At 41.4% G+C, this 144,179-nt stretch overlaps 3 protein-coding genes across 8 annotated transcripts; 2 read left to right on the forward strand and 1 right to left on the reverse strand.

The window, feature by feature from the left end:
* Positions 1–4,338: 4,338 nt before the first annotated feature.
* osbpl1a (oxysterol binding protein-like 1A) lies at positions 4,339–51,063 on the reverse strand. Of its 3 annotated transcripts, XM_033621799.2 has the most exons (29): positions 50,798–51,063; positions 47,681–47,810; positions 47,525–47,610; positions 45,594–45,668; positions 45,337–45,448; positions 45,091–45,176; positions 42,498–42,642; positions 41,721–41,788; positions 41,584–41,628; positions 37,490–37,563; positions 37,186–37,249; positions 36,980–37,081; positions 32,919–33,044; positions 32,706–32,787; positions 32,238–32,344; positions 23,886–24,048; positions 20,905–21,091; positions 19,963–20,038; positions 15,982–16,116; positions 15,761–15,858; positions 15,493–15,675; positions 13,876–13,983; positions 13,545–13,634; positions 11,353–11,479; positions 10,978–11,091; positions 10,761–10,884; positions 10,568–10,658; positions 7,667–7,687; positions 4,339–5,138 (listed from the first exon to the last, which is right to left on the reverse strand). In XM_033621799.2, the coding sequence occupies exons 2-29, from the start codon at positions 47,802–47,804 to the stop codon at positions 5,036–5,038; spliced, it is 2,916 nt and encodes a 971-aa protein (XP_033477690.2). In that variant the 5' UTR covers positions 47,805–47,810; positions 50,798–51,063; the 3' UTR covers positions 4,339–5,035. The 3 variants fall into 3 exon arrangements, with proteins under 3 accessions (XP_033477690.2, XP_078024627.1, XP_033477691.2); XM_033621800.2 differs by lacking the exon at positions 7,667–7,687 and having other exon boundaries at positions 4,892–5,138; XM_078168501.1 differs by lacking the exons at positions 47,681–47,810; positions 50,798–51,063 and having other exon boundaries at positions 45,337–45,390; positions 47,525–47,570.
* A 289-nt stretch (positions 51,064–51,352) lies between these two features.
* impact (impact RWD domain protein) lies at positions 51,353–96,808 on the forward strand. 4 transcript variants are annotated; one of them, XM_033621950.2, is made up of 11 exons: positions 51,353–51,523; positions 54,322–54,450; positions 54,526–54,578; positions 54,704–54,766; positions 54,925–55,010; positions 69,777–69,908; positions 70,011–70,105; positions 75,933–76,006; positions 76,535–76,625; positions 91,605–91,739; positions 95,999–96,808. In XM_033621950.2, the coding sequence occupies exons 1-11, from the start codon at positions 51,476–51,478 to the stop codon at positions 96,056–96,058; spliced, it is 966 nt and encodes a 321-aa protein (XP_033477841.1). In that variant the 5' UTR covers positions 51,353–51,475; the 3' UTR covers positions 96,059–96,808. The 4 variants fall into 4 exon arrangements, with proteins under 4 accessions (XP_033477841.1, XP_033477843.1, XP_078024629.1 ...); XM_033621952.2 differs by lacking the exon at positions 95,999–96,808 and adding an exon at positions 92,057–95,990; XM_078168504.1 differs by having other exon boundaries at positions 51,356–51,523; positions 54,322–54,365.
* Positions 96,809–100,444: 3,636 nt separating this feature from the next.
* Positions 100,445–111,162, forward strand: LOC117254086 (histamine H3 receptor). The gene is made up of 3 exons (XM_033622061.2): positions 100,445–101,029; positions 101,574–101,740; positions 107,746–111,162. Exons 1-3 carry the CDS (start codon positions 100,792–100,794, stop codon positions 108,604–108,606), a joined length of 1,266 nt encoding a protein of 421 aa, XP_033477952.2. The 5' UTR covers positions 100,445–100,791; the 3' UTR covers positions 108,607–111,162.
* The last annotated feature ends 33,017 nt before the right edge of the window (positions 111,163–144,179 follow it).

The following is a 144,179-nucleotide window of genomic DNA, read 5'->3' on the forward strand; positions in this document are numbered from 1 at the left end:
GTCTGTGATTGTTTTTGCCCCTTTTCGTAATCATGAGTCTCTTTGTGTCTCTTTGCAGCTGTTTTGCGTCACTTTGTTTGTTGTCTTAATTTATTTCTTTGGGGCCAGGTTTTGTCTCTGTGGTTGCCTTGTGTCTCTCTGCGATTGTTTTCCCTCTTTTCATAGCTGTGAGTCTTTATGTATCAGTTTTGCATCTCTTTCTAGTCATTTTGTGCGTCATTATGGTCTTTTTGCATCTCTTTTTCCTGGTTTTATGTTTCTTTGTGGTCATTTTGTGTCCCTTTGTGATTGTTTTGTCTCTTTTTGTAGTCATGAGACTCTTTGTAGAGGTCTTACGTCTCTTTAGAGTCATTTGGTACATTTTTTATGGTCTTTTTGCATCTCATTTTCATCATTTTATTTTCTTTTGTGGTCATTTTGTGTCTCTTTGTGAATACTTAGCCCCTTTTTGGTAGTCAGGAGTCTCCTTGTGTCTCTTTGCAGCTGTTTTGCATCTCTGTTTGTTGTCTTTATATGTTTCTTTGGGGCCATGTTGTGTCTCTTTGTTGTTATCTTGTGTCTCTTTGCAATTGTTTTACCTCTTTTCTTAGTTGTGAGTCTTCTTGTATTGGTTTTGCATCTCTTTATAGTCATTTTGTGCATCATTATGGTCTTTTTGCATCTCTTTTCCTGGTTTTATGTTTCTTTGTGGTCATTTTGTGTCTCTTTGTGATTATCTTGCTCCCTCTCGTAGTCATGAGTCTCCTTGTGTGTCTTTGTTGTCTTTATATATTTCTTTGGGTCATGTTGGGTCTCTGTAGTTGCCTTGTGTCTCTTTGTCATTATCTTGTGTTTCTGTGATTGTTTTGCCTTTTTTTGTAGTCGTGAGTCTCTTTGCAGTGGACTTGATTGTCTTTATAGTCATTTTGTGCGTCTTTATCGTCTTTTTGTTTCTTTATGGTCATTTTGTGCGTCTTTGTGATTACTTAGCCCCATTTTGAGCTGCTTTCTGTGTCTTTGCAGCTGTTTTGCATCTCTTTATTGTCATTTTGTGTGTTTCTGAGGTCCGTTTGAATGCCTTTGTAGTTGCTTTGTGTCTTTTTGTAGTCATTTTGTGCCTCATTGCAACTGTTTTGCATCTCTAGTTAGTCGGTTTGTGTCTCTTTGTGGTCATGTTCAGTCCCTGCAGTTGCCTTGCTTCTCTGTCATTATTTTGTGTCTCATTGTGATTGTTTTACCTCATTTCATAGTCATAAGTCTCTTTGTAGAAATTCTTTTGCATCTTTATGGTCCTTTTTTTTTTAATCTCTTTTTGTTGTTTTATGTTCCTTTGTGGTCATTTTGTGTCTCTGTGATTGTCTTGCTCCTTTCCATAGTAGTTGAGAGTCTCTTTTTGCCTCTTTGCAACTGTTTTGCATCTCTGCATTGTCGCTTTGTGTCTTTTTGTGGTAATTTCCTGGTGGATATGTGTTAATTAGAGTGACATTTTGCAGGTAAAAAATGGGTATCTGTTTTTTTTTCTTTGCCTTAAATCCCTGTACGTTTTTTATTATTATTCCTGGTCATCCTGTACTATTTTCAGCTCCTTCTGTGAACCTTCTCCTCGTTCTTTTCCCTAATGGTTCGCTATGTGAGAAATTTAATTTGGGTTCCCCTCATTCATATGCAAATCACACTTCAATTCACACATATACTCTGCTCCTCTGGGTTTCAGTATCTCTTTCAGTTACTGAAAATGCCAACATTTTACCATTCCTTCACCTTTCCTGCTGGCTGCCCTGATCAGCTCAGCCTCCTTCTGCACATACATTAGACGCCGGCCTTTGCTATTAGATCAAATTATTTTCAGACTCCTCTGAACCTAAGTATATAAACGATAAAAACATCCATGAACACACTGAAGTGTTTTAATGAAGTGTTCAATTCAATATTCTCAATGCTCTATTTGGAGGCAAATGTCCTTAAAATCCAATATTTTCCACATCCTCTTGTCCTCTTTTTTAGTGTGTTTGTGTGCGCTTTTATGTTTCAGGGTGTCTGTAGGCAGAATGAAGGCCGGGGTCGTTTGTGAAGATGTGGCACACCTGCGCCAAGTGGCTCACAGCTGCAGATAATGATTTGGTGCTCTCTCTTACTGTGCCACACCCTGTGGACTCAGCTTTCCACATGTCCATTATTTCTTCATCTGTACTTTTACACACTTCATGATATGCTCAAACATACACTACTGATTTACATGTTTTTTTCTTCACGTTTATGTTGATCTGTAGTTTGGCCAGCAAAATCATTCAAGGTGATGTTCGTGTGAGCTCCCTGTGAGCAGTGGTGCCCCCTGGCAGAAATAATTAGAGCCTGATATTACTGTCTTACTGAGGCTGTGGTGCACTCATTTTTTAATATGGAGGTAGAGGTATCTTGTGAAACTAGATATATAGCAGTAGTTATGTCAGCATATCTTATGGGAAGCAAGTGAAATAATGCTCCAATATCTGGCTAAATTTTGGCGAGGGAACAATTGGCAAGGCCATTTTCAAAACTCTCACTCTCTTTCCAAACTGTCACCTCAAGATAACTGAATGAAAATGAGTTCTCCGAGTACTCACGAGTCTACCCTAAACTTGAAAAGGCTTGCTAGTACATGCCCTTCCTCAATTTACTCCTTCAAATAAAAGCTGTCTGAGTTCCTCCAGGAATTTCAATTCAATTTTCAATTTCATTTATAAAGCCCAATATCACAAATCACAAATCGCCTCACAGGGCTTTACAGCATACGACATCCCTCTGTCCTTTGGACCCTCACAGCGGATAGGCTAAGGAAAAACTCCCCAAAAAAACCCTTTAACGGGGAAAAAAACGGTAGAAACCTAAACCTAGTGATTTTGAGATGCTGGGATCGCAACAATTATCGCAAATTCAGCCAATCCCTTTGAATTTGTGCAACTTGCGATTTTACTGCAAAGTTGAATATTTAAAATGGGTAAAAAATAATTTCATTGTAGAGCTGCGTGTAGCGTAGCGATTCCCTCAGCTTCTGTTTATCATGAGACTGCTGCAGGACCGTAGCTCTGTGCCTGAGACACAGCCAGGCACACACACAGTGAAAAGGCTAGCTATTAGCATCATAAGGCTAACGTCCAGTGGTTACGATCCAATTTAACGACGAGTCGAGCCCTTTCAGAGTGAGGTTAACAACTCGATGCTGGATGTTAACCCCTGCTGCCGTCTTCTGCCTGATTGGTATAATATGACAAGCAGGGATGAGAACACGTTGCGCTGCGATAGGTTGTGCTGACGGGGCAGGGAGAGCAGGGCGAGAGCCTCTCAGGGGCACGGTACTTCAGTGCTACATCCAACAGCAGGGACAGTTGATCGGCGGCCCCCCAATCATCTTAAACAGGTACTAATTTTGTGGGAAACACTGAATGCTCATAATAACAACCTTTCTGTGACAGCATCACAACTATTTTTGCAATTGTCACTTGCCCCTGCAATTTCATTGCAAAACAACTACAAGAAAACGTCTATGAACATTGAATCATTCATTGCAATTCTTTAGAAAAGCTGGCGTGAAATCAGCATTTCAGGCTGCAACAATCCCCAAAACGTACTGCGAAATCCTAGAGACACTGCTGTACATTTTTGAGAAAAGGGACAACCAGCCTAACATGTATAGATACAGAACACATTAAACAGGATTGCTGTGGAACTCATAATGTTAACTGTACCAGTATTAGTCTATGCACATCAAGTAATCAGCAATATTAACTGTAAAATAAAAGAAAGCACATCAGTATGCAGTTCCTCAACTCCTATTCATATAGTTTTTAACTAGCCTTTATACGACAAGAGCGTCAGTGAATTCCTGAAACTCAGTTATGGCTCTTAGTTTTGGTGTGGCACTCCAAGATTTTAGGGTGGACCCATCTGACCACCATGAAATATTTCTGGGGGCACAACTGCTCTTTTGTTGCAAGAAGAACTTGTAACAAACAGGGTCACGTCTGGGAAGTTGGCTCCTCCTTGCAACAAAAGAGGAAGCTCACACAAACGTCTCCTTGAAAGGTTTTATTGACCGAATTACAAGTTGACATAAACTTCAAGGCAAACCACAGATAAGTAATATCAGCAGTGTGAGGAGAGTGTTTTAAGTGTATGCAGAGAGCTGGAGTGTTCACAGCATGTGGCATGGTGAGGGCAAAGCAAACCAGAGCACAGTCTGCAGCTGTCTTAAATACAGGTGAGCCAGGAGGTACAGGTGAGCCACATCTACTCTGACGACCCTGTCCTTCACTTTGCCTGCAAAGGCATCCACACACACACAGACACACACACACACACACATCAAAGCAGAGGACAACCTTCAGGGTCATGACAACTTTACTCTCAGAGGTTGTATGATACACACATTTTTGATTTTCACAAAAATATTAATAAACCTTTTCACAGAGCTCAGTTCTGACGTGTGCTTTATAAAGTAGTGAGCACAGCAGACACAGAATTCAGCGGACAAAACAAAACAGGTGTAATATTGGTATAGAAAATATGTTTTTCTCTGAGTATGTTTTTTGAGCCTCATTTTTTTTACAAGGCAAAATAAAACAAATACATGCTTGTGATTTAGTGAGTCGGGAGCCCAGAGGGAATGTGAACGACACGATGAGGTCACTGGTGGTTGGATTTGTGTAAAGTATGTACACAGATATACATTTAGAGTCAAAACACTATTATGAACATTTAAAATAAGACAGGTGGTCAGTAAAATCATGAACTTTTAGCAAAGTGTGCTACAAGTCCATTAGAACAGAAACAACCTCAATGTAAATACAAATGCTACATTTCAAAGCAAACAACTTTATATTTCAGAATTTTTCAATATTGATTATTGACATTTTTATGCACAGTTTTACCGTCATAGAGTAGAATAAGGCCACGCAGTTTAGGTTTGCATAATGTTTGTAGTCACTGTAGCTACTCCATTTAAAAAAGAAAGACAGTTAATGCTGCTCCGTGTGAAGGACACTGTTTGGTGTTAGTTTCTCTCTGCAGGAAACGTCCGTTAGTAAATGTCTGGCAGCTGACTGTATTTCCTGTCCCAGTATCTACCAGAGAGGAGCCAGTCCTGGGCGTTGGTGTGAGGGTTTTGTCCCTGCTGAAACCACCTGAAAGCACAGCGGAGACATATCAGCAGTCAGTTTGAGCTACTGTCAAACGGACAGGACACCAGCCAGAAAATCATGACTCAAACAAATCAGAGGAAGCAAGGAGGGGAGGTCAGGCATGCGTCATCACAAGGTTATGGGTGATTTTCATGGGAGTTCTTTTTTTAGGCTGTTAGGGGGAGAGGACTCTTGCAATGTTCGTGCCAGGAAGCTGCCATGCTGCCTTTATTGGCCAAGAACATGTCGACATACTAAGAATCTGACTCAGGTTTTTGCATTACTCTCATGTACTTAGGAATAGACATAACAGCTAAGAGCAAGGACAACAAAGCTGGACAGATAACATTAAGGAACAGGCAGGACTATTATGTACACATCAGAAAATAACGTGTAACTATTATACACATTATATACAGGGCACCAATGACCAACAATAGGGATGGCATAAAAATAAAATGTCTATAAACAAAGGAGAGCAGATTAATCAAATTGGGCCTCATGCAGGATGGATAGATTTTTTTTTTTTTTGGAGAGGGTGCTTAAAAGTCAAAACTGTGTGAAATACAAAGACATTTTCTCCTAATTTGTTCTTATTTTGTTAGTACTCCTTGATTTCTAGGAATCTTCTTTTTGCTCTTCTCTTATGAAAGAGAACATTTTACAAGTGGTTGAAAACAAAAACACCAAGATAACGGAAAAACATCTTGTTTTCACAGTCCACAAATTTTTTGTCCAACGAGAGAAAACACAAGTTTTAAATTTAATTGACATAATTTTCATATAATTTGAGGTACCAATTTCTACTTTCACTCCACTACACTTCAGAAGGAAAAATTTGAACTTCTAACTCCACTATTAACTTTAGTTACTCGCAGGGACGTCATAGTTGGGGGAGGGAAAATGGGACTGATTACCCGGGGCACCGATGGGAGGGTGGCACTCGAAAAACCCGGGGTTAAAAGTTTGGTTTTGTTTGTATTTTATTTTATTTCTCAGCAATTAGTGCCTATAACTAAATTAAAAATAGGGAATAAATCTGTTAAAAGACTGAACTTCGTACAAGAGAATGGTGGAAGCTCTCATCCCTTAAAGGTCCAAAATGGTGCATTCACACTGAGAAGTATGGAAAAATGCAGTGCACTATGAGTACCCACATGGTGCACTCAAAACGGTCAAGAAGTTGAGTGTGGAACTATGGACACTTCTTGCCTTCAATGGTCGCCATCTTGGCTGCGTAGCAGAAGGGGAGGGGCCATTTTTCAAACTGGAAATGGCAGCCGAGGACCATGCGACCGTGAACGTCACTGCATTGTACAAATACATGTGTTTTTTGCACTAAGCACCACTATACTGTTGTCGGGTATAAGCCAGCAGTATGTTTATTGGGTTAATTTAGCAGTCTGTAATGATTTGGTACCGCTAATGATAACGCAAACACTAATGCTAGTTTGCTAACTAGCTAATTTGCAGTCATCATTTCCGGTGAGTGCACAACGGCTGTGTTTGGTTTGAGACAACACTACCCTGTCGAAATTCACGCACTACGCCAATGAGTACATAGTGCACATAGTATACTACATAGAAGTGTACTAACGGAAGTATGTGATTTGAGACACACACATGGAGAGACATGGATCAAGGGAGGAAGGGAAGGAAGGAAGTGGACTAATTTACAAAGACTCAACAATTTATTGATTCACTTGTTAGGAATTTTAGCTTTAAAAAGCAATTGTTTTTGTAATTTGTACATTTCTATTAATTTGTAATATTGCTAGTCTTGAAAGTTTAATAAATTATGCAATCTTTGTTTTTATCTTTTTATTTTTTTTATGTGTCATTATTGCTGTTTAATAGGGGAGGTATCTTTATGAGCCATTCTTTGGCGTCTAACCTGTCCTGCACAATGTTTAAATTTTTCCTATAATTCTTATTGTCTTGGTTATATACATGTATTTGCAAATAAATAAGCCAAACTAACAAACTAAGGGTGAGCGGCCCACAGAGACTGATAATGCACAGGGCCCAGAATTTGGTGCTACACCCCTGGTTACTAGTTAGAAGGTTGCACAGAAATCATATAATAATTGTAATTATTTTGATTTCTTAAATGGCTTTAAGTTTTTCTACATTACGTACTTTTACTTTTACTACCTGAAAAACATTTCCATACTATACTATACATTAAATATAGAGTAGGGGGGGGGGGCTATCTATGCCAACAGGTTACTTATGATCAAGTTCATCATTCAGCACACCTGGGTAAGAGCAGATTTGGACAGGCTGGGTGCACCCTGAGATGAAATATGGGAGAAATTTAAGAGAGCATTGCTGCATGAGGCCCACTGTCTCCAAACTGTGATTCAATCGACGGTGATTCTCTATTTCACCTAAACAGAAAGCAGGACGCAGTTCTCAAGATAAGATTTCGATTTAGAGAATAAGAAGTGTTTGGAAACACTCAGACTGCAAGAACACATGATCACATCACACATTTCAGGCACATCAATCAAACAGCCGGCAGCTCTGACCTTGGGCCCAGGGCAGGACTCCTTAACATCAAAGCGAGGATGCAACAGAAAAACAAGTCAGATGAAGAGAAAATGGAGATTTAGCTTGAGCACTTCAAAGCAAAGTATGAAACAGTACAGACAGAGATGATAAAACGGCACTAGCACTATATTTGGCCATATGAAGACTGTATATGAAGGCAAACAGTTCTAGTTTAGAGGATAATTCTGAGCTGGTGGTGTTCACACTTTATTAAAAAGACAGTTTGACATATTGGAAAATTGTTTTTGATGCCGAGAATTAGATGAGAAGAATATCTGTTTGGTAAATATGAAGCTACAGCCAGCAGCCTATTAGCTTAGCTTAGCATAGACACCTGAAAGAGGAGGGAACAGCTGAAATCTAATTTCTAACAATGCTGGCTAGTTTTTTCACCTCTTTAAGCTAAGCTATGCTAACCAACCTGACATTTGCATGTAGCTACATGTACGTTAGCAGCATAGAGCAGTGTGCTTGCAGTGGGGGAACGACTGTAACAGAGAATAGTGACACTTTCTACTATGACAAAAAATCACCACAACCAAGTTTACACATTTCCCTCACGTTAGCGTGTAGCTACATGTATGTTAGTTGTCACGTATCACCGCTTTGTCTGTGGCCTTTCACATCTACATATTACACAGTATCCTTCTGTGTATGCTGCTGACGATCCAGGAAGCCATATCCAGCGTACTGATCATGTGGCGACCTCCAGGGTTGAAAAATGAAGCCAACATGGGGGTGCCAAAAACTGCAGTTCCTCTAATGGCCACTTGAGGCTGGCTCCAGAAGTGAGTCAATCCCAAAGGCCCTCATGTTAAATAACTTTAGAGCAGAAATAAACATGTTTACAGCCTGGTACAAAAGAAAGGTTTTGGTCTAGCTAATTCCAACATCCATGACAACTGTACGAGGGGTACATTTTATACAACTCATCTGTTTCCATATAATTAAGGCTCAGATTTACGAATGATTACGTGTCCCTTGCTCTTCCGCAGTGCCACCTTCTCATCCAAACATGGTCACTTCTCACTCCAAAAAACCCAAGACAACGACGGCTGAAATACCAAACTCAAGGCTTCAAACGATCTTTGGTGCTGACATGAGAGAATCAACATAAGTGTCTAACTCTCGGCAACAAAGTGGATAAAGGCATTTCTCACAATTTAAAACTATTCTTTAAAGGCAGAAACCAGATTTAGCCACATTAGAGTGCTGCAGGTATGACATTTTTTTTTGTAGGCCGACCTGGAAGTTAGCATCACCCTGGTTCCCTTGTCAAAAAGCCAATGGGATTTTTACACTGGATTTTGGATTGGTGCAGAGAATAAGCTCACAAACTACACCACAGTCGCATGACTTCATCATCACCAGCACAACGCTGTAAAGCCGTGTTCGGCGTGATGACGCTCTGTAGTCTCATTTGGCCACTTGTTAGCAACTGCCTTTTTTACCTTACATAAAAGCTTCAAAATTCACGAGTTGGGTATTTAGTGACATATTCTATGCGGTAGAACAAAACGTGAAAGTCTCTTAAGCTTGTGTTAACCACAGACCTTATTTCAGGCATCTAAAGAAAAACTTGTTATAAAAAAACTTTGAGACGAGGGAACTGCTCGGGCAAAATGCTAACTCTTTTCTGTGTTGTAGGACTCATTCCTACAGCATAAAAATGGAAAATAAAGTTAATGTAAATTATGAATGCCTCTTAATTTAAGCAAACTGAACAGAGGCTAATCTGAATTGACAGTGCTCACACTCAATTGACCTATGGCTAAGTCCCGCCCTCAAATGCGATGAGCCAGTCACAGTGCGTATAGCCATTCCCACACACTCAGACATTCTCTGCCTGGACGTCCATTGAAATGCATTACAGAAAGTCAGTTTCGTTCGGTTTTATGAGCTTTTTCTGAGATTTGAAGTTTAAAAATGGTCAAACGGTGTGCATGGGGTACATGCAACTCTGACACAAGGTATCCTGAGAGGCTGGGCGACCAGGTGTATTTTTTACACTTTAAACCACATCTCAACAGAGAAAAGTGTCTCCTTTGGATAAAGTTGTGTGGTAACGTTAGACCACAACATCAACTCAACGTGAATAAGATTAACAATGATGTCTACATCTGTTCTAAGGTAAGTCAACATTGTGTTTGAGGCAACATATTGTCACTTTGCTGGAAAGAAATAAGTTATCTTTAACATCTCTAGCTAATGTTAGCTAAAGTTAGCCTAACGTTAGCTCCTAGCTGCGTTGTTCATCATGTCACGTTGTTTGCTGGGAGTTCATTAGCCTATTTTGTTTTAGTTTTGTACTTTGGTGATCGTACATCATTGTTAGCTGTTGTCCAAAGGGCTCTAGTTAAGCTAACGTTAACTTCTGGAGCTTAGCTTCATTAACTTATCTGTAATGGCAGAGATAACAAAGGTTGGCAAACGTTATGCTGAATGATTCAGTGTAAATACTGTAGCACCAAACTAACGGAGAGACACTCTTGGTAAAGATGGTAAAAAGGCCGTTATCCTTTTCTCATATTCTGAGCCAAAAACCTTAACTTCAGTGGCACTTTGATTCACCAAAATTTGAGCGTTATGTCTCCAAAAATCATCAATTGCCTCCTGCGAAATGCCGTGTACTGTGACACCTGCCATAGCACCGCTCACTGAATGTTGATATTTTGTCTGAGTGAGTGGAGGGGGACGTGGCTTAGCCATAGGTCAATTATTGCCAATTTCTGCCCACACATGAAGGCCAGGAATCGCTTGGTCATTTCAGTAACTTTAGACCTTGAAAACGTTTTAAACACATTAGCTGATTACATGAAAGCCTGTTGAGTAAAGAGAGGAGAACTGTTTCAGTTGGCCACTTTCAGCAACAATCTCACCTCGTCTTCCACTCTTCATCATTTTTGGAGCGGTTTTTGCGAGCAGCTCTCTGTTTTTCCTCCAGTCTTTTCTTCTCCTCACTGGCGAGGTCTGTTGGAATAATAGCATTGTAGAGTTTCACACTGCAGCTACAGTATTCTCTTCTTTGGTTTTATACATTTTCAGTTTATATATTTCACCAACAGCTATTACCAATGTCACCATTCTCCATGGCTCGTATGTCTGGCCTCAGCCTGCAGTCAGTCTGAGGAATGAGTCCCTCCATGTCCTTATGCAGCTCGTTTAGTTGCATCGCAAAGGACGTGAAGCTGTACATCTGCAATTAGAGACCAATTCTGCAGATTAGAGCATTACAAACACAAAACTGAGACTCAAACGCTATAATCAACACTAATACTGTCAGTCAGACCTCTGCAGAGTTGGCCGGCCTGGGTGCGATTCTCCACAGCAGCTGGCTGCCAGGAATCATCTCCACAGTGTCTGCAGCTGGAGAGGGAACCTCCTCCTGATCCTCACTGCAGCTCTGAACACCAGCACAAGAGACAAACCGATACTGCACTGAAACGTCTACATATTAATCATGCTCTTTGCAGGATGCATTGTCTATTGAAATAGTAGAGTTAATTATGGATGTAAGCAAAGATCTCATGATATTTCATTTCATTTGAGTTGAAAAATACTGATATTTTCCACCCACTCGGTCATCAAACTACATTGTCACCGTGCTGAATCACAATAATACACTGATGTGACTCCCTGTGGATCAGGAGGAAGCAGCTCATACCGCTTTGCTGCCTTTTTTCTCTGCTGCTCCTTTCTTGTCGTTTTTCTTGTGTGCTTCGAAGGCAGCAGGGTCGACAACATACAGGCACTCTGTCCACTTCCCGTAGAGAGCACACAGCTTCTTTTTGCTGTGGAAAACACAAACATACAAATGTCCTCAGGTGAAAAACACTAGATAAAGACTTCAGTCAGTCAGCATGGATCCTCGTGCGTCTGAATATCTCATGGTTGCATATTTATTCTTGCTCTTGTGGTCATGCACATGTCCAGTCATTCATGTTGAGTCATCAGCTCTGTTGAAACAGCTTGTCTCCATTTTTGATTGAGCCATCTGCTCTTCTTTCTTTTTTTTTTTTTTTAACATATTCTACTTCAGTGACACGTTCTCCCTCAGTCTTTTCACCTTCATTTTGCAATAAAGCCTGTGACCCTCAAGAGCTGGTTCTGACGGTGATGAATTATTAATTATGAGAATTGTTGATTAATAATTTGCATGATGATTTAATTTTGTAATGGGTTCTGATGTCAAACTTAAAAGGTAACCTACTTAACTTTGCGAGTGCTGATTTATAAATGAAGCATATTTAAACAGCTTTAAAGGTCCAGTGTGTAGAATGTAGGGGGATATATTGGCAGAAATAGAATATAAGTTTGTTTTGTTTGGTGGCTGAAAATAAGAATCATGTTTTTGTAACCTTAAGCCCAGTTCAGGCCAAAGATTCACAACGAGACAAAACTGTTTTTGAACATTGCAAAACTGTTTTTGAACATTGCAGAGAAAAGCTGCAGCAGTTCACCTGTCTGAGCTCAACTCAAGCCAGCTGATGGTGTCACCTGCAACTCTGCTGGCCAAATCGTCAGTGGCTGGTTTTAGAACGCCAGGCTGGTCGACTGTTTCTACAGCCAGTTGGCTTGTAGCAAAATGACCGCAGATGGCATGTTAACTTGCTGAGGCCGGGGCTCTATCCATCATACAGTCCATCTGATGCTGGTTTTGTTTCTGTTTTTCGCCATTTCATTACTACTACAAATGCAACCATAGCCAGTATCTAACTGTCACTATCCCCATTCATATCTTAAGTAGCTACAGATTATATGCAGCCACAAAATAAGTCTGAAAAACTGGAAAAAAGAACGACAGAACAGACAGTTGTTGCATAGACATGATACACCATCTCATCTAGTTGCATTGGTGTGAACCGGCAAGTTTTAGAATGCTGCAGAACGGTGTATTGCAAATGCATGTTTCAACTCATCTCGTCGTGATTCTTTGGTCTGAACTGGGCTTAGGAATGAGCCATTTATATCTAGATAGGGAGCGGATCTTTGTCCACAAAGCCTGCCATGTTGCACTGTCTTGTTTCTACAGTAGCCTAGAAAAGACAAACCAAACACTGTCGCTATACAGGGATATTTGCATTTTCGCACTGGCTGACGTATTTAGTAGGCCCTCTGTGATGACCAGTGTCAAAAAAAGCACTTGCTTTTTTAATGTGAAACTGCTTTATTTAGTGTTTTTACCGCTTTAAATCACCTGGTCTGTTTGTTTTGGAGAAGAAGTCTCTGTGGATAATTGGGCTCCTGGGGAAAATGTTCTGAACCATGAACACTGAAGAAATTCTGACTGAGGGAAGATTCAGCTGGTTGCATTCTGCAATCCTCACTACTAGATGCCACTCAGTCCCCCTCAATCTTACACACTGTTAGTGTATCCTTCATTCTGCATTAAAGCCCATTTCCCCCCAGGAGCTGCTTCTGATGGTGATGAATTATTAACTCTGTGAACTGTTTACAAAGAATTTGCATGGTGATTTAATTTGTAATGGGGTCTTATGTCACACTTAAAGTTTCAAATGTGCTCAGGGGAGTGATCCCAGGCAACCTACTTAACTTTGTTCGTGCTGATTTATAAATGAAGCATATTTAAACGGCTTCAAACTGTTTATTGAGTCATATTTGTTTGACAATAATGGAGCATGAAGGAATGCGTATCAAAAGCATTGGCCAGACTAACTGTAAAGTGATACTGTGTGTTGCAATATGCAAAGAGTATTCACAATTCACAAAAGTGAATAATTCAGTATGTCCACTATTTCCCTCAGCATTCAAGACAAGAATAACAAGTCTTTGTACCAAAGAGTACTCATTATTTAAATGACTGTTCTCAACATCGTGCTTCAGAGTAAGCCGTACCTTTTATCCAGAATATACCCTTCAACCTTGTGCAGTTCTTTGCCAAAAAGGCCACATGGTATGAAATTCAGGTAGCATCTTTCACCAGTTCTGGGTGAAAAAGAGAAATACAGCATATTATGCTCTCACTCTCTGCTGGCTGAGTCATGCAGAACTTCCTCATCTGCTCAGTTTTCTTCCTTGTTGGTCAAACTTCCTCAAAATGTTTAAATATCAACTGTATCACACTTGTTCTACTCTATAAATATGCAATACTCTACAGTCTTCAAATAAGAATAGTGTGCAACATGTGCAAACGTAATGACTAAGTGGATTGTTTTTTTCCTCTTACTTGTGGTTGATCACCTCCACATTTCCATACTGCTCGATCCACAGCTGACCCACAATGATGTTGTGAACACAACATGTAGGATTTGTCCATGTGTAGGCTTCATTGTGCCTGGAGATGAAACAATGACTTAAAAGAGAACAATTTTATACATCAAAGTCTGTTCACAGGTGTTGGGGGAAGCTACTGCACATGTGGCAAGAGATCTAGAAAGCCTTTTGTGGCTCCAAAGGAAGCTACGTGAAGTCTGATAAATGTCCTCAAGTGAAGTCACTACTTAATTAATCCTTGAGTCCAAGTAGATGTTCGTGCCAAATTTTAAGAAATCCCCTCAACGTGTTCCTGAGATATCCTTTCCACCAGAATGTGATGTTGGTATGCTGGCGCAGAAAATCTCAGGTTGTGTAGTTAGAAAGAAGTCAGTTTGACGTAGACAAGGAGGCTTCCAGTCGCCTCTCTGTCAGCTCCCCTAAATTTGTGCTAAATCTGTGCTAAGTTAAGGCTCTTATGTCTATTTAGTAAGTGTTAATGGCGCTTTTTGTGGTTGACTTTGGACGTTGGTGGCGTGTGGCTGAGAGTCGCTCATTGGGATGAGGACATCAGCTCGCCAGTCTGTAAACTCTCCTTCTGCTCACTTCTAGATAGCTAGCTGCTAGATAGCCAGATCGAGCTTTTCAAGTGTTAAACATCAAGAAAAGACAGAACAAATATGGGCACTAGCAGAACTAGCATCCTGCTAGCCATTGTACAGACATTGGAAAAAAAAAACAGACACCCTCCATGCTGCATCAGTTTTTAAAGGGATATCAGTAACTGTAATATCCTTTGATTCACCAAAACTTGGCTAAATCCTCGACAGCGGCATTCAACCAGGAGGCTCATTTTCTATCTGACAGGGCAGAGGACTCTAGGAGAGAAGTAGAGGAGGCGTGTGCTGGTGAATAAGGACTGGTGTGTCAGTGGGAACATGAGGTGCTGTCCTGTTCCTGCTGTGGATCACTGCTATATGCTGTGCAGAACCATGTGGAGAGCGGTATCGCTGTCCAGGTTCAGATGTAGCCACCATATGACTGTTGAGGTCGGGATGTGTTGCATTAAATTATTCCACAACCAGAAACCATGGATTATCAGAACCATCCAGAAACATGCAGCACTTTTACATGACATTAGAGAAATTGGATTCATTCTGTTAGTCCGACTAATACCAGACTTTTAAAATACATGTCAACATGTTAGTCCGACTGAAATCGTATGAAATCGAATATCTAAAAGTCGGACTAAAACACTCAGATAATGCAACTGGGAGCTGAATTAGTTAATCGGACCCAAACTGGCTGAGGAGCTCTGTGCATGCACCACAGACTTTGACCCGGAAGTTGAAAGCATTAAATGCATAACAGAAGAGAAAGCTGGTAACAACACGGCGAAATCTACATCCAGAGCCACGTGTTCTTCTAATGTGCAACAAAAACCTACAGGCCACTCATACAGAGGAACTCAAGAAGAGATATAAACTTTTTCATGGGACTTGTCAATCAAAAAAGAAGAGCAAGAGCTGATTTAATATTTCTGAAGAAAAGAGTTCTTTTTTTTTTTTTTTTATCAGCTTGAGATTCTTACTTGGGCAGCTCCAGCGTGATGATGCCTTTCGGCTCTGCTTCCACACTCTTGCCCCAGAACTTGAGTTTGGGGTAGATGGATCCATGAAAAACAAAGTCTTGCTTCAGGCCTTCAGCATGGAAGGCGCTGACTGGAGGGTGGTGGCTCACCTGCTCCGATATGAGCCTGAACCCCAGATCCTCTCTGGGACGACCAAGAAGACAGCAAGCACAGGGTAAGTTTTTAGTAAAAAATTAGTGTAGAACATTTGCTGAATAATCCCACTCACCTGACCAGTTCGTAGGTTTCTCCCAGCAGCGGGTTAAAGGGTTTACCTGTCCGCTCCCACTGGGAGGCCACAGCGGACACTGCAAATGCAGCCACACACTGCCAACAGCACATAAACACACTTCAAATCATACACACACTAAACTTATAATCCAGTTAAAATATGTCTGCATTTGAGACATTTTTTTGCACATGATATGTCTAGGATGTCACAGAATGTACCTTCATCCTCTCAATGGAGTCGGAGGAGGTGTTAGCCTGGTGGATAAGGTAAGTGTGCTCCATGTACTCCGTCAGACGCTGCAAGAAGCTGAGCGGTTCGTTGAAAATCACCGGCATTGTAATTTTGGAGAGTTCCTAAAATAGACGTGAAGAGGAACTGAAGGACCAGGTTTCATCACAGAGAGAAAATAAAGTCTCTTCACACAGCAATTGAAAGTGTATTATTTATGAAGAGTGTTGCCCAAGGGAAAATCTGTCTTCAAACATCCTTTACTAGTGTAAAGCATGTCATTTGTACACCACGTTGCTTTAGATAAAAGTGTCTGCTAAATGAATAAATGTAAATACATTGCTGTGTCTGCTGTATCCTTCTCTGGCGCAAATGAAACACAGCTTTAGAAATGTATCATTTAAATATAAGATAAAGGATTATGTTGCCTTTCATGGTCTAATCTGAAGTAGAGAAACATACACGTTAATACTCTACAGCTGCTCAACACATTACATTTATATCTCTGAGACAATGTTGTTAAATAAGACTAAGAGTCACACACACACAGCCACCCTGGCAGCTCTGTGAGACTGTACTTAAGAACAGTGGTGCTTTGAGAAAGCTAATGCTATGCTAATGCATTATCACCACATGCATGCCTGCATGCTTATGTTAAGCAGGTATAATTTTTAACATGTTCAGGGCCACGCTGAGACATTAGTACCTTTCCCATCCCCATCACATTATATGCCTAAGTATGCACAAAAAGTATCTGTACACCTTTGGTTCGGTGCTCGCAAATCATCGTTCAAGTGCGATGTCTAAACTGTTAAGAGACACAAGCTGAGAGGCTCCCAATGCGTGGCAGACGCACCCCAGATACCTCGCAAGCCAGATACCTGCTAGATATCTAGTGTGAAAACCCCTCCCACTCTGCCTTCCAGTTATCTTACTCTGCTGTTAGTGTTTGCAGATGCTGGGAATTGGCTGGTAGGTGGAGTTGAGAGGGTCGTCTGGTTGTATCTGCCCACCTGGGTGGGGCTCCCAGAAGGCATCAAAGAACTGCTTCTCTGATCAGTTACTCTCTCTCAGCTGGGTCTGCTGCGTGCTCCTTAGCCTTCGTTCTTTGTTTGGTTTGCGTCACCACCCAACAAGCACTATGCCATGTTTTCACTCATCCACACACTTCCTATATGACTGCTTCCTTTCCCAGGCGGTAACACTAGCAAGATACCTAGTAGATATCTAGATATCGAGCAAGCTAGACGATGGACTTTATAATAAAGACGAGGAACGCAACAGTTCCCAAAAATGAAGCCAAAACATCCCAAATGCCTCCTGGTGGCTGGCTGTAGTATAGGTCATGAACCCCGCCCCCTCTAAAAGATCAAAAGTACACTTCATACACTTTTTCCCAAACATGGCTTCTGCTGCTCTATGCTGCTGTATGTTCAAGTGTTTGTTTATCTGATAAGTTTGAATTAGTTACTTGATCTAATAAAAAGGGGTTTCATGTCATGACTGACAGCTGTGTGTGCCAATTGGTGTGCTTCGCAATTAATTGAACTGTTAGCGACTGGCCGAACGGAGGGTTAATACCCCAGAAATTGCTACTGCTCAGACTCTGGCTCCAAATGACATCAACAGCGCAAGATGGCCGCGGCCGTGTCCTGGGTATTTTGGCTTCTCTTTTGTGCAGTGGCACGAAGTGAAGACATGTTTCCATCTTTATATACAGTCATTGATCTGGACATGTCAGAGAATTTGTTGGAAAGGTACAGCCAATGAGAGCACAAGCGGGGTAACCTGGGGGAGGGGCAGTCTTTAACGACAGGAACTAAACTGTGTATGTTGCACTTGCAGCACAGACCGAAGTTGCTGTTGCACCTCGCGGAAATAGGCTAGAAATAGCAAAGACGTGTGGAAACACAGTATTTTGCGAACATGTGCTAACGTCAACAAAATTCCTGTCTTGTGCATGGCATTACATCATCTCTCGAATCACTTCACACTTGTGTTTTTGAGACAAAATAAAATTTGGAGACCAGACATAGTCACTGAGGATTCCTCCTGGTGAAAGATCTTGTTGTGTGTGACCCCCTGTAGATGGTCGTGTGAAAACTACGACTTTAAGACTCCTGACTACAAGACAGCAAGTTGTGTAGTGTAAACAGTACAGCAGTGACAGAGGACCTTGACCCTTCATTTGGTCTTTGTGCTCTGTTTTGGTCCCCACCAACTGCTTAAAGAAATATCTGTCTATTTAGCTGCTGAATGCTTCACTATGTTCACCAGCTAGTCTCTGACTGTGCAGTGTTGCGTCACTACAAGTAGCAACATTACCAACTTAACTACATTTCTCAGTAGCGTAGCTGTAACGTCACTACTTTTTGAGTGAAATAGCTTTTCAGTAGCGAAGTTGATTAATTGGCCGAGTAGTGCAGTAGCTTCAACAAAAGTTACAAGCTCCTTTTCCCAGGAAAAACTCTGCGGAGGTCTGCATAAAGGCATGTAGACGAAGGAAGCACTTACGACTTTGCATACTACTCCTTCAGTTTATTCAGCTTGCTGCTTTTGCTGTTGGCTTTTCTTGGCAAGACATGCCCTACTCTGCCTCTGATTGGCTACACTGCACTTCTTGACACGTCTCTCACACGTCTTGCTCACAGACTGTATATATTTAGTGGACTTGCAGCGGACAGCCCAGAAAAAGACACAACAAGGGCCGAGAAAAGAGCTGAGAGACAGAGAACCACATTAAGAAGGAGGAGAGGAGAGAGAGACATTACTGTATATTATTGTCTTTTATTTATTATGGTTTTATTGACTAAAATATATATTTTGGATTTCTGTTTTTGAGTTACTGGCCTTTTTAAATAAGAATTGTGCAAATTTGCAGGAAAGCCCAATCAGTCTTCTTTCAGCACTGGCAGTATAAAAACAAAATCGGGGAGTGCAGCAAAATGCCCCCTACCTACTTTTGTTGATACAGAAACAGTGACGTGGGAGGGAAGCCGCGGCTGGTCAGTCCTTCGGCGATTCTCTCATAAGTCGGCCCGTCCTTCACCGTCCCCGTCATCTGACGGTTAATGGCCTCTTCGTTTGCGAGGACAAGGAGGGCGCACAATTCCTTGTCTCCCCAGTTGCTCATCTTTACAGTGTTTGTCAGGTTTGCGTTTCCCTCTTGCTACTAGCTGCTCGCTAATTCCTGCTATCAGCTGTTTCCTGTTTATCCACCGCCAGTGGGTCGCACGTGCAGCATCATCAACAGCTCCTCCCACAAGTCTTCAACAGCCCCTCCCGTGGTGGAAAGCCACCTCGGTCTGTTTAAACTAAAGGTTTCCGCCAATACGTCTACCCCAGGAGGCGGAAAATTGGGCACCTCGGATCAACTCGCTAATCCGGCTCTGTGTGTGTAAACGCTCGCAGCTTGCCGGGAAAACGGCCCAACATTCACGGAAAACCTGGCAGTGTAAAAGGGGCTAGAGACAGAGCCAGATAGCCGACTGAAAGAGGACAAGACAGAAGAGAGAGAGAGAACGACAGAGAGCAATAGGCCGACTGATCATGTCATGTTATTGGAGGACATGTTCAAATGTCACAAAGTCTTCAAAAATAAATAAGAAAGTTTTAATTTAAATCTGTTTTTTATAATAAACAGTTCACCTGAACATTTTTTGCCTGCCTATTTGTTTGGCTGACAGTTTTCCTGATCGTTGAGAAAATGCTGATTTGACATAAAGTCAAAAAATAAAAGTAGCTTTGCAAATACCAGGTTACTTCTGCCATTTTCTCTCTTTTTCTTCTTTTTTGACCCCCCATTTCTCTGGGGGTAGCTTAGCTCACTGCATTTTCCAAGTAGCTTGCCCAACACTGTAACTGTGTCTGTCTGCTGTTTGGTGCCGAGCAGGTTGTGCAGAGTGGGTTTAAACAACTGCCAACTGTACACCTAGCATGGCCAATAAAAGACACATGAACATCATCCTCACCATTCCAATGCAGTTCCTCAGGATGCTCCAAATACTGAAGTCATTTCTTGAAAACATTGGAGCAGGTAAGCTGGTCCTGGAATAACACACATTAACATACTGCTGTATTACTTTAATAAGCTTTGTACAATGCACTGATCTCTAAAAACAAACACTTTTCATTAGCGTAAATGAACCAGACACATAATCGCTGCAAGCGTCATATCTTATTTAAGTGAATACAGTCAACAAAAGCCTGAAATGTATTGTGTAACATACTGGAGCAAAGCCCAGAGGCACAATCAACACCAGTATCAACAGCCTTGGAATCATCCATCAGCAGCACTTGAATCTTGTAGGTGTAAAATATACATCAGATCAGCCAGGTCAAAGTAATTCAAAAGTTTTACACGTTGGAGTTTGGATAATAGACACAGAATGACAGGAATGTGGCAAACAGACCGTTTTAAAATAACAAGACAGGTTAACATAATAATGAAATTTGAAATCCACCCAAATAGTCTGAGCTGCACTCGAAAGCTGCCTGGAGGGATTAGGCAACATGGGATCATACTGCAGCCTGATTATTGCATTACACTGTGACCTTATCAATATTTAACAGCTCCAGCACAGAGCTCAGTTCTTTCAATACAACTCTTTCTGTTTCCTTCACCAGGCAGGCCCTGACTCTAAATTATTCACACTACGAAGTGGAGAGACCCGAGGGAGGACGTAAAAATGAAAAACAAAGACCGCTGAGAAAACAGAGCTCTCACAGCAGTTTGGGAAATATAACAGCCTGACACTCGTATCAATGATATATTACAGCAGGAAAATAAATTGTGGCTGCTATGAGGAGACAGGCTCTTTGTGGAGTTTCCTTCTTTTGATGTGAGCTGCATAAAAGCGCAGGGGGGTCAGCGGTCCATTTAGGACACCGTGGGGGCATATAGCAACACTGACCTATGCTTTGTGATCCCGTTGGGTTGAGTCTCGTCCTTGTCGCCATGGTGATCCTCCTGCAGCATGCTGGTGGGGCTGCTGCAAGGGCTGCTTAACATGACAGAGCCTTCGTCCTCCTCCTCGTCCTCGTCAAAGGAATGGCTGGCCACCGTCTCAAAGCCGCTCAGGGAGACCTCAGAGTCCGAATCTGAGACAGACACATGGAGATAAATCAGGTCAAAGTGGCAGTCGAAGGAAAAGGTTAAAGGAATTATTAGAGACATAAAATCTGATGTGTTTATTAGGAGAGGGACATAACAAAAAGAATTATGCAATACCTGTGGATATCTTTTACAAGCAGGCATGCCCCAAGATTATGATATAATTAAATGGCTTTTTGATAATCGCATATTTGCAGTATCTAATTATATTTATTAAGCCTGGAACAGAAGGAGACACACAACTTGTGCACTTAGCGAGCTCTTAGGGAGGATATTTTTAAGTATCACTTTACCCAGTAGATGAATGTAGAACACTTGTAGTCTCCCTATTTCTGTCTTCCGTTCCTGCTCTTGTTGTCCGTCCCATCTGTCCTCCTACACTTTTTATTCTCAAATTTGTTTACTTTCCATTTGTGCTAGGCATTTATTTTGTTATGCCAGAGTTGTGTGTTGAATTGTTACCTTTATATCTGTTATGTATTTTGTTCTGTGTCAGCATGATCGCACTATAATAATGTATTTCCACCAGACATGAAAATAAACAAAATATTCATTCATTCTATCAATCATGCTTTTAAAGTCTGATCATGTCCACACACACACAGGACAGCAATTAAAGCTAGATAGCCGATATTAGCTTAATGCACATATTTCAGTGTCATGTATGAGGTACGTCTGCGGATAAATAACAAGAAATGCTTAAGAAATGCCAAAGATTTGTCTGAGATCTTGTAGAAACAATGACACCATTACATGGTTTATCAATTAGAGAGCAATGACAAGTTGATTTTCTACAGTAAAATGTTTCGCAAACAACAAACACACCTAAGGAATCTACATTAAAATCGTTAATGTGTAAAAATATTTACCACCAGCCGATATAGACCAAATCAAAATGTTTGTTTACAATAATTTCCGGGTTGAAAAGTTTAAGTGTACGCTATATTTAGAATATTTTCACCGCCTTTTCATGATGTCAGACCGACCTTTCCGAGGGGAACAGAAGCTGTTGTCTGCGTTCTGCTCAAAGCAACCAGACTCCACTGACATAAACAGTACTTTTACTAAGCAGAATACGGAAGCTGCTGGTCTACTGCTGCCTCCATCAGTTGAAGGTGTGAGGAAATAATCTAAATTATATCTTACACTTGAACTGATACTGACGTTTTTAGGTGTTTAAAAGACATTTTTGATGCAGCCCCCGTCTACAGTAGCTTATTTTTTCGCTTCTGTGCCAGCACATTTAGTTTATCAAAGACACTTGCACAGCAATACAGTACATAAAATAACAAACATTCTCGTGGACAAAATTTCCAAACTTTTTCAAGACTTTTCAAGGGCTCATTAAGAATTTTTTTTTTTTTTGCACCACTTTAACTCACCAGCCTTTAATTGTGCATAATCCGTCCTTGTTGCTGTTACTGTCACAATGTGATGACACTATAAAAACAATCAATTAGACTAACAAGGACACAGTTATAATTACAGTAATGACAGGTTATCATTACTGTGTGTCTGTCAGAGCACTTTGGATCAACTGTCTGTGTTTAAAGTGCGATGAAAATAAAGTTGACTTAACTTGCCTGGCGGTTTTTAAAATATATCAGATTTAAACTGTTAAAGGTTAAAACATAATTTCAGCTGGCTGGCATTCAGGAGGAGAGAGGTGAGCCCAGGCAGAAACTGACGAACCGTACATGATGGTAAACAAAACAAAAAGTTTACCGCTGTTAAGTTACACACCATGGAAGGTTATCAGCAGAAGACTTTCCCAGGCCTGGAAAATGTGACTGTAAAACTACTAGTTTAACTATGTGTCTTTAAACACTGCAGTTACAGCTGACAACGAAAACCGAGAAATTTTTTTTACTTCAGCTGATTTAACATTGTCCACAAATTAAAAATTAACTGTCAGCTGTCGTCCTGGAAATGACTGCTGTTGTTAGCGTACTGTGTTAGCATGCTAATTTGATTTATATTGTTACTGGATTTTTTTTAAACTCCAAAATCAAGTCATGCTGGCTTTAAACTCCCAAATATCTATATTGGTATCAACCTCAAAAATCAGGTATAATTCAGGCTGTAACAACAAGACTGTTTAAATGAGGAGAAGTGAGGAAAATGAAACATAAAAATAGGATTTTTTCTCGCCTCTACTTTAATAAGACTAATTTTATTTATCTATTTAATTGTATACACATACAGTATATACATGTATGTACATATATATTCCATATAATTTTTCTTTTTTTGTCATTTTATGATTATAATTTCATTGATTGTAGACTGCTATGTAAAGAAAAAAATATATCTATAAAATATCATTCACAAAAACACTCATTCTCTGCATGAATGAATGCAGATGTCCCGTGCACGTCAGCCTGAAGACATCCATGTTTCCATAAGATACCAGGAAAGCAGCATCAAATTACATAAAAAGTTTTGGAGTTACAGATGGTTTAAATATAAATGAGTATCAACTCCTGAGAAATGTTTTGTTTTGCAGCCAGTTTTGAAGAAGACCCTCAAACATGAGTCAGTTTTAACTGTCACAACACCATGCAGGTTTCTCACACCAAAAACACTCAATCACGTGAAAAGGCTTCAAGTTATTTCAACACAACCAGGCAACACTTGGCGCTTACGTCACGCTTCAGGAAAGAGGCAGGAAAAAGGTATTCCAGTGTCCTAGAGGTGAATGACAGATCAGCAAGGGTGAGCGGGAGCTTGTCACAGAATCTCCTGCATCTCCTGAGCGTGTTTGATAACTTGTCAACTCACCAGACACGGCGTCGTGGAACTCATCCTCGCTGAGGGCACTCCGCGGTGAAGATCCCTTGACGACAGATTGCTCAAGTTCGTGGTGCTCCGTGGCGAGAGTCTGCAGCGCTTCAGAGAGGATCTTATTCTTCTCTACCTCCTGCTCCAATTTCAGAGTGCGCACCTGAGCTCGCCACACAAACAAACACACACGCACACACACACACACACACACACACACACACAAAGAAAGAGACTAGTCACTCACGAAAACACACACAACTCTATCTTTCACATTTAATACCTGAGGAAGTGTTTTCATGGCTACCAAAATTTTATTCTGACTCTCTAATGTCTTATTTGTGTGACCATCAGACCGGTTGTTGATTGACTGATCCTCCCCTCTGCACCATCCTGTCATTATCAGACCCACAGAGAGAGACAGAGATGGACCTGAGAGGGACGAGCCATGTTTATCTGTAATGGAGGACAGCTGCCTTGATGTCGTCGTCTCAAATGGCCTGCCTGAGAACATGACTCCCGTGGAGGAGAGGGGCTCAGATAACGGGTAATGGACTCAGATATAGACCATTAGCCAAACATCCCTTTTACCATTACATTTACATTTACATTAGTGTTGATAATATTAAGATGTGCTCATTTTTCAGCTGCACCTTTCTGAAAATCTCTTTCCACTGATCGTCTGCCGACGTGTAAATATTGAGCGTACAGACCACAAAAGAGGCCGTGTTTTACTTTGGACTGTCAAAGAAACAAAAGATGGAAAATTGGTGGTAAATTACCATCCACAAGACGGTAACCAGGCCCACAGCAGGCAAGGTGAAGTGGGGAGAGAGTGCTGTGTAATGACAGACTACAGATCACTCCCCGTCACTGCAACATCCTGAACTTTAAAGAGGAAATTCCTGCTGCTTGACACCCACACAGGTGGTGTAAAGTGCAAACCAGCGCTGCAGGAGATGGAAGTGATTCAGTATCTTCCCTTCGCAGACCCCGCTGTTCCATTCAGGCTGCATACTATCATGTGCAAACTGAGATATACAGTACGTGTCTGAGTTATCCCTATAGAGACCGGGCTTATTCATGGTGAGAGCTCGGAGATCCTGTGAGCCTTTTATCGTGCGCTCTGCCTCTGCAGATCACAGTTCAAAAGGCTGCACAGCTGAGCGCTTGAGGCCCGACCCAGGTGTAAACCCTGAAAGCACTGGACTGGCTGTTAAACTGAGAGCATTCAAATGGTTTTTTGGCAGCCACTGGAAACACCAGCAGCGCCGTCCTCTCGAAAGATCACAGAGAAATTCTTGTTTTGGGAGATAAAGCTGTGAGCGAGAGGAGAAAAGAGGACAGGAAAGAAAACACAGCGTAACTGAAACTGACTTCTGCTGCTGCCCACTGAAGTTAATAATTCAGGCTCTGGTATTTAACAGTTTTGTCCATGTCTTTGTTTTTCTGTGAAAATGCAGAACGTATCAAAGGACTGATTCTGTGCATTACCATGTGAGGCTCAACACCCCTCGATTTACATATTCAACAACCCAAGTGTGCATTCATCACTGCATTCAAACATCAAATGCAGTGTGCATCAAAAGCAGCAGCACTACATATCAGTTTAAACAATCAGCAGGGAGCAGACAGAGACTAATTCTCATTCTGATGTGACGTTCAGAGAGAATTCTGGTTCAGAAACTGCAGCAAATGAACCAAAACTGTGATTAGCCAAAAATAAAACACTCTCAATCTTAGACAGTTAGTGCTGCAAACTAAGTTCTGTGTGTCACAGCCTACACAGCTGAGGAGGGACGCCATGATTATGTTGAAAATCAGACGTGCTAGGTTGATATTTCCCCAAAATGTATGCATCATCAGTGAACATTGCTTTATATTCAGCCGCAGCACTCAGACTTGGTCAGACAGTTCTGAGTGAATCACACAAACTACCTCCCCACACTTCCTGTTTCTTGCTCAATTTGGATTTACTTCACTCATATCTTCTTACATATGCCACCCCTCCAGTCATAAAAAATACATATACTCTTGCACGTATACACACACCAACCTGCACACACACGTGCATGACTTTCAGTCCCACTGTTAAAGCAGCTCTGAGCATTAGGGGTGGGCGATACGAAGATATTTACCATGAGATGTTATTAATATGTCGACACTGTCGGTCTGTCTGTTCATCACCTCGGTCCAGACTGAAAAATCTCAGCAGCTATGCATGAATTTCCATACATTTTGTACAGGCATTCATGCTGTGTAGAGGATGAATCACAGACTTTATAAAAGTAACTCAAAAGTTTTGCATTTTGGCCATTATCATCTTGGTTTTGTGGAGTCACAGGTGGCCGTATTTGTACAACAGGGTGGAGCTGCAGAGGAGTAAGGGGTGCATCTGACTAAGACACTGAGGACACTATCCACAGACAGCCTGTCACTCAAAGGAGCCCCGCCCTTGGACGCAGACAGGACATTCATAATGTAGCATCGAGCCGGCTCAGACCAGGGTCCGACAACAACACAGCTGTGCTCCATTGACTCTGATGCAGTCGTTTCAGATTTCCTTCATTTCCAGGCTGGTTTTGTGGATTTGGAGCTAAATGTTGTGTCTGGGGCACGTCGTGTATTAATGATACTCGTTACCTGGAGAGGTTGGAATAAGATACACGTTTCTTCCCTGTTCCAAAACCAAAATCAAACCCTGAAAAGTGTAGGGTTAGCTAGCTAGCTACTGAAGATATAGCCTACTGAATGTATACACATGCTGCTTTTGCTTTTCAATGATTATAACAGTGAAACAAAGACTGACCCTGCTGTACAGGAACCAGTGAAGGGAAGCAGGGAAACTTTGCTGATGTTCAACCAGCTGTGTGTCATCACAGTGTGTGCAGATGAATGTTGTTTGGATTCCCCTGGAGATCACTGCCTGTCCGTGGTGGATGTCTGGGTGCTGGCAGCGTCACGAGGTCGAAGCCAAACACCGTTCATCTGCACACACTGCGATACCACACAGCTGGTTCAGTATCAGCACAGTTTCCCTTTATATTCATTGTCTTGTGTGGCGATCAGCAGTGATGTGGTGGTTCACTTTTACACTGTGATCTGTAGCCTATAGTTTGGCTTTAGCTTCTAACTATCTTTGTCTTTTTAACCTGTTGTTGCTGCTGAGTCAGTTTGACATCCTGGATACATCCTTCAAACACACACTGTAGACCCCTCTGTCTGCTTCTCTCTGGAATCACTCTTTTATTTCTCCAATAATATGCTGATATTTCTTCAGGGAGTGCAGTTAGTTACAGTGTGGGCTCTATGCTTACTGCGACTGGCAAAGCAAAAGGTCAATTATGCATAACTTTAAGCCTTAATAAAATGTAAACTGGTGGGTAATATTAAAATTCATCCCCGTACGGTTGTCATGAAGGGATTAATTAGCTTCAGAGACCAAAACAGTATTTTGTGCCACACTGTTAATATGTTTATTTCTGCTGTTAAGTTGGGACTTTTAACATGGGGGTCTATGGGGATCAACTCACTTTTGGAGCCTGCGTAGGCTTCATATTTCAGCCCCTGAATTTGACACTTGGAAGGAATTCTAATTACTTTCGGGATTGCCTGACTTTTCTTCCAGCATCACCATGTGGTTGAAATTTGTGTTTCAGAGTTTGAGGGACTGCTGTAATATTTTACACACATTGATATTTCCTCAGGAAGAACTGTAATCACTAATGTGATCCCCTGACTTCTCACATGGCGCCACCATCAGGTCAAATGTTTTTGCGACATGCTTCTTTTTTTATAACAAAATACCTGCAAAACGAACGGCATTCCCATCAGCCTCAGCTGTACTTTGTGTTTAGTGCTACTGAGCAACTTGCTAACATGGTAAACATTGTTACTGTGATCATGTTACCATGCTGACGATAGCATTTAGCTCAAAACACCACTGTAACTACAGCCCAGGCCTCCATGAAAGCAGGTCAGCCTTGCCTACAATTTTCCCCAGTGACCACTTGTGGTATTGCAGCCAAATAAAAACCCAGAGCACCTCGAATTGCAAACAAGGTCAACTATGATTCTTTCTATTGTAAACTTTTCATCCATGAAGGTTTTATACTTGTAAATAAATGTGTATTTCCTCGAGCCAAGAGAAGTGATTTAAAAATCTGTGACAACATGTCGTCACAATGTGAAGTCTGTGGGCTCAGCGGGAGAAACACCACTGTGCGTATTCAGTGAGCCACATACTGCGGAAGTAAACCCGGAAGCTAAGAACTTTTTAGGTGTATGCAGCAGGCGTGCCATTGGAATGAATAAGCATCATCTTGGGGTCCAGTATCTAGATATTATTACACATCCGTGGTACAGCCTCACAGAGCTGCTGGCATGACTGTAGTCTACATTTGTGGTGTGATTTCATCTGATTTCAATGTGATGAAACATCTTCATTTGCTGGATTATTTGAAAACAGACATTCTGTCCTTAAACACTTCCTCCACTGATTTTCCAGAAAAAGTACAACATCAATACAATATCACAATTTAAAATCTCATATACAGCCTTAGGGGGTTTTATGTACACTGCCATCCCTTACTGAATATTATTTGTCTGCTGCTGTGTCTGACAGTGCGGCTGGGCCTGTGGCCAACATCGTGACACACCGCAGGCTCTTCACTGTTTGTCTTTGTGTTTTCATACACATTATAGTACTAATGCAATTTCACTACTTAACGCCTGAAAGAATTCCAAGCTCAGTATCCAAATAAATTACTATGAGCTTTAAGTCTACCAGCCACGGGAACCTCAGGAGGGTAGAGGCTCCTGCACTGTGCGGGTAGCTAAATTTATTCCAAATATATTATAAACTCTTTATATAGGATTTGTTTTGAAGAGTCTGGAGGCTTCACTGGGGCTGGAGAAGCAAACATAGCAGGTTACAGGAGAGCCAGGGCCTGCAAAACATGCTGGAGGCTCCATATTCAGTTGTGTGTGGACACTGGAGGACAGATGACAGTTAGCACTTGGCTGTGGGCACGGACCCGCAGACCTCCTGCTCTCCCTGCAGACCTTCCTGACTCTACTCTGACTGGCCATGACTGCCACTCCAGCCCTGGTTGCCTCCAACATGCTCAGCAGGTCCTGGCTTGACTCTCAGCTGTCTCATTCTATCCCGCAGCCCCTTAACAGCCTCCAGCATGCCCCACTGACCCAGGCTGTGCTCTGCTCCTCTGCTACAGAAGCACTGGGACAATGGGAGGTGGCGGGGCCAGGGGCCATGCTCACAGCCAAGGGCCCTGTATTGGCTTTCCTTCAGTATCCACACACCCCTGGATGTGGATCTGTGGACTTCTGTCATTTTTACCAGGGATTTCGTGCCCCTTGCTCTAAGAATGTTTGTCCGGTTGATTGGATAAACAGCGTTTTGTGCTCGAGCCAATCACAACAAACACAGCTGGACTGTAGCTGGACTAATACGCAAGTCCCTCCCTACTGCTCTGCACTGTGCTCATAGGGTGGTTACCGTTGACAACGCGTAACGCCAACCCTCCAGTTCCCCCCAGGTTAACACTGTTAGCTCTGTCAGCACTGTTGCCATTGTTAGCACTAACAAGCTTGTTAGCAAGTAACAAAACATGTAGCTCAGCGTGTGACGTAAACAGTGACGTGGGAGGGAAGCCGCGGCTGGTCAGTCCTTCGGCGATTCTCTCATAAGTCGGCCCGTCCTTCACCGTCCCGTCATCTGACGGTTAATGGCCTCTTCGTTTGCGAGGACAATGAGGGCGCGCAATTCCTTGTCTCCCCAGTTGCTCATCTTACAGTGTCTGTCAGGTTTGTGTTTCCCTCTTGCTACTAGCTGCTCGCTAATTCCTGCTATCAGCTGTTTCCTGTTTATCCACCGCCAGTGGCTCGCATGTGCGGCGTCATCAACAGCTCCTCCCACAAGTCATCAACAGCACCTCCCATTGCAGAAGGGAGCCTCGGTCTTTTTAAACTAAAAGGGTTCCACCAATATGTCTACTCTACGAGGCGGAAAATTGGGCACCTCGGATCAACTCGCCAATCCGGCTCTGTGTGTGTAAACGTTCGCAGCTTGCCGGCAAAACGGCCCAACATTTGCGGAAAATCTAGCAGTGTAAAAGGGGCTAATGAGGGCCTATGTGAAAAATGCTTTTTGGGCCCCAGGGGAATTTTTTGCTGCAATACCGTGAGTGGCCACTGGCAAAAATTGGAAGCAAGGCTTAGTGGCGTTCCAGGGGACCTGAGTGAGATCCAATCCTGGGTGTAGCCACAGTAACACAGCAGCATTGTGGGTAACGTAGGGTCAATGTTTTGTTGTTTCGTCGCTGCACCACCTTGTTGAGTGCTTGTTAGTGCAGCAATTAATCATGGCTCCTTAAAAAAATAGTTACAGACCTGTAGATTATATATTTATTCATACACCTTATGTGCAGTTTTCTTAGCATAAATGTATTGAATTCATTATTTTTAATACTTTGCAATTGTTTCATAACTCCTCAGATTTTACATATTTTTCTAACCCTACTTGTGTACTGTTTTCAAATAAAAAAAGATTTGTTTTTAATTTATTTGTTGATCTCTATTGTGTGTCTGTATGTATGTATAGGTGTGTGTATGTGTGTATTCAGTAATGAGCAGCTTGTGATTTGATGGTTGCATTGGGAGCGTTTCGGTGCCACAAACAAAGTGTGTTTAAAGCCACCAAAATTCTGGGGCCGGCCCTGTCAAGTGCTGTATAAATAAAGTTTTACATCATTACAGAATTGATGTTCAGGGTTGGCACTTGTTGTGAGCTGGTGGTGCCATCTATTTTTCTTCCTGCAGGGACGTAATCTATCCACCGAATCCTTCCATTACAATCAAATCCATTGAATCACACACAAAGAAAACCCATCTGACAGCTTATAATCACTGCACTTCACTGAGCTGCTTTCATAAGGAGGTGTGAAATGTGCTGCTGCTTTCTTATGAAACATGCTCTGTTTTTATGTATTACTCTTAAAAAAAAAAAAAAAAAAATCACTATATGTGAGGGTCAGATTATCCTGTTGATTACATATTTATAGTCTGCACTTTTTTTTAAAGGGTCAGGTCACTCAAATCACAAAGAACATTTTCTTACTCTGCCCTCAGTTACACTCTAAAAACTCAACATTAACATGACTTTGCAGAAACAATGACATGGTTACTATGGAGAATGTAAAATCACTCACGTACCAATAAATAAATAAATCTGAGAATAAATGTTTAAAAAATACAGGAATAAATAAAATAAATAAAAAATAATAAATGTCTAAATAAATACAGTAAAAAAAATCAATAAATAAATCTGGGAATGACATTTAAAAAGTTGTAACTAAATCTAGATATAAATGAATACAACTCCAAATAGATAAATGAATAAATGCAGAAATAAATGCAAAATAAATAAATGCATGAATAGATAAATTAAATAATAAATCAATAAATATATGTTGAAATAAATAGATTAATGCTTGAAGAATTATTTTAATAAAATTTCATAGATATACAGGGCATATATAAATAAATAATATGTCCTGTTTATATATAAACTTTTATTAATATAATTCCATGCATTAATCTATTTATTTCCATATTTATTTGAAAATGTATTTCTTAATTTATTATTTATGTTTTCATGTATAAAAGGACATTCAAAGGACATTATAAAAGGTATTTCAATAAGGATTGGAATCATATCAAATCACTTTTTTCTGTCTGTCAGTAAAACAATGGTGTATGTATTTTATGTGCAATTGCACGTTTATAAAATACAATAAATAAATAAATAAATAAATTATACATTTTTGTACAACTACATTTATTCATTTCTGTATTTTTGTGTTTGTATGTTAAAGGAACAGGGGGTCCCAACCTCTGCATTTATTGACACATTTATTTCCATTTTTATTTTCAGCATTTATTCATCATTTTATGCATTTATTCCTGTATATATTTATACATTTATTCATCAATACTTGTGTCATTTTTCGTCCCACATAAGTTACATTATCTATAGATATCAAAGCAAACTTTGAGTTTTTGAATGTGGTTTAAATACCAATCACCTCAGTTTCATTGGATTGGCAGCAGAGCTGAATATCTCCAAATATGGGCACATAAAACTCAAAACAAAAGACATAACTTTTTTATAATTTGAGTGAACTGATTCGATATGATAACCTGTGTTCTGCTGTGGGTTGCTGAGAGTAAAACCCTGAGAACTGATGATGCAATTGACAAAAACCCACGTAACAGCTGCTGCAGGCTTTCAAACAGAACAAATAAATCTGCCCTGGGCACGCTGACACTTACCCCTTCCTGTTTGGAGAGGAGGCTGAGACACACACTGAGACTGGAGCTGGTCTCGCTGGACAACTCACAGATTTCTTGCAATTTCTGCGGTATGGCAGATGGAAACCCTGAGGGGACAAACACATCAATCAGCGACTGTCAGCACAATGTAATAAGTGAAATGAAAAAAAGTCAAACAAGCTGCTGAGAAATCAGACAAAGCATTATGTTCAAGTTGTTTTTTTTCATGCTTGTAGGAAAGCTATAAACAAGAAGCAGAGTGAACCTCTAATGACACAGATGTTGCAGATTCTTAATTATGAGCATTATGGCATTATTCCATCAATACGCTGCGTTTAAATCTGCTTGATGATGCTTGTAATTGTGATCACAAGTTTTTCATTTCCACTCTTGAATCATTCTCATCCATTACATCCAATACAATATGTATAAAAAAAGATTAATTGACAAAGAAATAACAGCGTTTACTTTCTGCCAGCCCGTCATTTTTCAGCATGCTGAGCAAAGCTTCCACTTCTTTTTCCAGTTTCCTCTGACTGGTCTCTGCTGCCTGGTGTCAGAGAGGTGAGAGGAGACTACAGATGAACAAGAGCAGCGTAGGATGGGAGGACTCTGCAGCCAAAAACACTACGGATCATTATTCTGACATGTTAATCATGGATTTTTTTTGTTTACAGCCACCTGTAGTGAGTCTGTTAGCGCCCCGAGTGACATCACTTCCTCCTCTTCCTCCTCCTCGCTGCCCTGCTCTTGGGAGCAGTAGTGTGTGCTGTAAGCCGAGTGCTCCTCCAGAGCGTCCAGCCAAGCCTGGGAGACAAACACAGATTTTTCTTTGTTCATCATGAAAGTGGAACACGTCATTGATGTATTTATAAAGCATGGCCTTGGAGTTACAAACTTCTACTTGTGATTTGTGTGGTTTTGAGATATTGACGTTTAAAGTTTCACATCCTGGATAGTAAAACTTCCCATGTTTTTGTGTCAAAGTGACAAATGGAGAGAACAATTTTAAAAACTGGTCCAGTATTGAGCAAGAGTGCTGCAGCTGACCGCTGTGAGAAGCTGCAATGTAACAATCAGGGCATCTGTGCACCGTCAATTTATGTCCACTTAAAATGTTTGCCACCGACAGGCTCGCATTATTGTTTCAAGTGTCCGACAACATTTTGGAAACCATTCCTACAGAGATAGATCTTTGTGTTAAGAGTCAAATCCTTTTTGTTTAACCAGAAACAGCCCAGAAATCACTATCACCAAACCCATCAGACTCCTTTTAAATAAACTGGGTGAATCAATGATACATTTAAATCAAACCAGAGTTGGTGATTGTTGGAACACTGGAAAGACAAACTAAACTAAACTTAACTTATTTTAATGGAGTCTGGTGGGTTTTGTGATAGTGATTTCAGGGTTGTGATTAAATAAAAGGATTTTACTCTTTAACAAAAAGGTTTTTCTCTGTAGGGATCCTTTCCAAAATGCTGTCAGACACTTAGAAGAAGATCTGGGCATGTCAGTGGCAAAAACAAGACTTTTTACTTGATGTAAATTAACAGTGCACAGTTGCCCTTCAACCTTAAACCCACGTCAGACCAAAGAATCATGACGAGACAAGATGAAACAGGCAACTACCTGAAATGTGCTGTTCTACAGCGTTCTAAAAACCTGCTGGTTGACATCAATGCAACTAGATGAGATGGTGTATCATCAACAGCTCTCTGTACTTCTGTTCTAATTTGCAGCTTTTCAGACTTATTTTGTGGCTGAATATAAATTGTGACTTCTTAAAATATGAATGAGGATAGTGACAGGTAGATACTGGCTACAGCTGCATTTGTAGTAGTGATGAAATGGTGAAAAACAGAAACAAAACGAGCATCAGATGGACTGTGTTCATAATAAATACACCACAATAATATAAAGAATGTGTGTGTGTGGGCATAAGCACATACAGCGAGCAGCAGCAGCAGCAGCAGCAGCAGCGATGCAGTTTTCTGACCTCAGGCACACATGAGGTCAGAAACAGAGGGCTCGGCTGGGACGGAGCACCTGCAGCAGCAAGCAAACACATTGTCTGCGGCCATTCTGACTTCACCAGCGGACTTTACTACAAGCCCATTGGCTGTAGAAACAGGTGACGTGCTTCACGTTCTAAAACCAGCCGCCAGCGATTTGACCTTTGACCAGCTGAGTTGCAGGTGACACCATCAGCCGGCTTGAGTCGAGCTCAGACCGACCAGTTCACTAGTGTTGTGTCGTTCGCGAACGAATTGTTCAAAAGAACGAATCTGTTGAGTGAACGTACTGAACTGAATCACTTCTGGAACTGATTTGTTCATTTCTCAGTTCAGTTGAGCTCAGCAGTGAACGTGCAGGCCGGGAGTGGAACTGCTGATTCGGTCCGTGCAAACCATGACTCACTCGCGAGTCGCGAGGCAGCCAGGGTGCAGGGAGAGACTGCCTACCGCGTGACGAATCATTCGGTGAATGAATCACTCGGTGAACGACATAACCCTGATTCCTGAGTGATTCAAATCATTTCTTCTCAGTGATACACTTTCATAGGGACCGTTTTCTCCAAGCTAACGGCTAATGTAGCCAGGAGTCAAGCCACATGAACACAATCACACACCTCCCCATTGTTTTAACAGACTTATTTTCCAGATAAACAAACATAAAACGTTAAGCTGGCCAGTAATGAGACTCACCAGTGCAGGGCAGACGCAGCAGCAGCAGCAGCTCAGCCATGTATCAGTTCAGTGAGTCGGACTACGCAATACAGTCAGGGCTCCTCCCACCAAGCACTGAGCGATTCGGTGAACGAATCTTTTGAACAAATCCTTTTAATGAACTGATTCTAGTGATTCAGTAACATCTAAAGAACTGCTTCACCCATCACTACAGTTCACATCGTAGTGTGCTCACACATATTGGTTGTGATGCGTCTTTCTCAGCTGATCTGTCAACGCGTCACAACCACCACCAAGTGACACTTCTGAGGAAGGCGGAAGTTTCCGCTGAAACATGTCAACGTATGTAACATCCTTACATGTCTGAGATAAAAGAACAACTAACGTCATTACCAGAAACTAAAGATATAATGAACACCATTGAACTATAACTTTCAAAAACTGTTGTCTTCATTTGTCACTCATAATCATCATAATCATCATTTATAACTCATTTTCTGCTTAGAGTCATGAAGCTCTATCTGCTAAGACGTAACAGAAGGCAGAGCTGTTTTTAGTCTTTTGGACCGAGTCCTACCTCATGTCCTTGTTTGTAAAGTGACTTGCAAGTCAAAAAGAAAGTTCTTCCGGTCTGTCAAAGCTTAGTGTGAACACTACAACAGCACAGTGGAAAAAAAATCTATACTTTTTTAATGAAAACAGGGCATTTGACATCCTGCTGCAGGTAATAAATCAAAGCATCTGTATGTGAGCAAAAAGGCCCATAATGACTTTCTATCTGTTTGGAACATTGTGGTGTTTCCTGTTTCTGACCTGAACACAAGACCCTGATTTTAATGTGACTACGCTGCCTGATAATAATCACTTAAGCTTTTAAGCAAAAGCTATAAATATCAGGTGGCACAGTGCACGAGGGGCAGGCACTTAAAACTGCATTACAGGTGTAAAAATAACTAGAAGTTACTTGAGACTCTGACTTTGGTAATTTGTCATTAACATTACAAAGATCAGTTGAGATGGAGGGTCATACAGGTTTGTGTCATAAAAAAATAAACTTTAAATTCAAAGCACTGAAAGGCAAATCAGGAGGAAAACAGGCAACGTGCTGGATATGAAGAGTGACTCATGAATAGATTAAATTAATTTTATACTGAAAGGCTAGTTTCCCCTCATCTGAATTTAGAGATCTTTACATTTTATTCTGGTGCCAGCAGCTGCAGCTGAGGTTATGGATACATGGCACACACCCTCGTTATTAATTATGCATGACAGCTTGGCAGAGCTCCAAAGGACAAAACTACACATAATATTGCATTTTTCAATATTTATAAGTTACCGAGTCAAGTCTCAGATTTTTTGCCTTCAAGTCTCAATTTAGTCTGACAGCAGATGAGCTCAAATTAAAGCCCAAGTCATAATTTTTGCGACTTGAGTCCTAGTCTCAAGTGTACAGCTCTGACAGACAGCAATGATGATTTTTACACCAAAAAAACAAAAATGAGAAAGCAGTTATTTACTAGCAGAGGTGTGGACTGGAGTCACACGACTGGGACAGATTTGATGACAGGTGCCTGCCAGGATTGATCTGGACATCATCTGATGTCCGACAGATGTTTTCCTGACACCTGATGGAGGTCTGACAACAAATTCTGACACCTGAGAATGTGGTGTGTGCTGTCTTGACCTTGACCTACGACTCAAGTGCAAAGACTGGAGACTAACCTGTGACTCGCAAAACAATGACTTAGTCCTACCTCTGATTGCTTGAGGTTATTACGATGTGAGATATTTGGGCACGTACAGCAACTTAGCTACATGTTCAGATTTAGACCCAAAAAACATTGAGTCCCATCACTGAGCTGATAAAATAGCATTTTACTGAGAATTCAAAATGAAACAGAGGCTTCACAGGCAGAACCCTCGAGACCCAAGTTAGAGACTGATATTGGAGATAAAGCCTTTTTTCCTTCTTCAGATTTTAGGGCTTTTAATGCATTTAAAAAATAGGCCACACAGAATGTTAATAGGAGGCAGAGGAATAATTAAACGTACTTTTCTCGCTGCCTCCGGGTCGTTCTTAGTTGATACTTTGAAGTGGTGCACGCTGTCATCGAAGCACTTGAGGGTAAAAAAGCAGCTGTCTTTGGCTCGGATCTGGAAACAAAAACATCAAAAACATTCCCTTGTGCAAAAGTTAAACTCACACAAATTCAACACAACTGAAAAAAATGGAGTGTAATTTTTAAATGTCGTCTTACCAAACACTGAGCATGTGTGAGGGACTTACAGCCTTGCCTCCTGACATTGGCAGCTGCATCTGACCTTCATATAAGAGAGAAAGAGTCGATATTTTTCTCGTGCAGCACAACTTTTTTGACAGATGACACATTTTCAATGGAGGTATAGCAGACAGACTCCTCTCTATATTTTCTTTTTTACTCATTTATCTGTCACATCCAGCGCCTTTCTAATCAAAAGTGAGTAGTGCTTCCATTTATCTGGTGCCGAGATCTTAGCACACCTGATTCAAGGAGCACAGCCAAGCTGAGAGATGGCACCTACTGTTTTGAGTACCAGGACAAAACCCCATCCTGGAGGACGACCCAGTGGGAGCCCCAGCCGAAAAATCTGGAGCTCTGTGGGATGAAGCACAAGAGGAGAATCAGTTGTCTGATTTTCACTGATTTCTGTTATTGTTCAGTCTTTTCTGATTCATCTGGCGGCTGACACAAAGTGCAGCACCTCCAGAAAGCACAGAACATTAAATTTGAAAACACTTATGCTGCATTTAGAAACATTTCAAATCACGCTGCGTTTAGAAACACATTTCAGATGCTAATAACACAAACAGAAAAGATGGGATACACAAACATGAGCTATGTCTGGGTTTGTTTCCTGACTGATTAGCTCAGCAGGGAGTGAAAATAAAGTCAATGTTTAGGGTTTTCCAACGCTGCAGTCATGTATCACAGAAGTTTCTAACTTTTAAACAGCTCTCACATCGACAGGGTTGTTTTCAGGTCACAGCAGGCAGCAGCCATTAAATCTCCAAAAACCAAATCTATGCTAGCACAGTTAGCATCTAACGTTAGCTAGTGAACTTAGTGGGGGTCCATGTCATTGGTTCGACATCCCATTAGTCCGACTGTCCGCGGTGCTGAACGGCTCGCGGCTGGCATACGGTGCACAGCGACCAGCTTGAGGCGGAGCAGGCTCACAGCTTATGTGTTTGTCACTTTCTTTTTCATTTTAACCCACACCATGATCTTTTCCTGACCCTAACCAAGTGGTTTTTGTGCCTAAACCTAACCAGACCTTAACCACAGGGCATCATGATGATTTTGGAACGGACTTCGGCACAATGAGTTTAATATGGTCGGAACAATGGGATGTCGAACCAATGGGCTGTCGAACTAATGGGCAGTTCCCCTTAGCGGAGCATTTAGGAGCTGAAGAGGCCCAAGAACAAAAAAGGGCTCAAGAAGAGAGTCACTATTGGACAAACATTCATCAGTTGGACACAAACACAAATCGAAATGAATGATAACGTCGCTCTGTAGGTACAGATCTGTCAGATGTGTCATGAAGCTAGTGTGTGCTAACACGTTAGCCATGTCCACTAAAAGTCACCAACCACTTTCCACTGCCCCTAAATGACCAAAAAAAACTTAACCTTTAATACTGACAATAATGCTAACTTAAAGAAGCCCATTTCCATGAGATCTTGATCCTGTCATTATATAAACTTTCTTGAAATAATGTATCTCAAAATAATGACAAACTTTCCCAAAATATTGATATCTCAAAACAAGGAGTAGTGTCTCAAAATAATAATAAAATGTCTAAAAATAATAGCCTGCTTATCTAAAAACACTGACTTAACATTTGAGAATAATGAGAAACAATGTTAAAGGAGCTATCAAGCAAATAGTCGTAAAATCCTCCTAATATGTCACAGAGACTAAGGAATAATGTTCATATAACAAACTGATCTCACCGACAACAATAGTACAGCCAGAATATTCACATTTAAAAAAAACATTTACGGTCCGCAAATCATGTTTATGTTTTGAATTTGTGTTTTGGCCTGTTGCTCCACCCACCGCCGTCTACCAGTCACGCAGTCAGTAGAGTCTCAAGCATCAGTTACAGTTACGACTGAGCTACAGCAGCAAGGCAAGCAGCATTAGCAGCGTCACGGTACATAGCATTAGCAGCCGGCTCCTCCTCAGCTGTATCCCGGCTGCAGCATTAGCAGCAGAGAAGCCGGACTTGCTCCAACGGTCCGCTGGAAAACCGAAGATCAAGGACGCGGCGACGCAGCCCTGCCACGGCAGCTGCCCGTGGGCAAACAAATCAGTCTCCAGCGTGCCGCTGTCCAGCAACCTCGAATCTGTAGGGGAGGGGGGGCGGACGCGACTCGCGGCAGTATTTTGAATTTGAGTGCAGTAACCGTTTTGGTCACATTCTTACATACAGCCCCTTTAAGTTGTTATTTTGAGAAAGTTTCTCATCATTTTGAGCTAATAACTTATTATTAAGATGCTTGGTCATTTATTTCGAGATAAGTAAGTTATTATTTCAAGATAGTTTCGTATTATTTTGAGCTAATAACGTGTTAGTTTGAGATGCTAGGTCATTTTTTTGACATAAGTCATTTTTGAGTAAGTGTCTTGTTATTTTCAGGTACTAACTAATTATTTTAAGGTTCTTTGTCATTTATTTTAAGATAAGGTAAGTTATTATTAAGGGTATTTTTAGGTGCGAAGACATTTTTTTCTCCGTTAAAGGTTTTTTTGGGGGAGTTTTTCCTTATCCGCTGTGAGGATCCTAAGGACAGAGGGATGTCGTATGCTGTAAAGCCCTCTGAGGCAAATTGTGATTTGTGAAATTGGGCTTTATAAAAAAAATTGATTGATTATTTTGAGATTAGTCATTGTTTTGAGAAAGTTCCTCATTATTTGGAGATACTAAGTCAACAATTTAAGATACGTTAATAATTATTCTGAGATACCAACTCATTACTTTGATTATTTTGAGATAATAACTCATTATTTAGAGATAAATAAGTTGCTATTTTGAGATACGTTCTCATTATTTTAAGCTAATAACATTATTCTGAGATGCTTAGTCATTTAAGTAAGTTATTATTTTTGAGCAAGTTTCTTATTATTTTCAGGTATTTTAAGGTACTAGTCTCATGTTTAAGGTAAGTATGTTGTTATTTTTGAGATAAGTAAGTTATTAATTTGAGTGAGTTTGTCATTATTTTTAGGTGCTATATTTTGTGATACTAAGTCAGTAAGTTAGTAATTATTCTGAGATAATAAATAATTGTATTGACAAAGTTTCTCATCAATTAACTCAACTAACTCATTATTCTGAGATGCTTAGTCATTTATTTTTAGATCAATAAGTTTTTGGTTTTGAGTAAATATCTTAGGTACTTAGTGTTTCATTTTAGATAAGACATTTCTTAGATATTTTGTCATTCATTTTAAGATAAGTAAGTTATTATTTTGAGTGAATTTTTTCATTATTTTTAGGTACTAATTCATTATTTTGAGATACTAAGTCAATAATGTGAAATAAGTTAGTAATTATTCTGAGAAACTAACTCATCATTCTGAGATATTAACGCAGAATTTTAAGAAAATTTCCCATCACTGTGAGCCTCTAACTCATTATTACAAGATGCTTACTCATTATTTTGGGATAAGTAGGTTATTATTTTGTCTTACTTTCATTGCTTGAGATAAGTTTAATAATTTTTTTGATACTTTGCCATGTATTTGAAGAAAAGTTATTATGCAGAGAAAGTTTCTCATTATAGTAACTTACAGAATACTTTTATGGCAGAAATGAGCTTCCATACCAACGACTATCATTTAGAAACAAATGTTTTGTAGACGTTTTGACACATCATGACAGAAAGAGCACAGGCGTGATTAATAACATTAATGATGGCAGCATTCATCGAGCCTTCATGAGTAACACCTGCGCTATTCCCACTCCTCTCACAATGTGTGCAGAGAACAAAGTCTACCATTACACCACATGCAGAGTGTTCAACAAAGCTTCGACACATTATTCCTTCGTTTTTTTATAACTTTATGCACAACAGCCGTCCATCATTGCATGATGTTGAGCCTGCAGTGTACTGCGAGTGTGACATCTTCATTGTGCTGCCTGTGTATGATGTTACAGGTCGTCAGCGTAAACCAATCAATGCCCAAATCCAATTCACTGTGACTCACTCCCACCTGAAGTCAGTGTGAGACCCATTTCAGCTTTTCTCTTTGGTTTCAGTGACAAAAACAAGATCAAGACTACAAGGCTGATTTTTGTTTTTCAAAAATAAAAGCATGGCTTCTTTTATAAAAAACAGCTTTATGAGTTTTCTCCATTATTCTTATTAAGACAGCATGTACATTGTACCATGTCTTATGTGTATAATGATCTTACTTTAAACCAAACTGTCTCTCAACATCAGCCACACTGTGCAATGCCAACAAATTTTGTTGCATCTTCTTTTGCAGCATCTTAATGCAGCATATGAGCCGTTCTGTTAGTTTCTCCATTTGTCTGTGTTTTTTCTTTATCTGTAACACACAGGGTTCTCTCAGCCACCACAGAGAATAATCCCCAGGCTTTACCTTCCAGAGGAGTCCCTCATACTTCCTGACATGGCGGGTCATACCCTGCGAGGGACACGGATGAGAAACACACAGACAGTAAAAAACAAATCAAAGAAAAACATCAAAGTAACTTTAGAAAGCCCATTAGCACTCACTCGATGAACGCTGCCTTCAAGGACCTGCTTCATTGCTGTATCACTCGCCAGGTCAAACGCCGTCTGGCCTGTGAGGTGTGTACACACAAGACAAGTGAGGCTGCCGTACAACATGTATACAGCAGGAAAAAAACACAGAGTCCGTGATATTTAAAGCTTAATGACAACTGTTAGAAAAATCAAGGGGTCGTTGACATCCAAACCAGCCCCCGCTTGTGCCTCTCGTGTTCTTACTTTGTTTTTTTTGCACTGATAATCTCGTCGAGTCACAGAAATAAACACAGTATTCGGCAAAAATAAGGTCAGAATAAATTTCCACAGAGGAGAGAGCTGTTTACTCAGTCTGTTGCTGTTCCTGTTTGAGCGAAGGACCTCATGTAGTGAGTTAAAATTGTTGTTCACTTAACACCAGAGGGAATATTTTTGATACAAGCAGCAGTCTTACACAACTATAGAGATGAGTGGTTGGTTAACGGATGAGGCCAGTGTTATTATATATTATTCATACTGATGTTTTTATTATTGATTGAAAATGTTGTTGACGTCATAAAGCCCATAAAATGACTAAAACCAACGATGTGTCAGACCATCCTGTGGCTCTCACCCTCAAGCTCATTGCAGCCAACAGTGTGCTTAATTGATGTCTTGGAACTCTGTGGCCCAGAGGAATAAGCTGTGGTTTTGGTCTTTTCATTGGAAGAACAGAGAATACGACCGGCCTTATCCTTTCAAGACAGGAGGGAATTCATGATTTCCAGCTCGGCTGGTGAGACTTACCTTTCTTGTTCTTAATGTTGGGGCTGGCTCCACTTCTAAGTAGCTTCAGGGCACACTGCTTCTGGCCTCGATAGGCTGCAGAGTGCAGCGGAGTGTTGCCCAGCAGATCTGTGCAGTTGATGTCTGGGGTCTTCTTCCTGCTGAGCTGCAGCAAACACACAGGACAAAAACAGATGGCTTGTCTGGTGCCAAATATCCTGCAGCTCTTTATTATTCTGCTAAGGAGTGAAGCACGACTCTTTGATTTCTCACTCTGTGTCCAATAGCTAGAGTAGTTAGGACTGCTCAAAATCTTCCCGCCAGTGTCCATTTTGTTTGCTTCTCTTTCTTTCAGAGCAGTTTGCTAATGAGGCTTCTGTGGACAACTGTTCTGCTGTCACTAAGAGTTAAAGGGCGTAGCAGAGAATACACATGTCTGCACTTGTGACTGTGTGACAATATCTGAGAGTGTAGCATTGTGACATGCTCACAGTGACAGACTGATATTGCCATCCCTGTAGCCATGTGACTAGTGTAGCTAATAAAATCTGAATTGAATTTAAAGGAGCACATCACCCCCCAAATCAATTACCTGCGTTACACTGAATTTGTCGAGAAAACGCTGTTTTTCTCGCCTGCCTCCACGGTGAATGGAGAATCCAAAAACAGAGAAAAGTCTTGATGACTGTAGTAAAAGGAGGCCACGTTTAACTTCAGCAAAAGTATATCAAAACATCTGTTTTGTAACTCTCACACAGGTGGTGCAGTATTTGCATGGTTGGTGTCTCTTCATCCAGTCTCATGGTCAGTACTTCCCAAACAGACAGCCCTTTCTGACAAGGCTTTCCACAAAACACTTTCGGTATGGTACCTTTGGAGCCAACAGTAACCCTTCAGATATGGTACCTAGACCCTAGCGTTTCCACCACAGACAGTACTCTTAAATGTGGGCGGGGTTGTTGTCACTCACTGCTCCGTCCAGCACTCACTGTATTTCCTCATCAGCTGTGACACAGATGGAAGTCTGCACCTGGTTTATCGTCCACAGAACGAAGCTGCATGCCGACAACATAAAACAGGCTGCAGTGAGAGTGTCTCTCCATGGGATATTTAAAAATAGCAGCTTTGTGCATTTAGTCCTTCTCAAGCAAGCTCAGGGGTTTAGTGTTGCTGTAGCCCACAGGAACGACGCTCCACTATGCTTTTTTTTTGAGTGAAGATTAGAATATATGCACTTCATATAACCCAGTTGAAATTAATATATATATTAACGCTTGTGGATCCACTCATTACTAAAAGTGTATGTCATACAAAAACTAAAGTGATGGTCAAAGTTGTCATAAGTTAACATTCCACCTTAAAAGTTGCCAGCAGTAAGTCTAGTGAACTGAGTTATCTTTTCTCAGACTCCAGCTGCTGTGAGAGGCAGCAAAACATCCTTTCATTTTATAGTTACAGTTTACTAATAAAACTCTCCACAGTATGAACAGTGGTTACATGAGCCTCAAAACCAGACACAACTCAGCCCTGAGCAGAGTGACCGTCCTCTACTGACCAATCAGACTGCAGTGTTCACAGCTCCACCTTTTAGTACTAGATCTGTGTGCTAGGTACCCCAACAGAGGGGGGACCAAACATGGGGACGCTAAGGAACGCTTCCATTGGTACATCCACAACTTTTCACAGTGGAAACGTACCAAACTGAACTGTACCGTACTGCTTAACTGGGCTTAAGCAAAACTTATCCATGCTCTCTTCAAAACCAGACTCCATTGACAAAAGCAGTAACTTTACCTGGCTGAGCACCGCTGCCTCAGTCAGTTAGTTTGCTACTGTAAATTACTTTTTGTCAATATAGTCTGGCTTTGAACAGAGCATATATACATTTCATTATCTGTTTAGTTCCCTTGTTGGAGAGGCCTGTCTGTTTAGGAAGTTCTAAGCATTCGACTGGAAAAATGATTATTGGATTACACTGCATGAGTTGTGTGAGAGTTTGAGAACAGATGTGTTGATATAGTAATGTTGTTGAACGTAGTCCCCAATGACTTAAATTCATTAAGAATATTTGCCTTGTTTTTTGGATTCTCTGTTCAACATGAAGGCCTGCCAGAGGAACAAAGTTTTGCTAAAATGCAGCTGCACGGTGAAAACAAGCAGCAGATACAATGACAGATCATGACATTACATGACACAACACATTCCACTTCTGATGTACACGGAAAGCAAAAAGACAAATAGGGTGGAGAACATTTACAAACTTAGGTCACTAGCTCTGTTGTCACTGTATAGAGATGTTTTGATGTGTTCAATTCATCAAGACTTTTCTCCATTTTTCTGTTCTTGGTTCACTGTGAAGGTGTGTGAGAAAAAAAGAGGCTAACACACGGTGAGTAACTGATTTACAAATGGTGATTTAAGGGTTAAAGTATTCCCTTAATGTGCAGAAACCTTCATTTTTTTCCACCATAGGAGCTGCAAAACTGTGCCCAGATTGTGAGAGGATGTTCCATACTTTCATAGGTCAAAAGTAAGATTTTATATAGAGCATGTTTCTGACTCCCATTTCATATCTTTGTGAGTACTGAATCAACGATCAGCATCTGGCACTAACCAGCTGAGTTAGAGATGAAAGGTCTCCTTCTCGTGCAGCTTCCAAAAGTTCCTCCTCCAGTTTCCTCTCCTCTGTTCTCTCAGCCGCTGGTTTTGGTAAAATGACGGGATTCACAAGAGGAAATGAGGGATGATTTTACAATGTATACATCAAATAGACACCTTGTATGGAATAATATAAAAAGATTAAACATGGAGAGAGATAAATCTGTTTCTGTGAAATTAGATGAGGACATGCCTCTCTCACCTTCTAACATGCTTCTGATCTCTGCATTCTGAGTGACATCTTTGGGTATCTGTGCTGTCCCATTGATGACAGTAGCACATGCATCATAGTGCAGCAGCAGCATGACAACCTCCTGATCAATACGTGATTGATTTATTGATTGATTGACTGATTGACTGAATGGATGAATAAATGCATGCACAAAACCATATTTTCAACAAAGACACGAGAAGAGCAAAAAGAAATTTAAAATCTGAATGGAAGATGCATTCAGGTACCTTTCTTCCTGTGAAGGCAGCTTTGTGCAGCGGTGTATCTCCCACATTGTTGGGCAAGTTAACATCTGCACCCGCCTGCAGGGGGCGACACACACAGATAACACACACGTTAGCCATGCAGTTATTTAAAATCTGAAGCAAAATTTAGAAATTAAAGGTCCAGTGTGAAGGATTTAAGGGGATATACTGGCAGAAATGGCGTCTAATATAATAAGTATATTTTCTTTAGTTTATAATCACCTGAAAACAAGAATTGTTGTGTTTTTGTTACCTTGGAATGAGCTGTTTATATCTACATAGGGAGTGGGTCATTGTCCACAGAGATCGCCATGTCACATCATTTCTACAGTAGCCCAGAATGGACAAACCAAACACTGGTCCTAGATACAGCCATTGATGTTTTGACATTGGCCACCAAAGTTAGCAGCCCCTCCACGACGAGATTTTTGTGTGACACTGCTTTAGTCAGAGTTTTTACCAGTATTAATCACCAGGACAGTTTGTTTTGGAGCAGAAGAGGCCTCTGTGGACATTTCGGCTGCTTGTAAAAACCTCCTGGACCTCCTGGCGAGGTGTAGGCTCTTACACAGACGCCGATGACGTCAGCACGCTTGCTGACTCTGTCGTCTGTGGACATTCCCATAGGAAAGTTGTAACAGAACTAGCGCTGGCTCCCAGCGGCAGTGATGTGATTGGATCCAAATCTATGTACTTCCGTACTTCCTCGACCAATGGCTGATTAGCTTTGCCTTACACCCGCCTACACCGGAATTGCTGTTCCCAGAATTGTTGTCCGTAGTACAACAGAAAAGGAAGTGTTCAGTGCATCGCAAGAAGAGATTAAAATGGATATGATTTCATTTGATTCAGCTATATTGCAGAGCTGCAACGTCTCTGTTACACGTGCTGTACCTATGGCAACACCGTCACGTGGTCTGGATATCCCCGCCCATTTCTATTACAAAGCGAAAGCTGAATGTCCCCAGACTCCCATTCAGAAGTAAGGGAGGCCGGTCACGCGAGACTAGACGAGGTGCACCACTCTTAGAAAAGACAAAACAAAACAAAACAAACAAAAAAAACGTTTGCTGCACCTTTTCATTGTTGCCAGGCAACCATCCTATCACCTCCTAAGACTAACCTTCCCGTGTAATCAATCTACTGTTAGTAGTAGTAGACTGTGATTGAGGGTGAGAGGCTGTCAGCAAAAAGTTCGTTGGGCACAGGGAAACGGAGAATTGTGCAGGTACATGAGACCCTAATAAAAAAGGGTGGTTTCGGGGAGTACCACCACTTGGTCCGGAAGCTTTGCCTCGATGATGGCCATTTAAAGGCATATTTTAGGATGACTCAGGGGCAGTTTGACAACCAGCTGTCTATCGTCAGGCATAATAGCTTTGGGTATCCGAATCACCTGAATGGACAACAGGAAAAGAGCTGATGAAAACATAGATGACGAGGAGTGTTTTTACGCTCTGAGCTGAAGTTTTCAACTCAAGGAGTTCAGAGTGCTCCAGGAAAAATGCCTGGTGCTTTGTGGCCTGTCTCTGACATGCCAAACAACATTGGAGAACTGATTTGTAATGTGAAACTGCCTTATTCAGTGTATTTAACTGGCGTGTTTGTTTTGGAGAGGTGACCTCTGCGGATAATTCGGCTCAGAGTAAAAACCCCTGAAAATCTGGATCATAAATAAGGTGAGCACACATTAAGTTATCAGAGAAACAGCCTGTTTGTTTCGCAGAGGAGAGGACCTCTGCAGATAATTTGGCCCCTGGTTAAAATCTCCTAAACAATGAAAAGGAATTTAAACAGGGAAAAGTTTCAGCAGGTTGCAATCTGCAATCCTCACCACTAGATGCCATTAAATCCCTCTACATCTTACACACTGCTCCTTTAAAATGTTTTTTAATAAACAAACAAAAGAAAACCTTCAGTAACTCCTCCACCACATCTTTGTGTCCAAAGTAACAGGCCAGGTGAAGAGGCGTCCATCCCAGATTGGACTTTCTCTTACCTGAGAAAACAGCACACAGTGTTACACCACACGCTGTGATTGATAGTGTTTGCTGAAAAATGTCACAAACCTTTGCAGTTTATGTTGATCTGTGTCTCTTCCTTTATCGTGGACATGAGGAGCCTCTGAATGCCCTGCAGATCTCCATTGCGGGCGAACTGCAGGAACTGCTCCTCTGGCTCCAGCTCCTCCATTGACCCCTGCAGAGGACACGCAAGAGAGAAACAGCGACAGCACAAAAAGATGCTTTTTATTTCTGTGACTCGACTGTGATTAAAAAGATGCTTTCAGAGCAGATTTCAGATGAGTTATGGGCAGAGGGGTTAGACAGGATCAAAGCATGTTCCATCATTGCTAGACTTTAACTTATTCAGTTTAAAGTTGACCATCGGCTGCACTGAACCCAACAGTATCTTTTATTCTGTCTCTGCTACCTGTGATAAGTGCAAGCAGAGTGACAGCTCATCTTCTCTGGTCTTGCCCCGAGCTCAAGAGTTTCTGGGGATGACATTTTTCATTTGTACAGCGACATATACAGCAGACAGCTAATCCCTGATCGTCTGTGTGATATTGGGTTGCTCCAACTACTCTTTGATTTTTCCCCGAGCATTAAAACGAGCCCTCATCTTTGGTTTGATCACAGCAAAAAGATTTATCCTGAGAGAGTGGATTTCAGTTTCCCCTCCTTGCTTTAAAAAATGGCTAAATGACACAGTTTCTTGTCTAAATTTTGAAGAAAGTCTGTATAGTCTGTCTAACCCCACCCCAAGATTCTTAAGATTTGGGGACCCTTTGTTGAACATACAGGAGAGGGAGGTGTCAACCTGGGAACTGAGTGTACCAGACCATTTATGTTGGTAAATGGACTGCACTTGTATCTCACCTTTCTAGTCTTCTGACCACTCAAAGCTCTTTTACACTACATGTCATATTCACCTATTCACACACACATTCACACACTCGTGGAAAAGGCTACTGTACAGGGTGCCACCTGCTACTCAGTGACCATTCACGTGCTCTCTCACACCAAAATTTGGGGTTCAGTATCTTGCCTAAGGATACTTGCAGAATGGAGGAGCTGGGGATCAAACCGCCGATCTTACGATTGGTGGACAATCTGCTGTACCTCTGAGCAGAGGTATTGTACTGTATTGGCTGCTAACTATCTAGAGCCAGTGGTTGGTTTGTCTGCTCTGGGCTACTGTAGAAACACAGTGGTGAACATGGCGATCTCTGTGGACAAAGATCTGCTCCCTATGCAGATATGATCGGCTCTTTGTACGGTAACAAAAAGACAACCATTGTTAGCTTCAGGAGATTATACACTAAAGAAAACATACTTATTATATTCCTATTCTGCCAGTTTATCCCCCTAAATCCGACACACTCGACCCTTAAACAACAACTTCCACTGTTGTCTGTGCTCTGTGTGATGAGTAAACTGAGCGTGATTTGCAAAATCAGTGCAGTGCACCTTTACAGTGAGTTCAGCCTGGAGGTGTTGTCTCTGGTTATATGCCCTAACAAGTCATCATCGCTCATTGTTTAAGACACGTGAGGACAAAGTCACAAGAGTGTTTTGTGACACAGTGAAGAAAAAGCAGTTATCAGAGTGATTACAGAAAGGTGGCTGTCACCAGACTGGCTTTACAGGAAGGAAACAAGTTCTCCCTTTCCCCTTTATACAGTCTCAGTCCACATGACGCTCTGCGTTTGCAGTAAAACCTTGGTATGCAGAGAAAAAAAAAAAAAAAAAAGGGCTGCTGTATGTGATGTTATGAAATGTCATGACGCTATGGCAGAGAATCTATAAACCACAGATGACAAATCAGATGTCAGACTGGCACTCAAACAGGTTTACCTGGAGCTGAGGAGCATGTGACAGTAACGGTTACTCAGCCAGTCTTTCTACTGCACACTGCAGTCACTGGGATACACCTGTGAACTCTGACTATATATTGTAACGACATAATTATGACGCATGCAGAGCTTTCTTTGGTGTTTACTTTCTCAATATTTATTAAAATCTGGTTTTAATTTGCATTTTCATTCCTTTATTATGACGTTCAGTTTGATCTCTCTATTCTTGACTCTCATTTGAGCAGTTTTTAAAATTATTTTATCAAACCTATAACAATTTCGGTCATTTTAAAGCAACAAATAAACAAATACATTTCCTGTGTTTTATTCCTTTTGTGAGATTTTGCTACTTGTCTTTGTCTTATGTGATAGTAACCTGAATATTACAGGGTTTTAGACCGACAAAACAAGCAGTATGAATACGTCACCTTTGGCTTCATTTCATTTCATGCTGTTTTACTTTCTACTTCTGTCCCACTACATGCCAGACGGAACGATTCTGTGTCCCACTACATTTATTTGCAAACTGTACTAGTTACAAGTGACTTTTCAGATTAAAAATTAACATTAAAATCACATGATGAGCAGCATGTAAAACAAAAACACATTGTTAGATACATTTTCCCTTTAAACTTCTCAGATGGTTTAACTTAAATAACTGCGTGAGGCCCAGAGGTGTTAAAATATTCAGTATCTCACAAAAAAAGCAGTGTAGAAAAAAAATAATCATACAAATGTGTTTGCAGCACTTAGTTTTCTCCTTTCCTCTTATATTAATCACCTTACGCAACCCCTCACATTTATATGGTGACGTTTTAGATGGGGCGTGGCCTTAATGTCTGGAAACCACTGGACTAACCTGCATGAACGCATCAGTATTAATTATTTATTAATGTAATTCATAATAACATATCAGTCACAGGCATTTTCCTGAGACTTGTGTACTTTTACTTTACTAAGAGTTTGAATGCAGGATTATTTTAACATAAATGAAATGGCTGTTTCTTCCACCACTGCTGTCTTGGGACTTTTTATATTTGCTTTTCCAGGTTCTAAATAAAAATTAAAGTACTCATAAAATATAACAATTAGAATACTATCATGTTACTACTAGTTGTAATAATAATAACAGTGTATAGAATAACATATCAGCAGCAACTAATCAGAATTGTAATCTGGAATTTTCTTTGATTCATTGCTGCATTACAAAACCATTATTAAGAGAAAATTAAATTAACAATAAAAACAATTTTTGCAATAATCACCAGACATGATAACAGCTGTTTGTTTACCAGCAAGCAGGACAAACAGTGAGCCAGACACTTACTTCTTCAACTCTCCCAGTCCTGAGAGGTAAAACCCAGGGTACGGGACTCTCACAGGCCCCTCCGTGGTCCTACATGTGATGTTTTAAGCCCCTCTGAGCCGCTTCCTGCTGCGCTACTGCGGCACAAACGTCGCGGCGCACATCGGCCGACACATCACACCGTCACACACACATTCCCCATTTATCGTCCACAACTGACGCTGAGCTGAGCGATGGCGAAATATAGCTGTCTGTGTCACACACACGCCTCTGTTTTCTGTTTACACTCACATCAGCTGATCTTCGAAGAGCGGAAGTCGCCCGCAGCATCGTTTGCGCCTTTCAAAATAAAAGCTGTGAGCGTTGTTTTAAACGCAGAAATACATTTCCAGTGACATAAAACACACGCGTTACTTTATATATCACGCGCAATTAAAAACTATATATTCACAAATTGAATTCTTTGTTGGTTGCGCTTTGTATTTGGCGTCGTCCTTGTTGTAATGATTTTTACTTTGTTGAGTGAAAACACGTCAGAACCCGGAAGACAAAACACCCAATCCGCTCTGCCCTGGAAGCTGTTTACTTCCCCACATGCAGACTGCTCCTCAACATGTAGTTCATGTGACTTAAATTATATATAATCTGTGTTTTTTCACTGATTTATTTTCATATTTTCTGTAGCCGACACTTGAACTGATGGCCGACATCTTACATCCGGGGAATGAAGGAGATCTACAGGCTCAAGTAATATATATTTCTGCTTTTACAACCTGTCTGATAAAGTTAAGACAACTTGGCAAGTTGGGTTCAATGTCTATTTTTGTTGTGGTGTTTTTGACGTGCAGAGAGAGTATATGCCAGATGGTTACTGTTGGCATGTGAACCCATGGGTGAACTAGACAGGTGAAAATATTACGGATAATAACTTAAGGCAGGCTGACACAAGCAATGAAACAGAGAAGAATAGACACACACACACACACACACACACACACACACACTGCAGGTTGCTCCCAAGGTGATGTGATGTGATGTTTGAAGCCCAGCAGGCTCGGCAAGAGATGGACTCAAATTAACACCCTCACAAGCACCCATAATTAGATGTGTGTGCCAGAACAGATGCACATGTCTTTGTTGTAGTTCAGCTCCAGTGCCTCTCCTGTATCGCCATGACAATCACAGAGCTATCCAATTTTCCAAGAAATAAATAGCTTGCTAGGTGCTCCTTAAAAAACGACAGACGGTTGTTTGATGGTGAAACTTGGAAAATGGGATTAAAATCTTTTTTGTCATGCAGCAGAAATTTTCTTTTTTTCCATCCAGATGGTTAAAAGTCTTTGACAATTCTATAAAAGCAGTTGGTTCACTATTTTGGGAAACAAGCCTATTCATTTTCTTACCGAGATTTAGATAAGATTGATACGACTCTTATGTCTGTACAGTAAACTTCTATTGGCTCCGTTTGAAGGTAAGACAGTCCACCTCCTTACACCTCTAAAGCTCATTAATTAGCACATTTAAAGGTCCAGTGTAGGGACACACGATAATATTGGCACATCGTCGGTATGAGCCGATATTGGCTTTAAAATGAAATATCAGAATCAGCCAACGTGCTTTTTCTTATTTAGCACAATGGATGAATATTACATACATTAGAAAGTACTGTATTTTATGTCTCCACCTGCTGGTGGGCCATCATGATAAGAGTAAGCATGCAGAGAGACTTGATGACCGCTAAGATTAGGTGGGGAAAAAAGTGCCGTGACCTGTCCCAGAGTGATGATCTCCAACGCCAAGGACAGAGTCAAGTTCTCCACTTCAGGAGAGCTGGGCACAGGAAACGTCAAGCGGTTAAAAAATTGGATATATCGATATTGGTCTCAGTTATTGGTCATACTAGTTGTTCAATCCAATATCGTGCATACCTAGTCCAGCATGTAGGATCTGGGGTCATCTATTGTCAGAAATGTTACACAGTATTGAACTATTCACCTGAAATTAGGAATCTTTGGGTTTTCGTTACATTATATTTATACACATACTGTAGCAGGTCCTCTCCCACTGAGCCTGCCATATCTTTTACAGTAGCCCAGAAAGGACAAATCAACCACTGGCTCTAGAGAGGGCCATCCACATTTTGTGTTTTCGTGTCGGCCATTATAGTTCTCTTGCATGCTTGACACACGGGGGACGTTTCAGTTCTGCAACTTGACTGCTATTTGCCTCTAAATCTTACACGCTGGACCTTTAATGTGCCAGACAACCAGTGGAGACTCCAGGAAGTTACTTCTCCTGATCAAGAAATAGTCCCAAGACATTTTTGTTCGGATTTATACAAACAAGATAGCTGTCAGCACGTTAATTAGTGAGCTTTACAGGTGCTGACATGTAGGCACCTCAGGTCAAAGTCTAACAGTTTCCCCAGTTTTTCAGTCTTTATGCTAAGCTAAGCTAACTGGCTTCTGGCTCCAACTACATATGTGCTGTACAGACATGAGAGTGGTATCAGTCTTCTCATCTAACTCTCAGCAAAAAAGCATCTAAGTATATTTCCTAAAATGATGAAGGTGAGGTTTAAAGGTTTTTCAAAGACCACTATATGTGACTTTTTTGGAAAATCAAATTTGTACTTCTGTGCCTAAACTGAGATTAGCTGTACTTTAGAGGTATATCATGCAGTTTGTTTGTTAACATCGCCAGTGAAGGGCAAAGCCAAGCCCAGATTCACTTTCATTTTGGAACAAGCTTCATCCGCTTGGCGTTTCACCCATAGACTGTATAGAATAATGGATGTAGCCACTGTGACTTCCCTCGTTCTGAAGCCTGGAGTCTGGCATTTTGGCAGTAGCCATCTTGATTTTTTGGAGCCAGAAGGATCGGACTCACAGACCCAGATGACGCCTCGCAGAGAGCTTGTCACACATGCAGCCCCACCCTTAAATATACAGAAGTTTAAGCCTTAATAAAATGCAAACAGGTGAGTTTAGGTGAAATTATCTATAGATTTCACTCACTTCTGGAGCCAGCCTCAAGTGGCCATTATAGGAACTGCAGTTTTTAGCTCTTTGCTTTGGCTTCATTTTTCAACCCTGGGTGTTGCCACTTGGTTTCACCTCACTGTATTTGCGTTTTTTCAGCGCTGTGCCTCAATTTTCATGGCTCGCTCTTTATAAAGTCCAAATCTTACCTGTGTGCAGAGCCCAGGAAGGTACAGGCAGAGAGCAGAGTCTCGGCAGATAAAAACACTGCCACACACTTCTAGCACGGCATAAGTATGGTGGTCATGGGATTACTTCTGTCTGAGTCTGTGCATTGTTTTTTGGGGAAAATCCTGCATAGTATATCTTTAATATTGTGTGCTTTTGATGTGTCTGTGTGCAGCTGATTTTGATGTTATTTAAAAAATATATTAGGTCAGAGTTTAAAGCCTTCAGTAAACTTCAGGTCCAAATGCTGAAATAACCTTATGGATAGATTCATACTTCATGTCCACAGACACATATGATAGATGTTTTTCTTTGTTATTGTTTCCTATGATCCAGATCGAAGAGGTCGAGGCTCTGTCTTCCATCTACGGGGACGAATGGTGCGTTATAGACGAAGCATCCAGAATATTTTGCATCAAAATATCCGACGACTTGGATGAGCCAAAACTGACAGCATGTTTGCAGGTAGAGACACAGAGATCTTTATTGTTCTCTTGTTTGTAACCCAGTTTATGATGTTTTTTTCTTCTCATTGATCAGATAATTCTCCCCCCTGATTACCCGAGCGCCGCCCCGCCCATCTACCAGATTAAGTGAGTCTATTTGCCTTTCAAATTTAATCTAGCGGAGATCTGCTGAATTGATAGAACAACATCCCACTCTAAAGCCCACTCGTACTCCTACTCAATAACCCTGTGTTTGCTCTTGGCTTTTGTAGTGCTGCGTGGTTGCGAGGCCCCGAGAGGACCAAATTGGCAAACAGCCTGGAAGACCTCTATGTGTGAGTGCTTCTCATGATTTCTGACTTCACCGGGAGGCACTGTAGGGTGATATTAGCCACAACAAAAGCTTATACGATTGTGTCCACAGTGCTATGTCTGTGTTGTCTGTGTCTCTCACAGAGTCCACCCTCATGTGTATTTATTGCAATTTCAACAGGGAGCATGTGGGGGAGAGCATCCTCTATCTGTGGGTGGAGAAAATTAGAGAGTTCCTCGTGGAGAAATCCCAGAGCTCAGACACAGGTGAGATGTGATAAATGAAATCCATGCTCGAGAGACACACTCATTCAAGTACATCCTAATGACTTGAATTTACATTTGATAACATATATCAGTCCAGGAAAGCGTATTTCTTAACACAGCAAATACAGGAATCTCATTTGTTCAGTAAGCCCCTCCCCTCTTAGTTGCTGTTGCTACACCTGTCAATGATGATGGTGACAGATTTTGTGCATCCACCCCAGCAATAACTGTGGCTGGAGGCTTTATATTATACATCCATATGTCCGTCTGTCCCTTCATATGTCCATCCTATTCCCGTGAATGTGATATCTCAAGAACGCCTCACTGGAATTTCTTTAAATGTGGTTAGATGAGTAGACATTGGTGGTCATAGGTCAAGGTCACTGTGATCGTGCGCCTGTCTCATTCTCATGATTGCAAAGAACACCTGGGGGGAATTTCTTAAAAGTTTGCCCGAACATCTACAGGGACTCAAGGATGAACCGCTTAGAATTTGGTGGTTGAAAGTCAAAGGTCATGATCACTGTGACGTTGCATCTGGCTCATTTCTGGAATGTGATCTTTTAAGAAGTCCCTGAGGGAGTTTCCTCAGATTTTGCCCAAACATCTACATGGACTCAAGTATGAACCGATTAGACTTTGGTGGTTGAAAGTCAAAGGTCACGATCACTGTGACCTTGCATCTGGCTCATTTCTGGAAGGCTATATTTTAAGAAGGCCTTGAGGGAATTTCCTCAAATTTTGCACAAACATTTATGTGGACTCAAGGATGATTTGATTAGAATTTTGTCGTCAAGGTCAAAGGTCAAGATCACTGTGACCTTGCATCCGGCTCATTTCTGGAAGGCGATATCTCAAGAAGGCATTGATGGAATTTCCTCAAATTTGGCACAAATGTCCACTTGAAATCAAGAATGAACTGATTAGAATTTAATGGTCAAAGGTCACTGTGACCTCACAAAACATGTTTTGGCCATAACTCAGGAAATGATATGGTAGTTAAGACAAAATTTCACACATATGTCCAATAAGATAAAATGATAAAAGGTCAAAGGTCAGCTTCATTGTGACATCATAATGATCGTACTTGTACTCGTTGTTCTCCGCTTATCCGGGTCCGGGTCGCAGGGGCAGCAGCCTCAGCAAAGAAGCCCAGACAGTCCTCTCCCCCGCCACTTCCGTCAGCTCTTCCGCGGGAACCCCGAGGCGTTCCCAGGCCAGCCGGGTGATGTAAGTCCCTCCAGCATGTTCTGGGGCGGCCCCGAGGTCTCCTCCCGGTTGGGCATGCCCGAAACACCTCCCAAGGGAGGCGTCATAATGATCTGCAAAAACAATTTTCTGGCCATTACTCAACTCTATATCTCAGGAACAGAAGGGGGGACATTTGGTCAGATAGTGAACTGGCGTCCATCTTGAAACTGTGCTTATTGTAAAGATCTTATGTGCTTCCAGGGGGGAAGATATGTGTGCTACATCCATGTTTTCACTGCACGTAAACTGTGCCTGCAACTTGACTGGTTTGTGGAGGTGTACAATAGCGAGGTGATAATTCTAGTTGATTTTAAGCTTGTGTGAACAAAACCAGGCATCTAATTGGATGGATAATGTTTACTACAGAAAAAGGTAAATGGATAAGTAAAAAAATCATTAGATTGATGCTTTAATCTTTTCATTTTTAAACATTGTGCCTCACTTTTAAAAGAGAAGCATCCCTGACAGGTGTTTTTCTAAAGTGACATGTAACCCCACAAAATAATGTACTTAGCTAATGACATGACCCTTGTGTTTGGAGGGAACGCTGGATTACTACCGCACATAGCTAGTTAGATGGGCATACTAACTTCTGCAGCTGAGGTGAGAGCAGCAAACATTCAAGCAAACATCATTTAATAAATTTGTAATGAACTCAGAAACATGAAGAGCATGTCAGGCAGTTTTCCTGTGCCCTTAGCTCCATGTTGTGTAACATTAACTTTATTATACTACACTGAACAAAAATATAAACGCAACACTTTTGTTTTTGCTCCCATTTTTCATGAGCTGAACTCAAAGATCTACAACATTTTCTATACACACAAAAGACCATTTCTCACAAATATTGTTCACAAATCTGTCTAAAATCTGTGTTAGTGAGCACTTCTCCTTTGCCAAGATAATCCATCCTACCTCACAGGTGTGGCATATCAAGATGCTGATTAGACAGCATGATTATTGCACAGGTGTGCCTTAGGCTGGCCACAATAAAAGGCCACTCTAAAATGTTCAGTTTTATCACCCAGCACAATGCCACAGATGTCGCAAGTTTTGAGGGAGCGTGCAATTGGCATGCTGACTGCAGGAATGTCCACCAGAGCTGTTGCCCATGAATTGAATGTTCATTTCTCTACCATAAGCCGTCTCCAAAGGCGTTTCAGACAATTTAGCAGTACATCCAGCCGGCCTCACAACCTCACACCAGCCCAGGACCTCCACATCCAGCATGTTCACCTCCAAGATCGTCTGAGACCAGCCACCCGGACAGCTGCTGCAACAATCGGTTTGCATAACCAAAGAATTTCTGCACAAACTGTCAGAAACCGTCTCAGGGAAGCTCATCTGCATGCTCGTCGTCCTCATCGGGTCTCGACCTGACTGCAGTTCGTCGTCGTAACCGACTTGAGAGGGCAAATGCTCACATTTGATGGCGTCTGGCACGTTGGAGAGGTGTTCTCTTCACGGATGAATCCCGGTTTTCACTGTTCAGGGCAGATGGCAAACAGCATGTGTGGCGTCGTGTGGGTGAGCGGTTTGCTGATGTCAACGTTGTGGATCGAGTGGCCCATGGTGGTGGTGGGGTTATGGTATGGGCAGGCGTATGTTATGGACAACGGACACAGGTGCATTTTATTGATGGCATTTTGAATACACAGAGATACCGTGACGAGATCCTGAGGCCCATTGTTGTGCCATTCATCCACGACCATCACCTCATGTTGCAGCACGATAATGCACAGCCCCATGTTGCAAGGATCTGTACACAATTCCTGGAAGCTGAAAACATCCCAGTTCTTGCATGGCCAGCATACTCACCGGACATGTCACCCATTGAGCATGTTTGGGATGCTCTGGATCGGCGTATACGACAGCGTGTTTCAGTTCCTGCCAATATCCAGCAACTTCGCACAGCCATTGAAGAGGAGTGGACCAACATTCCACAGCTCACAATCAACAACCTGATCAATGCGAAGGAGATGTGTTGCACTGTGTGAGGCAAATGGTGGTCACACCAGATACTGACAGGTTTTCTGACCCCCCCAGACCCCCCCAATAAAGCAAAACTGCACATTTCAGAGTGGCCTTTTATTGTGGCCAGCCTAAGGAACACCTGTGCAATATTCATGCTGTCTAATCAGCATCTTGATATGCCACACCTGTGAGGTGGGATGGATTATCTTGGCAAAGGAGAAGTGCTCACTAACACAGATTTAGACAGATTTGTGAACAATATTTGTGGGAAATGGTCTTTTGTGTGTATAGAAAATGTTTTAGATCTTTGAGTTCAGCTCATGAAAAATGGGAGCAAAAACAGAAGTGTTGCGTTTATATTTTTGTTCAGTATAACTGGTACACCAAAATTATTTCACCACATTTACCCACTACTCTACAATCACCCCAGTGTTATGTTTGACTAACTTTTTATTTTCCCTACCCTGCAAAAAAAAAACAAAATCAAGTTTAGAGTTCTTTTTCTACTTTCCTCCAGGTGTTCTGGGAATGCCCACCTGTTGCTCGTTCTTTGAAGGGGGTCTTCCTTTCACTTGTTAGATATATTCTCCTCGACTATGCCAGTGTCTATAACTGTTTACTCCTGAATTATTTATCTCAGCTGCCAGCTCCTGGGTACCAGAGAAGACCTATTTTGCTGACCTTAATACAGCCAAGAAACAGGTTGCTATGAGGTGAAAAAAAAAATCCTGACAAACTTTCAGGGTGCAGCTGGATGCTCATGTTTCTCGGTGTAATTTATTTGGAGTGGTCCACTGCTTGTATGATCAGAGTTAAGGAGTCTAATATTGGTTTATCATCAGCTACCAACTGCCTGTTCGCAGTAGTTGGTCCAAGAGTGTTAGAGGAGAGTGAGTTTTTTTGCCCTTGGTTTTGTGTGTAGGATTTAAGAGGATATGTTGGCAGAAATGGAATATAATGTAATTAATATGTTTTCTTTAGTGTACAATCGCCTGAAAGTATGAACTGTTGTGTTTTTGTTACCTCAGAATGAGACATTTATAGCTACACAGGGATCGGGTCCTGGCCTATGGAGTCTGCCATGTTGCGCCGCTGTGTTTTGACAGGAGCCCAGAAGGGACAAAGCAAACACTGGCTATACATAGTGCCATTTATGGTTTTGTGTCAGCCGCTGTAGTTAGCAGTGAAAATTGGCACATCTTTGCAGGTGCTGAGCCAAACAGCATACGATTGATTTGTAATGTGAAACTGCTTTATTATGTGTTTTTACTGGTTTTAATCACCTGGTCTGGTTGTTTTTGAGTGGAGGAGACCTCTGTGGATAACTCAGCTCTTGGTAAAAACCTTCTGAACAATAAACATCCAAGGAATTCTAACTTTGAGAAGTTTCAGCTGGTTTTAATATGCAATCCTCACAGCTAGATTTCACTCAAATCTTACATCTGGCCCTTTAATGCACATGTTCATTTAATGCAGATGTGGTGACAATTTACAATGTGATTCTTTAAATGTTTTTAAATGTCTATCACAGTTGCTCTGTTCTGCTGAAACTCAATATTTACTCTTGACTTGCATGAAAATTGAGAGGCTCCGCTATTGCTGTAAAAAAAAAAAAAAAAAAGGCCCATTGAAGAGAATAGGGATGACACGACTCTCTCTTAACACAGCTCAGGAGCACATGATAACATGCATACATGTTAAAAGCTCTGATGAAACCTGCTGTTTATCAGAGGGGTGATTATTTGATTATGTTTTATGAATGAGTAGTATCAAAGCTCCGGATGAATACTCCCCTATCTGGAGCCTCATCTAAGTTCTGCTAAGGTGCACCTCCATTAGTACTACAGCTGTCTGATGTGGTCTAGAGCTGTGATAAGATGAGCACAAAGGCCTGTGGGGGCATTAAAAAAGCCTTCTGTGTCTGACTTTGAGTGACTGCATTGAATTAAGATCAATATCTATGTAATGGCTTCTGTTACCTTGGCAGACTCTTTTGAAGTGTAAAAAGCGTAAAAGATTCCCAAATTAAAGATTTTCTACAAGTGTCAGCGTGCATCAGGTTTTCTGGAGGACGCTTGGTTATCTACAGCCGAGCCCAGCAGTATCCATTATCGAGGTAGGCTCTGCTTTCTTTTGAGCAACAAGTCTGAAAATATTAACTGTCCTCCTCCCCATTGTTGTGTGGTATAAAATTGTCCTCTCTCCGCGATTCATGTGGTAGTAAGTATAACTGGCCACAGCACTTAAGCTCAGAGGAGTGGGACTGACAGCTTATTCCCATTCAAATGACGGGTGGAGAGAGGGAGAAAGGAGGGGGGGGGGGGGGGGGGGGGGGTGATGAGGCTGAAGATGCACATTTCATAGAAAAGGAAATGAAAAGGGAGTAAACATAACAGAGGACATGACAAGAAAGAGAAATAAGATGATGATGAAGTTTGGCTGAATGAGAGCAGATGGAAAGCGAAGGATGAAAAACATCAGAGACACCAAATGTTTGTTCACCCAAATATGAAGTCCCATTTACTTTTAATGAATTTTGGCAGCATTTGTGCTTCTGGGTGCTTCTATTCATGCGCGGAACAAACACTGAAGGCATTAGTCAGCTTCACATTGTCACTGAACGCTTGTTAGATTTATGACCAGTTCAACTTTGATCATTCGTTTTTATTATGTCCATCTAAGAGCTGTTTTTTCCTTTCTTGAAAAGGCGTACCTATTTCTCATGAGGAACATTAAAGGATACGGCTGATCTTCTATATTTATGATAATGCTTATACATATTATGAGCTACCCCATTAAAAAAAACAGCAACACCAACAATGAATTTATTCTACCAATAAGGATTGTCAGGGAGAAGAAGAGAAGAAACCTTCACTTGCAAAATATCAAATGTCAAATTAACAACGAGGAAGGGACTCAAAGTGTTGACAAAGAAACACAGACTGGCCACATAAAGATGCAAAGGAGCTGCAAATAGACACAAAGTAACTACAATATGGGCGAAACATCTACAAAGAGACAGAACAACCACGAGACACAAAAAGAATTGAAAGTGAAAAGTCACCTCACAAAGACACAAATTTACCTCAAAGAGATGCAAAACCACCACACAGTCTGGAGCCCTTTTTACACACCAACAATGAATTCATCCCACCAATAACTTTAAGGTCCAGTGTGTGTGATTAAGGGGGTCTATTAGCAGAAATGGAACATAATATTCATAATTATGTTTTCATTAGTTGATAATTACCTGGAACTAAGAATCATGTTTTGTTAGCCCTTTATATCTACATAGGGAGGGGGTCCTCTTCCACGGAGCCTGCCATGTTGCACGGCTATGTTTCTACTGGTTCTCTACACCAGTGGTTCTTAAAGGGATAGTGCACCAAAAAATGAAAATTCAGCCATTATCTACTCACCCTCATGCCGAGGAAGGCTCTGGTGAAGTTTTAGAGTCCTCACATCCCTTGCGGAGATCGGTGGGGAGAGCGGCTAGCACACCTAATGGCTGACGGCGCCCCAGACTAACGTCCAAGAACACAAAATTGAATCCACAAAGTATCTCCATACTGCTCATCTGTAGTGATCCAAGTGTGCTGAAGCCCCGACATAAAAAGTTGTTTCGAAAAACGTCATATGAACTCTGTTTTTAGCCTCACTGTAGCCTGTAGCTCTGACTGCTTCTCTGTGCTCCGCGCTCACGTGTGCGCGCCTGCGCGAGACCAGTGAAAGCATGAGCTTTGCTCACCCGTGTTTACATCAGGAAACGGACGGAACTCAGGCTACTGGACGAAGCAGCCGCCACAGCTCATGAGCCCAGCCACAGAATACCGGAGTCGAGCACTGGAAACCTGGTGGTATAGTTGTTTCAAATGCAAAGCAATGCCAACGGATGAGGAAAGTCTTTGCTGCTCAGACTGGGAATTGGCGATGCCTGCACTTGAGAATCTGGACATCAGTACTGACGAGACTGTTGCTCTTCAGAGACCGTGCATCACCGATCACCCCGAGTTTCCAGCACTACTGACCCGTGGTGTTCTGGAGACAGTTTTTTACTTCCCCAAGAAGTGGGGAAGTAAAAAGGCCCGCAGGACCAGATGGCAGACTTTCAGAGGAGTAAGTCATTAATTTCTACCGTAGTTCAGGCGGACAATGGCATTGGTCTCGGATATGTGGTTACTGTTGTCTCCCCCTGTGGTGCACGTGTCACGTGATGTAAACACAGGTAAGCAAAGCTCATGCTTTCGCTGGTCTCGCGCAAGTGCGCACACGTGAGCACGGAGCACAGAAGCAGTCAGAGCTACAGGCTACAGTGAGGCTAAAAAGAGAGTTCAAATGATGTTTTTCAAAACAACTTTTTATGTCGGGGCTGCAGCACACTTGGATCACTACGGATGAGCATGTTGGAGATATTTTGTGGATTCAATTTTGTGTTCTTGGACGTTAGTCTGGGGCGCTGTCAGCCATTAGGTGTGCTAGCCACTTCCCCCTTGGATCTCCGCAAGGGATGTGAGGACTCTAAAACTTCACCAGAGCCTCCCTCGGCATGAGGGTAAGTAGATAATGGCTGAATTTTCATTTTTGGGTGCACTATCTCTTTAAATGGTGTGCTATGATGCAAATTTAGGTGTGCCATGGGAGTTTGTGATAACCACATACTATTATTGCAACAATTTACTGGGCCTGTACAAAAAGTTATGAATTAATTTTTAATTGACTGTATCAGCATGTTGTGCACACCAATTTCTTAATAAAGAGGCAAACTCCAGCTAAGAATTTAATTTAATCTAAAAAACCTTCATGGGGAACCTATTTGTTGCTTTTTGCACATGGGAATTATAAGTGTGTGATACATCAAAAGCCCTGATTAGCAGTCATTGTGAGGGATGATAACATTTAAAAGGAAAAAGCCATGAGTGGGACAATGAATCGCTTTACGACCTACCACTGAAAAGAAAGGGAAAAAAACTGTCAGTGGACAGTGTCACGAAAACTACCTGTTTTGTTCTTATTTTTATTGGTTTATTGTAAATGTCGTGATAAGAGTGATAACACGTTATAGAAGCTATTGTGCACAGATATATTTACGGGTGTGCCTTGAGATTTTGGTTCGTCCTTTGTGGTGGCTTGGGCACAAAAAGTTTGAAAAGCACTAGGGATGGGCAGCACAAGCAAAAACACTATTCGAAAATCGTGGCAACTATTTGACAATTTTTCGAATAATCGCCCCCACCCCGGGAGCCACGCACACAGAGATCCATTCATCATTAAATGCCCGAACATACTCGGGTGGAACGTATGCGGAACGGACTCCACGGAGGTCCGCGTGGACTCAAAGCAGACGTCCGCAAGCCCTGTGCGCGCAAAGCTCCGAGCACCAGTGACTGCTCGGCATGTATTTTTCACATCGTGGGGATTTTTCACAGACATTTTTACAGGAAACTACAACGCGGAAGTGCGCTCGACTATGAAAGCCTGAATGACTGCGAACATTCCTCGCGGAGTAGTAGTCTCTGCATGTTTCTCCTGTTTGTAGAAGAGCATCAAACTAGCTGTCAGCCCATCTCACACCGCTGTAGCAATCCTATACTGCCCTCGTGCGGCTAGGAGCTGAATTGCATGTCAAATAAAGGGGGGAAATAAGACGCCGAGTAGTAATAGTTGCATTAAAAAATTGATTTTTCAAAAATAAAACGCCTATTCGAAATTCGAAAATCGTGACCCATCCCTTAAAAGCACTGCTCTACACGGTGAGGGGAGGGATATTCAGTTGGTTGTAATCTGCAACTTAACTTCTAGTTGCCATTAAATCCTACACACAGGGTCTTTGAGGCATCTCAGATGAGTGTATCAACATTTTACCAACTCAGACCTTCTCTCACCTGGACTATTGTGGATTGACAGTAAGAGAAGAACATTCATCAGCCGCTTTTACGCAGAGATCGATACGATACGATACGATACGATATACTTTATTACCCCAAATGTGTCTTGGAATCAGGAGCTGCACAGGTATTGCTGCCCTACAGTATTAGTCCAGAAGAAATGAAAATCATACACTGTAAAAAAAAACAAACAAACATAAAAACACATAATACATATAACAGTATTGCATATTAGCCATTCATGTATTGGACATAACCCCAAGATTATGCTGTAGGGCCACTACAAAGTCCTTTCTTTACACTGCCTTTGCATTTTTACACAGAACCAAACAATGGCGTCATCATGCTGCTCCAGTGTGTGACTGTAGACAGCATACCGACATCACAGAAGCAAAAGAGGCATGACGGGTGTGACGTGTAACATAACAGCGTCAACCTCTGGTGTGACATATAACGTGTCAGCAGCACTTTCTAAACAATAACAATGGCGTTAATATAACAATCATTTACCTTCCCTGTGATATGGCAGCTGATCTTGCCCTCTCAGGGGGTAAGGAGCTCCTGGACCTCATTGTGTCCCCACTTTGCGGACATTTTCAGCTGCTGTACTTCTTCTTTGAGTTAGCTGCTAACTGCTATCAGCTGCTTTTTAAATCTCCCTGCAGCTGGTTGCACACATAATACGTTGTTATGTTGTTATCCTGCTGGCTGTCCCTTTTATATAGATGTTGATTTGGCGCTGTTATTACCTCCGCTGCCAGCTTAAGGGCGAGACAACACTGTCCCTCCTATCTGCAATCATACCTTTCATGAGGCATGCTGAATAGCGGCGTGACATTCCCTCCTTGAACAGGCAGTGTAAAAGGGGCTATAGGGTAAGGAAATCAACCTGAAACAATAAAAGTGCGGGAGACATGTCCTCCTGCTGTTGTTGATACTCTAGAGCACCAAATGTATGTTAAAGCTGGCATGTGGAACTTTTGTCTCGGGTGTGATTGCGTGGGAAAGTAGCCACAGAAACCAGAAAACACAGCTTTGGTGTGCTGCAAATGACAAGAGAGCTTTCCCTGGTGGCAATAGGCTTAATCAGCATAGTGTGAACTTGTTTGGCGAGGGCTTGAATGTAACAGATGGTCATTTATATGTAAAAGTCCGGCACTCAAGCTTTAATCCATGGCTGAAAATAGTCCCACACAAATTCACTGATCTAAATTTCCCTGTTTGAGTAATGTTTGCTAAAAACTACATGGACCAGCTGCTGTAGGAAATTATTTTGGGTTTGGAGCTGGCTGCCACAGAACGGCTGTGAAAGTTGGATGGTACCGAGAGACAGACTCACACATTATTGGTTTTACAAAAAAAAAAAAAAAAAAAAATATATATATATATATATATATATATATATATATATATATATATATATGTATAATATGGCCGTATCCAACAAGCAAGAAAGCAAGAAAATTCACAAGGTCATTGTTATAGTTTAACTTTATTTTTAGCACATTTGGGTCCATCAACAGATTTAGGCTGCGCTCACACACAGCTCACCTTTGTTTCCATAACAACTGAGCACTACTTTCAGCTCACCTGCGGATCTTTTGTATCCAGTCCCACTGCATTAGCTGTCAGTGGATACCAGACATTATACAACAGTAACTTATGAACTCAGCCACTTTCTGCACTGGCACTTTTCCCTGTGTGTGTTGTTAACAAAGGTGTAACTGGGGGCACCCAGTGGGTCACCTGGTAGAGCGGGAGCTCCATGTACCAAGGCTGTGTCCTTGCTGCAGCGGCGTGAGTTCACTTCCAGCCTGCAGCCATTTGCTGCATGTCAGCTTTCCTATCAAAAAACAAAAACAAACAAGAAAACGGAAACCAATCTTAAAAAACAAAAGCAAATGTGGAAGAGTATCTGTCATGGTTAACTGTCCAAGGGAACAAATATGTTGAAGTCACTCAGCTAAAACCATTCTCAGTTAATTTAATGATGGCACTCTGATCAGTCGGTTTGTGTAATCCTTGCTACACATCATATCGGCGTCTTCACTGGTCCCACAAAGGTAGTATCAGTCTAATAACTGGTGTCATCCATTATGAATTGTCTGTCTTGGTGTCATAGGTCATGAAACCATCTTAGTGTCGATGTTAAGGTCATGTGATGGTACTAAGTTGCTCAGTAGGTGTCATTTTAATGACAAGCTGCCATGTTTGTAGACATCAGTGACGACCTTTACAGACACCAGGTTTGAGATTTCCAAAAAAGAGGACACTTGGTCCGGCCATGACATAGCCTACTTAAATGATACTCGCAGTTTACTCAAAGATGCCTTATAATTTTAATATATTTAAAGTTTATATGTATGGATAGAAAATTCAGTTATATTACAAAATAATATCTCTCAAAGACAGAAATTCAGATCGGCCCCTATAGATAGGGGACTCATACACACACTAGAGTGTGGCTACCTGATCCGAGCCCGACGGGTCCCGACGGCAGGCCTACCCGATGGGTCGGGCCGGGTTCGGTCAAAAATGTATAAATTGTATTCGGGCTCGGGTCGGATTCGGTCAGCTTTCAGTGAAAATGTAGTGTAAAAATAAATAAAATCCTATTGTCTGTCCTGTTTATTGCTTGGGGACTGTTATTTACGTGACAACACCTGAACAGAACACACACACACTGGCTGTTTGTTTCTCCCTCTCCCCTCGCTGGAAGCCTCGGACCACCCGCCGCCCGCTCTCGTCTCAAACACGGAGGTCTCCCTCTCCGCGGAGCATGTCCGGCCTGTTAAATAGCCTGTAACCATAACAACTGTGTAACACAAACTCAGTGCTTTAGTCATTAAATAATTTTGGGCTCGGTTCGGTTTCGGACATAACACAACAGAATGACAGAACACACAACAGAATTCGGACAGAAATATGCGACCCGTGCTGCACTCTAACACACACACACACACACACACACGCACACACACACAAGGAAAAACGGACATTATCATCAATTTATAAACACCCCCCAGACGCCCCGGACAGGACATCAAAAGTGGACATGTCCAGGCAAAAGAGGACGTTTGGTCAGCCTATCAGTAACGACCTTTACAGACACCAGGTTTGAGATTTCTAAAAAATCTTTTCTTAGAAAGCTGTTGTGTTTTTGTTTTGTTAACCAATGCCCTGTTTTTGATGTATTTTAAGAAGCCTTTCATAACACCTTGGTCATAGGGACTAATGATGAAAAAAGGCCTCGAGGCTAATTCAGGCTTCTTTTTTTTTTTTACCATGTGCATTTATTAATTTTCACAGTCTCTTTTCTCCAAACTAAAACACAACATTTCCTCATAGGTTTCATTGACACTGGGGCCGCTAGAGATGTGTCCCCAGCACTTTTTGAAGTGGCTGATTTTGTCCCCCATTGCTTTTAAAAAGCATAATTTGTTAAAAAGGTTTTTTAAGAATAGCTTGCTTCAAGAAATGTTTACTAATGAATGAGAAAGGTTTAATGCCATGTAAATATAGAAGAAACACATGTGTAATGTCTGAAAAACAAATTATGTAAGCAAATAAACAAAACAAAAACACCCCCCACATACACGTTTAAAAAAGATTCTGCCACAAACAAAAGAGGACAGAAGAGTTTATTTTTCCGACACGTGTGTTGATTCTGCAGGGATAACATTAAGTTAGAAAGTCTATCTACAGGAGAATAAATATTTATAAAGCAATACAGATACCTAGGTGCCTTACTGCATTATGTTTTTATATATTTGAATTTTCATCTGGCACCTGAATTCGTGTTTCCCTTTGCATAAATAAAGACATTTGCATCATAAATTGGTGCATAAAAAGAGTTGTGTGTGTTAGAGCCTGAAAACTTCCTGAGTGACAACCCCTAGAACCATGCTTAATATGTGTCTCCATGGGTGGATTACAGAACGGACCTATTGGGCGCAGGCCAAGGGGCCCAAAGTGTCAGGGGGCCCAAGGAACCTTCACTTGCAACATGTCAAATGTCAAATTAACACATACCAACGAGGAAGAGACTCAAAGTGTCTACAAAGAGACACAGAATGGGCAAAAAAAAAGTAACTACAAAATGGGCAAAGCATCTACAAAGAGACAAAGAACAACCACAAGGAGACACAAAAAGAAAAATTACCTCACTGAGACACAAAATTACCTCAAAAAATTGCAGAACCACCACATAGTCTGTAGCCATTTGTACACAGAGATCGTGCTATAGGGCCACTAGGAAGTCCCTTCTTTACGTCTCCTTTGCATTTTTACACAGAACCAAATGACAGCTGCATCATATTGCTCCAGAGTGTGATTTTCAAAAGCACGCTGGCATTGCAGAACCAAAAGAGGCGTGATGGGCTTGACGTGTTACATACATGTGCGTCCACAGCACTTAATAAAGCATAACATGACAGTAACAATTATTTACTTTCTCTGTTATATGGCAGCGGATCTCTTCCTTTGTTAGGAGGGTAAGGTGCTCCCAAATTTCATTATTTTCCCAATTTGCGGACATTTTCAACTGTTGTTCTTTTCTTTGAGTTAGCTGCTAACTGTTATTAGCTGCTTTTTAATCTCTCTAACTCCGCCAGGACACCGACGTCCTCACTCCCCTCCTCCTCTGTTAAATGGTATCTCCCAGGCGCACTACGTCATCAAACCATGTGATGTTTGGTATTGCCGGATTCAGGAAGCTCTCGACTTTTCAAAAATAACATCGTTTTTCTTTTATTTCTTATGGATTTCACAACAGAGCAGCCTAAACACACATAGTCCAAAATCGCGATGAGTGGTGACAAGTCATGTCATGCCGTTTTTCGACGGGAAAAGTTAAAGGATTACTTGCGATCTTATGGAGCTGTTAGTGGGGACGTAGCTGTTCTATAAAAGGTAAGAGTCTCACTCCTACCGCTATTTTTGACTGAGATATACCGTCTAGAAAGTGGGATCATAACTTTCATATTTCATATGGCTCTATTTGGTGATATTTTATGGTGTTTCTGTGTCATAAACAACATCAGCTATCACAATCACGCCTGATTTCAGTCATTACAATGTTAGAATCTGGCTGAGTGTTGTTTGATCACTGACAGTACTGTTTTGAAGCTGAGTGACCGACTTGTCATTTGGAGCTCCGCCTGGATCTTTTCATGGAAAAAACACTGTAGAATGGTCATCCTTGGAGCAGTCTTCTTTGAGTTTGAAACAAATGTTCATTGATAGTGTGCCTACAGCCCCATAGTGTCATTTACCTGCTCAGATGAAGCCACAGACAGTTATTCATCCTGAAAAATCATCATCCTTTATTTTAGGCAAAATCTTCAATTTTTTTACTGATTCAGAGGCCCATTACTTTGTCTCTGTATCACCTAGAGTGTATCACACAGAATGGCGAGGCAGTATAAAGACGCAATATTCCCGATTTGAACAGACAGTGTAAAAGGGGCATGTGTGTCTTGCTCCTACGTAGGAAAGGTGGTGGGGCCCTTTGCATATCTGTGTCCAGGGGCCTCACAGTCCACCTTGTGTCCTCCCTCAATGCTGAAACAAAACCTACACCCTTGGTGCTCTGTCCTCACACTGACCCCCCCATTACATTGCCTAAAATTGCCCTTGCATTTCTTCCATGCTTCAGTGGATCACCAAGAGAAGGTGAATATGACAGCTGAGGAAGAAGTGGATGATGATGACGATGATGACATACCAGACTTCAGGACTCTCAGGCTTAACACAGAGAATGCACATCTGTTCATGGATCATAAAAACGGTACGGCTCATTACAGTTTGATAAACTTGGATTCAGTGGTCGACATTAAACACAGCTTGTTATAAACCTGATCTCTCTGCTGTGTAACATTTTGTCCTGCAGATGAAGAGCTACCTCCCATAAAACATGGAAATACCATCACAGACCGACGCAGTACCTTCCAGCCTCACTTAGCACCTGTGGTGACTCCCAGACAGGTAAAAATCATGAATGACACATTATTATCTTTTACATTACCACACAACACAGTAAACAAAGATAAAGAGGACAAACGGCAAATAACAGCTCATATGAGATTCAGTGAAAGAGACTTCATGAAGGTCTGGAAGAGGAGAGAGATATAAATGTGTTCATTTACGCAGCATTTTAACAAAGTGAGGCATCATCTGTTTCCTGCGTTCTAACTCTGTTGCTCTCCAGTAACATACTGACTCATCTTAAAAGCTTCCACCTGCTGTGAAGTGCTATTAGACAAAAATATTTACAGACGCAGTGTCCTCCACAGAGCACGTGAACTGAATCGACTGTGACCTGCACAACATTTACATATTTTCCTGTAATAGTCTGAAAGTATTCGAATATATAATTAAGAAAACGACTAAGATCTGCTTCACTGAGAGCAAATTGGAGATTTACTTAGTTTTGAGCCTTCTAATCCACCATAGCATTATTTATGTGTTGATACATAAACTGTATGGAGCCCAAAAAAGTTAGATATTAAATAATGAAATAAGCACATGAATAAATCATGTAATATGTATATACACTCACGGCCACTTTATTAGGTACACCTGTTCAAATGCTGGTTAATGCAAATAGCTAATCAGCTAATCACATGGCAGCAACTCAATGCATTAAGGCATGTAGACAGACGACCTGCTGAAGTTCAAACGGAGCATCAGAATGGGGAGGAAAGGTGATTTAAGTGACTTTGAACGTGGCATGGTTGTTGGTGCCAGAGTATTCCAGAAACTGCTGATCTGCTGGAATTTTCATACGTTAAACACAATGTGATGTCACTTCCAGTGTGGACAGGAAGTTAAAAAACAACATAAGTCAGAGCACGTCTTGGGGAAAGTCAATGAAATGTGTCATGAAAAAGAGGTGTAACTGGAAAAATGTCTTTATAAAAAGAAAATGTTCTTTGATTAAATAAAAAATAATGAGATAACATTTTATTTAAAAGGGTTAAGATTTACTAATATTTTGAGAAGGGCTGTCAACCGCTTAAAATAAATAAATCAAATTAATAAAATGCTCTGTGATTAATTAATCTGAATTAATCACATACATCAATTTGTGCTGTGAAATGCTTTGTGTTGAGGTGATATTTCAGGCTTGAAGTACTCCAATGGAAGAAAATTCCTTATTATTATTACATTATATATATTCCTTATGTTTAGGAGAGAAATTATTGTTTGCAATAGATTTGAAATTCTAGAGGGGAGGGGTTCTTACCTCTCCTGCGCAATCCCTGCCATGTTTTTTTATATACTTGTTTTTAATCAAATCGTGTGTGCTAATAAAATTGAAATTCAAATGCACAGCCACTGTGGCCTTCAACAGCACACAGGGTAAATCACTGAGCACAATTAATCCGTTATTTTTTTTAAACGCGTTATTTATTCATTTATTTTTTTTGTGTGATTTAATTCAAATTAGTGCATTATTTTTACAGCCCTAATTTTAAAGTTCAAGTTCAAGGCCTTAATTTGTCCAGGAGAGGTAATTGGTTAGCTGCAGTAGCATGAATAAGATACAAAAACACACGGCTCGGCACACAAACTAAAAAACATAACTCCACATGATAATAATAATAATAATAATGCTGATAATAAACACATGAAATGCAAAGTTACAAAAACAGTAATACAAAAGAAGAAATAAAAGAAAAAGACTCAGGGGAAACAAGCATGGTTGGAGATGTGCTCATGCTGTCTGAAAATTAACTGATATTTTATTGAGTTATTTATATTTTGCACAAAATGTATTCATGTCAGTATGTGTTTCATGATATCCTATTAATTTATTTCAGATTTAACAACTCTGGAGCTCCATAAAACTGAAGTGAAAGTTAAGTCCCTAGCCGAGGGAAATACTTCACTCAACTTTGTGTTTTGTAAAACTTATGTGTATAACTTAACATTAGCATTCTTTTCATGGCTGCACATACCGGGCGGGCCACAGAGAGGTTCAGTGTGCTCTTCAGAGGGTCAATCTTTTTAATTCTGAAGCAGTGTTGTACTTGTAAGTGATTTATTACGTGTCTGCAGGTAAGCTGACCTCGTATGCAGCGTGTTACTTTGACACATTGGCCTCACAAATCCTCAAGGATTAATCAGGAACACAAGAAAATACAAATACACAAATACAGAAACATGTCATGGTGTACACACTGTAAAGTCAACATAACACATTTATCATTGCTTAAACTTGTCTTTATTATTCAAGTTATAGAACGAGTTTTCACTCATAATAAAATAATAAGATTATTGAAGCCCTTACAGAGATAGGCCTCCCTAAAATCTGCTAGGTTATAGTTTACTCTCGAAATATATTTTTAGACATTCTAATGGGATTTTCCATCACAAACAGGTGACTAATTTTGTTTTTCTGCATTAGTCAGCAGCATCAGACAGCATGTTGACTTCTTTTCATCTGCACAGAAACAGCATCACTCTCAAACTGACTTGGTTTTGAAGCCACTTCCTTTTTCTCACAGGTGTACCATGCATGATTTTCCTGAAAAAAAATATATGTATATATGTATAGGAATATATGTATATGTATAGACTCAACAACAGTAATCCCTCTCACTCATGAAGTGTATGGCAGCTCATTTATCTGCAAAGACTCTGCCATCTGCCTGTATTTTCTTATTTTCTTCTTCGGGATGGTCGGGACGTTCAGCACTCAGGTGAGGAAGCTATGAAAATTGTGGACAGAGTGCTGAAAAAACACATCAGCCTAAACACCAAAACCACTGGCTGGTGAAGTGAATAACATGGATCATTTTGTCTTTTTCCATCTCAGAAATATCACCAAAGTCAAACCATTCCTCTCACTTACCGATCTGAAAACCGTCACTAATGCCCTAATTTCTTCTCGCCTCGATTATTGCAACTCACTTTATTTTGGCATCAACCAGTCTTCTCTGTCCCGTCTGCAGCTGGTGCAGAATGCCGCTGCCAGACTAATAACCGGCACAAAAAAGAGAGAAAGCATTACACCCATCCTGGCATCTCTGCACTGGCTTCCGGTCAAGTTCAGAACAGAATTCAAAATCCTGTTGTTTGTCTTCAAATCCCTACATGGCCTGGCACCCTGGTACATCTCTGAGCTCCCATGCCCCCTCAACCCCAGACCTCTCAGATCCTCAGACCAGCTGCCAGGGGCGGGCTGGGGTTGAAATTCAGCCCGGGAGCTTGATTTGGAGAGGCCAGTCCTGCACACTGCACCTGTACCTGGCTCTGTTTTTTGGTGGTTCCTGCTCCACTTTCCTCCTTCTCCTCCTCCTCTTCCTCCTCCTTCTCCTCCTCCTCTTCCTCTTTCTTCTCCTCCACCTCCTCTTCCATCTCCTCCTCCTCCTTCTCCTGTCCCTCCTCATCTGTCTCTTCTTCCTCCTCACTCCTATGACTGGCATTATCCTGTCCCTCTGCATCAACTCCACGACTAACACTGGCCTTGTCAGCTAATAATAACAATAACAGCAACAATGCTAAACGTTATAGCAAAGAATTCACAGTGTTAGAACACAAATACAATATAAAAATCAACATAACAAAAGCGCCACACACACACACACACACACACACACACACACACACAGTAAATGAATTACTCACTTTAATGTATTTTTCTTGAGCTGGTAAAAATGGCTATATATTAATGTAGACACAGAACAGGAAAACAGGATGTATAGCCTATATATTCCAATATTATCTTTTTAACTTTGAACACAGACTCTCTCCTGAAATAGGCTATGTTTTCTTTTGCAATAAAGAAGTTTGTGCATTTTTCTGGTCAGCCAGTATGGATTTTATTTTTAGTTGATAAAGCAGATTAATGCTTTATGCATGTATGGTGTAACATTGCTGATAGGCTACCTTTAATGTTCTGTGTGCCCTGAACACATCCAAAAACACAAATTAGAGTTCGGGCTGAATGGGCCTGAAAATTACAACCCGGTTGATAGGTCCATGTAGGCAGTGCTTGCTAACCGCTCGTATCTCCCCTTAATATGCAAAATATTAGATTGACCCAGTCTGACGTTCCACTCTGTGCCACTGCCACCTGCGGCTGTGAGGGCAGGCTGCTGCGGTCAACCGCGGCTGCGTTTTATGGGGTAAAAAAATGTTACGACCACCGGCCGGTTCGGCCAGACCGGCCATTCAGGAATACTCCCGAACCTCCCTATGGCCAGCCCGCCCCTGCCAGCTGCTCCTGGCTGTCCCTCGTTCAAAGTCAAGGGGCAGGGAAGATCGGACCTTTGCGGTGGCCGCTCCCAAGCTGTGGAACGCTTTACCTTTTTCTATCAAATGTGCCTCCACTGTAGTTATGTTCAAGACAAAACTAAAAACTAATATGTATTCCCTGGCATTTGATTGTCTTTAATTGGTCCTTGTTGCACTACATTATGCTGATTGCTCTGGTTGTTTTTAAATGTGCTTTATAAATAAACGTGATTTGATTTGATTTGATTTGATTTGATCCTACGGGACTCAAAGGCTGCCAACATCTCGTGAGGTAGTCCATTGTGGAGTTTGAGATGTGTTTAGGATCATTGTCCTGTTGTAGAAGCCACCCTCTCTTCATCTTCAGCGTTTTTACAGATGTTGTGATGTTTGCTTCTAGAATTTGCTGGAATTTAATGCGTCCTTTTTCCCTCTACCTGTAAAAATGCTTGTGGTGCTACTGGCTGCACCACAAGCCCAAAGCATGATCGATCTACCCCCCCTGTCTTACAGTTGCACAGGTGTCCTTTTCATGAAATTCTGCACCCTTTTTTCTTCAAACACTTTTATTTATTGCGTCCCAAAAGTTCTATTTTAGCTTCATCAGTCTACAGGACTTGTTTTCAAAAAGCATCAGGCTTATTTAGATGTTCCTTTGCAAACTTCTGTGATTGAATTTTGTGGTGAGGACACAGGTTTTCTTCTGATGACTCTTCCATGAAGGTCATATTTGTACAGGAGTGGCTGCACAGTAAAACAGTTGAAATCTTCCTGCAGGTCTTTTGCGGTCAACTGGGAGGTTTGATTTGCCTTTTTAGCAATCCTACAAGTAGGTCTCTTGGAAAGTGTTCTTGGTTGTCCAGACCTCAACTTGACCTCCACAGTTCCTGCTAACTGCCATTTCTTAATGGCATGACAAACTGAGGAAACAGCTCCCTGAAAACACTTTGCTGTCCTCATATAGTCTTCTCCTGCTGTGTGGACATCAGTTATTTTAGCGTTCAGATGTTAGGCAGCTGTCTAGAGGAGTCCATGGTTGCTGATTGTTGGGACAATGTTTCAAGAGTCAGAGTATTTATAAAACTTTGAAATTTGCATCACCTGGCCTTTCCTAACGATGACTGTGAACAAGCCAAAGCCCTGAGAGGCTAATTGAGGTCTGAGACCCTGGTAAAAGTTGTCTGAGAGCTCAGATGTCTTGGGGTGCCCAAACTTTTGCATGGTGCTCCTGTCCCTTTTTTGTTTTACTCTAAAATTGTACGAATAAAAAATAATACAGTAATCTTGCTGATAATGTTGAAAAGCATGTTTAATCTTTAGCTGCATGCCTTTTGGAGATCAGTTTATCTCCTACTCACTTAACTGTTCACAGTAAAAGAAATTTTGACCAACTTTTGCATGCCACTGTATATCCACAGGTTTCAGCATGAAACACTGTGCTAAAATAGAGCGCAGAATAAAATCCTTGTGTCAGCAGTTTCCTTTTACAGCAGAGTTTATGTAAAAGCATTTGAGAGTAAAGTGAGGAATATGACATGATGTTCTTCGTTTCACCTGTTGTGTGCTGCAGGTTAAAATGGTCCTGGAGAAGCTGTGTGAGAACAAGAAGATTGCGAGTGCCACTCATAACATTTATGCATACAGGTCAGTGATGTCACAATACAATACAATACAATACAGTATATATATTTATATATAGCTGACCTAACATCTGTCATGGCGCCATTATGCAAATCATGCAACACTCTGAGGTTACTGTTACAGTGTGTCTCATTAGTGGAGAAGAACATGAGATATGTAGAGTCAAGGCCTGTCTATCTTCTCTAAAGGGCACATCACTGCATTAAAGGTCAAAAAAAGCACCAGAGAAAATGAAGGCTTCCTGACAGCATAGTGTATTATGTGACTAGATGTGTGTATATGTCTCTCTGTGTGTTTGTTTTTCTCACGCCTGCATGTGTGCGTACTTTTTGTCAGCACGGTTTAATGAGGTCGATGTCGAGCTGCTCATGCACTGCCTGGGTGGTCATTACTGTTGACATTTAAAACCACTTTAAAAAAAAAAAACTTTGCTGGTGAAGAGGCTGCCGGTGTCACAGCGTCATTCTCCAAGCGAAATGTCTCAGTGCTCTCCAGGCTAATGCCAAGCTGCTGGGATTCTGTCTGTTGTAGGATTTACTGCGAGGACAAGCACAGCTTTCTGCAGGACTGTGAAGACGACGGCGAGACGGCCGCAGGGGGGAGAATGCTCCATTTACTGCAGGTTATCATTGCATTAACAAAACACTGACCTCAACCCAACACATCACTCTTTCAGCTGCATACTAAACGGCATGCTTCATTTGTCAAAAGGGAAAATGATGCCAAAGGAACTGATGAATGAACACACAAAGCTTTTGCCCAGAATTGATGACATAAACAGTGTAAAATTTGGTGGCTGCTTCCAACTTTCTTTTGGCTTCCGTGTGCTTAATTGGCATCTGTTGTTAGCTGCCTTGTTCATTTTCACAGTCTGCACACTTTGGCATCTGCTGAGGCTTTTAAACTGAGATTGTCATGAGTAAGGAGCTTTCCACAGACTTTAACATTTTATTTAAATCTCTTGGGTTTCTTAGTTTAGTACCTCATCTGTCAAAGGCTTATCAAGACATGTTCCTCAATAACAAACACACAGTATGTTAAGGTCCAAGGTTCATTTATTGTCATCCACAACACAGGGTTACACAATGAAATGAAAGTTGTTGTTTCTTTAAGCTTCACAAAACAAAGAAACAAACAATTATTCATGGAGGAGGAGTTGAGGAGTCTTACAGCCTAAGGAAAGAAGCCTCTGTGTATGACAGCGGCTACTTCTGTATCGTTTGCCAGGCGGCAGCAGGGTGAGCAGGCGGTTGCTGGGGTGGGTATTGTCTTATAGTCTCCTTTGGGCTCAGAACAGGCAGCTTGCCTCATTGGTATCACTGATGCTTGGTAGATGGGTGCCAGTGGGTTTTAATCACCTGCTGCAGAGCCCTTCTGTCCTGGGCTGTGCACAAACCATGATAATCTGTAATGTCTCCAGTCAGGATGCGTACTATTACTACTCTGTAAAGTTGACAAGAACTTGCCTTTGCAAGTTTCCTCAAGAAATGCAGCTGCTTATGAGCTTTATTCACCAGGACTGATATAATAGAATTTAATAAATATAATGGATGTAGCCACCATGATGTCACCTGTTGGTTTGTGGGATCCTGTTTTGAAGCCTCAAATTTGCTGTCACCATCTTAGATTTTTGGAGCCAGAAATGACCATATCTGGACATTTTGGTGGTGCTAATCCTAATGCCCGGGCCACACTACCCTCGTTAGCAGTGCGTGTGTGTCTCTGAACCTCTTGTAGTTTTAATTTTGGGACTGTCTTCACAGGTTAGAGCATCCACACTGCTCATGTGAGCACTGTTGCTGAGACACAACTCCACTGCTCAGCTGCGCAACATCTAGATCAGGGGTTCCCAACTGGTCCAACCATAAGGTCCAGATTTTTCCTTAATCACTAGTTCAAGGTCCACACAGTTTAATACACTGAGCGTCACACTTGCGTTTGGCCATGTCGTAGAGCTAGTTGCTGTCTCTGTTTAGTAGCTGTCCATTAGTCACTCACTGTACAGCAAGAAATGGCACTTCAAATAAAAACTGTGCTGGAAATTCACTGCACTTAAAAATATAGTGTGTTTTTTACAAGCTTCACATGTTTGCGAATCACCTGCGACCCATTCAGAATGGACTGGCGTCCCACTTTTGGACCATGACCCATCAGTTGGGAACTACTTATCTAGAGAATAGGAGTCTCGTCTATTTTTTCTGCTTGACTCATGCAGTTTTCAGCAAAAATAGACTTGGAAAGTGGTCTTTTGATGATTATAGTGACATTATACCATCTTTCACTCCAGTTTGAATATGTGAGGTATCTATTACTGATGTGAAGAAATATAAATATTTATTTTTCACTCAGCACTTCCTGTTTTTGTTTCAAAATTAAAGCCCTCTGTCAACATTTCTTTGGTAATAAACCCTTCATTTGTTAACAGAAGGCTTGAATTGTTAAATATTTGCAAGACTGTGTTGTTGACAATACAGTGGCTTGCACAATTCCATGAATTTGTGGAGTAACAGCTTCTAAGTGTAGAAATACAGTACTCACAGCAGCAGCAATGCTGTCTGTGTGAACACCAAAGGCGTACAAACTGGCGCAGTTCAATGAGGTAGCCTACAAGTGCTGCTCATGCAGGCAGTGTGGCTCAGGCGAAACCTAGCTTTCAGATTGGTTAGCGCAGTGCATTTACAGCCAATGGTTAACTGTGATAATGCTAATGATAATTTTTTGTTACTGAAAAAAACTGCTTAAAACCATTCAAACAAAATGTTCTTACTTGAAAAAAAAGAACATCCGACTCCTTAGAGGGTCCTTTAGTACCACCAAACACTGAACAAGACTTTTTTAGGTGACCAAAATATTACAATGAACTTTCATGGACTGAAAACACACTGAAATAGCAACAGTTAATCTTATACTGTGTGAATCTGGTTGAATCATGGTTATATGGCTTATTCATGTTAGATATGTCGCTGTGATCGTGACATGTCAACTGATAGCACCTCCGTCAGTCAAAGCAGCCATGCCCTTAATTATGTATAACTTTAAGCCTTAATAACAATTCACCCCCTGCACAGTTGTCATAAACAGGGAAATTAGCTATAGAAATTAGCTATAGAAATCAAAACTGCTTTTTGTACCAGGCTGTAAACATGTTATTTCTGCTGTGAAGTTGAACATGGGTGTGCGTGAGGACTGACTCACTCTTGAAGCCAGCCTCAAGTGGTCATTTAAACAGCTGCAGTTTTTTGCATTTTAGTGTCGCCTTTACATTTCTTGACCTGGAAGTTGCCACTTGATGGATATGCGTAATGATCGTGTCAGTTTCTCTGTGATTCCAATTCCCAGGAACCAAACACTGTTCAACTGCTCCACCCCAGGTCCACTGATGTAGACAGGGGTGTGTCTCTGCAAACTTCTCAACAGAGTTAACACACAGGAGGGGGCTGAGCACATAGCTCTGTGGGGCTCCGATGTTCAACACTAGAGTGGAGGAGGTGTGACCGCCAATCCGAACTGACTGGGGTCTGTTTGTGAGGAAGTCCAACATCCACTGGCAGAGGGTGGCAGAGAGTGCTGAGCCTGCCAATCAGTTTCACGGGGGTGATTGTGGTGAATGCTGAGGTGAAATCAACAAACAACATTCTGATGTAGGTGTTGTTATTTTCAAAATGTGTGAAGGTTGAGTGGAGGGCAGTGGAGGTGGCATCCTCTGTGGATCTGTTTATGCAAACTGGTGAGGGTCCAGGCTGGCTGGTATGATGTCTTTGATCTGTTGGAGAAACAGTTTCTCAAAACACTTCACATCATAATGGGAAAATGCCACAGGGTGATAGCTGTGTAGACACTGCAGATATTTTGAGTACAGGAACGATGGTAGCTGTTTTGGAGCAGATGGGAATGTATGTGATGTTAAACTACATACAGTATAAAATAGATCAAGGTGGTCACAATCATGTATGGAAAACACAGACCATGTGTATTCATGCTAACTGAACATTTTACAAAACATATGATAATTTTACAGCCCTCAAAAAGGTTAATCATGTCAGGTGACTTGAAAAGGAGCAGGTTTCTACACCATCAATATTTAGTGTGTCACTATTACACTACCAGAGACTGAATGGCATTGATGTTTAGGACAACTGACAATTATTTTCATTATTGATTAAGCCTGCAATTACTTGTTCCAATTAATTCTCATGTTGTTGAGTCTGTAAGATGAAAGAAAATGTGAGTGAATGGAAATGAACAAGAGTAAAGCTGTGCCCTCCTACACTGAACCAAAATATAACACAAACACTTTGCTTTTCACTCCCATTTTCACAAGTTTAAATAGAATAACTCTGACTTTTTCCATGTTCACAAAAGGCTTATCACTCTTAGACTTTCTTCACAGTAAAAGGCCACTCTTAATTTTTTCTTCTTTAAAAGAAAAATATATTTATTAAGCACTCTGAGCTATGTATTTTCACATGTATTATTTCATTATTTCACATGACTAAAGGTACAGAAATGCAGTTTTTTTTTTTGTTAAATGGGATTCATCTGTGAAGACACATTTTTCCAAAGTGTCAGATGCCATTGAAGGAGAGCTGTTACGGCAACGAACTGTAGTTAAGTCAAGACCAGTGGCGTAAAGTAGTTGTAGTAGTAGTAGGCCCCAGTGCACACTATTATGACGGGCTCTAGTGCACAGTTACAATTAGCACACACACGCACATACAGTTTTAGGCATATATGTATTTCACCAACAGTGTGTCTTAATGTTGCTTTATGTTATATGCGCTTGCAGTTGTGCATGCTCGTCAGTCTTGAGAGATTTTGCACCTAAACGAGCTGCTGTAAATCGTCTCATCACATGATTAACAGAGTTAATATTGGAAAACATCAACACACATATTCCCCAGAAATCATCATTACATATCTGTATGCAGTGTTGGGCAGTAACGCATTATTAGTAACGTGTTACAGTAATGCTGTTAGTTTTGGCAGTAACTAATACTCTAACGCGTTAGTTTTTAAATTCAGTAACTTGGTAACTGTTACCAAACGGTGCGTTACTCCGTTATTTTTGGCCAGGTTTTAAAACGGCGCGCAGCATGCAGTATTCCTTCACAAACTGAGGTTCCCTTTCACTAAAACATTTTAGCCCTAAACAATAAAAGATAGTCAAGTCAGATAGAGGTATATGAACAATTCTTACCAGAGCATCTTAATGACACACGTCTCTCACCATCTCTGAAGTCACTGTCGACCTGCTGGCCTCGTTATATCCAGTGACGTGATATCCATTGTTATCCCGAGGAAACTTTTGTTGTGGACAGACAATGTCTGCGGTGGGCGACAGACTCAACATCATCATGTAGCTCTTCAAATGTTCTCTTTAGCTCATTTTCCATATTTGTATCCAAGTACCGTAGTTGTAAAACGTTTAGCTGCCTGACAGCGAGTGACTCCACTGTAGAAGACGGTTGCATGTTTCCTATACCGTTCAATTGTTTTGTCAAGTTGTAGTCTAACAGTCCCTTGGTTAAACTCCATCTGCTGTTGCTTAGGCGATGTAGCTACAAGCCAAAACAGTTAGGAAATGTTTTGGGCTGCAGGGCAAAACATCAATAAACGCTGTCTTCTTTGTGGCTTGGAAAAACTACACTGCAAAAAAGAAAAGCACCTAGCGCCCTCTAGCGTCCCCACTCAGTCATCTACAGCCAGGACGTTTTTACCGAGTTACTTTTTAATCAAGTAACGGTAACTAGTTTTCAGTAACTAGCACAACACTGTCAACTACTATAGAAAATAAGAAATTATTATTTGTTAACTAAATTGTTTTTGTAGTTGAATTGTAGGTTTTTTTAGTTCATGTAGAATAAGCAGATCATTTTGTTATAGACTGAGACTGTTTTGCAAAAACAGAAAACCATGAGTTCGTCTTATAACACGTGTGTATTTCCAGGTGGAAATCCGGCACTGTCTATATTTATGCCTCTGGTCAAGGCCCTGGTGAGGGCAGTGAGCATGCAGATGAACTTCTGAGACAGTTCATTTAGAAATTCTTTGGTTGTGCAAACCAACTGTTGCATCCTCTGTCAGGGAGTTTGGTTTTGATGATCATACAGGTGAAGATGCTGGATGTGGAGGTTCTGAACTGGTGTGGTTCTACGAGGTCTGTGGTTGTGAGGCTGCTTAGATGTACTGCCAGATTCTTAGAAAATTGGCTTATGGTAGTGAAATGAACAGTCAGTTCCCAGGCAATGTTCCTGCAGTCTGCATGATGATGGCATGTTTCCTCAGAACTGGACATCTGTAGCTTTGTGCTGTTTGTGTTTGATCAAACTGCTCATTTGAGAGCAGGCTTTAAGTGTGACCATCCCAAGGCACATCTGTGCCATAATGATGCTGATTAATCAGCATTTTGATATGCCACACCTGTCGGGTGGATTATTTCAACTCGTGAAAACATGGAAGCAGACATCAATCAAACTGCGACTTAAAAAATTCAACTATAATGTTTTTTAATCAAGAATAGACAGACTTACATGTTTATTCCACGCATGAGCAGCTCAAAACCAGTAAGTCTGACATGTTCAGAGACCACGGAGATTGTTAAAAGTGGCTATGTGAGACACCACTGCGAGACAAAGCATGGAGCAAACATACGCAATTAAATCAAAACCGAGTGCACAGAAAATAAAATGTTTTATATCAACCAATCAATGTATTTGTCACATGAAATCATAAAGGATAGAACTTTAGTGAAATGGCACTGAATCATGAAAATTAACAAATCGCCTGCTGACTTTACTGATAGACTGCTTCCTGTGGATGTGCTGGGCTGCATCGTCCATGATGTATCCTGGGGTCATCGGGTGTTGCGAGTCTTTTCAAACATCAGACACTCTCGCCCAGGCGACCCAGCCGGGGCGAATAGTCCCTACAGCAGTTGACCACGGGGCCTCCCTCTTCAGCCAGAGCCACCTAGTGCTCCTGGTACTTGGCACATTTTTGCTCTAGGGCTCCGTCCATACGCTCTTACGGGGATACAGTGAGTTCTACCCTGATCACTTGTTTGGTGGAATTAGGAAAGATGACCATGTCTGGATGAAGGATTTCTGAGGTGATAGTGGAAACTGCAGCTGCTTGCCAAGATCAACTATTAATTGCCAGTCGACTGCCGAGGTGAGAAGGCTGGTTGCTGATCTTGGTTGTGGGGTGTTTTTCTCTGCAGCCTTAACAAAGATGATGATTGTCTTTGGGCGATGGTGTTTGCTGCTGCTTTCAACACTTGATCGGCAGTAGCGGACTTCTGCTAGGGCCTTTGGGCAGCAACTTAGGAGATGTTCAAGGGACCCTCTTCCATAGCAGAGCACAAGATGGTGTTTTGCTCTTGCCACAGACGTGGAGATTTGCAGGACTTCGTAGGCCAACGTACACAGTCTGGCTCAGAAATCGGACTCGGAGGTAGTCTGCCCACAGGATGTTCTCCCATGTGACCAGCCGCTGCTCTGCAGATTCCCCACTTCGTCCATGTTCCCTGCTGTTTCAGACCCACCATCCTGCTTACTGCTCAAACTTCCTCCTGCACAAGAAGGCGCCTCTCTTTGCCCTTGGCTTGTCTTTTACCACTAATCTACAACACAAATACATTCAGTTTACAATCAGAAAACAGAGAAACGCTGCACAGTCTTACATTTGAGAAGCTGCGTTTAGCAAATGTGTTCGAAAAATGACTGAAAAAAAACCAAAATTGTTGCCAATTCATTTTCTGCTTGACGAAGTTGTTAAGTAATTGTTCCAGCCCCATGAGAGTGTGAGGAAGTGTTCCTTCATCATTACATCACGAAAACCCTATTAGAGATCAAAGCAGTGTGCTTAAGAGTCATGTGACTGTAACATTTAATGCTGTGCAATCATCAAGTATGTTATATTTTCAACAGGTTATTTCATTAATTGCTTTAAACCTGTAAGTGTTGATTATATTGTCGTACCATCACTGTGATCTCTAATTAAGTAGGAATCACAATGCGAAAACTCTGAAATTGCTCATCCTGAGGGCAGAACCAAACATTAATTTAGGTGAGTGTCCTCAAGGAAAATATATCTACACAGACATTGACTCTCTACGCTTTTACATGTGGGGACTTGACTTCACTACTATAACCCACAACACTTGAATTTACATAATGTGTAAATTTCCACTCTATGCCTCTCCAGAGAAATGTTTCATGATAGTAATTTCACACAATTATGAATCTTTCCATTTCACATATCAAAGAGGCACTTGTTACTGGCTTGTGGTGTCAGATGGCTCTATGATTCACCCACACACACCCACATCACACTGAAATGTGCAATTGTCCACACACTTTTTGTCTCCCCGTAATGTTGAATGGAGGCCAGTGAAAGGTTTATGACAAAACAAAAAAAGTTTCCTGTAACCAGAGCTCAGCGGTGACTCGAAGTAGTTCTGTCATACTCATTACCAGCAGGTGCTGAGTCGTATCAGCGCCTCTCCAGATGAGATCCATGACTCATGTCAAAGTTCATACTCATTTATAAGATGACAGCAGTCGACCGTGCCAGTGTGACCCTGTTAGAGAGATAAATCAGTGTGAACTAGTGCATTGGATTCTTGGTGAAACTGATCTGCTGCGTAGAATTTCGATGAATAAAACTGCCTTTGACTAATACAGTGTTCCCTTCCAAAACAGTCCAACACTTAAATAACGCATCACTCTGCTCAGACAGGCTTGGCTCTAATTTACTTCAATTACCTCCTGGATAAGTGAAGAACACAGGGCTAAAAACTGATGCTGAAAGCTTGGAAGCACACACTCTATTAAAAAACTGGCTGCTTGTCAAGTGTTACATGTCTTAAATCTATTTTTCATGCTTCCTGGTGAGAACTCAGCCACGGCACAAGTTTTTAGCTGTGTGCATATGTCATGGCTCTTCACATTAAAGCTGTTCTAATAAATATTTTTATATTCACAATGAGTCAGATCAACGAGGACGACTAAAAATTATAGAGCGGGGGGGGGGGGGGGGGGGGGGGGGGTGTAATATCTGTGATTGAAGTTGTAAATATTCTCTGAGATGGAAGTGGAAAGTGTTTGTTTATTTAGAAAGGGACAGTGCACATGAATTTACATGATCACTTAGGCACATAATGATGGTATATGTGTATGTAAGAAAAAGACATTAAAATAATATGCAAAAGCACAGTTAAAGCAGATTGATGGCATGTCCATAGAAGGGCACATAAGCACAGAGCAAGCATATAAACATAGACAAAAGCACGTAGCAAGACACATTAGTAAAAACAATAAGACAAAAGCACTATTAATAAAACAGCGACATAACTATAGAACCAAAAACATCGAGAACGTACCTTACAAAAGTACAACATAAAACACAAGACAGACCAAAGCACAAAGCCACAAACACACAAAAGCACAAAGCAAAGCGCATAAGCACGCACAAGAGCACACAAGCACAATTGGCAAGACAGTCATCTTTTCTGATTCCACCAAACAAGTGATCATAGTAGAACTTACTGTACCCTGGGAAGAGCGCATGGACGAAGCCCAAGAGCGAAAATGTGCCAAGTAGCAGGGCTGGAACACCTACTTTGCAGGCCAGTTACTCTGTGTCATACTTGTGCGTTGTACCTGTGCGCTCAGGCAGCACTACACCCTGCTCTTGCTCAAGAAGGACTCAATGCACAAACCCGCTATTTTTAAACATCCCATCGAGAAAGACTCCCTCAATCCCAAATGGATCCCTTGCAGACTCGTTGACTCAAGCCCTAAGCCCTTACAGACGTAGGACCAATTCCATTTCTTCCCCGTAGCCCTTGTCTTGGCCCTTCCCCTTGGTTTTGCGCGTTCACGTGAGGGGAAGTGGTGTCCCAATTCTCCATCAGGTTAGCTCTTAACCTGAAGCTTTTAAGTTTTCAATACAGAATTATAGAATTGGGACACCACTTCCCCTCATGTCAACGCACAGAACCAATGGGAAGAGCCAAGACAAGAGCTAAGGGGAAGAAATGGAATTGGTCCTACGTCTGTAAGGGCTTAGGGCTTGTGTCAACGAGTCTGTAATGCCCTCTATACATTGTGCGATTTTAGCAATCTTTGCTAAGACTATTGCATGACACACTGTGAGACGTGGATCTAATAAACTTTGGTACGACGTCAAGTTTGATGTGTGCAGATTGTATGATGGCCGTTTACTAATGAATCAGTATGTAACGTTATCAGCGTGCACCTCATCAGCGTACGTCATCCATCTGCGCCACCATAGGTAGCCTGCTCACCTGGAAGTTGCAGTTCCTCCGCAGTTTCCTTCCATGCAGCGTCTTTTTTCTGGCGGTCATGATAGCAGCTGGAGGAAACATCAAATCAACAAGGCTTCTGCTGCCACAGCTCCACCAAACTTTCCTCTTTCAGGGAGTTCCACAGACTTCTTTTTGTTCCTTTTACCTCCATGGCAAGCGATCATTTGTTTGGGTTTAGTACCGATGTCGCGGTGACCATTGCGTCATTTCATGCTGCATTTCTATTGGTTGATTAGTAGACGTAGGTTGTAGCAGCTGTCACACTGTGAGATGGTCATCCTAAATTTCTGACACCGTCAGAATTTTATCTCAGGTTATCTTTGGTCGCAAGACGTTGACAACGGCCAGTCTTGAACCTGTCTCACAGTGCGACGTAAGACCACTGTTTTAGAGCCACGACCAAAGATATCGCCACGTTTCTCCCACGATGGCCATCTTTCGCCTGGGACAGCCCAAAATTGCACAGTGTATACCGGCCATAAGGGATCCATTTGGGATTGGGGGACTGTCTTTGTCCAACCCCGAGGTCCATATGGGTTACGTGCAGTTCTAACGAGATGCAAATTTTTGCATAGCGTTACTTGCACAAGTTTGAACACGAGAATAGTTTTCTTGACATGCTTCATATGCATGAATAACTCACATCATACAGGTGTGAAATTGCTGAATCACTCATGAAAGAACTTCTGCCGGAGGCTGATTGGCTACCGTGGCACAAATTGGTCACTGAAGTTCAGATTATGATGCGAAATTGCACGTCCATTAGGAAAACCTTACAAAAGCATGCAAGCTCTAACATACAGCAAGAAAACAGGGACATAACCACTAATTTAGATCATGACAACATGTTTGATCGTCCAGTAACCACTGTTTTATTGATCCGGAGAATGACTTAAGAGATGTGATGTTCCTGAGTCTTGTGGGTACAGAGTTCCAGGTGTGTGCTGCTCGATTGGAAAAGACTGACTGCTCTTTCTGTGTGGTATTTTACAATCCCCCCAGTGGTAGATTTGGTAGATGACTTCATTGAGTAGAGGAGGTGCCAGGCCATGACAAATTTTATACACAAGTAAAATATCAGCAAATTTGATCATATTTTCCCAATTTAAAAATCATATTTTGTTAAAGTTTTGCAATGATGATATGAATTTGACTTTTTATCCAATGCTTGTTCCTACAGTCGTTCACTGGTTTGAGTGTAGTTTTGCTTGTCTGAGTCCAGCTGGTTTATTTATTTCTGATAATTTGAAAATCTGTGCTTCTCAACACAACCAGTGAGCCCAGTTGGCACACTTATTAAACAGATAAATGCAACTTTTCCTCATATTCTTAACCCATGTGGGCATATGTACAGAAGAGTGGATTCAAAGATGCACTGTCAGGTCACCTCCTGCAGCTGACTGACCTACTGTAACTGGAGTGATAGCATCAGGTCTGCTGTCCTCGTAGCAACACACTGATTAATCTTCTACTTGTCACACTCTCAGCGTTCGGAGCAATTTACATGAAGAGCTTTCTCCTTAATATATTCTTCTCTAATCTCATTCCACTCCACCAGCCTTTCTTCCCATTTCCTCATTTAGATTTGTGCTTTCTGCCTCTGAATGTGGTAGTGCGTGAGGTGATGAATAAAAAAAAGGCATTTGATGTTCAAGGAATGGTCTGACATTTTGAGGAATTTGCTCTTTATGAAGAGTTTGATGAGATTAATGTCAATTTAATCTCTCTGTGTTCAGTAGAGAGACGCAGGACATGTTAGAAGCTTAGCCCAAGGAAGTTAGGGACAACATTTAAAAAGAAAAATCCGCTCAACATTTGATCCATTGTTAATTTAAAGATATTGATTAGAGCGCTTTAATTATAGGATTAAGGCTATTGTTGTGACTTCCTTCTTTTTTTTTTTGGCTCTCCCTTAAACAGTTCTTTATTGATTTGTGGATTCCAATTTAAGTAGTTTGAGCTGATATTTGGGGGTATTTATTTTCGAAAACATGGATGGATTACTGAACGGGTCTACAAGGCACAGGCCTAGGGGCCCAAAATCTCAGGGGGCCCCCTGGCCTTCACTTGAAATGTCTTTTAAAGACTCAAAATGACCACTAAAGTTGCGTTTCCACCAAAAACTTTCAGTATAGTGCCTTTAGAACTGTACGTAACCTATGTGAGCATGTACCTAAATCCTGCATGTGTTGAGTGTTTCCTCCGCAGACAGGGCTGTTAAATGTAGGCGGGGTTGTTGTCACTCACTGCTCTGTCCAGCTTTCAGTGTATTTACTCCTCATCAGTTATACATAGAAATGTCCATGGAAAGGTGTTGCATGCAGACATTATAAGCACAAAAAAGACCAGGCTGGAATAAGAGTCCTTCTTGAGCAAGAGCAGGAGTATAGTGCTGCCAGAGTGCACCAGTAGTACGCTCTGCTATGATGCTCTGTTACAACGCTCCACTACATTTTTTTTCTTCAAGTGAGGACTAGAATTAGCCTGAGTGTCAGACTGAAGCTCCCAGAACCTTCAGTCTGACATCGCCTCCATTGAAGGTGATTTACAAGGGGGAGGGAATTTGATTTTTTCCCTAACCAATCAGTAGAGATCAACGACTCACCCAGAATCTGACATCATTAGTATCCATGCCTCGGGGGTGCCGAAAACAAGCGAGCATTGCCCGTTTAAAATGTCTCCATCGTCGTGCACGCCCAGCTGCATCACCGTTAAATCCAGTTTAGCAGCTTCCTTAATTTGGTCCTCCATTAATGCGAGTGGTGGCGAAATACCTCGATAGTATCGTTAATGTGGTCTGTAGGATCTGTAGCGGTCGCCATTGTTGCTATCCTTACCAGTTACCCACCGGCGCACAGCTTGACATCAGTGTGGCGCTGATTGGCTAATCACTAGTCCCGCCCCCACCCCCGGCGTTCATTGGTCCTTCCATCATTTGGACAAGATAAATCGCAAATTTATTGCAGTATGCCAGACCAGAGATGCAAGCCTACTCAGTTGAGTGGGCGGGGTCTATGGTCTGGAACCAGGCTAGATTAGAATATAAGCAGTTCATACAATCTTGTTTGAATTCCTATGCATTTTTAAATGCTACAAGATCCAGTCATTACCAAAGTGTAAATCAATCAAGAGGGACAATTAAAAGTAAAGGAATGGTTGAAGTTGTCATATCAGATTGTGTTGATAGATTCGCATTGTCAAGAGTAACATGCAAGGAAACGTTCCACCTTAAAAGTTGCTGGTAGGCTTTCAGCAGCATAGTGAATTACATTATTTTCCCTCAGTCTATAGCTGCTAACTGTTAATTAGTAAAGTCTAGTCCATACCCATTGGTAGCTTTGTCACCTTCTACCTATGCCAGTCATCAATGCCTATGTACAGTTTCACATAGATTGACCACGTCAGTGAGTAGAAAAACGTGGGACAGACAGAATGACTGACAGTTTCCGTGATTATGTACAGCATACCATACCATGACTTAGTCATACCAAACATTAGAAAGAAAAACAAACATTGGTCCACAGGGGAAGCCACAGCGATCGGTCGCATTTTAGCCATTTTGAAGCATTTTTCTGTTGTTATAGCGCCACCCAGTTGCCAATTAGAGTTAAATTTTCTCCAGTCACCTTGAGGCGTCCTGTTCTACATATCTACCAAGTTTAGTAAAAATCCATATGGCGGTTAGGCCTAGATAAGAAATGAGCTCTCTAGCGCCCCCATTTTGTTTGATGGGGTCAATAATGGAGGGGTCCCCTCAGATTATGTGTGGTCATATGCCTACAAAGTTGCGTGGTGATGGGTGAAACCCTTGAGATGTTATACACCTTTATGTGATGAGCCACGCCCTCCGCAATATTCATTGCCTTATAGAAGCTCAGTTTTAGTAAGTTTTCCAACTTTTGCCAAGAGGGAACTTTAGATATTGGTCCCTAGATTATGTTCACCCAGTTTCATGCAGGTCGCTCAAACTTCCTAGGAAGAGATCCATTTGAAGTGTTTTTCAAAAAATTCAAAATGGCAGAAAATCTATATAAGCGGAAGTTATGGGTTCTTGGGGCAAATTTGTTCCTCATGAGGAGAGGCATCTCTGTGCAAAGTTTCATGTCTCTACAACATACGGGGCATGAGATATGCCCATTCAAAGTTTGCAATTTCAGTTGGTTGCTATAGCGCCCCCCTTTGGCCAATTGATGTAATATTGCTTCATTCGCATCCTCCCGTGACCCTCTACCACTGTGCCAAATTTCACATGGATTGACCAAGTCAGTGAGGAGAAAAACGTGAAACAGATTATATAGTAAGATGAAGAGGCTGCAAAACATCCAAGTTTACTAATGTATGTAAAACTCTCCACAGTATGAACAGTGGTTACATAAACTTCAAAACCAGCCACAACTCAGCCCTGAGCAAGAGTGTCTGTTCTCTGTTGACCAGTCAACAGACTACCATGTTTCTAGCTCAGGCTTTTAGTATCAGATCAGTGTGCTTAATACCCCAACAGAGGGGGGGACCAAAAATGGGGACATATGGAACAGTTCTGTTTGTACCATCTACAACTTTCCACAATGGATACACAAAAATAAAAGTTTTAATGTGTACCAAGCTGAACTAACCGGACTGCTTGGTGCAAACGAGGCTGAAAGACACAAAAAGTTCACAGACAGATGCAAAAGACACATAATAACTAAAAAAATGGACAAAACGACAGCAAAAAGACATAAAATTATCTCAGAAAGACACAAAATGACCACAAAGAGATGCAAAACCTTCACAAAGTCTGTGTGTCTTGCTCTAACGTAGGAAAGATGGTGGGGTCCTATTTATATCTGTGCCCAGGGGCCCGTTGTCTCATAATCTGCCCATGTTCATAAACAGCATTTGTTGATTGCGATTGCAGTGCTGTAACCTCCGTGATTTTATGGATGACAAATTGAACCTTGAACCTTCCAGTGTTTGTGCTAACCTTAGCTAAACTTTTCCTGGAGCTAGATAGTGACACACGAAGATGAAAGCGAAATTAATTTTCTCATCTAACTGTGTGGAAGGCTGCCAAATAGGGAAACAGCTTTAGACTGACAGCTGATGGCCTGAGCCAGATACACTTAATGAAGGTTCATCCACCGTATCGCATCTGGTGTGAAATATCTGACTGCATTTAAAAACTGTTGCCAGGGGATGGGTGTTGTGTCACGATTTCTAGTGCTCATCTCTTGCCAGCTTTTCAAATTCACACTCATGTCACTTTCACCACGTGTTTGTCTCTCACTTCAGATCCTGGACGTGCGTAATGTCATGGTGGTCGTGTCTCGATGGTACGGAGGTATTTTGTTGGGTCCCGACCGCTTCAAACACATCAACAACTGTGCAAGAAACATCCTGGTGGAGGAAGGATACACTGCCTCCACGGTGAGACACTCTCTGGGTCTCTTACATATTGCTCTGTTATCTTCCACACATCATCGGTCAAGTTTGATGTTTCTGTCAGCTCTCTGAAGCTGGGAAACATCTGGTATCTTGTAGTTTAATTGACCTTTACCCTTTATGTTCGTCCAACTATTTGAAAACCAAAAAATTACTTTTTTTTTGCCTTTACAACCAAAGCCGAAGTCTGAAGGTCAGAAGAGAAACATTATTTCAACACTGTCAGATAGCACCCAGTTACAGATTATCTTGAGACATATTATAATAATATAGAGTGTCTGGCTTTCTTTGTGTTTCCACAGTAACTCCTCAGTAGCTGTCCCATTAAGGATATTGGTTCATTTGAAGTGTCTGGTTGCCACATGTTCTGAAGATCAAACACACTCTCTTCGTTTTCACCAGCCTGAAGTTAGGTCCAGTCTGCTTTGAAGTCATCTTTGTGTTCTGCAAAGTTATTCCATTGATAACATGATTGACCTTTGAGCTGCTGTCACATATAGATTAAAGGAACTGTACTGCGGACCTACTCTTACAAGTACTTCAAAACCCCATCAAGTCACTGTAAAAATCTGAACCTGATTTCATTCCCATCCTGACAGCAAAGGCTGCGTTCCACTGTGGACATCAAGCCTGGACTGTGTGACAACTAATTAGAGGCCACTGCGTGTGGGTGGAGGGACGTAAAACCTCTGCAGAATAGCTTGTTTCCAGCCCGTGAGATGCTTTAAAAATGACTAGTAACAGTTAAAAATTGATTCTAAAACACACTGCTTAGTTTCAGTCTGTGTTGCAGTACTCAAAATCAGTCTTGTTCTCAAGACCGCTGTTTGAAGTTATTGTCTCAAATTGTATGAATTTGTGCTCCTGGTCTCAGGAAAAAAGACACAAGAGCTTGTTTACATCTGGTATTAACATGCGTCTTGGTCACAAGTGGACAAAATTATAATAATAACAAGAATAATAATAATAATAATAAATAAATGTACGTATGCCAAAAAATATTATGATTTATAAAGCCGTGCGTACGTCTGCCAGTACACAGTTTTCCTTCATAAATCCCAAATCAACTTGGAATTGTTGGCACATAGGTCAGCCTCATATCCCGCCCTCTACACACCCACATTCAACCATAAATGATCAATGCAAAGCACAACATAAATATTAATGCATAGACCTGAGCCAGCTGGTCAATGGTTCTTTCTTTCTCATTAATTTTATTTCTGAATTTTTAACACTGGCAATACACAAACATGGACATAAAAATACAGGACAGAAAAAAAGAAAACAATGACAAAAACAAAAAACAAAAAATAGATAATAATAAAAATGATAAGAAGTTATAACAAACGAAAACGCACTGCCAGCCAGAGAAAAAAAACAGTACGATTATTCGCCAGTTCAAAATGTGTCCACAAGAAGGTTCAGGCAGGGAAATAGCATCCATGGGGTAAAGACCACGAGTGGTCAGGGAAGGTCCAGCGGAGACATAGTGTCCTGGTAAACTGAAGCACAGCATACAGTCCAATGCAATGAAGTAGTCCGATGTGGTTTGTCAGCTTGACTCCTCGTCCTTTTGATGTGTTCAATAAAGAAGCAGAGTACAGCAGTGTCTCCAGTATGCTCTATGCGCCTGACAGCACACTCGTGTTCACTGCAGCCATTTTACACTCAAAAACTCAGTGGTGTAGTGGAGGGTATACTCAGGTATACGGGGTATACCCACTTCTTCTTCTATCCAGTTGAAGTATACACACCTATCAGCTAAAAAGCTATTGTAATATATAGGAGAGTATGCCTACTTCTTCATCGGTAACACAGTACACCCACCTCATCAGCTACCACTACACCACTGCAAAAACTATGTGAAAACAAATATCGTACGAGATGATACAGTATATGCACAGTATTAGAAACGATTATTGAAAAATGTCAGCGCAGTGCAAATATTTAATGGTGTCTGATGAAATTAACATTGTCAGTTGTAGAAACCCAAGATAACATCATTTAGCCTGGTTAACGTGATTGAGGTGAAAATGCCTCAGTATATTCACGCTTATTATTGGGTAAAGGAAAGCTGAACATTACTGAATCCTGTCACCTGCCACAGCCTAGCAAACACGAAAACACTACTGTATTTGAATATTTATGTAGTGATTCATATGAAATGTGTGATATGAGGTGACTTTAAATGTGTGAGAGATCATATGTATAATGATTCCTTTCACATCTAATTTCCACAATCTGGCTTCAATTCACCACCTCACCATCTGTGTCGCCAATTTCTCCACTCTCCAAAATGTGGGTCAGAGTTTCCCTAAATTTACGCACATTTACTCAACTTTTTCTTTATAAATCCCAAGTTATGCTTAGAAAGTGGTGTACACACAGTTCAAGTTCTTTTTGGTGAGTTCACAGTGGTTATAAATTAGGCCCTCCATCACCTGAACCACTTGCCAGGGTGCTCTGGGATGCATTTGACCACATATCTTTTGTGCCAATGCACCCTAATGTGTTTGTTTCGGTGATAGCATGCTAAAAGCTCCATAACTTGCCCATTTTACGAGTTGGCCTTTATAAGAGTTGGAAGTGCTTTGTGGCTGTCCATTTTGCCCCATGAAAGGAGACGTGTTGAATTCTGCTGACAGAGATACGTCCAGCTGCACCAACACAACTACTTATGTGACTAGCAAGCAGCTAGTGAGAGTGTAGACATTACTGTGCGTTGGTCCCTTTAACCTTATAGCAAAAGTAACATAGGCAGGTACAAAATCTGAACACAACTGGTCAGCTGGAGACAGCATGACTGTGACTAGTTGCCAAGACTCTTAGTGGCGTCATCCCTATGTTTCCAGGGTCTTTCCTGTAAGAGATTGGTAAGGGCTAATTTTGCAGTTCAACTGCAAAGGCAAAAAGAAGATGGATGTTTCAAATGCAGTTTGAATGGTTAAAACCCATTGAGCCACTGTGAAGATGAGTGTCTAAAGTCAAGAAAACTGTCATTAGGCGTAGGTTTCAAGATGTATAATGTCAGTGGGCTATAAGCTGTAGGTGGGCGACTTCAACATAATTGACCCGGGAAACATTTACTGACCATTTGACCTAGAGAAAAAACATTGCTGAGAAAATAGAACTATTTGAAATGTCTCTTTAATGTGTCATAATTAGAGTATATCAAGCCGGGGAGCATAGGACCCTGGGAACATAGATACGCTCCCCTCTGGGCAAGAAGAAGCATACATATAGGAAACAAAATAGGACCCAGAATTGACCCTTGAGGGACACCAGGTTAATCTGTAGGAGATGCTGTTGATGGAAATCCAGAACTTTCTATTGTCTGAGGAAGAAACAAAACACTTCAGGTGAGTTTCTTTCTGTCCCAGTGCCTCATCCTGTCATTTGTATTTTTGAGTTGAAGTGTAAATTGAAAACAGGACAGTAATTCTGGGGAAGAGAGAGTGGGTGACAATTTTGGTGGAATGCAAAATTAGATAAAATCTGTGAACACTTGGATTGGATTTAGGAAGAAAATAGACTAAAAAAAAAAGAGCTGAACCACCAATTTCACACCTCAGGACCTGCCTAGATGAAAGGTTGCTGCCAGTTATTTTGCAGCATGTGTGTTGCTTATTAAAAATAGCAATGAGGCGATTTCCTGTCGGCCACAACGGGCAGAAAACTCCAATCCCAAAGGGGGGAGGAACATTTTTTAATGGTAATTGGGACAACAAATGATTGAGAGTGACTGCTTAACAGCCCCATTGCGAAACACCATAAGGTGCAAACACCATATGAGATTTGAAGGGGAAGCATGCATATTAAATTTGCCACATTTGCCACTTGGCTGTATGAAACAGAATTATCATTTATACTTGTTTTTTGTCCAGAGAGGCTGTTACAGTGTTGGGAGGTCTACAAGTTGGCCAGCCTGCATTGTCACTGCAATAATTAGCAGAGGATGTTTTATGAGAGTACTTAAGAATGCAATGTTTGGTTTGATGCAATTATTTGAATACATTAGAACAGTAGGGTGCATGCCAATCAGCACATTGTAATGCGCACATTTCAGTAAAGCAGGGAAACGCAGCAGGAGCTCAGGTGAAAGTGTCTCTCATAAATTGAGTTGTGAGCTTTGAAACAGCACTCAAATATTAAACATGGAAAAGGCTTTGGTACCATTAAGCGCAGTGCTAATGTAAGATAATTATTAGTCTGTCCATTCTCTAACCCTTTCTTCTCGTTTCTAGGATGAGGCCACCAAATCTGGAGCGAAGGCCAAAAGGACAAAGAACAAGAAGACAAAATGAATTTCTGAAGAGAGAAAGACTTTTATTCAAACACATTTTCAGAGTGTTGTGATTCAGGTGTGTCTTAAAGGTCTAGTGTGTCGGATTTATGGGGCTATGTTGGCAAAAATTGAATACGAGTATGTTTTCTTAAGTGTATAATCACCTGAAAAAAAGAATTGTGTTTTTGTATCTTAGAATCAGCCATCATAGCTAGAAGCCCCTCCACAACGAGAGCATCGGAAAAACAACAATTTTTAATGTGAAAGTGATTTATTCAGCGTTTTTAGGGGTTCACCAAGTCTGTTTGTTTTGGAGACGAAGAGACCTCCGGTAAAAACCTCCTGAACGTCTGGTTCTGAAAAAAGGTGAGGGCACATCAGCAGTTGCTAGGCTAGCGGCCAGTCTCTGACGTGCCAAACAGCAGTAGAGAAACACTGATTTGTAATGTGATACTACTTTATTCAGCATCTTATGGGTTTTAATCACCTGGTCCGTTTATTTTGGGGAGGAAGAGACCTCTGTGGATAATTTGTCTTCTGGTAAAAACCTCCTGAACGAGTGCACATTAGCAGTTGCTAGGCTAGCATTGTTGTAGCATAGACAAGACTTAAAATAAGAGAGGCTCAGACATGGAGTTGCACATTTGAGGGTTTACTTGCGAGAAAGCCAAAGAATTAGTACATCATGACAATGTATAGTGTCTAACAAACATGCAGTTTAAGTTGACACACCTACAGCTCTCCAATACACATTAAAAGCTGCTTCCTGTCACATAAGCAACGGTTTTCCTGTTATTCAGACAACCGGCTCGGAGAACAATTGCTTCTCCTCACATAACCAAGTTTGGCCAGAATCAAGTCACATCAGGATAACAATAGTCTATATCCAGTCACGCACACCTTATATTACAGGATAAGAGTTTACGCTAGGTCATTTACAGTATAGCATCCTGTCTCAGACATGCCAAACAGTGTTGGAGAAACACTGATCTGTAACATGAAAATGCTTTATCCAGTGTTTTTACCAGTTTTTATCACCTGGTCTGTTTGTTTTGGAGAGGAATAGACCACTGCGGATAAGTCGGCTCCTGGTAAAAATCTCCTGAACAAAGAACACTGAGGGAATTTCAACCAGGAGAAGTTTCAGCTGGTTGCAATATGCAGTCATCACCACTAGATGCCACTAAATACCCCTAAATCTTACACACTTTTCCTTTAATAACAACAACCAGGGATTTCTTGCAACTAGAAATAATTGACTGAAAATTATGACGGACTTTATATTGCACCGTTTTATGTGAGGAGTCTTGAAATGAAATGTTTACGGTACATATTTTCATTAAAACAAACATGAGATTTGTACTAAAAATCCTAGTGTGATCAGTCTCCATTTTATAAGACAGCCACATCATTACAAGCTTTAATGGAGGATTTTGTTCAGGAGAAGGCATCTTTATTCCATCATTCATTTTAAATCATAATGTTCCATTCCGTCCTGATGTAAATGTGTGAATACTTGTCCTTGTACGTGTTAATTCAGCTTTCAGCCGAATCGGCATGTGAATGAAATTCATACACAATTCATTCAGCGTTTCTAAGAAATATGATCACGGCACAGCAAAGTTCACTAAGTTTTATTGACGCTCTCATACTCATACACATAATTCACATGCCCGTTGTCCTCAGTGCATTGCACATCCAGTTGAAGCCTGCTAAATATTCAACTTTTCACAGTAGTGTGTTCTACTGAAGCTTTTACCCCACATCGGCTCCTGTGGGAGTTTGCCTCACCTCTCCGTTTTGGTGTCACTTGATCCCTGGAAAGACACGTTCTGCATATTAACCACTCCAGGGTTGGCTTTTGGCAGCAGAGGGCTACTTTCTAAAAATATCCAGGGCTCGCACCTGGCAGTGTTTTCACCACTATTACTTGACTGTTGTGACATAAAGAATAAAAGTCTTTTATCTCTGTGTTTAGTTATCTTGAGGGAATAAAACCAATAAGTACATCTCATTGGAGTGAGAACACAAATGACTAACAACAGGCTGAGATTTCTGAAATTTACTCCATGTCTGTGTACAAAGCTGCCTGTGCATTCTAGCCATTGAGAATAATTACAGCTAATTCACTTAATAGAGCTGTTTCTCCCTGACAAGCTGTCATGCCAAACCCATCATCTCAGCCCTTAATTATGTTTTTTAGAGGCTTGTGAGGAACTCATGAAGCTAAAATAATACGCGGGGCTGAGAATAATGAGCTTACTTCAATTTAAAATTTAATCCATACAGGAGAATATGGGAGAGCCGAAGACTTTGATTGTTGCAGCAAAATCACAAAATGTACATTTCCTTTCAAAGTATGCAAGTATGGAAACCAGGAGTGTTCAGTTAATGAGGAAAATAATAAAATACATGAATACATTTATTGATATATTGTCTTTATGAAGTCACATTGTGTTTTATAATCTTACTTGACAATCTTGCAGCCAGTGTCACAATGCTAATTTATATCACAGTGTCGTATTTATTTATTTAAAGGAATACTTCATCCCCCAAATAACCATTTGTTTATTGATTACTCATCATGCGTTACCCTAAATTTGTGACGAAAAGTGAACAAAGAATCCAAAAACTGAAAAATTACTCTCACACAGCTTGCGCAGTAGAATTGAAGTCTCATTTTTCCAGTCATATGGTTAGCGCTTCCCAAACACAGGCACTGACTGGATAAATGAGACTAGGATTATACTGCACGAGTTGTGTAAGGGTTTCTAAATTGATGTTGTGATGTTGTTAAAACTGGACCTCAGTGACTTTAATTCATGAAGAATTTTTTTTTCCAGTTTTTGGACCCTTTGTTCACTGGTGAGGTAAAATTACTATTTTTGTCACTGGAGTCTGGCTTTGAAATGTGCATAGATAAATTTCACTGTTTAGGAAGTACTGAGTATACGACTAAATAGATAAGCGCTGGATTATATGAAACGAGTTGTGTGAGAGTTTGTGAACATGTTTTAATGATGTTTTTTCATTTTCCTCTGTTTTTGGATTCTTTGTTTAACATTGAGGCATACGATAAAGTTTTCTTGCCAAATTCAGCGTAACACAGGGTGAGCAGTTGATATATAAATGATCATAGGGGGGGTGAGGTATTCCTTTAATTTTGAACACTTTACATATGAAAACATAAAGACAATTAAAAAGATGAAGAACACTGAATTTGTGGGAAAGTTGCCTCCTCTAAAATTAAACAGACTCTCCATGCTCATGCTCTAATGTCTCCTTCATAAGATGTATTATTATAAAAATGTCCTATTCATCCAGAGGGAAAGTGGGAAGAGTATAAATACAACAAATCTAAGACACAAATAAGATGCAAATACTTAATAAAACATACACTATAAATACTTAATTTTAGTGTTTGGATTTAACAGTGATTATCTTGGTGAAAACATCAAAGGAAGAAGTGGACTGTAATGGTGTCTCCAGCTTTTGTCAAGTGGACATTGACCTCTGAATCACTTGACTGAATGACTAGACTTGATGCTTGGTGTAAATATCTGTCAGCTGATGATGCCTGGCTCCTTGCGGACATCCTGCTGGCAGCGGCTCGGATCATTTCATCTCAGCCTGCTTCAGGCGTCTGGACCACTTCAGCTTCTGATTGCAGACTTCAGCCTTTGATCAGCTGCTGCGCGGACAAAGAGGCAAAACGTCAAGCGCGCAGAAATTACCTGAGTAAGGCCGGAAGATGAGTGGCCTACAAAATAAAAGCGAAAAAATTATACACCTCTTCCTTTTACTCACAGCCATGGGTGTAGATTTTCAGGGGTTATATAGGTATTTACAACATATTCATTCCCATCCATTTTCGACAAATGTGAGCGTAGCAGGGACTTTAATTTGACAAATATAAGACATGTACATCATAAATGCTAAAAAGGCTCAAACTGGTGCATACACATTCTCCAGAATTGCAAAAATTAACCGTTTGATGCTAAAACTTTTCTTGCAGATGACCCCAAACCGCTTATTTCATGTTGTGTCCCCCCCATTTCTAAATTAAACCTTTGCACTTGCTGGAAACAGACACATAAGAGAAATTTAAAGTGATTTAATTGTATTTTGGATGCATCTGATGGGAAACGGACACATCACTATGGTTTTAGGTGCATTTACACAAACGTTTTAAGACATTTTATTTTGGTTGCCTTTGAGGAAACATATAGGCTTCGATTATCATGTTCTCTAAGGTTAGGCTATGTGTTGAAAAAACAGTCATCGTAATTCGACATAAAAATTGCTTTAGGACGCATATTTTGAGCGTCTTCCCCTTTCTCACAAAACGTTCTTGTAGGACGTTTATTTTGAAAGTACGAGCGGATATAGTGCTGATTTTCTACTCTAGTAGTCTTGACATTGGTGACAAAAGCAAGTGTGCGCTCCTCAGCACCCGCACATCCAGCAGCCAGCACTGTTACTGTAAACCTGCTGACCAGAGAGAAACGCGCACAGAGGATCTACAATTATTTTCATAAAAAAATAATCTTTAAGTTAAATTTGTGTCTCTTCTTAGCACAGAACTATTCCAGGGAAAATGGAAGATTTGGGAAAAGTGTTTCCATTAAACCACAGGTCTCCAGTCATGTTTGACTCCTGGGTAAAGTGGAGCGGAACGTTTGGGCGCGTAATTGGACTCTGTGCGTGAAACGGAACAAAAGGGTCTACGATGGTTTTGGCTGTATTCTAACTATGGGCGCGCACATTCTGGAGACCAACTCCAGCGGCAACTTGACTCCTGCTGTGTCCGAGGCTGGGACTGTCCTCCCGGGCTACCTGGCGGTGATCTTATCGGTCCTCATGGTGACACTGGTTGTCGTGGTGGTGGCTGGGAACGCGCTGGTCATCATGGCTTTTGTTGTGGATAAGAGCCTGAGAATCCAAAGCAACTACTTCTTTCTGAACCTGGCTATATCTGATTTTCTCGTGGGTGAGTTGGTGCCTCTTCTTCTTCTTTGCGTCTCATCTGTCAGGTCGCTCAAATTTGGCTCTTTAAAATCTCTTATTCCTCCTTGTGAATGAAAAAAGGGCTTTTTCTCCACGCCCCAAACACACACACACACACACACACAGTATAATTACAGTGAGTCACTAGTGTTCACTGCTGAGTTTATTGTGACCTTGTCTTTTTTTTTTTTTTTGCTTCATTCATGTGCACCATGGATATTTGTAGCATCCCTTTATTTCATTGAGGTAAAGCAATCACACCCCTCTTGTTGTGCTGCTCTTATCTGCACCATTAGATGAATTAGACCCTTCTCTTTAATGAAACAACCAATACAAGCTGCTCTCCTCTCAAATGTCTTTCACTTTTTCTCTGCAGGGGTTTGCCTCAGTAACAGCAGCATCCCTTAATTTTTTTGTCACATGTAATGGGTCTCACATCCAGGCTGTCTGGAGGTCTGGAGAGGTGTGAATGTTAGACGGGTTGAATCAACATGCAGTGTGTGCATGTGTGTGTGTGTGTGTTCCAGGTGCCTTCTGCATCCCGGTGTACATCCCTTACAACCTGACAGGCCGGTGGATGCTGGGTAAGGGGCTCTGCAAGGTGTGGCTGGTTATGGACTACCTGCTCTGCACGGCCTCAGTCTTCAACATTGTCCTCATTAGTTATGACCGCTTCCTGTCAGTCACAAGAGCAGTAAGTACAGGCTGCAGAGGTGCTCATTACCACACACACACACACACACACACACACACACACACACACACACCACGTAGACGTAGTACCACAGTCAATTCTAAAATGTGTCACTCTCCAGGGCAGTTTGCTCGGCAGTGAAAAGTCATTGACATTCACAGCTTTATTCCTTTACAAGTGTGTCTGGCTTTAATCTCTAATTTTGTCCAGTCAATTTGAGCACAGAGCTTGAGCCGCCTGGGTGATTTGGTATGTAAATATTTTGGATGCAGACATTAGCAGGCAACTCAGCAGTCTATAAGGACCAGTATAATTTAATTTAAGGGGAACTACTCCATCAATGAAAACAGTTTCATAATGCCCTCTGTCGCTCTGGTGGAGCTTTTCAACATTTAAAATAAACACCTGGCCAGCTCGCTTTGAGACTTACATTTTTTTTAAAAGATGATTGTTTTTGATAAGACAATTCAAGCGTGATAGGGGAGAGTGAAGGGGGATGGCATGTAGCAAAGGGTCACGGGCTGGAATCAAACCCACTGCCGCTGTGGCAAAGACAAAGCCTTTGTACACAGGAGGCCTGCTCTATCTGCTGAACTGCTGGGCATCCCACGAGTTACAGTTTCTAGGAGGTGTGGGGTTTGGAAGCAGTGGGCATTTAGGAGCAACCCAATCACCCAAAAATTGTTGGCATTGTATGCTTCTGCGGACTACAGATACATTACATTTGTACGTTATTACATAGCTATGTCATGTTTCAACAACCCACTTGGTTATTGTCAGGACAAGATCATGTTTTGGCTTAAAATACCCACTTTTGGGGGCACAATCCCCGCTGGAAATGCAGTGATATCTCGACTGCTGCTTTTTTGTGGCACTATCCTGGCAAGAAACACAACTGTGTCTCTGTAAAAGTCAGCTGCTTTTCTTGGCACTATCCCAGCTGGAAATTCAGTGACGCCTCTATGAAAATTAGCTGCTTTTCTTGGCACTATCCCAGCTGGAAATTCAGTGACGCCTCTATAAAAATTAGCTGCTTTTCTTGGCACTATCCCAGCTGGAAATTCAGTGACACTTCTATAAAAATTAGCTGCTTTTCTTGGCACTATCCCAGCTGGAAATTCAGCGACGTCGCTGTAAAAATTAGCTGCTTTTCTTGGCACTATCCCAGCTGGAAATTCAGCGACGCCTCTGTAAAAATGAGCTGCTTTTCTTGGCACTATCCCAGCTGGAAATTCAGCGACGCCTCTGTAAAAATGAGCTGCTTTTCTTGGCACTATCCCAGCTGGAAATTCAGCAACGTCGCTGTAAAAATGAGCTGCTTTTCTTGGCACTATCCCAGCTGGAAATTCAGCGACGCCTCTGTAAAAATGAGCTGCTTTTCTTGGCACTATCCCAGCTGGAAATTCAGCGACATCTCTAAAAATTGGCTGCTTTTCTTGGCACTATCCCAGCTGGAAATTCAGCAACGTCGCTGTAAAAATGAGCTGCTTTTCTTGGCACTATCCCAGCTGGAAATTCAGCGACGCCTCTGTAAAAATGAGCTGCTTTTCTTGGCACTATCCCAGCTGGAAATTCAGCGACGTCTCTAAAAATTGGCTGCTTTTTTTGGCACTATCCCAGCTGGAAATTCAGCGACGTCTCTTTAAGAATTAGCTGCTTTTCTTGGCACTATCCCAGCTGGAAATTCAGCGACATCTCTAAAAATTGGCTGCTTTTCTTGGCACTATCCCAGCTGGAAATTCAACGACGTCTCTTTAAGAATTAGCTGCTTTTCTTGGCACTATCCCAGCTGGAAATTCAGCGGCATCTCTTTAAGAATTAGCTGCTTTTCTTGGCACTATCCCAGCTGGAAATTCAGCGATGTCTCTTTAAGAATTTGCTGCTTTTCTTGGCACTATCCCAGCTGGGAATTCAGTGACGTCTCTAAAAATGAGCTGCTTTTCTTGGCACTATCCCAGCTGGAAATTCAGTGACATCATCATAAAAATTAGCTGCTTTTCTTGGCACTATCCCAGCTGGAAATTCAGCGACATCTCTTTAAGAATTAGCTGCTTTTCTTGGCACTATCCCAGCTGGAAATTCAACGATGTCTCTTTAAGAATTAGCTGCTTTTCTTGGCACTATCCCAGCTGGGAATTCAGTGACGTTTCTAAAAATTAGCTGCTTTTCTTGGCACTATCCCAGCTGGGAATTCAGTGACATCATCATAAAAATTGGCTGCTTTTCTTGGCACTATCCCAGCTGGAAATTCAGTGACGTCTCTAAAAATGAGCTGCTTTTCTTGGCACTATCCCAGCTGGAAATTCAGCAACGTCTCCATAAGAATTAGCTGCTTTTCTTCGCACTATCCCAGCTGGGAATTCAGCAACGTCGCTGTAAAAATTAGCTGCTTTTCTTGGCACTATCCCAGCTGGAAATTCAGCAACGTCTCTAAAAATTAGCGGCTTTTCTTGGCACTATCCCAGCTGGAAATTCAGTGATGACTCTATAAAAATGAGCTGCTTTTCTTGGCACTATCCCAGCTGGAAATTCAGTGATGCCTCTATAAAAATTAGCTGCTTTTCTTGGCACTATCACAGCTGGGAATTCAGCAACGTCTCTAAAAATTGGCTGCTTTTCTTGGCACTATCCCAGCTGGAAATTCAGCAACGTCTCTAAAAATTGGCTGCTTTTCTTGGCACTATCCCAGCTGGAAATGCAGCGATGTCTCCGTAAAAAACTCTTGCTTTTCGTGGCACTATCCCAACAGGAAACAAAGTGATGCCTTTATTAAAATCAGATGCTTTTCTTGAAAAAACCGCTACAGGTCGCTACAAAAACACCCAAAATTTGCTAGCTAAAAAGCTGCTGGAAAAACAGTGACAACTTCCTAAAACAACTAGTTTGTGTTGTTAATTAGTCTCAAACAGTGGTCTGCAGCTTGGCAGGCGACTCGCACCTCCCGATGACAAAGTCAGCTCATACACCACGCCACTTTAGAAACGCTGATATGATACTTATAAAATCGACAAATATAACGTAGTCGTGGTTTGTAGGAACGTACAATGCAAACATTTTCTTCTGGCAATCGGGCTGTTGGGAGGCAGTAAAGGTCTGATAAAGCATGCTATTGAGCTGCATCATGAGAAATGTAGGATCCAAGGTTTTTGGACCTTGATTAATATTTAAGACTAAAATTCAGCATATCTTGCTCTCTGCTGCTTTGTTTTTTTTATGTGTCTTTTGTCCGCCAACCATATGAAAGTTAAATATTAAATAGCTGGAGTGCACCTTTAACACCCCCTCCAGAACAAAAACTAACAGATATTTTTCCCCCTATTGGCTTCATCAGTGTACAACCAGACATAAGCCTCGGTTACTTGATTATTCTTTTAAGACAGTGCCACACATATGGCCAATATTAGTCATCAATTATAAAAACTTCTTCCCAAGAATAAACCAGACAACATGTCCATTTGACCTCGATTGGCACAAAACTGAAATATTTCCGTGTGGATCATTTACATGGTCTTGCTGCCTGTGTTATTTCTAACTGACTACATTTGTTAGACGCCACAGAAAAAATGAAGTGTATTTAGCTGCTCACTGAGTAGTGTATGGTAATAACATCTCTTTGCTTGTGGCTGCTTTTATCTTCCTTTGATTGAGGGTTTGATCTTGCCAGCTTAGAAGGAAATTTTATTTATTTATGTATTAATTCTCATTCCAGAGAGAAGGATTTTTGTAATTTACAATGGAAATGGGGAGTCTTGCGCTTTTGTAATGAACACTCAATAGCGGGGCCAGAATCCGTTATTAGCATCATGAAGTGGTTTTGTTTCATTATTCACTGACTCAGAGAAGTGTTTGTTTTTTTTAAGTTGCTCTTTAACTAAGGTCACACTTGTCTCAGACCTACCCAGCTGTTCTTGCCGCAGAGAGATATTGGATGGTTTGAGGCAAAGACAAGATAAAAAAACACCAATAAAAAAAGAGTGGTAAACAGAGGAGAGCTGCTTAATGATAGAGTTTAGACTGAGGAGTGAAAATGGAGCGAGTGTGAAGAGAATGAGCGGCGGGTGATAACGAGGGAGGAGTGGATTGGGAGAAACCAGATGTCTCTTTCACACTCTTGTGTTGCATCAGTGAATGTGGCTCTCAGCCTGACATTTCTCCTCTCTCTTTGGTTTCAGTGGCACACCGTGGAATAGGAGCCTTGCGTGTCGGTTTCATTTACAGCATCTCATAATACAAACTGGGCTTTATTTGAGCACCCAGGGCAGAAGCAAGTGCGTTTGTTATGTGAACAGCTGTGGAATGAAACAAATAGCGTTATTCTGCAGCAGAGTTTGGCCCAATCCCAGAACACCCTTTGCCCCTACCACTTAGCCCTTACCCCATTGTTTTGCGTGTTTACATCTAGGGGGTAGGGTGTCCCGATTCTTGTTGGAACTGAGGAATAGGGCAAAGTGTCAGGGCTACATGGCCCTCCAAATGGAGGTTTTTCAGAGGCACACTTGTATTTTCCTTGATAACAAAGTTTTTTTTTTTAAAGATATTTTTTGGGGCTTTTTTTTTTTTTTTTTTTTTTAGGCCTTTAATTGATAGGACAGATGAGCGTGAAGGGGGGAGAAAGAGAGGGAGTGACATGCAGCAAAGGGCCACAGGCTGGAGTCGAACCCGGGCTGCTGCGGCAACAGTCGTGTACATGGGGTGCCTGCTCTACCACTAAGCCACCGACGCCCTGATAATAAAGATTTAAAGACTGTGATAACCATAATATTATTATGGTTTAACAGTGCTGCAGGGATGATGATATTTTTGTATGCCATTGCAAATGAAACATTGCCCTGGTTCCCTCAGCAGAAAGCTTAAGGGATTTTGGAGTTTCATTGGATTTTGGATTATTGCAGAAAATAAGCCCTGTGTCAAACAAACGTTTATGATACTTATACATTTTGTTCAGTGAGATTTCTTCACAAATTAAAACTACCGTTATGATTTTTGAAGCATATGTGCAATTGCCAGAAGTAAAAAGCTAACATTAAGCTAAACAAACTATGCTACCTTAACGTTGCCACCAAAATGAGGCGTAAAGCTGTGTTCAGTGTGATGACATTCTGTCGTCTCATTTAGCTGCTTCTTAGTAACCACCTTTTCAAAGATATGTAAAAGCTTAAAAGTTCACTAGTTCACACTGATGTATTTTATGTCGTGGAACACGTAACCAGAAACCCATTAAAAAAAACATTGACTTTGAGATGAGGGAACCAGGAGTGCTAAAATACCAACTATTTTCTGGGTTTTAGGATTCAGTCCTGCACAACTGTCATTTTAAAGTATTATCCTTTCCTTTATATCAAGCATAACTAAAGAAATTGCAAGTATGCCAATTTCCCCATGTGGCTAACTAGCTAGCTAGCTAGCTAGTGTTACATTGTTATCGCTGATTTCTGCATGATGGTCCCACATTTTGACACATGTCCGTGGCATTACCCCCCTGTGATGGCGTATGACGCTGGAAATGGAACAAAAGACCCACAGAGAAGTTGCTACACTTGTGAGCGCTTCTCCGATATCAGTGCAGACTGGCACAGTAGAGCACAGGTTGCTAATGTTTGCCTACAGAGCACCGTTAGTGGCCTGGTATTGAAGCAGTGTTCTTTTTAATTTAATAACTTCTTTGATCGATTGATACCATGAAACCTGGAACTTGCGAACTAATCGACAGCATCCTGACAACCACAATAGGATGCCTGTAGCCCAGGCTAGAGCAATGACCACAGCAGGAGACGGCATAGTCCTGCAACACTGGTCATGTCGGCAGAATCGACAACCACTGATGAGGTATCAGGGTCTTGAAAGGTTGTCCCATTTCATAAGGGAAGATTTCAACCACTACCCCTTGGGGGCAAGGCGGCACTCAAGAGGGGGGGGGGTGGGGGGGTGGGAGTAAAAATCAGAAATGGGTTTGGGCCTCTATGTTCATCACTGTGAGTCACACTTCTCCCTCTCTTTTGATGCAGGTTAAATACAGAGCACAGCGAAACATGACCCGCCAGGCTGTGCTCAAGATGGTGGCAGTGTGGGTGTTGGCCTTCCTCCTCTACGGCCCTGCCATCATCTTCTGGGAGACAGTCGTCGGCCAGAGTGTCGTCCCGGCTCATGAGTGCTACGCCGAGTTTTATTTCACCTGGTACTTCCTGCTCTGCGCTTCTACCTTTGAGTTCTTCACCCCGTTTGTGTCAGTAGCTTTCTTCAACCTCAGCATTTACCTAAACATCCATCGCAGGACCAAGAATGGAGGCGCCTGCTCTGAGGAAGAAGTCAAGACGCAAAGGATCACTAAGAAGCACAAAGACGGAACAGGTTGGTCTGTGTTTTTTGTGAAGACTCGGAAGGTGTCGTCCAGTGAGCCTACTGCTATCTCTGCGGTCATCGAGGATGACGATGTCCTTTCCCCTTCCTCCTGTGGTGGGGACCCTAATAACAGTCAGATATTCATGCAGCGGGAGAAGTTGTCTCCTAATAGAAAAAACTCCAGGCTGTTTCAGCACACGGCCTCCTGCATGGCCCCTGGCCGTGGGACGCTGGGATCTCGTCTGACTCGGGACAAAAAGATCGCCAAATCTTTGGCCATTATTGTCTGCATCTTTGGGATTTGCTGGGCTCCTTACACTCTCCTAATGATCATTCGTGCCGCCTGTAGCGGTAAGTGTGTGGCGAACTACTGGTATGAGATTACATTTTGGCTTCTGTGGCTGAACTCTGCCATCAACCCGTTCCTTTACCCCCTGTGCCACAGAAGCTTTCGAAGGGCTTTCTCAAAGATACTGTGTCCGAAGAGACAATCAGTCCAGCCTCAGATCGAGGCTCAGTCTTGTTAGATGAACTCAATTGCACTTCCATACTTTATGAATGCAGTAACTGTAGTTGGTCAACCACTGTAAAAAAAAAAATCCATATAATGTTCTTCCATCAAAAAAAGAAAAAAATCCAGTTTTCAAAAATAAGGGACTGTTCTTTACTTATCAGAGACGGGCTGGTGTAAGTTGTTTTTTATTTGGACCCTCCCCAAAGCTATTATTATTTTTCCTTGAGCCAAATGTAGGAATTAATGGTTAACCATCAATCGGTTACCTGCAGAGAGTATTTTTGACCAGTTACATGTCATTTGGAAAATTTTGCTACTCTTCAGTTTACTGCACTGTGTACAGCCCCAGTCTGGTGGGAACTAGCTAGTGTTAGCGGCGCCGCTCATTCGGCCAGTAAGGCTGGTAGTGCAACCCAACCCAACAGCACTCTAGTGGAAACATTGTGCCCACCCTCTGCTATCCCCAAAGCTCACTGAAAAAAACATAGTGCTGTAAAACTCCTTGAGCAGTGCTGACTATGTTATTACTGGTAGCACTTTCAGCACAGCTAGTAGTGCTAACATAGTAAACAATGCTAAAAAGGGTGCGGGGTTTGCGGTACAAAACGAAGCCGCTTCAGCGCCCGACAGTGCGAGCGTTTCACTCGCATTTGCGACTAAAAATAGGTGTGTGCAAACTGTAAAAAATATTTAGGGGCACATGTGCGCATAAAAAAAACAGCCGAAGCAGCCTATATTTTTATCAATAAAAGAATATGATAATCTAACCGCAAATGTTGGAGGACTCCAGCCGCCTTCCGTCTTCCCTCTTCCCCGTGTGACACAGTTATGGGCGGTTTTCCAAGCCACTGTCGGCACAATGAATATAAGTCCCACTGTCGTCAGCGTGGTGTGGAGGAGACGAGGGACCAGGAAAAGCGGCGGACCTCTGGGGAAGCCTGCTCCGTTCTCCCCATAGTTAGGGACCGTTCGCCACGGTACCGCTGCTTGGCAGGGTGGAAATAAGTCCTGCAGAGTTTCAGAGGACCTGGAGAATGTTTTAGGATAGTAATAACATTATATAAGATAATCATATTGCAAAGATAATTTATATAAGATAATAACATTAAAGACAAAATTAAATTGCAATACTTTTTCAAAACTTGATGATTTTACCTTTCTGTACATTTTGTATACAAATTCATTAAATAATTTTGCTTGTTAATGTCTATTTGCGTCACGTTTATTATGGAAAACACATTATTTGATCGCTCCTTGCGCTTCTTACTTTTTCAACTTAGGAGCACATGTGCTCCTTGGGAAAAAAAGTTAGCGTCAAGCCCTGTGCTTAATAACCAGAGTGAGCTGGGGAGAGACCAGAGGGTGGACACAATGTTTCCACAGAAAAGCGGTCTGCCACCAGGACGGCATCACCAGCTGTAGTTGCAGAATATGCGGTGCTGCTAGCTAGCTAACATTAGCACCCTCCTGACCCAAGTGATGCACAGTGCAGAGAGGCCAAGAAACCAGTCCAGCGGAAGGTGGGCAGTGGGCACTAGTTATCACATTTTAGTAAAGCTGGCCGGCTGTCTGTCAGCAAGGCCAACAGAAAGTAAAATAAAAAGCAAAACATTAAGTTTTCACCACCTCCAAATGGGTAGCACTTTGAAATGCATGAACCATTTAAAGTTGTATGTCCCTCCCCAGTGCTTAAAAAATATTCGACATGTTTCCCCTTTTTTTGCACCAACCCATCCCCCCGATAAGTAACGAACAGTCCATAAGAGAAATGTTTGTGTCAAAGTTGTGCGAGGTTTGTCTCAGCATATCTGATAGCAATATGAGAGTATAAGGGAAAAAAACTGCAGTTAAGATATTCACAGACAATCTCGGTAAGTAGGACAGGAAGAGGGACGTGGTTTAGGCTATTTCACCACTCACTTCTTCGTGAGCTCAATGCTGGGAAATGATGACTTATGCAGCCAGATAGAAGTGATGACTGTAATTTAGCCTAAGATATTATACGAGAACTACAGCACCACCAAGCTGTTAAATTACGGTCTGTCTGCCTGAATGCACAGCTGAGGGAGACAGCAGCTTCCGCCAACATCCCGTTTCTCACAGGGCTGCTGCGACACAGGGCACTTCAACTCCTGTTTAGATCAAATTGAGGATTTTATGGTTTTTATAAAGTCTCATAATCTCTCCGCACATGAAACCCTTTTCACATCAGTTTCGAATGCGTCGTTGTTCTTTTTGAAACAGACGGCTTTCTGCTTTTGTCTTCAAAAAGGTACTTTTCAAATTCAAGCTTTTCATCATGCAGCAATAGGATGACAAATGTGGAGTCCTCAAAATTCAAAGCATCTGAAAAGAAGAGAAGAACCTGTATCTGTTTACTGTGTGAACTTTCATCACATTGATGTTTTATTTCATTTTATTTGAAAAGTGGGCTACAGGCAGAGGGGAATCAGCTGTTATCTGCCAACACTGAATCTGCACTTAATTTTAAAAAAAGGTATTATTGTTGATGTTACACATGTACAGCACTATAATAAGAGAGCAGCATTAAACCTTTTGTACAATAATATCTATGCCACGCTAGATGGTTGTGTTCTTTAAGTGCAGTTTAATTTATTCAAAGACTTGACTGGTTTTTACCACCCAAACTACTTGACTACTTTGTATCTTGGCTATGAATGTGTGTTGGTGTAAGTAGCCAAAAGAGAGAATAAAAAGAGGACTGACTACAGGCTTCCTAACTGTACATATTACTGGTCAAATGTGGAAGCGTAGGAGGAAATGGTTTGACATTTTGGGAAATATGCTTATATGCTTCTGCGCCAAGAGTTAGATGTGAAGAGTGATACCACATTCATGTCTGTGCGTTACAATCTGGGTGTAATGAGTTTGTCACACCACAGACAAATGTGTTATGAAGCACTCAGACAAATTTGAATTATTAAAAAAGTTGCAGAGTGTGTAAAATTATGTTTCAAAATAATTAAAAAAGAGACAGTGTTCTCTGCTCTGAGACGCCGGGGGCATGTCTGCCGAATGCGCTAAATCCACGCCCACTCGCGGGGAAAGCTGCAGCCTCTCTTAATTGTAGTGCTACAATGGATGCTCTTTTTTGTTGGACTGGTACATCCATACATGTGTCAGCCACCAAAGCCAGAATCAAATTCAGAGCAAGAGGCACTGACCCCTGAAAAATCAAACCTCACTGTCCTTGAGCTCTTTTACACAGAGATCACACTGTGGGGCTGCTATGGAGTCCCTGCTTTATGCCTCCTTTGCATTTCTACACAAACCCAAACAATGGCAGCATCATTCTGCAGCAGTGTGTGATTATACAGCGCATAATCAAAGGAGGCATGACGGGCATGACATAACACCACAGCGTCGGTAGGTGTGACATATAACACGTGTCGGTAGCGCTTTATAAACAATATCAATGGTATAACATGGAATTAACAGTAACCTATTGTCCCTTTTGGCTCTATCTGAAGGTAATTTAAGCCTGTGCAAACTTGATGCTCTGACGCTGCCTTCAGTAGAGTGCTCCAGGGATGACCTTTTTTTTGTTGGGTGGTGCATCACCCTGCTTCCCTCGTCAAAAAGCCAGTGGGATTTCTTTCCACTGGATTTTGGATTATTACAGAAAATAAGCTCTGTGGCAAACAATTGTTCAAAGTACTTACACGTTTTGTTTTGTTTTGTTTTGGCAGGTTAATCTTCACAAATCTTTTATGATATTTGAAGCCTAAATGCAATCACCAGAGGTTAAAAGCTAACGTTAGGCTGTAGACAAACAACACCAAGGTCACATGACTCAACATTGTCCCCACAGGATGGCTGTAAGGCTGTGTTCATCATGATGATGTTCTGTAGTTTCATTTTGTCACTTGTTTGCGACCACTTTTTCAAGACACATCAAAGCTTCAGAATTCACAGATAGGGTATTTACAGACATCTTATGTCACAGGACAAAATGTGAAAGTCTCTTAGGCTTGTGTTAACCACAGAGCTTGTCTCAGGCGTCTAACCGAAAACCCACTGACTTCAAGACGAGTAGAAAAATGCTGACTCATTTCCAGGTTTCAAGACATTCCCCAAGGCACTCTCCTGGGGTTGTGTTTACCGTATTCATGAGAACAGTCCATATGAGGACCCCCACTTTGTGGCATTCACAACCTTGGAAGTAGAAGTTTGCTGACAGCTTCAACTTCCCCAGTTGGGACGTGATTGCTGATGTTTTCAGAGATGGCAGAGGCCGTGGAAATAATGTTGTAATTTTAGTGTTTTCTCTCTATGTCATTTTAGAATGTAACTGAGGAAAATGTTGATATACCCACTTGCTAGCTTGCTAAATTGTTAGCCTTTGTGGTTTCCAGATGCCATTGCCTAGTAGAAGTGTTCTCAGGACAACTTGAATGCCAAGCATATCATGCACACGATTCTGAATGTCAACGCCACGAGCTCATGACATATTTGACGGCAGCATATGTTCACACAAGTGAAGCAAGAAAAGTAAATGGAAAGAGGAGATTAAATGAAAATTCCAACAGAGGTGAAGATGCCACTGTGGGAGTAATGGAATAGTAAAGGAATAAAAGAAAGAACCGAGTTCAATCAGAGGCTGTGCCGGACATAAACACAAATTCCATTGCAAGCTAATCTCTACAAACACATATCTGGATATGAATACAGATTTTGAAGGCAAACGAGACAAGACTTTGGTATCGGTGGCATTCTGGTTTCCGTCTGTAGTCTGAGGGATATTAACCGATCACATTTTCACGGTCTTTGGTCACCTGCAGGTAAACAGTCTGTGTCGAGAGCAAAATAGGCAGAACAAATTGGCCGCAGTGTTGCCAACCCAGTGACTTTCTCACTAGATTTAGAGACTTTTAACAGCCTCTTACGACTTCATTTCTAAAAAGCAAGTAGTGACAAATTTAACAACTTATTCACACCATCAGAGAAAAAGACAGAAATATATTGGATCATCCCCCTGCAGTCCACACCTCTTCCGCCATGTGTGAAGGGTCTCTCACCCTCTCTTGCACCGTGCGGAAGGTTTGGGACAGGCAGGAGGAGAGGAGACGCCGCTCACCATGGTTGTTCAGTTGTACTGAGTGTGTATGGTTGTCTGATGCTCTCTGGATTGGAAGCACAACAAAATGGTGCACTGTGGTGAGCACCATAGCTTTCATGCCAGTCAAATGTTTTGTTGAAGAGTTTTCTACTGAATCTAAATCAGTGACGTTTCAGCGCTTCCATCAATGCACAATGGCGTCACCATTATGCAAATGGTCACATAATGTCATCTGGCGACTCCAAGCAACTTTTGGAGTCAGCGCCAGCCACTTAAAATGGAAAAGAGTTGGAACACATTGGCTTAAATGCAATCACGGAACCAATCAGCTCTTTTTCTGCAATGATTTAGTTTTCTTTCAATTAATCTGCCTTCATATACAGACATCTGTTTGTAGAGATTATCGTCTCTCAACTCCAACTCCATTCTGACATCTGAAGTTGCTAAACAGACCATAAACAATGGCTGTCTCACAGAAGAAGAAGTCTTTGACTAGATATCTGATGGCCACACCAGAACCCCTGAAATACTGGCTGCTGCCCTCAGGTTAAATCATCAGACAGATGGATTTCTGAATTGGTTACCAGCTGTCTTTTAAGTCTGTATATTGACTGTTTGGACCAAACCAACACCGACTGCATCACCAGTCTGACAGTCAAATGAGGTCATTTCCCAAAACGTGGAACTACTTTGTCTTGAAGTGTTTTGTGAGCGATAAAAGGTTTGTAATTCTTTCTGCCTCCTCTGATAAGACGGGATGAGATAACGCTGCGATGGGCAAGTCAGGAATGAGTGGGTGGAGAGGAATTTTGATGTGTTGTATATGAATGAAAGCTGTTGTTTGTGTGTGATACACACCTGGCAAATTACTGTTAAACACAGAATCAACTCACATCACAAATAAAGAAATACTGAAAGAAGAAAGCTCCCTCGAAGGCTCTTGACACTGTAATGAAAATAAGGAGTTCTTGTTTTGAGGAATGCTATCAAGCTTTCACTGTCTGATAACGAGCATGTGATAGGTGAATGGCGTGACAGAAGTGCAGGGCTTTGACCTTTGTTAAATATTTACAGCATAGATGAACAAAATATGTCCTTATCCCCGGGGATTTAAGTCCACCGGAAACAACAGCATCACTCTGCCCTGTGGGAATTATGTGGGATGTTTTTCTTGAGAGGAAAACAGACCCTTGGAGATTGTTTAACCCCCGGAGATTCATACTGTAATGACAAAATCATGGCTTTGAGAGGGAAATCATACAAACTGGGTGATGATAGCTTTTATTCTGCATTCCTCTCGTCAACATACTTCAACATTATGTTTTGAAAGTCAAGTAGAGTCATAAATTCTCCTACAGAGACAACAATGTGAGGCGTGCAGTGTGTGTAAATTGTTTAGATGGCTTCAGGAGAGTGCCATTTTTAGCAACAGATGCGGAGGATCTTTCAAAGCATTTCTTTTATGTCTGTTAGCAACATCCCAGTCAAAGTTTGGAGCTCCCCATCATCAGATTTTCCATCTCTACCCATGACTGTCAACACAACACACATTAAGTGACCTTTGTTTGAAGAAAGTTCATTCCCTTAAAAGACCCTTCACAAAAAAAGCAGCTATTTTGTCATCTGCTGCAGAGGGGCTCTTGAGGATAAAGAGATTTTCTGGTCATACGCAGCGGTGTTGTTCTCCCACTGACCCCATTTAATGATAGTGCTTTGAATGCAGCGGTTTCTGTGGGTGTGGATGCACATTTTGTGCCTGTGAAAACGCTTTCCACAAACAGATCTGAAGAATTTGATACACATTAGACACAACTGTCATAAGTGCTCCTCAGAATCCCTCTGTTAGAATGGAAATAGACTTCAGAGTCCCCTTACCTTATCCAACCACTCCCCTCAAAACGGGTGACAAAGTCAATTTGGAGGCATTTCTTAAAAGGTCAGCGGAGGATGAGATGAATAGACTGTGTTTTGGGTGACCTGTGCAGAGACGCAGGTGGACTTGCAAATAGAAAACAAATTGCTCAGCGCGAATATTGACATTGTTTCTGAGCGCAGCAGGAGACCTAAGAACCAATATTCACAGCCTTTCAAAAAGAAAATTGGAAGCGGTTCACATCCTGCCGGTTCACATTTGAATTGCTCTGGGATACAAATATGGTGACAGTAATGTAATTGCTATTGAGGCAAATATCTGGTGAGCACTAAACACAGATGAGGTCCTCGAGGACTGGAGGGTGAATACACACACACACACACACACACACACACACATACACACACACACACCACTGACTACTTTTTTTTTTTGAGCATACGAGAGACTTAGCTGCTGCTCACTGGACAAGACAGCATGTGTTTCCAGGATGATAAGCAACATGCAAACACACGTCATTTGCAGAAAACAAAAGAAATATCTCCCTTGAGTGTATTACAATGCTTTTGAAAGCAGCATGTCCCACTGCTTGCTTCCTCTATGATGGTACAGTATACGGTCACAGTTAATAAGCTGTTTGGGGAAAATCCTGACAGCATATTCAGCTGAGAGTAAGATTAATGCTGAGCCTGTAAAAGGTTTGTCTGAGGAAATGAAGGAAGAAATCATTTCAGTCAGGATACGAACAATGCAAGGAGTTGACTTTCCATTTATTTTTGTACTGTACTCTACCACACTCGATCCTGGGTAATGAACAGAGACACATCCTGGCAGCCGCTGATGATGCTGCTATCAACTCTTTAACGGGATTCACACAGTGTGGACTAATGGTTTTTATGGTGCTATAGTTTCTTTGCTCTCAGAAACAAGACAGTAAATGTATGGAACAATATCCTGCAATTCATCCTCATTGACATTAGAATTTCTTCCTTGTGGTTGTGTCTCTGCCAGTCGAGTTGCAGTTTACATCTTTGTCCATCAGACTCAAATGTAATGAAGACTTTGAAGGAATCTAATAAAGAAAATATCAAGAGTTTTGCAAAGTGGAGGTTATTACTATATTGATGCATGATGATTCCAGTGAATAATTTCCAGTGAGAAACAGTGGCGGCTCCAAGGGGAGGCCAGGGGGGGCTATGGCTCCTCTGGTACACTTGCAGCCCTGCCTCAGTGCCCCCTCCTCTGGCAAAAATAATAGAGTTCCAGGGATGACCTTTATCTGTGGGCTGGTGAGGAAGTTAGCGTTACTCTGGTTCCCTCATCAAAAGCTGAATAATAACCTTTACAAATGAACAACACTTTCATGATTTTTGAAGTCTAAATGCAGATGCCAAAAGTAAAAAGCTAACATTAGGCTATAAGCAAACTAAAGCACAGTTGCATGACTCAACGTCACTACCACAGTGAGGCTGTAAAGCCATGTTTGACGTGATGACGTTCTGTAGTTTCATTCAGCCACTTGCTAATGGCCACTCTTTTTTAAGATACATAAAAGCTTCAAAATTCACAAGAGGCGTATTTACAGATGTATTTTAGGGCTGCCCTCCACTAAGAATTTTCCATTAGTCAACTGTTCCTGATATTAATTGATTATTAAATTATATATTTTGGGCGGGGCAACACAATGGTTTGAGCTGAAGGTCTGAGAGAGAATAGTATCAGTAACATTGTTAACACTGTGCTACATTACGGAGAAATACAAAACCGTACTAATGAACCTTCATTAATATAGGCCTATATTTTATCTACAAGTGCACGTCACACACTGAGCGAGCCGCCTGTTAATGACGCTGTGGGCTAATGGGCATGTAGCTACTTCCATGTTTCAGATGATACGTCATGTTTGTAGTCGACCAATGAAGATGAGTTTACATATCACCTTGGGTTCGTCCTTCACCTTCTCAAAATGATCCCACACTTTGGATTTCCTGCCCGACATGTTATTAACTAGCCTGTGGAATAACCGCAGGTACCAGCCCTGGAAATTAACCTGACTCCTGTCTGACTGCTGAGCGTGGACACTTCCTGTGTCTGTCCTTTCAAATTAAAGTCCCACATGGTCCAGTCATATAGGTTTGGATTTATTTTGAAAAGGTTCAGCTCCTGGGGTCCGTTTCACAAAGCAGGTTTAGTGAAAACTCTGAGTCTATTAACCCTGAAATGAGGGAAACTCTGGGTTTTCCGTTTCAGAAAGGGAGGTAACTTAAACCAGAGAAAGCGGAGTGACTTCAGCCCGTTTCAAAAAGAGAGGTAACTGAAGCTTGGTGTCAGTTACTATGGCAACTGACTCTGTGAACCTAACCTGGTCAGGGGCAGGTTTTCTTCAGTGAACCTCGAGTTTCTAGCTGTCTCTTCCCTCTTACGCCACACACGCAGTGTGATTCATTCATTCGTTCGTTTAGTGTTGCACGGGTTTCAGCGAGTTTGATCATCTGGAGGAGGGAGTTATTCATCAGGAGATTATTCACAGGCCCAGAATTGACGTATTATCATATCCACAACATTTTCTTTTTGAACGGTACCGTTTCACATCACAGTCCATCATTTAGCTCCATAACCTCATCCGTCGTGACATAACCAACGACAACAACCGTGGATGTGCACTTTCATCTACCCAGATTCTTTGTGTTGCTCTTCGTTTTTTGGCAAACGGGAGTTTTCTGTATAATATCGGAGATGCAGAAAATATCAGTAAGGCCACTGTCTGCAGAGCCGTGAGAAAAGTGTCCCTAGCTCTGAAACGTCTATTAAACTCTTTTGTTGTTGTGTTCCCTGGACATAAACCTGTGAGGGTCATCAAGGAGGAGTTCCACAGGACTGCAGGTGAATGATGTAGAAATCAGTTAAAATTTATGATTATAAATCATATTCAGTTAATGACATGGTGCTGCAACCTCAGACAGGGATTAGTCATTTTAATTTCTTTTAGGATTTCCCGGTGTGATAGGGTGCATTGATGGAACCCACATTCCCATCATTGCTCCTTCACGAAATGAAGGACTATGTGAATATGAAGTCCATTCACAGCATTAATGTGCAGGTAGACTGACTGTCTCAAAATGTCAGACTGCATCACACTGCAAAAACTCAAAATCATTCCAAGAATATGTGTCTTATTTCTAGTCAAAATGTCAAATTTTTAGTCAAAACAAATCACACCTAAAAGTAACTTGTTTTTAGACCATTTTCACTTGAAAAATAATGAGGTGGGATTGCATCTAAATGAACTAAATTTTAGCTTTAACACCATTCCACCTGTTCTGCGTCTGTAGCCTAACATTATTGTGATTGCATAAATGTATGAAATAAATTTAAACTTACGGATTGACTCGAGCAGTAGTTTTCTCCCACGCTGACTCCCGTTCAAATTCGCTGTATGAGCACATTAAAATATCCAACTCCAGTAGGAGGAGTAAAAAAATGCAGAGCTTTTCTTGTAGCTTGTTGCCATGGTGAATCGTGGTATCGGGGCTCCACTGATGACGGCTTTTTAAAGTCGTGGTGCACGCGCTTAACTCAGATTGAACAAACTCTGTGTTGACTGAACCGATTGAAATCACCTGTTCTGAAACCTGTAACCCAGAGTTTCCCATCTCAGAGTTACTCAACTCAGAGTTCAGGGTTAGGCTCAGAGTTTGTTGAACCTCCTTTCTGAAACGGACCCCAGATAGAGTTTCATGTTTGTTTGTTTGTTTGTTTGCTTGTTTGTTTAGTTTTTTTCCTGCGACTAAGCGACCAATGAAATCTTGCCGACTAAAGACCTCTCTGGTCAACCAACATTTGGGCGATTATGTGATGTATAGGCGTAATAACTTATAAAACCACACAACCTAATGCATCCATTAGTACCAGTCATGTTGGGATAGCTTGTTGAGAAGGGGGCTAAATAACAGTCCAAAATTTAGACAAAGTTTTTGGTGAGGGAGCAACTGGCATGGCCATTTTAGATTTAGCAGCTACATGTAGGCTGTGATTAATGCAAGGTGAGGGCAGCAGGTGTCCTGTGGCTAAAGCTAAATGCAAAACAACAAGAAGTGGAGGAGAGGGAGTCCTCTCTCTTTTCCTCAGTAGGAGAGGACATGAGTTGGGGGAAGGTTTTCTTGAACTCTCACCTCAAGAAATCTGACTAAAAAGGGGTTCTATGGGTACCTACAAGTCTCCCCTAAGCTTGAGAAGGATTGTTCCCAGTAAATGCTGTAAAGTAAAGTCTGTGCACATCAGATAATTAGTAACATTAGCTGTAAAATAAGAATGACACAAAATGGAGATCTAGTGAAGGTGCAGTCATCCCTGTCAGCCTATCATCCTACTGCTCTTCATTTTAAATATGTTTCTTTCTGTAACGTAGTTCTTTCTTGCTGCAGTCGTGCGCGCCCTCCACCTCCCCATCACCGCCTAGTCTTGACAGATTCATCAGCCTCATCCGCCTCAGCACAGGCAGCAGCCTCTGAGTCATCATCCACCACCACCACCACGACTCCATGGGGGGATTTATCTTGATGTCCCACGATCATAAAATATCTCCCTCTGATGTCGAAGCGCCATAGACTTCTTAAATCATCTGTTAATCTGTACACTCATATACCATATTAAATATTATCTTTACTTTCGTCCTCTGTCCCTCCTGATTGAAATATGTAAGTATGTGATTTCTGAACTCTCCATATAGACAGTTTTCAGCTTGCCCATATAGATCACCAAAACAGCATGAACAAATTCCTGAAGTTCAGTTACGGCTTTTTGTTTTGTTGTGCCACCAGTTCATCTGACCACCTCTATGAAAAATTTCTGGGGATGCCACTGGTGAGAAACATGCTGTCTTCACTTATTTAGAGACTGTTTGTACAGAGGAGTACAGAGGAATATAGAGGACTGAGGAGTTTTGTCACATCGTATGAGGACAGTCGATTGAAGCTCAGTATCAGCAAAACCGATGAGCTTGTGGTGGACTACCAGAGGAACAGGATACAACACAAGCTGTAGCCATGACAGTAGACGGTGCTTCAAATATGGATGTTGCTGCAAAGAAGCTACCAGTCTAAAATGTAGATGCTGCACACACACATCTTCAGCCCAGAGGCACAAAAGATTTTTCCATCAGCACAGTGTCAAGGTCAGAGTCACCAGTTCAGTATCCGACCAAATGTCTCCCCTTCTATTTCTGAGTTATGACATTGATTTCTGGCCAAAATCATGTTTTATGAGGTCAAGGTGACCTTTGACCACCAAAGTCCAAGTGGACATTTGTGCCAAATTTGAAGAAATTCCCTCAAGGCGTTCCTGAGATATTGCGTTCATGAGAATGGGACGGACATACAGTACAACCTGAACACATAAAGCTGTTTGCAGAGGCATAAAATACGTCACACTTCTCTGCCAGAGTTCTTAATTAACCCTAATGCCCCAAATAAGCTAATTGCCTGCAGAGAAACCCTTCACTGAATACTCTTACCTCAAGAGGTCAATTAAACACGTCTCTCTGTATCATCAATTTCAACATAATTGTGTAACTTGTTAATTACAGCAAACTGTAAACTTTTCTGATTTGGGCTGACAACCCTTGAACTTATTAAATTCAAAGTGTAGTTCAGGACTTGAGGAAATGTAGTTTAGCGTTTCTCAAAACTCAGCTTTTCAACAATGAATTTGAGTAAACTTGCAGATTGACCAGCCACAGGCTTTCTGTTATCAGTGAAGTGGTGTCAGGCTGAGTGACGGCCAGTGAAGACACACAGATGGGAAATGTCTCACTTGCCTTTCCCATGACACTGGTGGGCAGTTTCTTAGAAGCATTCGTTTCAGGTCGTGAACTTCAGTTGTCATTTTCTGACTGCTGACAACAAGTTCATGTGCCATTTTCATGTTTTCATTATGTTCAAACAAGACTGAGTCTAAACCTGCTCCGGCAGATCTGTGAGGCTGCACTAAGCCACAGCAGTGCTTTGGGCTAAAGCAGCTATAATCATTATTTTTATATAGTAATCTATCAAATGACAATGTGACAATGTGAAAGGAGTCACTTGTAGGGATGAAACCACAGAGAATCATCACCTGAATCTGTGGCTCCTCTTGGCAGACAGATGACAGCTCAGTGACAGCTGACAGACGCTGCAGTGACAGATGACACCGCATAAGTGGAAGTACTACATATTGTTTGCAACTCGTGTATGCATTTATATAGTATTGCTGCATGATGCTAAGTGGACTGAGAGTGATATATGAGCAGGAGTCAAAGTTCAAGGTGCAGTGTTATGATGAGGTCCAGATGCTGGATGCATACTCAGGGAAGCCATTGCCAAAGCACTTTTACACTACATGTCACATTCACCCATTCACACACAGTCACACTGGTGGCCCAGGCTACCACACATGGTGTCAACTGCTGCTCAGTCATCGGGAGCAATTTGGGGTTCAGTATCTTGCCCGACGATACGTCAGCATGCAGGCCAGAGGAGTCGGGGACGACCTGCTCTACCTCTGAGCCACAGCCCCCTCATCATGTTTACCCTAAACATAACGAAGGATAACTACGGTTTATTCTGAACCAAGTTATTCACCTTTCGGCTAATTATCAATACAAAAAAAATAAACATTGTATCAATTGATGCTTTAGTAAAAAAATGAAAAAATAAAATGAAATCCAAGTGGGCGGCCACATGAGCTGAGAAATGCACTGACCTGTAAGGGCAGCTGCTGTCAGCACTGAAAGTAAAAAGAAAGAGGTACACCAGGCTATTCAAACGGAGGCTGGGACCTGCAACACTGGAGAGTTTAAGCAGACGGCACTAGAAATAAAAGGACTGTGTCCACTCAGACGAGGAAGAAGAAAAAATTCTTTAATCCCTGACGGGAAATTCAGCTTTTTCACTTTGTTGTCACATACACAGACCTGAAATACAAACACATGCACTAACAGGACCATACATGCATTGAACAGAGATGTCAGAGGGGTTCAGGGCCTTGCTCCACCTGTATTTGGTCTGTACAGGGACTTGAGCCCACGACCCTCTGGTTCCCAAGCCAAATCCTCATGAACTGAGCTACTGACACTCAGGTGCTCTTGGTTGCACTCGGCCTGACAGAACTTTGGGTACCCTCAGTTAGGTGGTCGGTATACAATAGAATGTTTGCATATAGAAAACTATGGTCTTCCATCACAGACTTTTTCAGTAAATACAGAATTGTATTTCTCAAACATTATTTTTTCATACAAAAATATTCTGTCTCAAGGACGACTGTAGGCGCCTCAGTGGAACAAATCAGTCATCTCCTGTATTCCATGACAGTGCGCCAGCAACTGGGCCTTTCAGCAAGTGATTACACAGATTTCTCCATGCATGTGTTGTACGCTAATGGTTTTACATTATTTGACGCTGTGAGCTCTCCTCTTTTCATCCTTCAGTGAGTAGATGTGTGGGGCAGTCAGATGACCATGAAAGGAGGGAAAGTCAGAGGCCATGTGGTGGATAGACGAAAAAGGCAATGAATGGTCTCAAGGAGGTTGTAATGTGGCTGAAGAGGAGGACAGAGTGTGAAAGTTGCTCTGTATCTGCTGGATGTGTGAATAAACACCTGTTTGAGAACAAGTTCCCAACATCAACCTCAAATATGTCCATACTGTGTTCACAGCTTGTTTCTGCTGCCCCCAAGTGGTGAAAAGAATAATCAGTTATTGTTGGTTAAAGCGGGTAAAAGCTTACGTGTTAGCATGCTAACATTTAGTAATTAGCACGAAAACACAAAAGCCAAGAGGAATGTCATGCCTGATTTATGGTGGGGCGCTCAACACTTTAGAGTGTTGCACAATAAGAATTAAAGAGCAGAGTAAAACTGTAGCTATCAGTGTCTGGCACCTTTAGTGAAGCGTAGTCTGCACAAACAGCTGTTTGAATCATACAGCTATCCAGCTGTATTTGTGTTTTTAACTTGAACTGAATCTACATTTCTAGATCAGCTTCCAGTTTGTGAGCAGCAGATTCCTCTCACCTGCCATGGTGGGCTGGTAAATAAAATCAATGAATCAATAAATGTGAACACTGATTTCCTCCTGTGGCAGGAGCTGCTGCTGACAGACGAGTGCTTCTGTGGTGCAGGTCGGAGTCGGTGTGGATTAAAAACTGCTGTCTCCATGGTGATGATAGTAACACTACCAATCCTTTTGCGCAACAAAATATGATGTTGTTTGTAACATAAAATTGTCCAGATGCGCAACGTGTTGAGGAGGGCTGCAGTGGTTTAGCGGTTTTAAGGTTTACCATGATATGAAATTTGACGGTTATCATATCGTGTATCGTGTACAATATTGGGAAAAAATGCAGCGTTTAAATTGATTTTCAAAAGGAATAATAAAACATTTGTTTCAACAAAAATAACCCTTCAGTTTCAACACGTTCTCACTCTGACCTCCTCTCATGACGTTAACATTTGGTCATGGACTTTTCACATACACATACGACGTGCAAGGCACCCCAGTGCGTTGGTGACATTCTGGGACATCGTGTCAAGTCATGCCTGTCACATGCATTGTCTTTTCTCAAAATACACTTCTGTTTTCACAGGAAATTTAACGTTTACATACATACAGTCTCTTTCAAAATAAAAGCACTACGTCGGTACAACACCGCAAATTGAATTTTTTTTTTCCTTCAACAACAAATGCACATGGTTGGGTTTGGCTTTGGAATCTTACAGGATGCGAACACCGCTCTCTTGGGTGAAAGTTGGCGTTTGTTGGACGCATCTGCTCCAGTTGAAGTTTCACCACCTTAACTTTTGTCCTTGTCCCGTCACGTTTCCCCCTGATGCCACTGGGCGCAGATAAACTATAACTGCAACTGGCTATGTATCATAAAAGGATGCCTTTTTTCGTTGGTTTCTGACGCAGCAAGTCACTGCCCAAGCACTGGACTTCGATGACTTTGGAGTGAGACCAGGCTCGCCATTTTTATTCTTTAAGGGTCTTAAGGACTGATAATAATATTTCTGTAATACTGTGAAACTGATATTTTCTGAGACAATTATCATATTATAAGAATCTCACTGTTTCACCCCCTGTGTTGAGTTACACTTCTTTTTGCTTTGTTCAGCAACACTCATCAAAAGTGTTGAGCGCCCAACCATAAATCAGGCTTTAGTTTTTCAGATATTGATATAGTCATAAACCAAAAAAGATATTAAGAAGAATGGCCAAAAACCATATTTGTGAGCCAGAGCATATGGCATTTTCTGACCTTCAGTCATGACAGTTGATGCAGATTGATTGTTGCTCCTTAAACTACACAAGATGTTACTTAAATATTTCCTGTAAAATGACCTTTCCTGGTGAACGCATTTGTTGTACTGCTGTCTGTGGCAGGGAAAAAACCTATCTGACTTGAAAAATCAAATTTTGGCATTAAAGCATGGAGGCTTTCTCACACAACCTTTGGACAAGAGGAGCACGAGATGTTCCTGGCACAAAACCTTTAATGAATCAGCGTTACTTGTTTGTTGTGCCAACCACTGTTCCAAATAAAGGATGAGAGGCACTGAAATAAAAGGCATAACAGGAGCTGGGATAAGCACAAATACCTGGAGTACTTTAAGTGCTTCTTATATTTGTCCCCAAAGTGTCTTGCTCTCCTAGTAGTTTCATACCTGTCGGAGTTTAGTGGCTGAAACACAGAAAGCTTCAAATTACTTCAACCACTACGGCGCCTTTCATATGGGTTTTCTACGGGGTTAAAGGGCAATGAAACTAAATTCCCTGTTATTAAGCTGTACCTCAAGACAATACGATCTCCACTAACATCATTACCTGGTGCCTGGAAAATGAGTTTTTCCACCTCTGTTATCTCCATCAGAGTTTGGAACACCTGGGGATTTTGCACTTCATTGAAAGTCATCTTTCCAGTCAGGAGACAATTTACAGGGGATAAGGTTCAATGGGTAATTTTGATTTGAGAGCTCAAGCAAGCCGATCCTCTAATGTGATGCTCCTAATGCTCTCTGTTTTGTTTCAGAGAGATCCTATTCCCAAATTTAGACCGCACCGTCCGGGGCCACAGATACATGAATAATAAAATAATGAATATGATCAGGTTGCCAGGCAGTGGGTTTGACAAACAAAGCTTGACACTGTAATAATCATGCTCATGTCTGTGGCTTTAATATTGTATTTTCTCCCACTTTGCCTGTTCAAGACCAAAGATAAAACTCTACAGAGGGAGTACACACTAAGCTCCTCTATTTATTTATTTATTTATTTAGCAAAAATTCAATCAAAAGTAATAATAATAAAAAAAGTTTGACAACCTAATTTTCTAATGGCGCAGATCGAGTGTTTGGGGTTTTACAGTTGGCCGTCTGTTCCACTTGATGACTTGACATAATAGGAAAGTAAATTAAAAAAATAGAATTAACATAAAAGGTAAACAAATATAGATTTATGTCACATTTTATTAATTAATTAAATGTATAAATAAATAAATATGAAATAAAAGAAATGCAAAAAATAAATGTGAAAATTTATTAGAAATAAAAAAACATTAAAAAAGCAAAATAAAATAATATCAATCTATGTCACATTTTATCAATTAATTAAATGTTTAAATATATAAATAAATATGAAATAAAACAAATGCAAAAAAATAAATGTGAAAATGTATTAAAACTAAAAAGTGATTGAAAAAGCAGATTAAAACAATATCAATTTATGTCACATTTCATCAATTAATTAAACGTATAAATAAATAAATAAATAAATAAATAAATAAATATGAAATAAAACAAATGCAAAAAAATAAAAGTGAAAATTTATTAAAAATAAAGTGATCAAAAAAGCAAATTAAAACAATATCAATTTATGTCATATTCTATCAATTGATTAATGTCTACATTTATTTTTTTTATTATTATTTTGTTACATTTAATGGCATATTGATTTATTTATTGAGTCGTTTGTTGATTAATTTTGATTTTAGCAGCCTCTGTCCTTTATAGAATTTGACATCTTTGGACAACTCAACAAATAAGTTTCTGAGCCATTGTCTACAACACCTAAAAATAAAATTTAAAATAATTAACTGATTAAAAAAAACCCTAAAGAGCAGAGTAAGTAAATAGGGGAATTAAGGTAAATAAATGAAGAAGCAAATTAAAAACAGAAATATACATTTATGTCTATATTTATTGCCTATAGTTATTATTTTAAATATTATTTTTGGGACATTTAGTGGCATATAAAATGTATTTATGAAGTCATTTATTTTTTTGGCAGCTTCTGTCTTCCCAAGGATTTGACATAAAAACTAAATAGAAATGTAGGGAATTAACACAAAGCAAAATAAATAAAGAAACAAGGTAATATATCAATTAATGCCTGCATTTACCTTTAACTTTTTTTTGATACATGTAATAATTAATTATATGTATCATGTACATGTATAATAAGTAATTTATTTATTATTTTGGCAACATTTGTCCTCCATACAGTTTGACAACCTGTTATTTATCTGATGGTGCAGATCCAGTGTTTTACTGGTCAGCCTTCTGTTTCACTGGATTACTCTCTGAGCTGATGTCCACAGTGCCTCACAAACAATAGACGTTCTTATCTATTCATTTTTAAGGTTATTCTGTAAGACAGATCATTTGTGGGCAGCTTCAGAGTGAGTCAGCAGGATATGAAGATCAGTGGTGGTGAAATGCCAGGCACAAATAGATTTTATTGTCTTAAATTGTTGCTTATGTAGTTATTTCGTGTGCTTATCTTCCATCTGCTAAACTTTGTCCTCCAATTTAGTCACTCTGATGTGATTCCACTTTAAATGCTTTGAAAAGTGCCTCATAAATTATTATGACAGTCATGCCGGATTAAAGTGAAGTTAGATCAACCTGAAGGCTAGCAAGCATCAACCATGTAGAACATTCACAAACTTTTATACACAGCAGGTGTGCAGTAATCAAAGCATGGCTGCAGCCGGAGCTCATAAACATTGTGCTTGTGATAAATTTCAGTCAAGTGATCAATTTTGATGACAAGAGGATCAAACAGGGCACACTTAAATTATCTATCACAAACTTGGGGAACTAATTAAATTATAAGAAAGATGATGAAGTGTGGTGCCAATGACTGGCTCCACATTTTAAAAAGCCCATTTTTTCTGCCTCTGCCAGTTTCTCCTGTACAGAAATGAGAAAATGAGGAAATCCAACCTGATGTTTTTGTGCCCTACATTAACTTGTCACTTGTGTCACTCAGCTGTCACTTGTCACTCACTGGTGCTGTCATGAGACCATTTTCCATTTGTTGGCTGATTACGTTTGACCTCGTTTTGTATGTTAATTCAGCACACAGAGAGGTGAGCAGCGAGAAAAACAGCCCAAACAAACAGCTCATCCAGATGAGTATACAGAAAAGTAATTTGCCTGGCATGAATACGCAGATGCCATTTAGGACAGTGACGCACCTAATCCCCCCACCTGCTTGTCTTTGGACTGTGGGAGGAGGCTGGAGAAAACCCATGCTGACACAACCCAAACCAGGAGCCCTCTTGCTGTGAGGCGACAGTGCCAACCACTGCACCACCATGCTGCCCTGGGCTTAGGTGTATTAAGAGAATGTAGGAGGCAGGACTCCTGTTCATGCCTCCATGTATAAAATAACCCAGATAATCAGAGCTGCTTCCGCATTATTGGGCCAATAGTGTGGGTGCATTAGAGACCTCCACCGGCTGAGCCAGCTATTGGCTCACTGGTCTGCTAACTTGAATGGGGATAAAATGATTTAACTGTGCAACTCCTCTAGACTTTCCAAATGTTATTGGACTGACTGGATCAAACTCCAATAGTGAAAGGGGGTTGTAACGCTCAAAAAAAAGTATCCACTGATTTACAGACATCTCTTTCCCAAGGAGAAAGTCTATTCTGGCCACATGACATCACTAGGCGAGCTGTAAGTCCACTGTTTTGCAGCTATGAAAACTGGCTTCAAAGCTCAAGGCACTTCCTGAGGGCCTGCATGGCTCTGGGTCAGCAACTAATTACAACCCATACTTACATTTATTGTAAGTCTAGTGGCTGTAGTAATTATTACAGGAGCAGAGGAGGAAGTGAGGTGACGTAGTCTAAAAAATGACTAAGTCTGCCCAGTGTTGTTTAAAAGTCAAGGGTGGGTGGGAGGGGATGGGTCAAACAAGTACAGGACTTTGACCGAGGAGAGAGGTGTTCATGCTCTGAAGTTAGCACTGACTTCTTTCATCATCAAGAACAACAACAACAACAACAACAACAACATCCACAACAACAACAACAACAACAACGCGTCATATGCTAGTACATGTAGCATAATGCAACATATTGTACGCTGTAATTACATTAGTAACAAAACTACTTATTTAGCCTCTCTAACTCTGCCAGGACGCCGATGTCCTCGCCCCCCTCCTCTGTTAAATGGTATCTCCCAGGCACACTACGTCATCAAACCATGTGATGTTTGGTATTGCCAGATTCAGGAAGTTCTCGGCTTTTCAAAAATAACATTGTTTTTCTTTTATTTCTTATGTATTTCACACCAGAGCAGCCTAAACACACAAAGTCCAAAATCGCGATGAGTGGTGACAAGTCATGTCATGCCGTTTTTTGACAGGAAAAGTTAAAGGATTACTCGCGACCTTATGTGGAGCCGTTAGCAGGCACGTAGCTGTTTTATAAAAGGTAAGAGTCTCACTCCTATCACTATTTTTGGCTGAGATATACCGTCTAGAAAGTGGGATCATAACTTTCAAGTTTCATATGGCTTTATTTGGTGATATTTTATGGTGTTTCTGTGTCATAAACAACATCAGCTATCATAATCACACCTGATTTCAATAAGGTACGATGTTTGAAGCTGGCTGAGTGTTGTTTGATCACTGATAGTACTGTTTTGAAGCCGAGTGACCGACTTGTCATCTGGAGCTCCGCCTGGATCTTTTCATGGAAAAAACACTGTAGAATGGTCATACTTTGTGCAGTCGTCTTCAAATTTGAAACGAGTGTTCACTGATAGTGTGCCTACAGCCCCATACTGTCATTTACCTGCTCAGATGAAGCCACAGACAGTTATTCATCCTGAAAATTTTTTTTATTTTATTTTAGGCAAAATCTTCAATTTTTTACTGATTTCAGAGGCCCATTACTCTGTCTCTGTATCACCTAGAGTGTTTCTGAGGCTATCTGGCAAGACCTCATGCATGCATGTAGTCAGAGAGGTTCAGAAGCTACAGTCATTTTAATTTGGGTATGTCATTTTAGGCGTTTTCGCTACAAAATGGGGGTGGAGTACAGCCAAAGCATGATGTTTTGCTACAATCCTAACCCAACCTGGGGCCTGTATCACGAAGTCAGATCAACCTTTCCTGGGTTACCCAGACCTATCCTGGGTTGACTAATCCTAACAATGGCAATCAGGATAATCGGTATCATGACGCTGGATATCAACTCGGTAACTCAACCCAGGGTTGCTTTATCAAGAACTGTGAACGCGCACGCAGCGAACCAATCACAATCATGAGAGAAGTGCAGCGTCACTGAGCGTCACTGAGCGTCCTCACAGAGTGCCGTATGTGAGAGAAAAAAAAAAAGTATTTCTCGTGAGGATCAGAGATTAATTCTACTAAAATATGAGGAGGAGAAAAGCAACATTACAGAAAAGGCCAACACCGTGGCAGCTGCAGGAGGAGGAAACATGCGTGCCAATGCATAACGGGATGAATAATGTTTAGTTTTAGTTTAGATTAGTTTATTTGCACATAATGTTAAAAACAGACAGTATAAAATTTACAAGATTAAAAAAAGAAAAGTGCTGGAGAGGTTAGAAGCCACTAAAAGCTTATCAAAGAAATTCCCCTGTCAAAACATCAATGAAATCACATAATAGAAAAGAAAAAAAATGGGTCAGGAAAGAAGAAATAGAGGAGGAGAGAGGGAAAAATCAAGACAAAACAAGGTAGCAAATAAAATAATGTGTAGGTTAAATTACTCATCACTGGTTCAAGTAGCTACAGTACCTGTACCTGTACATCTGACACTGATCACACCCTTGAATCCCATGAAATCAATGCTGCGCAGATGAATTGCGTGTATTACAATTATCGTCTAACATCATTGCGTCTGATAAATTGGTCTTCTTTGTCATAACGTTATATATGCTACAATAAAGCTGAAAGCTGACGCCACAATTAAATCATATCAACACCAAATTGATAGTCTGAATAAAATCATCCTGATATTGAGCTGTGTTAGAAATTAACAGCTGCGCAGAAATATACCTAGTCTCCCTCTTTAAAAAACAAAAAGGAAAATCCCTCAAACACCATGAAGTGTAGACATGATAGGCTACTGTCCACATTTCCAGCAGCAAAGCTGTCAATTAGGCCCATTATCTTTAACAGGGATCATTTCCTCCAACAAAACAAAATGTTGGCACTAATTAATGGTGCTATTAAGTGTCCGCAAATGATCAGTTTCTTTCTTATGAAGGGATGGGATGAAAGTTCGACTTCTTTCACTCCTTTTTGAACAATCTTTTCATTGCCTGTTGTTGCTTTCTTTTCTTTTTTAATGTTCAAAATAAACTTTCAAATCAAAATCAATCAAATGAATTAAACTTCCCATCATGACTGGGCTGCATTTCTGTCAGCGGAGTCATTTTTTTCCGAACAGCTGATTGGCCAGTGGGTGGTGCTTTTTATAGGATCAGATTCAACCCTGAACTTACCCTGCTCCGGAGCAGGATAGCTGTTCAGAGTAAGTTACCATGGTGATCTACCCCGATAAGAACTGAACCGGCTTCGTGAGACCGAAAACCCGGGGTTAACTCTGAAGTTACCTCGCTAAGACATTAATCCTGCTTCGTGATACAGGCCCCTGGTCTCACTCCAAAGTCGTTGAATACTGGCACTTGGGCAGTGAATTCCGCATCAGACACCAAAGATGAAAGCCCTCCTTTCATGTTGGCATGATACGTGGCTGGCTACCTGATGGTGTCAGGGGGAAACGCAGCTGGACAACAGCATAAGTTAAGGGAGTGAGGAGTCTCAGTAGGGTTGTTGTTTGCTTCCTGTATGAATGTTAAGCCAAACCCTGTTATTTGTTTCTAAATCTAACCATCTGCTTTGTTCCCTAAACCAAACAACGTGCATGTCTTGGCTAAATGTAACCATGTGCGTTTGGACAAAATTGTCAATTTACGGTGTTGTACCAACGTAGTACATTTATTTTGAAAGACACACATGTAAACTGTAAATTTTCTGTGAAAATGGAAGTCTATGTTGAAAGAACAGACACAGACACACCTATGCTACCATGCATGGTATATGTTGACATGGAGAGTCCACGACCAAGCGACAAACCACCTAGTTTTGTTGCCTAAACCTCACTATGATGTTTTATAGTGTAACTGCAACCACAGGCTTTGGGAATCAATGGAAATGGAGCTATTCTGTTGTTTAGGTGTGTGATAGTGTTGTTTATTACCTTGTTATTTAATAAGCAAGTAGTGTCCAGTCTACTCAGATCAAAAGGACACTACCCGAGCTGTGAGAGTGAATCAAAACAGTGAAGCTGTGGTTGGACGGCAAAACATTGGGCTTAAACTCACTGTAAAGACGAGAGGAGCTGCAGATTCAGGTTAATTAAACCCTTATTTCTTTCTTCTAAAAACATATGTTACAGCAGCTTTATGTAAGTATTCTGTAATTTAATAGGGTGAAGGGTTAACATTTCATTTCACAGTGGCTTTGAAAAATAAAACCACCCTCAATGTTTGTTGCCTTTCAGTCGGCTGAGAGACTCTCAGCCTGAAGTGCTGTTTTACAGCTTGTTTTGATTCATTACAAACTGAGAACTGGACTCAGACCTTATTTACTGCTGTGGGAGCATCTGCCACTAACAAACAAAACCTTATTAGTGACACTGGTTTGGACATGATGAGGCTGCAGTCTCTGTCTTTACTGTACATACACCAGGAATCGACAATATTTGGATTTTTCCAAACACAGTTATGCTGACCTTCTCGGGTACAGCAACGATTTGTTTTTGTTTTTTTAAATGGGCAAACACAGTGGACACATATTGTTTTAACCCCTCTTCTGTCCTCTGTGAAATACTGATAGACTTACAGTGTGTGGTTACATGTAGGCCTATTAGATGCAACACTGCAGCAGTGTTTACATCAGCCTGCAGAGATCACATCTCCCGGAGACACAATGCTACTTGTATTTTCACACGTGCCGACTGAATCCACACATTATCTGCAGGGACTTCGTATCAGGTAGAATTTAATAATGTATCACATAACCAACAGTGGCTTGTGCGGCTGCTTAGTGTTCCTGCAATGTGCACCGACAGCCCCCCAAAAACATACCCTGTGCTCCCTGAGTGCAGCCGAAAAAAGGAAAGTTAAATGACCTGAGAGAGAGAGAGAGAGACACACACACACACACACACACACACACACACACACCATTCAAATAATACAAACACCCCTCGAGTTTTCCTGCTTTCCCACACGAGTATGAGGTGACACAGCAAGCGCAGCACGTTTAACACACAGTAAATCTCTCCTCCGAGTTGTGCGTTATAATTGAAATGAAGGAGCCGGCTGAGCGAGAGGATGCTGCTCGCTGATATAACATCTGCCACAAGCTGGAACGTGGGAGTCCCATCGCAGGTAGTCTTCAAAGGAGGAAAAATGTCAGCAAAAAAAAAAGCAGCCATTTAGAATAGCGTGAAGAAGAAAACCACAATCCCCGAAGGGCCTGCAGGCTATTGATTCAGGAGCCAGCCAGCAGAGGCATAAATGTTTCTGTTTGGCTGTGTGCAAACATTTTTTTTATCAGTAAAGAGCATATTGCAATATCGATGGCTGTTTATCCCCCACATTCTGGCACAAACAACATCAAGCCAAGGATTTCAAACAACTTCATGTCTCCCAAAGATTCATATTGGTTTAAAAAAATTGGATCAAATCACTCGTCTTGTCTGAGCTTGGTAAACTATTACAATATCAGTGTGACCTTTTCTATTTTTGGAATATTCTGTTGTGATAACGTCACCATCCTCCAGCTCGCAGAGGAGCCGATTTTTCACAGTTTGATTTTGAAGGTTTGTATCTCAGTCCTCCATCCCCGACTGCTAGCCTGGGGCGTCTGTAGTGTAACATGATTAGCACAGTATCACTGGGGATAACCATCTCTAGGAGCTGTAGAACTATAGCACAAAATTAGGCTATATGAAATATAATCAAACTGTTCAGTGAGCGTTGTGCACAATTTTCACAGTGAAATTCTGCTATAATTAACTTTCACGCACCTCTTGTTTTTATTTCCCTGTCTTACTGGTCTAAAGAATCTGAGGTTCAGCACAGTAGCGATGGGCAGATCAGATTGTTTCACAGTAGGGCATTAACAGAAAAGTCAATTTGTCGATGTGTTGACGTCAGTGGCACAAGTCGACACCCCCTGGGAGGAGTTGACAAGTCATGTGTTTTTTTTCCCCCTCTCGCTCTCTGTGTGCTTGTGTACGGAATGCAATCGCTGCCTCTGATTACGCTGATACTTTATCCTTGATGGCATACTATAAGTGGAGCAGACTCCACGAGGAGTGTCTGCAGTCATTTGGGCTTTCGTAGTCAAGCGCACTTCCGCGTTGTAGTTTCCTGTAAAAATGTCCATGAAAAATCCCCGGGATGTGAAAAATACATGCCGAGCAGTCACTGGCGCGCGAAGCGGAGTCCGCGTGGTCGTAAAATCTGAGCTTTGCGCGCACAGGGCTTGTGGACGTCCGCTTTGAGTCCGCGCGGACCTCCGCAGAGTCCGTTCCACGTACGTTCCGCCCGAGTATGTTCAGGCCTTCAGACACACATCACATATGTGGAGATACTTCACTTTCCCGCAGCGTGTCCAGGGGCGAAAATCCCATTTCATAGTTGGGGGGGACAATAAACAGTAAAATTTTAGAGAATAATTCCGGGGGGGGGGGGACAAGGAAAAAAAGTTGTAGCCTGTCTGTTATACAACATCTTTTACCGCAATTTGACGCTTTAACCTTTTCTCTATCTCTCCAACAGGCAGGCATAGGACCTTTCTTAGCACTGGCTGAGTCCACCTGCACATGTCCAGATTTAAAACAAAATGATTGAAATCAAATTAACATGTACACAACAACAACAGTCAGGTGCGCCGTGCTGTCCAAGGTGCTGAGTGTGTCTGGAGCAGAGCAGGTCTCTGTGTGAATATTTATGCTATTAAGAAAACATGTCTCTCATTGTTTAATAGCAGCAAAACAATAAGGCTTCATTCATTTAAGACCGAAACTCGATCTATCTCCTTCTCTCCCTCTTTTTCATCTGGCTCAGGTGTGTGGAATGTCTCACTGACAGGTGGAGAGCCTACAGATATTAACTACGAGCCGCTCCGTCACTGACTGCTCTTGTCGTGTCCTCTCCCTCTTCTTTCTCTCCTGTCCTCTCTGACTATCACTAAACTCTGGCTTTTGAACAATGCAGGAGAAATGTTGCAGACAGTTTATATTATCAGCCTGGGCCTGGGGCTTGTTGTAACAGCAAATGGGATGTGTTGTAACTTGTGTAAGTTAAACTGTATCTGCGAGTGTACATCTTACTCTGCGCGATGTGGGCAGCCGGGTCCAGCCACACGCTGCAACTGCTGCCAAGTACTAACGGCTGCTAGCCCCGCCCGTTGGAAAGAGTGTGGGATATACCACAACTAGGAATGGGAGGGGGGGACTAAATCTTTTAAGATTTAAATAGCACATTATTGTGCTTTTATAATGAGCACCGCTTACATTGTGCTTTTAATAAATACTACTGCATTGTTCAAAAATTATTAATTGTGTCTCAAATTATTCTAGGGGGGTACAGCTTTATTGAAGGGGGAGTCATGTCCCCCCTGTCCCCCCCGGGATTTCCGCCCCTGGCCGTGTCAATGTGATGACGTCATCAAATGACTTGTCGACTCGACTTTATTGACAGATAAGTCGACCTGAAAAAAATCAAAGTCGTTAATACCCTATTTCACAGTAATGGTTCCCTCGAGCTGATACGTGAGACTATTTCGAACTTTTCAAGTTTGACACTTTTGGTGTCACATTCTCTGTGACACTTTTAACAGCCCATTGTCTTTCCCAACTCATTAAATATCAGTGATGCCGGCGTTAAACAAAGACGCAAACGGGTACCTTTGGAGCGTAGGGGAGGCAGATGGATCCAGAAAAACCCTGGACTTTCACCTGGGAGGCTGCTATTTGCTTCCTGTGTGAATGTTAAACCATACCATGATGTTTTTTTTTCCAAACATAACCACGTGCTTTAGTTGCACAAGGAAATAAATGTAAATACAAGGTGTTTTACCAACATCGTAAGTTTATTTTGAAAAGCACTGATTGCATCTAGGGCAGCATGGTGGGTGCAGTGGTTAGCACTGTCGCCTCACAGTAAGAGGGTTCCTGGTTCGATCCCAGGTGAGGGAGCCCCTCTGTGCGGAGTTTGTATGTTGTCATTGGGTTTCCTCCAGGTACTCCAGCTTCCTCCCACAGTCCAAAGACATGCAGGTTAATTGGTGACTCTAAATTGTCTGTAGGTGTGAATGTGAGTGTGAATGGTTGTCTGTCTCTATGTGTCAGCCCTGTGATAGTCTGGTGACCTGTCCAGGGTGAACCCCGCCTCTCGCCCAATGTCAGCTGGGATAGGCTCCAACCCCCCAGGATCCCCAACAGGATAAGCTGTTAGAAAATGGAGGGATGGATGTTTGCATCTCATGAGCAGAACCAGTGTATTTCCTGTGAAAATGGAAGTTTATTTTGAAAAGACACAATCCTTGTAGGTGGCATGGAGGTGCAGTGGTTAGCGTTGTCACCTCACAGCAAGAGGGCTCCTGGTTCGAACCCTGGGGTGGAGGAGCCCCTCTGTGTGGAGTCTGCATGTTCTCCCTGTGTCAGCGTGGGTTTCCTCCAGGTGCTCCAGCTTCCTCCCACAGTCCAAAGACATGCAGGTTAATTGGTGACTCTAAATTGTCCGTAGGTGTGAATGTGAGTGTGAATGGTTGTCTGTCTCTATGTGTCAGCCCTGTGATGTTATGGAAAATGAATGAATGAACAATCCATGTAACAACACAGCATGCTGGAACATCAACAGCAGACACAGGAGGATACCTTCAGTAGTGCGTCATATCTAGATGTGAAAGTCTACTGACAAAATGATGATATTCAACAAGTTTGGATGACAACGTGTTGGTCATATTACATGCACTCATCATGTGTAGTTTACATTCATAAAAATAATATGAATTTTATTGCATTGATTCAGGATCCAACTTGTTTGGAAGGAGGCAAAGGTAGCTCAATACAATGTTACAGACGAATGATCTGTCGCTCTGAGGGGCAAGTAGATGTCCCGGTCACCTCCACAGTCCCATGCTGCATTCATGTGGTGTCGGAATAATCTGAAATGAGGTCCTGATTATTTCATGGCTCATGTGATCTGTTTTCTTTGCTCTCCCTTATCAACATGTTGTTCAAACATTCTGAGTGATGAAATACTACAATCTGCAGCATCCATGTTGTTTTCACATAATGTAAAGCTCCTAAACACAACAAAGGCAGAAGAATGACCATCAGAGAAGGACATGAATGCACCATTGGCCTTTAAGTCTTACTTAAAGCTGCTACAAGGAACTTTTAACTGGATATGCAAAAGTCTCTCGTTTCTGCTGATGTCTGTGCGTGACCTACAACAGCAAATGAGACCATCGGTGTGAAGATAAGCTATTTCTATATAGTGTATATCCATACCTTTAGGAAACTGTGTCCGGGTCCACCTCATGTCACTTCCAGGACGAAACGATTTACGGCACTCAGACGGCACACGTCATCTTACCTAGCTGCTTACATTTATAGTGACTCTTATAAATAGTCACTATTCCTCCTCCTCGACCCGACGTCCGCGGGGAGTTAAAATAGCAGCAATCATCGGGTAAAAGTTCTGTGAAAGCACTGGACTCAGCAACAGTCAGCCACGTCTCAGTCACACAGAGAAAATCCAATCCTCGGGAAGTCAGGAAATCCTTCAGGATAAACGTTTTGTTCACTAGCGATCTAGCATTTACCAGCCCAATCCTGGCAGGAGCTGGCGGGTCCACGGCGTTAGCTGTCCGGGGAGCCACACACAGAGGCCGCAGGTTGCGTAGATTCACCCCGCGCCAGCGGGGATGAGGAGAGCAGGGGTCGTGGGGCTGGAACACCTCATCCGGGCCGACGACAGGTACCAGCCAGGCGTCGACAGGGTCCAGCGAGTGCCGAGAAATAAAGAGGCGAGGCACCGCTCCATACTCAGTCCAAGAAGCCGTGGAAATGCTCGCCAAACAGGCCTTCAGCCTTACCAGCCGACCACTGCGTTTATCCCGGCGGCAGTGGCGCTTACGCCAGAGAGGTGGAGCTGGGGCGCGGCAGAGCTGAGCTGGGATCCCCGATAGGAGCGGGGGCAAAGTTTTCCCGTCTTGTTGTTTCATTCATCCCCAAAACAAACACATGCGCGAGCCAGGTAAGCGTCTTTACGACAATACGCACTAGAGCTCATGGGAAATGTAGGCTTCATTCCGGCAAAACACTACCGCATTTGTCCACAAGGTCGCTAAAATCAACTCAAAATGAAAGTTCCTTGTAGGGGCTTTAAAGTTGGTCCATGCTTATTCATTCAGTGACGTTACTGCACTATGTTACAAAACATTACAGATCCATGAGCACTCGGACATTCGACAGGCTGACCTGCTACATATCGGACGCTAAAACTAGTTGTTCAGAAAGTTGTGGCATTGCAGCTTCTTTAACAAACACAAACCTCTCTCCATTTTGTTTTAGGATAAATCTTTCAATGTCTTCACCTGAAGCAGAAGGGGAACATATTTTCTTTTACCTGATTTAATAAGACAACATAACATTTTTATTTTATTTGATGAAAGAAAACAAACAACAAAACAAAGTTATAGTTCCTGTTGTTTCCTTTTTTATTGAACACCCCCCAAAAAATACAGTGGTTGAAGTGAATTTGCTGAACAAAGTGCTACTGTTACACACAGAACAAATAACTTCCAAATTGGTTCCTTACTCTGGAGGAACATCAGACATAAAGATTAGCTTGGTGGCTATGATAAAAATCAGACCTGATCAAAGTGCAAGCAATCTGCCTTTTCATATCCTCCTGCAGTCTGTGGCTTCCTGTCATAAAAGATCTGCACACGGTCTATCAACATATGAAAAAAAGATGCGTACAACAAATGACTGCTGTGAGAATTACCAAAGGTCCAGAGCAGAGAGTGAACCAAAGAGATTAATTTAGCTTATCTATTCTGACAGAGCAGGCTCAGCGTGCAGACTTTAAATTAAATAAAGGGAACAATTATGAAACAGAATGCTTTTAATTTAGTCACCACAACATGTCGCTCACTTGTTGCTTCAGTGTAAGTGGGAATTTACTGGCAAAGCATATGTGAGTGTGTCACATCACTATATGGGGTCACGTCATACACAGGTGGGGTCACTGAAGATTTCCAAGGTTGTCTACATATGAGCAGTGGCAGAATGACTTTGTGACAGCTTAAATCAGCGTTTCCCAATAGAGTTAACAGTGATGCTGAATGTCTTGGCAACTTAATGTGACAATTTAAACTATACATTTTCTGTTTGTTCTCTTTTTGTTTCTCTCTAAAGTCATTACACACCCCCCTGTGGGGTTGTGTCGTCATAGTTTTTGTGTCTTAAATTGTTTTGGGCCTTTGTGAGGTCATTTTGAGTCTCTCTGTAGTCATGTTGAATCCTTATTTGTAGTTGCTTTGTGTCTTTGTACTCATTTGGTGTCTCATGATTGGTTTGCCTCTTTTCACGTGTGTCTTTTTGCAGCTGTTTTGCATCTTATGTAGTTGTCTTGTTTCCCTTTGTGGTCATTTTGAGTGTCTTCCTGGTTGGTACGCGTTAATTTGAGTAAGGTTTTGCAGTCGAAGGCCACGAGGAACCCTGACACTTGGGCCACGGGTCTGTCAGCTTTTGAAATGTTAGAATTCTTGTAACACTGTTAATTCACTATCGTTGGTTTGTGGTCTGATAGCTGGACAAAGCAATTAATTTAAAGATGTCACTTCAGGCTGTGGAAACCTGATGGACATTTTCCTTATTTTCTGACAAAGTGATTGCTCAGTAATAAAAGAAACATGCATCTAAAATACAATTTAAAAATGATAATAATAATAATAATTAGTTGCAGCCATAGATCCTTGATACCTCCGCCAATACTTTCAGTTTGGTTTGTCCGTTTCGCAGCAGTATTACAGAAAAAAACTCCTTACCCGATTTTTGCACAAATCATTTTTTACTTACATTAACATTGCAGCGCCCTCCTCGTTTGATGTATTTTTACACACAAAAAAAGTTTAACGTCACTTCATGCTTCTGAAAACAAAATACAAAAGGCATGTTAATACTCACATTTACTCATAAATTTTGTTATGTATGAAACAAGATTCAAACAGGCCACTTGATTATTTACAAAAAAATATACTGCTACTATAGCAGAAGCCATTTATCGTCTACTTTTTTGTATCACGCATCACATGGGAAACTAGGCTGCTTTAAGTTTCAGAAACAGCAGTTCTAAATTGTCATTCATTATGTAAAACACCAAACTCAGACCAAGGGAAGCCACTCACATTAATCAGCACAGCTATGCCCGTCAGACATAAGAGCTTAATTACCTCTGCTCAGGAGAGGCTTCTGACTTAAAAAAAAACTACTCAACAGATTTCAGTGAAATTTCCTGGGAGCTCAGGAGGCTGTGGCCCAAAATAGAATTTAAAGATATACTACGCAGGATTGTCAGATACTGTTTGTAGACACATTTGCCAGCAAAAGTGAAAGTAAAAGCCAACCTCAGAGTGATTCTTGTTTGGCGTTTCGCCTCACTATATTTGTAATTTTTTTTTTTTTTTTTGGCGCTGTGTCTCCTGGATGCCTGCAGCTTACAGTCTAGTACATGGTTATTGTTAATGATAGAGAGGGAATACTTTTGTTTGAGTTAATACATTATTTTTTAAGAAAATATCCTGTACAGTGTCTTTAATAGTTTTTGGTGTGAATAGTGCAGCCATGTGGCCATTTATGAAGCACAGCAGAAACTAAAATCTTCGCTTCCTTGATCCAAAACACATTTTTCTGTCTCTTTTTAACATTTTAGAACTCTTTACATTTTTATCCAAACCTTCTCAAATTTAGTACATAAAATATTTGGATATGTTTTTGGTCCTCCATACAGTTTTCCTGTAACTGTCAGATTCATGTGGGCTGTGAGTGCTTATTCATCAATGCAACCAAATTTAGTGTAGTGTACAAGGAAACTGTAATGTGAGTAAGAGGTAATGTCCTACAAGGTATCCATTATCAGGAATTATGTAGGACAGGGAGGCCACGGTTGCCTTCACACAGTCCATTAATTCCTGATTATGAACAAAAAGAACACTTTGTACATCTATTTCTAAACAGGTGCGAAGGGGAGGGATGAGTAGGACACAGTTTGCAGTACAGTGTCTAACTTGCAAAAGAAATAGATTTATTGCAACTTTTCAGTTGAAGACCTTCATCGGGCAAACAGAGCAACAACTGATTGGCTGCTGAAGGTACGTTTCCAAAATTGTGCCACAAATTTAACACTTTTTCCAATCAAAAAATGACTCGGCTAACACTGCAATAATCATCACTTTCCCATAAGGTTTCTAATAAACTACTCCAGTAAATAAGACGAACCTTAGATACAGCTTGGCAATGGGAGACATTTCTATTTCGCTCAGCTTGTAAAACCCTTTGGCTCAGCTGCTAGCCACAAAGCTAACGTTTTGCTAACAAGATTCAAACTCAATAACACTGCATATGGTTGACAAACAGTAAATATAATTTGTCAACAAGACTAGTAGTTTGATGATGGATTAATGTATAGCAATGAATTGTAAATGGAGGCTATGACTGCATTCCTGTTGCTATGGTTACTCATTTGAGGGCGCTTTCAGCCCTAGAGTCGTCTCCTTTGGCCTGAATCAGGGACTCATGTTGTTCCAAAGTTGTATAATTGCCTAGAGTTGGTTCATGTTCTCACGGCAGCATTTACAAGAGGACCAGATCAAATGCCTTGTGTGAGAAAGCTGCTCTTGATTGGTCAGAATTTCCATGTGGGAAAAATCCAGGAAGTTCAAACGTTGAAGAAGAGTACACTTGCAAGATAAATGTGACACTTTCTAATGTTCCAATGGAGGGACAACTACGCAGGTTGATTTTAGCGCTGCTCATCGTGGACTATATTGCTGTCATTGTTCATTTTAGTCAAACCATACAGTTTGAAAACGAGGCGCGGCTCCAACTAGAAAACAATGTTTTGATGCACTGGATGTGCTGAATGTGCATATTAAGGCAGTACAGGAGGAGGTGCACATTAATAATCCTCCAGGACTGTAACATGCTCATGTTTAACCCAAACAATGTGTCATGTGACTGCAGTTGCTTCACATCCAGGTCGGAACACCTTCTCACCACAAACCAGCTGCACCAGAGTTCATTTGTAACCAGACCGAGACCACCTCTTCAAGAAGGTCTCAGTCTGGTTGTTTTGGTGCGCACCTGAGTACAACTGCTGTGTTCACACCTGCCCAAACGAACCACACTGAGGGGGCAAACAAACTTGAGTTTGATTGAACTGAACCAAACAGGGCAGGTGTGAAAGCAGCCTTAGATATGGGCTGATACTTATTATGTAGCTACTGCATTAATTTAGAACGGTGAATATGGTTTCAGTGGAACTACTCAGTGAACTATAGTGTTTTCCTTGTCCATTATCAGGAATTCATGGTCATCCTGCAGCCAATCAGAATCAAGTATACACCCACGCCATCATGTCATCATGTATATCTAATAAGTGGCAGTACAGCAAGATAACTTTAAATGTGCAATATGTAATTTTCTGCCGTTAGGGGTCTCAAACCAAAACAATAACAGAAGACGGAGTTGGATGACGTCACAAAGTAGCGTGGGTTCATGGGAGTTGTAGTCATATAACAGATACAGATCTGACGTTCCTCACTCCGTGAAACCGAAACAGACCGTGGCAGTTTTTTTGGCAGAGCGAGCTACTTACTTTAACTGAGCAGTTAGCAATCTGCTAGTGATTTGAGCAAACTGCTAGTTACATAGCTTTACAGTTAGCAATGGCTTCTCCCTCTCTGCTGCTCCCTCTTGCTCAGTGCGTCTTATGTTTAGCTATTCCTCTGCCTCTTTTATAAATGCAGTTCATTTACCGGCATCAGCTCAGCATTATAGAAACCTATTGTTAGATGCTGTGGTTAGCCAGCCTCCGCTCCACACCGCTCCGCAGCAGAAGCCGCTGGCCGGAGCTCTGGTGCCCCGGCGGGCAGCAGTGCTTGCACTACACTGGTGGAAATGATTAATATTTCGATAACATCAGCCAGATGTTTGCTTACCTGTCTAGTAGAATACACACGAGGTTGGCGTCGAATTGTAGTCCTAGATTTTCATGAAGCTCTCTCCATCTCAGAAAGGCCACACCAATATTTATCGGGACAGCTTCGGTGTCAGAAGGTGCAGCAACCGTCAATGCATAATCATGATCCATGACGAAATCCTTCTCTGTACAAAGCCAGGGTTAAGGTGTTTAAAAAAAATCATCTGCAGTATTGTCTTTATTTATGTGTATTTAACAGAGATCTACATGTTCCCCTAATTTAAATAACAAATTTCGAGGATTCTGCAGCCTCATTGAAGGCATTCATTCTCAGAGTGCTTTTAGTTTAATGATATGCAGCACATTTGCTTTTGGCTTTGAAGCTTCTATATTCTAGTTTCTTCTTCTTCTGTGCTGCCCACATACTGTCTGGCTATCAGAGGTAAAATCTTGGTGATTGGTATTAACGGAGGGAGTCCCGTCAGGATTTTGGACATCATATCAAGTGGCAGGAACATCTGAAAAATAAAATACATCAGGGAAACAAAAAGTGTTTTCCTCTCCAGTGAGGACTCGAGAAAGACTCCACATGGCTGTTAGCCAGCTTCAGTGTTGTATGCGTCTATAAGGCTTCATGCCGATACATGTTTCTGATTTATGCATGCTGCTATCGCCAAAAAAAAAAAAAGAAGAAAAAATCCAAAATGCCACTGGCACATTTAGACCTTTTACTGTACAGTATGTGCCCTACTAAGCTGCACTGAGCGAGCAGATAAATGGAAACATGTACAAGGTAATACAATCCAATCAGTATGAATAATACCCAAGAAATGTATACAACAATCATGTTGAATGTTGTTATTTGCTCCTCTAATATCTAGGTAAATGATTTATGCCCTTCAGGATCGCTGGTTTTGTGCATGCACGGCTCACGGACACAGTTTACTGGGGCATCTAAATGCAACAGTCATCATTAACATTATTGATTACACCTGTTCTTTTCCACCACATGGATATCCACACAGCACGGCCTATTTTTCTTAT

Source organism: Epinephelus lanceolatus, chromosome 6, assembly GCF_041903045.1.
Source record: "Epinephelus lanceolatus isolate andai-2023 chromosome 6, ASM4190304v1, whole genome shotgun sequence".
In the NCBI taxonomy this organism is placed as follows: domain Eukaryota; kingdom Metazoa; phylum Chordata; class Actinopteri; order Perciformes; family Serranidae; genus Epinephelus; species Epinephelus lanceolatus.

What these genes read in the sequence shown, in the direction of transcription:
- LOC117254086 (XM_033622061.2), top strand. Translation starts at nt 100,792, where the DNA reads ATGGGCGCGCACATTCTGGAGACCAACTCCAGCGGCAACTTGACTCCT. An exon ending in TATATCTGATTTTCTCGTGG is followed by an intron (nt 101,030 to 101,573) that starts GTGAGTTGGTGC and finishes TGTGTGTTCCAG; the next exon opens with GTGCCTTCTGCATCCCGGTG. An exon ending in TCCTGTCAGTCACAAGAGCA is followed by an intron (nt 101,741 to 107,745) that starts GTAAGTACAGGC and finishes CTTTTGATGCAG; the next exon opens with GTTAAATACAGAGCACAGCG.
- impact (XM_033621950.2), top strand. Translation starts at nt 51,476, where the DNA reads ATGGCCGACATCTTACATCCGGGGAATGAAGGAGATCTACAGGCTCAA. An exon ending in ATCCCAGAGCTCAGACACAG is followed by an intron (nt 55,011 to 69,776) that starts GTGAGATGTGAT and finishes TCCATGCTTCAG; the next exon opens with TGGATCACCAAGAGAAGGTG. An exon ending in CATAACATTTATGCATACAG is followed by an intron (nt 76,007 to 76,534) that starts GTCAGTGATGTC and finishes TGTCTGTTGTAG; the next exon opens with GATTTACTGCGAGGACAAGC.
- osbpl1a (XM_033621799.2), bottom strand. Translation starts at nt 47,804, where the DNA reads ATGGAGGAGCTGGAGCCAGAGGAGCAGTTCCTGCAGTTCGCCCGCAAT. An exon ending in ACTCCATTGAGAGGATGAAG is followed by an intron (nt 15,859 to 15,981) that starts GTACATTCTGTG and finishes TGCTGTTGGCAG; the next exon opens with TGTGTGGCTGCATTTGCAGT. An exon ending in GATGAAGAGTGGAAGACGAG is followed by an intron (nt 7,688 to 10,567) that starts GTGAGATTGTTG and finishes TTTGATGTTAAG; the next exon opens with GAGTCCTGCCCTGGGCCCAA.